Source organism: Microtus pennsylvanicus (assembly GCF_037038515.1).
Source record: "Microtus pennsylvanicus isolate mMicPen1 chromosome Y unlocalized genomic scaffold, mMicPen1.hap1 SUPER_Y_unloc_3, whole genome shotgun sequence".
Taxonomy (NCBI): domain Eukaryota; kingdom Metazoa; phylum Chordata; class Mammalia; order Rodentia; family Cricetidae; genus Microtus; species Microtus pennsylvanicus.
In genome coordinates, this window is record NW_027460881.1 from 2,347,778 (window position 1) to 2,491,956 (window position 144,179).

The window sequence follows — 144,179 nt, forward strand, 5'->3', positions numbered from 1 at the left end:
ACTGTCTCAGTGGGTGGGTGCACTCCTCGTGGTCCCGACATCTTTGCTCATGTTCTCACTCCTTCTGCTCCTCATTGGGACCTTGGGAGCTCAGTCCAGTGCTCCAGTGTGGGTCTCTGTCTCTATCTCCATCCATCGCCAGATGTAAGTTCTAGGATGATATGCAATATATTCGTCAGTATTGCTCTAGGGTAGGGTCATTTCAGGTTCCCTATCCTCAGCTGCCCAGGGAACTAACTGGGGACCTCAGCCTTTGCTGGAGAGGCTGTGGAGGAAGGGGTACACTCATCCATTGCTGGTGGGAATGCAATCTTGTGCAACCACTGTGGAAGTCAGTGTTTCGGTTTCTCCGGAAATTCGGGATCAACCTACCCCTGGACCCAGCAATACCACTCTTGGGAATTTACCCAAGAGATGCTCTATCACATGTCAAAAGCATTTGTTCAACTATGTTCATAGCAGTATTATTTGTAATAGCCAGAACCTGGAAACAACCTAGATGCCCTTCAATGGAAGAATGGATGAAGAAAGTATGGAATATATACACACTAGAGGTATGGGTTTTTCTTAACCCAAAGGCCAGTTCTGCCAGGAAGACAAGCTCCCAGTGGAGTGTCTTTGGTGCTCAACGTTCTCTCGGGAGTAGAGTGGTGTTGCCAGGAGTAAATTGTGTCTCGATGGCACAGAATTTTAGGTTAGATTAAAGGCCATTTTCTACAGCTCTTCAAAGAGGCTGAAGATTATACTATCTATACTGAAAATAATCTCTATGTATCTAAAAGACCTGATTAACCTAAAAATAATATGACAAACATGTAATTCTCAATACCTATCTAATTTGAAAACTAAGGGAATAAACAATTGTGCAATGTATGAAGACAATGATCTTCACCTGTAAACAATGTCATTACTTATCAAATGTAAACAATGTTATTACATAAATAGTACCAGAGGTAGAAATGTACATTGTGATATGATAGATGTATCCATACAATATAAGCATACTCTTATACCAAAATAGAGGTAGGAACACTCACATTCAATATTCAATATATCAATATACAAGAAACAGTACCAACATAATTTTCTAAAAACAGTAAGTCACAAATACCAATCATCCCATCAACCCAGTTAATCCCCCCTTTTTTTTATCCCTAATTACATACAATATCTCCCCATCCCCTCACTCCTAAACCAACCACTAAAAGATGTCCCTAACCCTGTGGGCAAACTCTGTTGGGAGAGGGGACGTCGTCCTCTTAGATTGCTTCTAGCTGACATGGGGGCGACGTTCTTCTTAGGGGCCCCTGTGAAAGCAAACGATGGTAAAATTCCCAAATTAACCTTTGACTTAAGAAAATTATAACTAGTCTCTGTGTGTTTTGAGAAGGTCCAGCCAGAGCGTTGTCAAAAATGTGCATCATATGAAATTGTCTCTTGCAGTTGGTACCAAAAAACAGGTCTAAAATTAGTGCTTAAAAAAAAAATTCATGACGTCATAAAAACCAGATTGAGTTGATGTTGTGGGGCCCCATCTTCATCCTGGAAACTTCAAAAATTACTGTAGGAAAATATGTTGCTTGTTATGGGAAATTTAAACATTAACAACAAGGACTTATACTGACATATAAAGAAAGACACAGATGTGAGGGAAGGCAAAGAAAGTTTATCAAGTATAAAATTATTCTTATTCTGTCCCATTTCATGGCTCCTGACCTGAGACAGAAACTTTGAAATACCTCTTATCAACAGGCTTGGAATTGAAGAAGGACTGAGCCATAGTCCAACTCCAAAACCAGCTCTACACATTTATAAAGAAGTGTTCAATAAAACATATAAATATATATATATATATATATATATATATATATATATGTATATATATGTATATATAAAATCAATACTTACGATATGTATAGAATTTTATTGTTGATGTTTAATGGGTCGTAACTATTTTCCATCCATCAGTAATTAAATATTCAGGGTCCCTCAAATTCTTTGGAGATGAATATTTTCCTGTGGAGATAAGAAAAGAACCCTGCCCCCATCCTATTAGTAATCCTTACCATCTGTACGTCGGTCATCCTTGTGAATGAATTGTTATTTATCTTTTCCAAGTGACTTCCCTTCCTCAAACCGAACCTTTATTAATTTTGACGGTATCCATAATTTTTCCTCACCTGTGGAGATAAGAGCAAAACCCCTTCCCCAACGCAGCACATCTCCTCGCTTCCATTGTGAGGTCAGTACATCCTTGAAATAAACTGGTTGATTTAGTTCAGCAGACTTTTCCATTATCCAATGTCTTTCTGCAGCCGTCATTCCCTTCTCGTTAGCGTTGAGAAAATTCAAGGTTAACAAAGCATTATGTAACCTATTTCTAGGGGTGTTTTCCACTCCTTTCTGTTTGTTCAACATATCCTTTATAGTTCGATTTGATCTTTCTATGACTGCTTGACCTGTAGGATTGTATGGTATACCTGTAACATGCTTGATATTGTAATGATCAAAAAACCGTTTCATCTTCCTAGAGACATAAGCAGGACCATTATCTGTCTTTATTTGTGTAGGTATACCCATGATAGCCATGACTTCTAATAAATGAGTAATTACTGAATCAGCTTTTTCTGAACTTAAAGCAGTTGCCCACTGAAAGCCTGAATAAGTGTCGATGGTGTGATGAACATACTTCAATTTGCCAAATTCTGCAAAGTGGAACACATCCATCTGCCAGATTTCATTTCTATGAGTGCCCTTTGGATTAACTCCTGCTGGCAGTGGCGTTTGGTTATAGAAAGAGCAGGTAGGGCATTTCTTCACAATCTCCTTAGCTTGTTGCCATGTAATAGAAAACTCTTTCTTCAAAACTTTGCTATTAACATGATGTTTTTTATGAAATTCAGAGGCTTGAAGCACACTACCAATCAATAATTGATCAATTTCTGCATTACCTTGTGCTAGAGGACCTGGCAGACCCGTATGGGATCGGATGTGTGTTATGTACATAGGGCAAAGCCGGTTCCTTACAGGATGGGAGTCAGACATCAGTACCATACTGGTATTTGGCGGTTTGATGGGTGTGTGGGGTCTTTGCCAGACTCCACCTAGCATCATGGATTCCCTACTTTACTGATATTATGGAGTTCGGTGCATTCATCATATGTGTGCATGTCACACACTAGTGGGCATCATATGTACATGTTTATCCTGTGTGTGGGTGGGTGTGTTCATGAGTTTTATAGCCCAAGTACTACAGAACATGATCAATGAAAGGGAACACTGTTTTCCAGATATGGCATGGAAATTATTTAAATGAACTGACAAGGGTTGGATGGCATGGATAAGACCTATGAGAGTTCAAGGCATACCGAATCCAGGCATGACAAAGTAGGTGGCAGACAGAATTCTGGCAAAACTAAGTAGGTAGCTTGATGTCCAACTTACTGGAGAAGAGCAACTGAGCGGAGACACTTTTCACTAAGCAACATGCTCTAGTGGAGATCAAACATCCTTTGACTTACAGCCAGTACGAATTAAACCATTCATCAAATGAAACCTAATTTTCTCTGATTTTGAGTATACATTTGTGTCCCTTCCTGATTAATCTACTCTTTATCCTCTTAAGTCCCAATACCTCACGCTGATAGCGGTCACATCTTTCCATTTGACATGGTTTCCCTCAAGCTTCATACCGCCCCGAGATCATACAACTTTTTGTCCCCTCTCCACTGCTTCCTTGACAGCCATCTTGTCCTTTACCACACCACGCATCCCCAGTCCTTTACTCTCCAAGGGGAAAAGATCATAAATCCTGCTTTGTTTTGAGGCATGTGTTTCTGTGATGCCCCATCCACCAAACACAATCCATCATTGACCAAATAACACAACATGTTAACAAATTTTTATTCTTTGAGAAAGAATAATTCATTGGAAAAGATACCAGGATTCATAGAAGACCTGAGGTATCTCTGAAAAAACACATTCCCAAAGAGAGCATTAAGTCTGCCCCTCAAAATTTGAGAATTTCACTTTAACAGATCTTCACCAAATCATAGACATAGATATGGAAGTCATTATCAAACTTGATGAAATACACAGAAGGTTTGTTGGGAACTTGGCAAATAATTTTACCTATCTCTTGGGTTCCATCTCTTTTGTTGTACTGCACTCTTTTGCCCTGCAAGGAATCCCTGCCTAATTCCAAAGTCACCTCTACTGGAGGACATTCAGGCGTGATGTGGAGGTTGCCTTCAATGGAATCATCATGATGGTGGTAAAGGTACAGGACCGGATCATTCTCGTTGACGATGTAGAAACAGGTCGTTATGGTCTGCACCTCATCTGGGACCACGCCACTCCACTCTTCCTTAGAGCCTGGCATGATGTGGAGGTTGCCTTCCAGGTAGTCATCCAGGAGGTGGTAAATGTACAAGACTGGATCTTTCTTGTAGGTAATATAAAACCAGGTCTTCATGATTGGCACCTCTTCTAGGACCATCCCGTTCCAGTCATTCTTAGAGCCATTTGTGCCCAGGAATGAATGTTTCACTGCTCTGCCAACTATGGTGTTTGAGAGATGAGTGTCTGTCACCTGAGTAAATGGCACATTGTTAGGCAGGATCTTCAGGTTTAAAATCCTTTCATCACTATGAAGCTCCAAGCCATAGACACAATCAATCCCATCATATTTCATCAAATAGAGAGAGGGATATGTTGGCAGTTGATCTAGAATGATGGCTTTCCAATGGGTGACTGGTTCATTGGCTTCCTTCCAGCCATGAGAAATTCTGCGGCCAACAATATTCTCCAGGGCCTCAAAAGGCTTACTAAGTTTTTGCTTCTGGAGCAATGGCCCATTCTTCTTCTGGAGATGTGGCATGCCACTCATACTGAGAGGCATCTTCATCATGGCGGGAGACTTTCTGAGATAGGCCACAGCACTCCTGTTCCACTGTCTCTTGGCTCTGTTTCTGTGCTTGGGCTTCATAGCTGCCAATCTCTGCATAGGAAGAACTCTTCAGTTTAAATCAGACACAAAGTGGTTTCCTCCACCATAAGTGCCTGCAAGGATAAGAAGGTGAGCATGTGAGGTCAAGGCTCTTTTTAGGAATAACTTTGGAGCAGGTGAAAAAGGCAGGGCTGAATAGATTTGGATACCTAAATGGAATATGTTCTTAAGAAATTAATAAGAAAATTATCAAACTCTTGTCTACAGCTTAGTATATGTGTATCAGAGACATATTCCTGCTGCAAAATGCAATTGACCTCTACTGAGAAACCTACTTCCTGACTTACTATATCAATGAAAGAGGAAGCTATGCCTATACCTAAAGTGAGAAAGAAATATCTGAACAGATGGCAAAGAATTCAAAGAACAGCCACTCCTCTCCTTATCACTCAAGCTACTGGTTAGTTGGCTAATTTATAACCACCTGCCCAAGGTCATGGCACTCCAGTCCACTGGCTCTCTCTGTTGTGTCTCCTGATCCAGATCCAGGTTGATTACATAAAGATATTCTGTATCTTCATTAGAGAAGTGAGTACTGTGAGTCAAACTGCCAAAAGAAAGAAACAATCTGTGCAACAGCACCTATTAGAAATAATTATCTTTAAAAACACATATGGACAAAGAGGATCTTTGCCATTTAAGTGGACTGAGGAATTGGACATTTTTAGCAAAGATAGAGTGGGGAGAATACCTGACATTAACCGTCCCCCAGCTATCAAATATAGGAGCTGTTAACGACATAAATTTTGGACCCAGAGCAGATTTGAAAGAAACCTTTCTTTGACTACAGAGGTCCTAGTTGCTTCCTAAACATATTTACCAAAAGAAAATATCTTGGCTCTCTAGATTCCAACTTCTGGAAATTCGGTTGAACAGTTGTGGAGCCCAAGAGCTGAACTGACCTCCTCAGCCACCGTGAAGATAGTAAGCCCACCTTCACAGAAGACCAGTGCTTCATGTGGAACAGAGTTGCCACCCCCAACCAAAGCTTTGTGACATCATCAAGGCTCTACTTATGTCATAAAACTCCTCCTAGCCAGGTTTCTTCCATACTCACCCCCAGAAATATCCAGCATACAGGTCCTAAAATGCTGCTCATACAGCCCCATGAAGACCCAAAATAAAAACCCCAATCTTCTTAACAATTACTTGAGTCATATTTTCCAAGTAACTCAACCCCTTTATGTGTTTTTTTTTCTGTAAAATAATTTTTGGTCTGAATCAACAACTCACATGAATGTTTTTTTTCCTAGCTCCAATGTCCTCATTGGTTATTTTCTATTGATTTTTCCATTACTTCATAATAATAATTATCAAACTTTCCACTTCTCTTCCTCCTCCCACATTCTTCTTGATCCGCAAATAAACCTCTCCACTCAAACACCAGTCCAAATACAGGGCAGGGTACTTTGAGCTGTGGGAAGTCCAAGCCCACCCTTCATCCATCCAGATTTAGCAAGGTATGCATCCACAAAAAATATGATCACAAAAAGCCAGTGTATGATATGCAGACAATTGCAAGTGCCATTATCTTTGGCTTCTCCGTCTGCCCCAATTGTCAGCCACATTCAGAGCTTCCAGTTTGATCCCATGTTCTTTCATTCCCAGGTCACTGGATTAGTTGAAATCCCCTTAGTTCAGGCACAGTGCCTCATAGTGTGGACCAAGCCCTTATATTCCTGACATCCTTGCTCTTTTTCTCCATCCATCTGCTCTTCCACTGGAGCTTGGAAGCTCCATCTAGTTTTCTGATTTTGACCCTGACTTGATCTCCATCATTTGCCAAACAAAAGTTCCATGGTGGTTTTCAAGATAGTCAGTCATCAGTCTGACTATGGGACAAGGCACACATAGTTCCTAGGGACATGTCACAGTGCGGTCAACTTCTCCTCCCTGCTTAAGTACCTAGAGAGGGTCACCCTATGGCCTTCTGAGAACCACTCGAGAGATATCGATCTTGATATCCCCAGAATGGCCCCATAAATTGAGATATCATCAGTGTATGTGCATTAACTTGTGTGTGTTTGTGTGTGTGTATTTAAATCACAATAACAAATGGATTGTACCATTGAAGTTTCTTCTCATCTTGAGAAGAATATTTGCTACAGAAACACTCTCACAGTAATAGTGAGAGTGTAAACTATCTAAGAAAGGAGAAATAACTGGAGGAATCCCCCAGGAGTTAGGCTCAGTGTCCCAGGAATTACGCCTAAGGAAAGTCAATGAACTCAGTGATGGAAGATAAAACCCAGCCTAAATAAAACCCTAAATCATTTAGGTGGAACATGAGATACTCTTACAACAGTTACAAGAGGTCTAAAATGCCTGGATTGGAACATAAGGGGACCACAATGGAGCTGAGAGTGCATAGAAAAACTGATTGGATCTGGCAAAAATTATGTAAGCATACCAAGGAAACCACCAGTGGGACAAAACCCTAAGAAATCTGTATGACAACATATCATGTTGAACATAATGAGATTTATAGACAAAGGAAAGATCTCAATTATGTCACTGTCACACAGGTGATGATGAACCAGTTCCATCATAGAGTGACTCCCTGCTGTGTTTAAGATAACGTGTCAATTCTGTCTAGTCGGTTACAAGGAAATTTGCATTAATTGCACAGATTCACTATCAGCATCATTTACTGCACAATCAAAGGCAAGGCAAAGAAATCATAGACATGTTGTTTAATGCTGATGATGTTATTGGGAGTTTTGATGGGTTTTTTTCTTAAAGGGAAATCATCGGTGACTCTCATGCATGAAGCAGATCCTTTCTCTGTGATGTTTCCTGAATAGCCACTGAGATACCAGCCCATTGAGTTGTGGTCTCTCTCTCTTTTAAAAAGAACCTTCTACCTTCAGCTTGATCTCTTGCTTGAGCTTCCCTTCCGGCTACTAGGCTCCTTTTCTGATCCTGCAGAGGGCTTTTGTAAGGGATTGTGATCTCTAAGTTTTTCCCCTTTCAAGAACTAATCATTCTATTAATCACAACTCTAAACTGCTGTGGGAGTTTGTTTGTGACTTATGCCTTCACATGTGATACAAGCGACCTGTGTGTATAGGGTCTTCTCTCTGTTCATGTGGGGAAGGCATGGCAGCAGGAGTAGATGGCTGCTCATTCTCTGTAAGGAAATCAGTAAACAGTGGGCACCAAGTACAAGGATGTCCTGAAATATTAAGTCTTGTCCTTTCAAGGCCCCAAAGCCTCCAGCTAGGTTCAGGGTCACAACAATCTCGAAAACCCACCGAGCATGGAGTATTCAGAACCAGAAGCCTGTGTGTGCCATATCGCATAAATTCATCGTGAGTACACCAATCTGTTTTTTTTTTTTCAATTCTAAATTATTTTGTCCCATCAGAACGATCTATATTACCAATTAACCAAATTTTCTGCATCTTTGGTGTCCTAGAATTGCTTTAAATTGTTGCTGGGACAGTCTTACAAACCTTCCTGTGCTGTTATGAGACCTTAAGGGGACAGCACTTATTTCAGAAATCAAAGGCAGTTGGGTTCAATCCTATGGTTAGCTGTTAGCTAGACACTGGAAGGATGGATTTGACTAAGAAAGGGAGACAGCATACATGGAGGCAGGTAACCTTTCCTTTGCAAAATGACCCATTTTGAGGCCTTACTTCAGGCTCTTCTCTTCTCCTAATCTTGGTTTCTTTATTAGTTTAGGAGAAGAATTAAAACTCCATTTACAGTATCTGTGAACCCAAATGAGTTAAGTATGTGTGACCAACTGGATGTCTGCCTGTCTGTCAACACGGCCAGAGTTCAGGGGCATCTGATGCATAGCACAGGAATGTCAGCCATCAATCTCTGGTCCACCTAACTCTACAGCATTAGAGTTGTCATGGTTGCTCATCTGATCTTCCTCATATGATCTCCATCCACAGAGATGTCAGAAAAATCCTCCCCTGAGAGTGCAAGTTCTTTACAAATGAAAGATTATACAACAGAAGACACATGGGAGATTTATATGGGCAAGCTGTTGAAAGGATAAAGTGACAGAAGAAGTTTATTGATTAATTAAAGAAAGAATCCGCTTCAGCTGATACGTTAGAACATAGGTAGGTGGAGTAAACAAAATAGAATGCCGGGAGGAAGAGGTAGTGAGCTCAGAGAAGCCATGCTCCCCTCTCCCCGGCAGATGCCATAGCTCTGCTCTCTGAGGCAGATGTCGATGCAGCCAGCCACCATGTCAGACATGCTGAATTTTTCCTGGTAAGTGCACCTCATAATACTACACTGATTATTAGAAATGGGTTAAAATGCTGAATCTAATGGGCCAGCAGTGTTTAAAAGAATACTGTTTTTGTGTATTTATTTCAGGCATAACCTTCATGCGGTCGTGGTGCTGGGGACACAGCCTCGCTGCTCAAACAACTACAGAATGGCTTGCAGCCTTGTGGACAACTGAATCCACTGAAAGCCTGAGAATGCTTGGGAAAGAGTAAAGCATGTTTTCTTGGTAGCAGCGATTTCTCGGTCTGCTCTGCTTGCTAGAAGAAAGCAAGGGCTCTCATCTAAAAGAGGCTTGCTGACTCAGCTTCAGCTGCAAAACCCTGCAGCCCTTAAGAGGTCCTGCCACAAAACATTTAAATGGTGTTGATAAAAGCCAACTGAATGCTTGTATGTTTTCAGCAGTAGCAGGAAAACAAACTGTGTTCTTTTAAAATGCCGGCTTTCTGGGCCATCCTGCCTGGGCAAACTCTGACTGTTTGTGGAAGGAGGGCCAGCTACAGAAAGAGGGCTTGAGTGTTGTCTGTTGCAGCCTCTTTGATGGCAAGGACCTTGAAACACTGTAGACTTGTGGCACTGAATGCGGCTCTGTTCGGTACCTCAGCCACAAAATTGGAATGGCAGAAAGCTAAGGAATGGGCTACATCTGGCCAGCAAAGCCACGGCTTTAGTCCTACTGAGATTGCTTGGTAAATGAAAGACTCATGTGGTCAGAAAAACAGACAGAGAAATAGAGTAAAGAGAGATTCAAAGACAAAGGAAATTTTTAACTGATTTACAGTGTGTTAAAAATATGTGCAGGCTAAAATTTGAAGTTCTTAAAGTTAAAAAAAGGAAGAGAGTTGTTGGGTGTGGTAGTACACACCTGTAAACCCAACACATGGGAGGCAGAGGGAGATTGACCTCTGTACCTTCAAGGTGAGGTAGCACACGCGTTTAATCCCAGTGCCTTGAAGGCAGAGACAAACAGATCTTTGTGAGTTCAATGTGTAGTAGCATACACCTTTAATCCCAATGCCTGAAAGGCAGAGAGAGGCAGATCTCTGAGACCTCAAGGACAGACAGGTATACAGAGTTATTCCAGGTCAAAGATACAGAGAACCTGTCTCAAAAGGCAAAAAATAAAAAGGAAAAGTAAACAAAATAGAGGTTAAATTGAAGCGCAAAAAGATGGAAAATTCACAGCGAATTTTGATATTGTATGCTATTATGCTCTTTTTGAATCATTTGAATTTTGAGGCAGTAGCAATAGCTGCTAAAAGATGTTTCTTTATAAAAGCTGCTGAAATAATCCAACATAGATATTTTGAAAATGCCTTGGCTTTGAAATTTGGATCTAAGGACATGATGCTTTGGAAAGGAGTTTCTATTTTGTTTTCACGGAGGGTGATAGTCTGTGGATGCCTCTATCCTAATATGGTAGGATGGACCACGCCCTACTTAAAGTTTGCTGTGAACAACTTTAAAAAATTGCTTCGCTCAACTGCCAACTGAGATAAATCAATAATGATGCCACCATTCAGCAGGAAGCATTTTGGAGAGAAAAAACTGCACCCACGTTCCCAAATATGGCTTTTAAACGTTCTTTTACATGTAAAGACGGATGTGATATAGATATGAATATTTGCATTAGTATAGATTTTGCTTTACTGATAGAGATTTTAGGTCAATTTTGTTATATGTATATGCATTTTTGATCTAATTAAGGTATTGTGATTGTGTAGTTCATTTAAATATATAATGTATATAGGTTATTAATGGATAATCATTAATAATCGTCAAGTTTGTAGTCATGTTAGTTAGATTTTCTAGCTACATAGATATATATATTTCACTCACATAGGCATTATTCATATCTCTCTAGACTACAATATAGGCTATTTAATGTTTTAGTACCTTAGGGTTTTTCATGACAGTGAGACACTCTACTCTTGGCAGCACATATCTACTTCAGGAAGAAGATGGGCATCACAGAGGATCCTTATGGAGTTTGATAGCCATTTGGGGAAGAAACTGCTCTTGCCTAGATTGTTGCATAAACTGTACACAGAAAACACTCAGAGAGAGGACTACTGAACTTGCCTAAAGGCGAGATGATCTTTTCGTGTTCCTGATTCAGGAAAGGGTCAGCAAAACATTCTTCAAGACAAGCAGATAGTGACTGCCTTTGAAATTTCCTGCTTCATGGAAATGTCTGCTGGAAACTATGGGCCTGTAGACTGAGGATGGAAACACCAACGGTACAGAGGAACTTTGGGTGACAGTCCAGGCAGCGAGATGTCTCTGTCATTTCTAGAGTTTGAAAATGGCTTACTTTTTGTTTGCTTAGGTAATACTGTATTATTCTGGAGTCTCTGATGGAGTTGAAGAATAGATAGATAGTTATAGTTATCCATTGTTATGATAAAAGATAAAATAGATATAAATATTGTAACTGTAATTCTTGCTTGATAACTGTTTTGTTATATGTAATTGTGCTATGTTAAAGATAAAGATTCCGTTCTTGTTTAAACAGAAAAAGGAGTAATGATGGAGTATAGGTCATTGGTTAATTAAATAAAGAAACTGTTTGGCCTGAAAGGTTAGAACATAGGTGGGTGGAATAAACATAAGAGAATGCTGGGAGGAATAGGAATTGAGCTTAGAGATGCCATGCACCTCTCCCATGGGCAGAAATGGTAGCTCTGCACTCTGAGGCAGATGGCGATACAGCCAGCCACCAGGTCAGACATGCTAAATCTCTCCTTCTAAGCGCACCTCGTGCTGCATCATACATTATTTGACATGGGTTAAGAGGCTGAAAATAATGGGGCAGGCAGTGTTGAAATGAATAGTTTTGTGTTGTTATTTCGGAGCATAACCTTACAAGGCGGCCCCATGGGGATGCAGCCCTGCTGCTCAAATTTCTACAATCAAGGGGGAAATGGAAGAAGGGAAGAAAGAAGAGAGAGAGACAAGAAAGAATGGATGAATTCAATCATTCCTTGGAAAAATGAGTGAAGCAATGAATGAGGAGACCTAGTAGGAAAAAATGTGCTGCATTCCCTCAGAGAGTCAGGTCAAATTAAGGATTGACAAGGTTTTCCACTAAGGAGGAGGCTTATTCCATTTTTCCTTCTTTGTGCTCCAGGCCCACCCACAAGAGTGATGATGAGGACAGGGAGAAGAAGAGGAGAGGGTGTACCAGAATTCCTTGGTACAATTTCTCACCCAAATTGTAGCCAAATCACCTGACCTGGGACAGCTGATCTACATGCTGGACCCTAACTCCCAGTTTGACAACTCTAACATTTTAACTATTTGTGAAGATGAAGGAACCAAAAATAGCCCAGTTACAGGATGGCAGGTTCCTTACAGGATGGGAGTCAGACATCAGTACCATACTGGTGTTTGGCAGTTTGATGGGTGTGTGGGGTCTTTGCCAGACTCCACCTAGCATCATGGATTCCCTACTTTACTGATATTATGGAGTTCGGTGCATTCATCATATGTGTGCATGTCACACACTAGTGGGCATCATATGTACATGTTTATCCTGTGTGTGGGTGAGTGTGTTCATGAGTTTTATAGCCCAAGTACTACAGAACATGATCAATGAAAGGGAACACTATTTTCCAGATATGGCAGGGCAATTATTTAAATGAACTGACAAGGGTAGGATGGCATGGATAAGACCTATGAGAGTTCAAGGCATACCGAATCCAGGCATGACAATGTAGGTGGCAGACAGAATTCTGGGAAAACTAAGTAGGTAGCTTGATGTCCAACTTACTGGAGAAGAGCAACTGAGCGGAGACACTTTTCACTAAGCAACATGCTCTAGTGGAGATCAAACATCCTTTGACTTACAGCCAGTACGAATTAAACCATTCATCAAATGAAACCTAATTTTCTCTGATTTTGAGTATACATTTGTGTCCCTTCCTGATTAATCTACTCTTTATCCTCTTAGGTCCCAATACCTCACGCTGATAGTGGTCATATCTTTCCATTTGACATGGTTTTCCCTCAAGCTTCATACCACCCTGAGATCATACAAATTTTTATCCCCTCTCCACTGCTTCCTTGACAGCCATCTTGTCCTTTACCACACCACGCATCCCCAGTCCTTTACTCTCCAAGGGGAAAAGACCATAAATCCTGCTTTGTTTTGAGGCATGTATTTCTGTGATGCCCCATCCACCAAACACAATCCATCATTGACCATATAACACAACATGTTAACAAATTTTTATTCTTTGAGAAAGAATAATCCATTGGAAAAGATACCAGGATTCATAGAAGACCTGAGGTATCTCTGAAAAAACACATTCCCAAGAAGAGAATTAAGTCTGCCCCTCAAAATTTGAGAATTTCACTTTAACAGATCTTCACCAAATCATAGACATAGATATGGAAGTCATTATCAAACTTGATGAAATACACAGAAGGTTTGTTGGGAACTTGGCAAATAATTTTACCTATCTCTTGGGTTCCATCTTTTTTGTTGTACTGCACTCTTTTGCCCTCCAAGGAATCCCTGCCTAATTCCAAAGTCACCTCTACTGAAGGACATTCAGGCGTGATATGGAGGTTGCCTTCAATGGAATCATCATGATGGTGCTAAAGGTACAGGACCGGATCATTCTCGTTGACAATGTAGAAACAGGTCGTTATGGTGCACCTCATCTGGGACCACGCCACTCCACTCTTCCTTAGAGCCTGGCATAATGTGGAGGTTGCCTTCCAGGTAGTCATCCAGGAGGTGGTAAATGTACAAGACCGGATCTTTCTTGTAGGTAATATAAAACCAGGTCTTCATGATTGGCACCTCTTCTAGGAACATCCCGTTCCAGTCATTCATAGAGCCATTTGTGTCCATGAATGTATGTTTCACTGCTCTGCCAACTATGGTGTTTGAGAGATGAGTGTCTGTCACCTGAGGAAATGGCACATTATTAGGCAGGATCTTCAGGTTTAAAATCCTTTCATCACTATGAAGCTCCAAGCCATAGACACAATCAATCCCATCATATTTCAACAAATAGAGAGAGTCATATGTTGGCAGTTGATCTAGAATGATGGCTTTCCAATGGGTGACTGGTTCATTGGCTTCCTTCCAGCCATGAGAAATTCTGCGGCCAACAATATTCTCCAGGGCCTCAAAAGGCTTACTAAGTTTTTGCTTCTGGAGCGATGGCCCATTCTTCTACTGGAGATGTGGCATGCAACTCATATTAAGAGGCATCTTCATCATGGCGGGAGACTTTCTGAGATAGGCCACAGCACTCCTGTTCCACTGTCTCTTGGCTTTGTTTCTGTGCTTGGGCTTCATAGCTGCCAATCTCCGCATAGGAAGAACTCTTCAGTTTAAATCAGACACAAAGTGGTTTCCTCCACCATAAGTGCCTGCAAGGATAAGAAGGTGAGCATGTGAGGTCAAGGCTCTTTTTAGGAATAACTTTGGAGCAGGTGAAAAAGGGAGGGCTGAATAGATTTGGATACCTAAATGGAATATGTTCTTAAGAAATTAATAGGAAAATTATCAAACTCTTGTCTACAGCTCAGTATATGTGTATCAGAGACATATTCCTGCTGCAAAATGCAATTGACCTCTACTGAGAAACCTACTTCCTGACTTACTATATCAATGAGAGAGGAAGCTATGTCTATACCTAAAGTGAGAAAGAAATATCTGAACAGATGGCAAAGAATTCAAAGAACAGCCACTCCTCTCCTTACCACACAAGCTACTGGTTAGTTGGCTGATCTATAACCACCTGCCCAAGGTCATGGCACTCCAGTCCACTGGCTCTCTCTATTGTGTCTCCTGATCCAGATCCAGATTGGTTACATAAAGATATTCTGTATCTTCATTAGAGAAGTGAGTACTGTGAGTCAAACTGCCAAAAGAAAAAAAACATTAATCTGTGCAACAGCACCTATTAGAAATAAGTATCTTTTAAAACACATATGGACAAAGAGGATCTTTGCCATTTAAGTGGACTGAGGAATTGGACATTTTTAGCAAAGATAGACTGGGGAGAATACCCGACATTAACCGTCCCCCAGCTATCAAATATAGGAGCTGTTAACGACATAAATTTTGGACCCAGAGCAGATTTGAAAGAAACCTTTCTTTGACTACAGAGGTCCTAGTTGCTTCCTAAACATATTTAAAAAAAGAAAATATCTTGGCTCTCTAGATTCCAACTTCTGGAAATTCGGTTGAACAGTTGTAGAGCCCAAGAGCTGAACTGACCTCCTCAGCCACCGTGAAGATAGTAAGCCCACCTTCACAGAAGACCAGTGCTTCATGTGGAACAGAGTTGCCACCCCAACCAAAGCTTTGTGACATCATCAAGGCTCTACTTATGTCATAAAACTACTCCTAGCCAGGTTTCTTCCCTACTAACCCCCAGAAATATCCAGCATACAGGTCCTAAAATGCTGCTCATACAGCCCCATGAAGACCCAAAATAAAAACCCCAATCTTATTCTCAATTACTTGAGTTATATTTTCCAAGTAACTCAACCTTTTTATGTGTGTTTTTTTTTTTCTTCTGTATAATAATTTTTGGTCTGAGTCAACAACTCACATGAATGTTTTTTTTTCCTAGCTCCAATGTCCTCAGTGGTTATTTTCTATTGATTTTTCCATTACTTCATAATAATAATTATCAAACTTTCCACTTCTCTCCCTCCTCCCACATTCTTCTTGCTCCGCAAATAAACCTCTCCACTCAAACACCAGTCCAAATAGAGGGCAGGGTACTTTGAGCTGTGGGAAGTCCAAGCCCACCCTTCATCCATCCACATTTAGCAAGGTATGCATCCACAAAAAATATGATCACAAAAAGCCAGTGTATGATATGCAGACAATTGCAAGTGCCATTATCTTTGGCTTCTCCGTCTGCCCCAATTGTCAGCCACATTCAGAGCCTCCAGTTTGATCCCATGTTCTTTCATTCCCAGGTCACTGGATTAGTTGAAATCCCCTTAGTTCAGGCACAGTGTCTCATAGTGTGGACCAAGCCCTTATATTCCTGACATCCTTGCTCTTTTTCTCCATCCATCTGCTCTTCCACTTGAGCTTGGAAGCTCCATCTAGGTTTCTGATTTTGACCCTGACTTGATCTCCATCATTTGCCAAACAAAAGTTCCATGGTGGTTTTCAAGATAGTCAGTCATCAGTCTGACTATGGGACAAGGCACACATAGTTCCTAGGGACATGTCACAGTGCGGTCAACTTCTCCTCCCTGCTTAAGTACCTAGAGAGGGTCACCCTATGGCCTTCTGAGAACCACTCGAGAGATATCGATCTTGACATCCCCAGAATGGCCCCAGAAATTGAGATATCATCAGTGTATGTGCATTAACTTGTGTGTGTTTGTGTGTGTGTATTTAAATCACAATAACAAATGGATTGTAATATTGAAGTTTCTTCTCATCTTGAGAAGAATATTTGCTACAGAAACACTCTCACAGTAATAGTGAGAGTATAAACTATCTAAGAAAGGAGAAATAACTGGAGGAATCCCCCAGGAGTTAGGCTCAGTGTCTCAGGAATTACGCCCAAGGAAAGTCAATGAACTCAGTGATGGAAGATAAAACCCAGCCTAAATAAAACCCTAAATCATTTAGGTGGAACATGAGATACTCTTACAACAGTTACAAGAGGTCTAAAATGCCTGGACTGGAACATAAGGGGAACACAAGGACGTGGAGCTGAGAGTGCATGTCAAAACTGATTGGATCTGGAAAAAATTATGTAAGCATACCAAGGAAACCACCAGTGGGACAAAACCCTAAGAAATCTGTATGACAACATATCATGTTGAACATAATGAGATTTAGAGACAAAGGAAAGATCTCAATTATGTCACTGTCACACAGGTGATGATGAACCAGTTCCATCGTAGAGTGACTCCCTGCTGTGTTTAAGATAACCTGTCAATTCTGTCTAGTCAGTTACAAGGAAATTTGCATTAATTGCACAGATTAACTATCAGCATCATTTACTGCACAATCAAAGGCAAGGCAAAGAAATCATAGACATGTTGTTGAATGCTGATGATGTTATTGGGAGTTTTGATGGGTTTTTTTCTTAAAGGGAAATCATCGGTGACTCTCATGCATGAAGCAGATCCTTTCTCTGTGATGTATCCTGAATATCCACTGAGATACCAGCCCAATGAGTTGTGGTCTCTCTCTCTTTTAAAAAGCAACTTCTACCTTCAGCTTGATCTCTTGCTTGAGCTTCCCTTCCGGCTACTAGGCTCCTTTTCTGATCCTGCAGAGGGCTTTTGTAAGGGATTGTGATCTCTAAGTTTTTCCCCTTTCAAGAACTAATCATTCTATTAATCACAATTCTAAACTGCTGTGGGAGTTTGTTTGTGACTTATGCCTTCACATGTGATACAAGCGACCTGTGTGTATAGGGTCTTCTCTCTGTTCATGTGGGGAAGGCATGGCAGCAGGAGTAGATGGCTGCTCATTCTCTGTAAGGAAATCAGTAAACAGTGGGGACCAAGTACAAGGATGTCCTGAAATATTAAGTCTTGTCCTTTCAAGGCCCCAAAGCCTCCAGCTAGGTTCAGGGTCACAACAATCTCCAAAACACACCGAGCATGAAGTATTCAGAACCAGAAGCCTGTGTGTGCCATATCACGTAAATTCATCGTGAGTACACCAATCTGTTTTTTTTTTTCAATTCTAAATTATTTTGTCCCATCAGAATGATCTATATTACCAATTAACCAAATTTGCTGCATCTTTGGTGTCCTAGAATTGCTTTAAATTGTTGCTGGGACAGTCTTACAAACATTCCTCTGCTGTTATGAGACCTTAAGGGGACAGCACTTATTTCAGAAATCAAAGGCAGTTGGGTTCAATCCTATGGGTAGCTGTGAGCTAGACACTGGAAGGATGGATTTGACTAAGAAAGGGAGACAGTATACATGGAGGCAGGTAACCTTTCCTTTGCAAAATGACCCATTTTGAGGCCTTACTTCAGGCTCTTCTCTTCTCCTAATCTTGGTTTTTTTATTAGTTTAGGAGAAGAATTAAAACTCCATTTACAGTATCTGTGAACCTGAATGAGTTAAGTATGTGTGACCAACTTGATGTCCGCCTGTCTGTCAACAGGGCCAGAGTTCAGGGGCATCTGATGCATAGCACAGGAATGTCAGCCATCAATCTCTGGTCCACCTAACTCTACAGCATTAGAGTTGTCATGGTTGCTCATCTGATCTTCCTCATATGATCTCCATCCACAGAGATGTCAGAAAAATCCTCCCCTGAGAGTGCAAGTTCTTTACAAATGAAAGATTATACAACAGAAGACACATGGGAGATTTATATGGGCAAGCTGTTGAAAGGATAAAGTGACAGAAGAAGTTTACTGATTAATTAAAGAAAGAATCCGCTTCAGCTAATAGGTTAGGACATAGGTAGGTGGAGTAAACAAAATAGAATGCCGGGAGGAAGAGGTAGTGAGCTCAGAGAAGCCATGCTCCCCTCTCCCCGGCAGATGCCATAGCTCTGCTCTCTGAGGCAGATGTCGATGCAGCCAGCCACCATGTCAGACATGCTGAATTTTTCCTGGTAAGTGCACCTCGTTATACTACACTGATTATTAGAAATGGGTTAAAATGCTGAATCTAATGGGCCAGCAGTGTTTAAAAGAATACAGTTTTTGTGTATTTATTTCAGGCATAACCTTCATGCGGCCGTGGTGCTGGGGACACAGCCTCGCTGCTCAAATAACTACAGAATGGCTTGCAGCCTTGTGGACAACTGAATCCACTGAAAGCCTGAGAATGCTTGGGAAAGTGTAAAGCATGTTTTCTTGGTAGCAGCGATTTCTCGGTCTGCTCTGCTTGCTAGAAGAAAGCAAGGGCTCTCATCTAAAAGAGGCTTGCTGACTCAGCTTCAGCTGCAAAACCCTGCAGCCCTTAAGAGGTCCTGCCACAAAACATTTAAATGGTGTTGATAAAAGCCAACTGAATGCTTGTATGTTTTCAGCAGTAGCAGGAAAAAAAACTGTGTTGTTTTAAAATGCCGGCTTTCTGGGCCATCCTGCCTGGGCAAACTCTGACTGTTTGAGGAAGGAGGGCCAGCTACAGAAAGAGGGCTTGAGTGTTGTCTGTTGCAGCCTCTTTGATGGCAAGGACCTTGAAACACTGTAGACTTGTGGCACTGAATGCGGCTCTGTTCGGTACCTCAGCCACAAGGTTGGAATGGCAGAAAGCTAAGGAATGGGCTACATCTGGCCAGCAAAGCCACGGCTTTAGTCCTACTGAGATTGCTTGGTAAATGAAAGACTCATGTGGTCAGAAAAACAGAGAGAGAAATAGAGAAAACAAGGATTCAAAGACAAAGAAAAATTTTAAATGATTTACAGTGTGTTAAAAATATGTGCAGGCTAAAATTTGAAGTTCTTCAAGTTAAAAAAAGGAAGAGAGTTGTTGGGTGTGGTAGTACACACCTGTAAACCCAACACATGGGAGGCAGAGGGAGATTGACCTCTGTACCTTCAAGGTGAGGTAGCACACGCCTTTAATCCCAGTGCCTAGAAGGCAGAGACAAACAGATCTTTGTGAGTTCAATGTGTAGTAGCATACACCTTTAATCCCAATGCCTGAAAGGCAGAGAGAGGCAGATCTCTGAGACTTCAAGGACAGACAGGTATACAGAGTAATTCCAGGTCAAAGATACAGAGAACCTGTCTCAAAAGGCAAAAAATAAAAAGGAAAAATAAACAAAATAGAGGTTAAATTGAAGCGCACAAAGATGGAAAATTCACAGCGAATTTTGATATTGTATGCTATTATGCTCTTTTTGAATCATTTGAATTTTGAGGCAGTAGCAATAGCTGCTAAAAGATGTTTCTTTATAAAAGCTGCTGAAATAATCCAACATAGATATTTTGAAAATGCCTTGACTTTGAAATTTGGATCTAAGGACATGATGCTTTGGAAAGGAGTCCCTATTTTGTTTTCACAGAGGGTGATAGTCTGTGGATGCCTCTATCCTAATATGGTAGGATGGACCACGCCCTACTTAAAGGTTGCTGTGAACACCTTTAAAAAATTGCTTCGCTCAACTGCCAACTGAGATAAATCAATAATGATGCCACCATTCAGCAGGAAGCATTTTGGAGAGAAGAAACTGCACCCACGTTCCCAAATATGGCTTATAAACGTTCTTTTACATTTAAAGTGGGATGTGATATAGATATGAATATTTGCATTAGTATAGATTTTGCTTTACTGATAGAGATTTTGGTCAATTTTGTTATATGTATATGCATTTTTGATCTTAATTAAGGTATTGTGATTGTGTAGTTCATTTAAAAATATAATGTATATAGGTTATTAATGGATAATCATTAATAATAGTCAAGTTTGTAGTCATGTTAGTTAGATTTTCTAGCTACATAGATATATATATTTCAGTCAGATAGGCATTATTCATATCTCTCTAGACTACAAAATAGGCTAATTAATGTTTTAGTACCTTAGGGTTTTTCATGACAGTGAGACACTCTACTCTTGGCAGCACATATCTACTTCAGGAAGAAGATGGGCATCACAGAGGATCCTTATGGAGTTTGATAGCCATTTGGGGAAGAAACTGCTCTTGCCTGGATTGTTGCATAAACTGTACACAGAAAACACTCAGAGAGAGGACTACTGAACTTGCCTAAAGGTGAGATGATCTTTTCGTGTTCCTGATTCAGGAAAGGGTCAGCAAAACATTCTTCAAGACAAGCAGATAGTGACTGCCTTTGAAATTTCCTGCTTCATGGAAATGTCTGCTGGAAACTATGGGCCTGTAGGCTGAGGATGGAAACACCAACGGTACAGAGGAACTTTGGGTGACTGTCCAGGCAGCGAGATGTCTCTGTCATTTCTAGAGTTTGAAAATGGCTTACTTTTTGTTTGCTTAGGTAATACTGTATTATTCTGGAGTCTCTGATGGAGTTGAAGGATAGATAGATAGTTATAGTTTTCCATTGTTATGATAAAAGATAAAATAGATATAAATATTGTAACTGTAATTCTTGCTTGATAATTGTTTTGTTATATGTAATTTTGCTTTGTTAAAGTTAAAGATTCCGTTCTTGTGTAAACAGAAATAGGAGTAATGATGGAGTATAGGTCATTGGTTAATTAAATAAGAAAGTGTTTGGCCTGAAAGGTTAGAACATAGGTGGGTGGAATAAACATAAGAGAATGCTGGGAGGAATAGGAATTGAGCTTAGAGATGCCATGCACCTCTGCCATGGGCAGAAATGGTAGCTCTGCACTCTGAGGCAGATGGCGATACAGCCAGCCACCAGGTCAGACATGCTAAATTTTCCTTCTAAGCGCACCTCATGCTGCAACATACATTATTAGACATGGGTTAAGAGGCCTAAAATAATGGAGCAGGCAGTGTTGAAATGAATAGTTTTGTGTTGTTATTTCGGAGCATAACCTTACAAGGCGGCCCCATGGGGATGCAGCCCTGCTGCTCAAATTTCTACAATCAAGGGGGAAATGGAAGAAGGGAAAAAAGAAGAGAGAGAGACAGGGAAGAATGGATGAATTCAATCATTCGTTGGAAAAATGAGTGAAGCAATGAATGAGGAGACCTAGTAGGAAAAAATGTGCTGCATTCCCTCAGAGTGTCAGGTCAAATTAAGGATTGACAAGGTTTTCCACTAAGGAGGAGGCTTATTCCATTTTACCTTCTTTGTGCTCCAGGCCCACCCACAAGAGTGATGATGAGGACAGGGAGAAGAAGAGGAGAGGGTGTACCAGAATTCCCTGGTACAACTTCTCACCCAAATTGTAGCCAAATCACCTGACCTGGGACAGCTGATCTACATGCTGGACCCTAACTCCCAGTTTGACAACTCTAACATTTTAACCAAGTTTGTGAAGATGAAGGAACCAAAAATAGCCCAGTTACAGGATTGCAAGTTCCTTACTCAATGGGAGTCAGACATCAGTACCATACTGGTGTTTGGCGGTTTGATGGGTGTGTGGGGTCTTTGCCGGACTCCTCCTAGCATCATGGATTCCCTACTTTACTGATATTATGGAGTTCGGTGCATTCATCATATGTGTGCATGTCACACACTAGTGGGCATCATATGTACATGTTTATCCTGTGTGTGGGTGAGTGTGTTCATGAGTTTTGTAGCCCAAGTACTACAGAACATGATCAATGAAAGGGAACACTGTTTTCCAGATATGGCAGGGCAATTATTTAAATGAACTGACAAGGGTTGGATGGCATGGATAAGACCTATGAGAGTTCAAGGCATACCGAATCCAGGCATGACAAAGTAGGTGGCAGACAGAATTCTGGCAAAACTAAGTAGGTAGCTTGATGTCCAACTTACTGGAGAAGAGCAACTGAGCGGAGACTCTTTTGACTAAGCAACATGCTCTAGTGGAGATCAAACATCCTTTGACTTACAGCCAGTACGAATTAAACCTTTCATCAAATGAAACCTAATTTTCTCTGATTTTGAGTATACATTTGTGTCCCTTCCTGATTAATCTACTCTTTATCCTCTTAAGTCCCAATACCTCACGCTGATAGCGGTCACATCTTTCCATTTGACATGGTTTTCCCTCAAGCTTCATACCGCCCCGAAATCATACAACTTTTTGTCCCCTCTCCACTGCTTCCTTGACAGCCATCTTGTCCTTTACCACACCACGCTTCCCCAGTCCTTTACTCTCCAAGGGGAAAAGACCATAAATCCTGCTTTGTTTTGAGGCATGTATTTCTGTGATGCCCCATCCACCAAACACAATCCATCGTTGACCAAATAACACAACATGTTAACAAATTTTTATTCTTTGAGAAAGAATAATCCATTGGAAAAGATAGCAGGATTCATAGAAGACCTGAGGTATCTCTGAAAAAACACATTCCCAAAGAGAGAATTAAGTCTGCCCCTCAAAATTTGAGAATTTCAATTTAACAGATCTTCACCAAATCATAGACATAGATATGGAAGTCATTATCAAACTTGATGAAATACACAGAAGGTTTGTTGGGAACTTGGCAAATAATTTTACCTATCTCTTGGGTTCCATCTTTTTTGTTGTACTGCACTCTTTTGCCCTCCAATGAATCCCTGCCTAATTCCAAAGTCACCTCTACTGGAGGACATTCAGGCGTGATGTGGAGGTTGCCTTCAATGGAATCATCATGATGGTGGTAAAGGTACAGGACCGGATCATTCTCGTTGACAATGTAGAAACAGGTCGTTATTGTCTGCACCTCACCTGGGACCACGCCACTCCACTCTTCCTTAGAGCCTGGCAGATGTGGAGGTTGCCTTCCAGGTAGTCATCCAGGAGGTGGTAAATGTACAAGACCGGATCTTTCTTGTAGGTAATATAAAACCAGGTCTTCATGATTGGTACCTCTTCTAGGACGATCCCGTTCCAGTCATTCTTAGAGCCATTTGTGCCCATGAATGTATGTTTCACTGCTCTGCCAACTATGGTGTTTGAGAGATGAGTGTCTGTCACCTGAGGAAATGGCACATTGTTATTCAGGATCTTCAGGTTTAAAATCCTTTCATCACTATGAAGCTCCAAGCCATAGACACAATCAATCCCATCATATTTCAACAAATAGAGAGAGGGATATGTTGGCAGTTGATCTAGAATGATGGCTTTCCAATGGGTGACTGGTTCATTGGCTTCCTTCCAGCCATGAGAAATCCTGCGGCCAACAATATTCTCCAGGGCCTCAAAAGGCTTACTAAGTTTTTGCTTCTGGAGCGATGGCCCATTCTTCTTCTGGAGATGTGGCATGCAACTCATACTAAGAGGCATCTTCATCATGGCGGGAGACTTTCTGTGATAGGCCACAGCACTCCTGTTCCACTGTCTCTTGGCTCTGTTTCTGTGCTTGGGCTTCATAGCTGCCAATCTCCGCATAGGAAGAACTCTTCAGTTTAAATCAGACACAAAGTGGTTTCCTCCACCATAAGTGCCTGCAAGGATAAGAAGGTGAGCATGTGAGGTCAAGGCTCTTTTTAGGAATAACTTTGGAGCAGGTGAAAAAGGGAGGGCTGAATAGATTTGGATACCTAAATGGAATATGTTCTTAAGAAATTAATAGGAAAATTATCAAACTCTTGTCTACAGCTCAGTATATGTGTATCAGAGACATATTCCTGCTGCAAAATGCAATTGACCTCTACTGAGAAACCTACTTCCTGACTTACTATATCAATGAGAGAGGAAGCTATGCCTATACCTAAAGTGAGAAAGAAATATCTGAACAGATGGCAAAGAATTCAAAGAACAGCTACTCCTCTCCTTACCACTCAAGCTACTGGTTAGTTGGCTGATCTATAACCACCTGCCCAGGTCATGGCACTCCAGTCCACTGGCTCTCTCTATTGTGTCTCCTGATCCAGATCCAGGTTGATTACATAAAGATATTCTGTATCTTCATTAGAGAAGTGAGTACTGTGAGTCAAACTGCCAAAATAAAGAAACATTAATCTGTGCAACAGCACCTCTTAGAAATAATTATCTTTTAAAACACATATGGACAAAGAGGATCTTTGCCATTTAAGTGGACTGAGGAATTGGACATTTTTAGCAAAGATAGAGTGCGGAGAAGACCCGACATTAACCGTCCCCCAGCTATCAAATATAGGAGCTGTTAACGACATAAATTTTGGACCCAGAGCAGATTTGAAAGAAACCTTTCTTTGACTACAGAGGTCCTAGTTGCTTCCTAAACATATTTACCAAAAGAAAATATCTTGGCTCTCTAGATTCCAACTTCTGGAAATTCGGTTGAACAGTTGTGGAGCCCAAGAGCTGAACTGACCTCCTCAGCCACCGTGAAGATAGTAAGCCCACCTTCATAGAAGACTAGTGCTTCATGTGGAACAGAGTTGCCACCCCAACCAAAGCTTTGTGACATCATCAAGGCCCTACTTATGTCATAAAACTCCTCCTAGCCAGGTTTCTTCCCTACTAACCCCCAGAAATATCCAGCATACAGGTCCTAAAATGCTGCTCATACAGCCCCATGAAGACCCAAAATAAAAACCCCAAACTTCTTCCCAATTACTTGAGTCATATTTTCAAAGTAACTCAACCTTTTTATGTGTTTTTTTTTCTGTATAATAATAATTGGTCTGAGTCAACAACTCACATGTATGTTTTTTTCCTAACTCCAATGTCCTCATTTGTTATTTTCATTTATTTTTCCATTACTTCATAGTAATAATTATCAAACTTTCCACTTCTCTTCTTCCTCCCACATTCTTCTTGTCCCGCAAATAAACCTCTCCACTCAAACACCAGTCCAAATAGAGTGCAGGGTACTTTGAGCTGTGGGAAGTCCAAGCCCACCCTTCATCCATCCAGATTTAGCAAGGTATGCATCCACAAAAAATGTGATCACAAAAAGCCAGTGTATGATATGCAGACAATTGCAAGTGCCATTATCTTTGGCTTCTCCGTCTGCCCCAATTGTCAGCCACATTCAGAACTTCCAGTTTGATCCCATGTTCTTTCATTCCCAGGTCACTGGATTAGTTGAAATCCCCTTAGTTCAGGCACAGTGTCTCATAGTGTGGACCAAGCCCTTATATTCCTGACATCCTTGCTCTTTTTCTCCATCCATCTGCTCTTCCACTGGAGCTTGGAAGCTCCATCTAGTTTTCTGATTTTGACCCTGACTTGATCACCATCATTTGCCAAACAAAAGTTCCATGGCAGTTTTCAAGATAGTCAGTCATCAATCTGACTATAGGACAAGGCACACATAGTTCCTAGGGACATGTCACAGTGCGGTCAACTTCTCCTCCCTGCTTAAGTACCTAGAGAGGGTCACCCTATGGCCTTCTGAGAACCACTTAAGAGATATCGATCTTGACATCCCCAGAATGGCCCCATAAATTGAGATATCATCAGTGTATGTGCATTAACTTGTGTGTGTTTGTGTGTGTATTTAAATCACAATAACAAATGGATTGTAATATTGAAGTTTCTTCTCATCTTGAGAAGAATATTTGCTACAGAAACACTCTCACAGTAATAGTGAGAGTGTAAACTATCTAAGAAAGGAGAAATAACTGGAGGAATCCCCCAGGAGTTAGGCCTAGTGTCCCAAAAATTTCATCCAAGGAAAGTCAATGAACTCAGTGATGGAAGATAAAACCCAGCCTAAATAAAATCCTAAATCATTTAGGTGGAACATGAAATAATCTTACAACAGTTACAGGAGGTCTAAAATGCCTGGACTGGAACATAAGGGGAACACAATGACGTGGAGCTGAGAGTGCATGTCAAAACTGATTGGATCTGGCAAAAATTATGTAAGCATACCAAGGAAACCACCAGTGGGACAAAACCCTAAGAAATCTGTATGACAACATATCATGTTGAACATAATGAGATTTATAGACAAAGGAAAGATCTTAATTATGTCACTGTCACACAGGTGATGATGAACCAGTTCCATCGTAGAGTGACTCCCTGCTGTGTTAAAGATAACCTGTCAATTCTGTCTAGTCAGTTACAAGGAAATTTGCATTAATTGCACAGATTAACTATCAGCATCATTTACTGCACAATCAAAGGCAAGGCAAAGAAATCATAGACATGTTGTTGAATGCTGATGATGTTATTGGGAGTTTTGATGGGTTTTTTTCTTAAAGGGAAATCATCGGTGACTCTCATGCATGAAGCAGATCCTTTCTCTGTGATGTTTCCTGAATAGCCACTGAGATACCAGCCCATTGAGTTGTGGTCTCTCTCTCTTTTAAAAAGCAACTTCTACCTTCAGCTTGATCTCTTGCTTGAGCTTCCCTTCCGGCTACTAGGCTCCTTTTCTGATCCTGCAGAGGGCTTTTGTAAAAGATTGTGATCTCTAAGTTTTTCCCCTTTCAAGAACTAATCATTCTATTATCACAATTCTAAACTGCTGTGGGAGTTTGTTTGTGACTTATGCCTTCACATGTGATACAAGCGACCTGTGTGTATAGGGTCTTCTCTCTGTTCATGTGGGGAAGGCATGGCAGCAGGAGTAGATGGCTGCTCATTCTCTGTAAGGAAATCAGTAAACAGTGGGCACCAAGTACAAGGATGTCCGGAAATATTAAGTCTTGTCCTTTCAAGGCCCCAAAGCCTCCAGCTAGGTTCAGGGTCATGACAATCTCCAAAACACACCGAGCATGAAGTATTCAGAACTAGAAGCCTGTGTGTGCCATATCACATAAATTCATCGTGAGTACACCAATCTGTTTTTTTTTTTTAATGCTACATTATTTTGTCCCATCGGAACGATCTATATTACCAATTAACCAAATTTGCTGCATCTTTGGTGTCCTAGAATTGCTTTAAATTGTTGCTGGGACAGTCTTACAAACCTTCCTCTGCTGTTATGAGACCTTAAGGGGACAGCACTTATTTCAGAAATCAAAGGCAGTTGGGTTCAATCCTATGGTTAGCTGTTAGCTAGACACTGGAAGGATGGATTTGACTAAGAAGGGGAGACAGCATACATGGAGGCAGGTAACCTTTCCTTTGCAAAATGACCCATTTTGAGGCCTTACTTCAGGCTCTTCTCTTCTCCTAATCTTGGTTTTTTTATTAGTTTAGGAGAAGAATTAAAACTCCATTTACAGTATCTGTAAACCAGAATGAGTTAAGTATGTTTGACAACTTGATGTCTGCCTGTCTGTCAACAGGGCCAGAGTTCAGGGGCATCTGATGCATAGCACAGGAATGTCAGCCATCAATCTCTGGTCCACCTAACTCTACAGCATTAGAGTTGTCATGGTTGCTCATCTCACCTTCCTCATATGATCTCCATCCACAGAGATGTCAGAAAAATCCTCCCCTGAGAGTGCAAGTTCTTTACAAATGAAAGATTATACAACAGAAGACACATGGGAGATTTATATGGGCAAGCTGTTGAAAGGATAAAGTGACAGAAGAAGTTTATTGATTAATTAAAGAAAGAATCCGCTTCAGCTGATAGGTTAGAACATAGGTAGGTGGAGTAAACAAAATAGAATGCCGGGAGGAAGAGGGAGTGAGCTCAGAGAAGCCATGCTCCCCTCTCCCCGGCAGATGCCATAGCTCTGCTCTCTGAGGCAGATGTCGATGCAGCCCGCCACCATGTCAGACATGCTGAATTTTTCCTGGTAAGTGCACCTCGTTATACTACACTGATTATTAGAAATGGGTTAAAATGCTGAATCTAATGGGCCAGCAGTGTTTAAAACAATACAGTTTTTGTGTATTTATTTCAGGCATAACCTTCATGCGGCCTTGGTGCTGGGGACACAGCCTTGCTGCTCAAATAACTACAGAATGGCTTGCAGCCTTGTGGACAACTGAATCCACAAAAAGGCTGAGAAAGCTTGGGAAAGAGTAAAGCATGTTTTCTTGTTAGCAGCGATTTCTCGGTCTGCTCTGCTTGCTAGAAGAAAGCAAGGGCTCTCATCTAAAAGAGGCTTGCTGACTCAGCTTCAGCTGCAAAACCCTGCAGCCCTTAAGAGGTCCTGCCACACAACATTTAAATGGTGTTGATAAAAGCCAACTGAATGCTTGTATGTTTTCAGCAGTAGCAGGAAAAAAAACTGTGTTGTTTTAAAATGCCGGATTTCTGGGCCATCCTGCCTGGGCAAACTCTGACTGTTTGAGGAAGGAGGGCCAGCTACAGAAAGAGGGCTTGAGTGTTGTCTGTTGCAGCCTCTTTGATGGCAAGGACCTTGAAACACTGTAGACTTGTGGCACTGAATGCGGCTCTGTTTGGTACCTCAGCCACAAGGTTGGAATGGCAGAAAGCTAAGGAATGGGCTACATCTGGCCAGCAAAGCCACGGCTTTAGTCCTACTGAGATTGCTTGGTAAATGAAAGACTCATGTGGTCAGAAAAACAGACAGAGAAATAGAGTAAAGAGAGATTCAAAGACAAAGAAAATTTTTAAATGATTTACAGTGTGTTAAAAATATGTGCAGGCTAAAATTTGAAGTTCTTAAAGTTAAAAAAAGGAAGAGAGTTGTTGGGTGTGGTAGTACACACCTGTAAACCCAACACATGGGAGGCAGAGGGAGATTGACCTCTGTACCTTCAAGGTGAGGTAGCACACGCCTTTAATCCCAGTGCCTTGAAGGCAGAGACAAACAGATCTTTGTGAGTTCAATGTGTAGTAGCATACACCTCTAATCCCAATGCCTGAAAGGCAGAGAGAGGCAGATCTCTGAGACTTCAAGGACAGACAGGTATACAGAGTTATTCCAGGTCAAAGATACAGAGAACCTGTCTCAAAAGGCAAAAAATAAAAAGGAAAAATAAACAAAATAGAGGTTAAATTGAAGCGCACAAAGATGGAAAATTCACAGCGAATTTTGATATTGTATGCTATTATGCTCTTTTTGAATCATTTGAATTTTGAGGCAGTAGCAATAGCTGCTAAAAGATGTTTCTTTATAAAAGCTGCTGAAATAATCCAACATAGATATTTTGAAAATGCCTTGACTTTGAAATTTGGATCTAAGGACATGATGCATTGGAAAGGAATTTCTATTTTGTTTTCACAGAGGGTGATAGTCTGTGGATGCCTCTCTCCTAATATGGCAGGATGGACCACGCCCTACTTAAAGGTTGCTGTGAACACCTTTAAAAAATTGCTTCACTCAACTGCCAACTGAGATAAATCAATAATGATGCCACCATTCAGCAGGAACCATTTTGGAGAGAAAAAACTGCACCCACGTTCCCAAATATGGCTTATAAACGTTCTTTTACATTTAAAGTGGGATGTGATATAGATATGAATATTTGCATTAGTATAGATTTTGCTTTACTGATAGAGATTTTAGGTCAATTTTTTTATATGTGCATGCATTTTTGATCTTCATTAAGGTATTGTGATTGTGTAGTTCATTTAAAAATATAATGTATATAGGTTATTAATGGATAATCATTAATAATAGTCAAGTTTGTAGTCATGTTAGTTAGATTTTCTAGCTACATAGATATATATATTTCAGTCAGATAGGCATTATTCATATCTCTCTAGACTACAAAATAGGCTATTTAATGTTTTAGTACCTTAGGGTTTTTCATGACAGTGAGACACTCTACTCTTGGCAGCACATATCTACTTCAGGAAGAAGATGGGCATCAAAGAGGATCCTTATGGAGTTTGATAGCCATTTGGGGAAGAAACTGCTCTTGCCTGGATTGTTGCATAAACTGTACACAGAAAACACTCAGAGAGAGGACTACTGAACTTGCCTAAAGGCGAGATGATCTTTTCGTGTTCCTGATTCAGGAAAGGGTCAGCAAAACATTCTTCAAGACAAGCAGATAGTGACTGCCTTTGAAATTTCCTGCTTCATGGAAATGTCTGCTGGAAACTATGGGCCTGTAGGCTGAGGATGGAAACAGCAACGATACAGAGGAACTTTGGGTGACTGTCCAGGCAGCGAGATGTCTCTGTCATTTCTAGAGTTTGAAAATGGCTTACTTTTTGTTTGCTTAGGTAACACTGTATTATTCTGGAGTCTCTGATGTAGTTGAAGAATAGATAGATAGTTATAGTTTTCCATTGTTATGATAAAAGATAAAATAGATAAAAATATTGTAACTGTAATTCTTGCTTGATAACTATTGTGTTATATGTAATTTTGCTATGTTAAAGTAAAAGATTCCGTTCTTGTTTAAACAGAAATAGGAGTAATGATGGAGTATAGGTCATTGGTTAATTAAATAAAGAAACTGTTTGGCCTGAAAGGTTAGAACATAGGTGGGTGGAGTAAACATAAGAGAATGCTGGGAGGAATAGGAATTGAGCTTAGAGATGCCATGCACCTCTCCCATGGGCAGAAATGGTAGCTCTGCACTCTGAGGCAGATGGCGATACAGCCAGCCACCAGGTCAGACATGCTAAATTTTCCTTCTAAGCGCACCTCGTGCTGCAACATACATTATTAGACATGGGTTAAGAGGCTGAAAATAATGGGGCAGGTAGTGTTTAAATGAATAGTTTTGTGTTGTTGTTTCGGAGCATAACCTTACAAGGCGGCCCCATGGGGATGCAGCCCTGCTGCTCAAATTTCTACAATCAAGGGGGAAATGGAAGAAGGGAAGAAAGAAGAGAGAGAGAAAAGGAAGAATGGATGAATTCAATCATTGCTTGGAAAAATGAGTGAACCAATGAATGAGGAGACCTAGTAGGAAAAAATGTGCTGCATTCCCTCAGAGAGTCAGGTCAAATTAAGGATTGACAAGGTTTTCCACTAAGGAGGAGGCTTATTCCATTTTACCTTCTTTGTGCTCCTGGCCCACCCACAAGAGTGATGATGAGGACAGGGAGAAGAAGAGGAGAGGGTGTACCAGAATTCCCTGGTACAATTTCTCACCCAAATTGTAGCCAAATCACCTGACCTGGGACAGCTGATCTACATGCTGGACCCTAACTCCCAGTTTGACAACTCTAACATTTTAACCAAGTTTGTGAAGATGAAGGAACCAAAAATAGCCCAGTTACAGGATGGCAGGTTCCTTACAGGATGGGAGTCAGACATCAGTACCATACAGGTGTTTGGCGGTTTGATGGGTGTGTGGGGTCTTTGCCAGACTCCACCTAGCATCATGGATTCCCTACTTTACTGATATTATGGAGTTCGGTGCATTCATCATATGTGTGCATGTCACACACTAGTGGGCTTCATATGTACATGCTTATCCTGGGTGTGGGTGAGTGTGTTCATGAGTTTTATAGCCCAATTACTACAGAACATGATCAATGAAAGGGAACACTGTTTTCCAGGTATGGCAGGGCAATTATTTAAATGAACTGACAAGGGTTGGATGGCATGGATAAGACCTATGAGAGTTCAAGGCATACCGAATCCAGGCATGACAAAGTAGGTGGCAGACAGAATTCTGGCAAAACTAAGTAGGTAGCTTGATGTCCAACTTGCTGTAGAAGAGCAACTGAGCGGAGACACTTTTCACTAAGCAACATGCTCTCGTGGAGATCAAACATCCTTTGACTTCCAGCCAGTACGAATTAAACCATTCATCAAATGAAACCTAATTTTCTCTGATTTTGAGTATACATTTGTGTCCCTTCCTGATTAATCTACTCTTTATCCTCTTAAGTCCCAACACCTCACGCTGATATCGGTCACATCTTTCCATTTGACATGGTTTTCCCTCAAGCTTCGTACCGCCCCGAGATCATACAACTTTTTGTCCCCTCTCCACTGCTTCCTTGACAGCCATCTTGTCCTTTACCACACCACGCATGCCCAGTCCTTACTCTCCAAGGGGAAAAGACCATAAATCCTGCTTTGTTTTGAGGCATGTATTTCTGTGATGCCCCATCCACCAAACACAATCCATCATTGACCAAATAACACAACATGTTAACAAATTTTTATTCTTTGAGAAAGAATAATCCATTGGAAAAGATACCAGGATTCATAGAAGACTTGAGGTATCTCTGAAAAAAACACATTCCCAAAGAGAGAATTAAGTCTGCCCCTCAAAATTTGAGAATTTCACTTTAACAGATCTTCACCAAATCATAGACATAGATATGGAAGTCATTATCAAACTTGATGAAATACACAGAAGGTTTGTTGGGAACTTGGCAAATAATTTTACCTATCTCTTGGGTTCCATCTTTTTTGTTGTACTGCACTCTTTTGCCCCGCAAGGAATCCCTGCCTAATTCCAAAGTCACCTCTACTGGAGGACATTCAGGCGTGATGTGGAGGTTGCCTTCAATGGAATCATCATGATGGTGGTAAAGGTACAGGACCGGATCATTCTCATTGACAATGTTGAAACAGGTCGTTATTGTCTGCACCTCACCTGGTACCACGCCACTCCACTCTTCCTTAGAGCCTGGCATGATGTGGAGGTTGCCTTCCAGGTAGTCATCCAGGAGGTGGTAAATGTACAAGACCGGATCTTTCTTGTAGGTAATATAAAACCAGGTCTTCATGATTGGCACCTCTTCTAGGACCATCCCGTTCCAGTCATTCTTAGAGCCATTTGTGCCCATGAATGTATGTTTCACTGCTCTGCCAACTATGGTGTTTGAGAGATGAGTGTCTGTCACCTGAGGAAATGGCACATTATTACGCAGGATCTTCAGGTTTAAAATCCTTTCATCACTATGAAGCTCCAAGCCATAGACACAATCAATCCCATCATATTTCAACAAATAGAGAGAGGGATATGTTGGCAGTTGATCTAGAATGATGGCTTTCCAATGGGTGACTGGTTCATTGGCTTCCTTCCAGCCATGAGAAATTCTGCGGCCAACAATATTCTCCAGGGCCTCAAAAGGCTTACTAAGTTTTTGCTTCTGGAGCGATGGCCCATTCTTCTTCTGGAGATGTGGCATGCCACTCATACTAAGAGGCATCTTCATCATAGCGGGAGACTTTCTGAGATAGGCCACAGCACTCCTGTTCCACTGTCTCTTGGCTCTGTTTCTGTGCTTGGGCTTCATAGCTGCCAATCTCTGCATAGGAAGAACTCTTCAGTTTAAATCAGACACAAAGTGGTTTCCTCCACCATAAGTGCCTGCAAGGATAAGAAGGTGAGGATGTGAGGTCAAGGCTCTTTTTAGGAATAACTTTGGAGCAGGTGAAAAAGGCAGGGCTGAGTAGATTTGGATACCATAATGTAATATGTTCTTAAGAAATTAATAGGAAAATTATCAAACTCTTGTCTACAGCTCAGTATATGTGTATCAGAGATATATTCCTGCTGCAAAATGCAATTAACCTCTACTGAGAAACCTACTTCCTGACTTACTATATCAATGAGAGACAAAGCTATGCCTATACCTAAAGTGAGAAAGAAATATCTGAACAGATGGCAAAGAATTCAAAGAACAGCTACTCCTCTCCTTACCACTCAAGCTACTGGTTAGTTGGCTGATCTATAACCACCTGCCCAGGTCATGGCACTCCAGTCCACTGGCTCTCTCTATTGTGTCTCCTGATCCAGATCCAGGTTGATTACATAAAGATATTCTGTATCTTCATTAGAGAAGTGAGTACTGTGAGTCAAACTGCCAAAAGAAAGAAACATTAATCTGTGCAACAGCACCTATTAGAAATAATTATCTTTTAAAACACATATGGACAAAGAGGATCTTTGCCATTTAAGTGGACTGAGGAATTGGACATTTTTAGCAAAGATAGAGTGCGGAGAAGACCCGACATTAACCGTCCCCCAGCTATCAAATATAGGAGCTGTTAACGACATAAATTTTGGACCCAGAGCAGATTTGAAAGAAACCTTTCTTTGACTACAGAGGTCCTAGTTGCTTCCTAAACATATTTACCAAAAGAAAATATCTTGGCTCTCTAGATTCCAACTTCTGGAAATTCGGTTGAACAGTTGTGGAGCCCAAGAGCTGAACTGACCTCCTCAGCCACCGTGAAGATAGTAAGCCCACCTTCATAGAAGACTAGTGCTTCATGTGGAACAGAGTTGCCACCCCAACCAAAGCTTTGTGACATCATCAAGGCCCTACTTATGTCATAAAACTCCTCCTAGCAAGGTTTCTTCCCTACTAACCCCCAGAAATATCCAGCATACAGGTCCTAAAATGCTGCTCATACAGCCCCATGAAGACCCAAAATAAAAACCCCAAACTTCTTCCCAATTACTTGAGTCATATTTTCAAAGTAACTCAACCTTTTTATGTGTTTTTTTTTCTGTATAATAATAATTGGTCTGAGTCAACAACTCACATGTATGTTTTTTTCCTAACTCCAATGTCCTCATTTGTTATTTTCATTTATTTTTCCATTACTTCATAGTAATAATTATCAAACTTTCCACTTCTCTTCTTCCTCCCACATTCTTCTTGTCCCGCAAATAAACCTCTCCACTCAAACACCAGTCCAAATAGAGGGCAGGGTACTTTGAGCTGTGGGAAGTCCAAGCCCACCCTTCATCCATCCAGATTTAGCAAGGTATGCATCCACAAAAAATGTGATCACAAAAAGCCAGTGTATGATATGCAGACAATTGCAAGTGCCATTATCTTTGGCTTCTCCGTCTGCCCCAATTGTCAGCCACATTCAGAACTTCCAGTTTGATCCCATGTTCTTTCATTCCCAGGTCACTGGATTAGTTGAAATCCCCTTAGTTCAGGCACAGTGTCTCATAGTGTGGACCAAGCCCTTATATTCCGGACATCCTTGCTCTTTTTCTCCATCCATCTGCTCTTCCACTGGAGCTTGGAAGCTCCATCTAGTTTTCCGATTTTGACCCTGACTTGATCTCCATCATTTGCCAAACAAAAGTTCCATGGTGGTTTTCAAGACAGTCAGTCATCAGTCTGACTATGGGACAAGGCACACATAGTTCCTAGGGACATGTCACAGTGCGGTCAACTTCTCCTCCCTGCTTAAGTACCTAGAGAGGGTCACCCAATGGCCTTCTGAGAACCACTCGAGAGATATTGATCTTGACATCCCTAGAATGGCCCCATAAATTGAGATATCATCAGTGTATGTACACTAACTTGTGTGTGTTTGTGTGTATTTAAATCACAATAACAAATGGATTGTAATATTGAAGTTTCTTCTCATCTTGAGAAGAATATTTGCTACAGAAACACTCTCACAGTAATAGTGAGAGTGTTAACTATCTAAGAAAGGAGAAATAACTGGAGGAATCCCCCAGGAGTTAGGCTCAGTGTCCCAGGAATTACGCCCAAGGAAAGTCAATGAACTCAGTGATGGAAGATAAAACACAGCCTAAATAAAACCCTAAATCATTTAGGTTGAACATGAGATACTCTTACAACAGTTACAAGAGGTCTAAAATGCCTGGACTGGAACATAAGGGGAACACAATGATGTGGAGCTGAGAGTGCATGGCAAAACTGATTGGATCTGGCAAAAATTATGTAAGCATACCAAGGAAACCACCAGTGGGACAAAACCCTAAGAAATCTGTAAGACAACATATCATGTTGAACATAATGAGATTTATAGACAAAGGAAAGATCTTAATTATGTCACTGTCACACAGGTGATGATGAACCAGTTCCATCGTAGAGTGACTCCCTGCTGTGTTAAAGATAACCTGTCAATTCTGTCTAGTCAGTTACAAGGAAATTTGCATTAATTGCACAGATTAACTATCAGCATCATTTACTGCACAATCAAAGGCAAGGCAAAGAAATCATAGACATGTTGTTGAATGCTGATGATGTTATTGGGAGTTTTGATGGGTTTTTTTCTTAAAGGGAAATCATCGGTGACTCTCATGCATGAAGCAGATCCTTTCTCTGTGATGTTTCCTGAATAGTCACTGAGATACCAGCCGATTGAGTTGTGGTCTCTCTCTCTTTTAAAAAGCACCTTCTACCTTCAGCTTGATCTCTTGCTTGAGCATCCCTTCCGGCTACTAGGCTCCTTTTCTGATCATGCAGAGGGCTTTTGTCAGGTATTGTGATCTCTAAGTTTTTCCCCTTTCAAGAACTAATCATTCTATTAATCACAATTCTAAACTGCTGTGGGAGTTTGTTTGTGACTTATGCCTTCACATGTGATACAAGCGACCTGTGTGTATAGGGTCTTCTCTCTGTTCATGGGGGAAGGCATGGCAGCAGGAGTAGATGGCTGCTCATTCTCTGTAAGGAAATCAGTAAACAGTGGGGACCAAGTACAAGGATGTCCTGAAATATTAAGTCTTGTCCTTTCAAGGCCCCAAAGCCTCCAGCTAGGTTCAGGGTCACGACAATCTCCAAAACCCACCGAGCATGAAGTATTCAGAACCAGAAGCCTGTGTGTGCCATATCACATAAATTCATCGTGAGTACACCAATCTGTATTTTTTTTAATGCTACATTATTTTGTCCCATCGGAACGATCTATATTACCAATTACCCAAATTTGCTGCATCTTTGGTGTCCTAGAATTGCTTTAAATTGTTGCTGGGACAGTCTTACAAACCTTCCTGTGCTGTTATGAGACCTTAAGGGGACAGCACTTATTTCAGAAATCAAAGGCAGTTGGGTTCAATTCTATGGTTAGCTGTTAGCTAGTCACTGGAAGGATGGATTTGACTAAGAAGGGGAGACAGCATACATGGAGGCAGGTAACCTTTCCTTTGCAAAATGACCCATTTTGAGGCCTTACTTCAGGCTCTTCTCTTCTCCTAATCTTGGTTTTTTTTATTAGTTTAGGAGAAGAATTAAAACTCCATTTACAGTATCTGTGAACCTGAATGAGTTAAGTATGTGTGACCAACTTGATGTCTGCCTGTCTGTCAACAGGGCCAGAGTTCAGGGGCATCTGATGCATAGCACAGGAATGTCAGCCATCAATCTCTCGTCCACCTAACTCTACAGCATTAGAGTTGTCATGGTTGCTCATCTGACCTTCCTCATATGATCTCCATCCACAGAGATGTCAGAAAAATCCTCCCCTGAGAGTGCAAGTTCTTTACAAATGAAAGATTATACAACAGAAGACACATGGGAGATTTATATGGGCAAGCTGTTGAAAGGATAAAGTGACAGAAGAAGTTTTTTGATAAATTAAAGAAAGAATCCGCTTCAGCTAATAGGTTAGGACATAGGTAGGTGGAGTAAACAAAATAGAATGCCGGGAGGAAGAGGTAGTGAGCTCAGAGAAGCCATGCTCCCCTCTCCCCGGCAGATGCCATAGCTCTGCTCTCTGAGGCAGATGTCGATGCAGCCAGCCACCATGTCAGACATGCTGAATTTTTCCTGGTAAGTGCACCTCGTTATACTACACTGATTATTAGAAATGGGTTAAAATGCTGAATCTAATGGGCCAGCAGTGTTTAAAAGAATACAGTTTTTGTGTATTTATTTCAGGCATAACCTTCATGCGGCCATGGTGCTGGGGACACAGCCTCGCTGCTCAAACAACTACAGAATGGCTTGCAGCCTTGTGGACAACTGAATCCACTGAAAGCCTGAGAAAGCTTGGGAAAGAGTAAAGCATGTTTTCTTGGTAGCAGCGATTTCTCGGTCTGCTCTGCTTGCTAGAAGAAAGCAAGGGCTCTCATCTAAAAGAGGCTTGCTGACTCAGCTTCAGCTGCAAAACTCTGCAGCCCTTAAGAGGTCCTGCCACAAAACAGTTAAATGGTGTTGATAAAAGCCAACTGAATGCTTGTATGTTTTCAGCAGTAGCAGGAAAAAAAAACTGTGTTGTTTTAAAATGCCGGCTTTCTGGGCCATCCTGCCTGGGCAAACTCTGACTGTTTGAGGAAAAAGGGCCAGCTACAGAGAGAGAGCTTGAGTGTTGTCTGTTGCAGCCTCTTTGATGGCAAGGACCTTGAAACACTGTAGACTTGTGGCACTGAATGCGGCTCTGTTCGGTACCTCAGCCACAAGGTTGGAATGGCAGAAAGCTAAGGAATGGGCTACATCTGGCCAGCAAAGCCACGGCTTTAGTCCTACTGAGATTGCTTGGTAAATGAAAGACTCATGTGGTCAGAAAAACAGAGAGAGAAATAGAGTAAAGAGAGATTCAAAGACAAAGAAAATTTTTAAATGATTTACAGTGTGTTAAAAATATGTGCAGGCTAAAATTTGAAGTTCTTAAAGTTAAAAAAAGGAAGAGAGTTGTTGGGTGTGGTAGGACACACCTGTAAACCCAACACATGGGAGGCAGAGGGAGATTGACCTCTGTACCTTCAAGGTGAGGTAGCACACACCTTTAATCCCAGTGCCTTGAAGGCAGAGACAAACAGATCTTTGTGAGTTCAATGTGTAGTAGCATACACCTTTAATCACAATGCCTGAAAGGCAGAGAGAGGCAGATCTCAGAGATTTCAAGGACAGACAGGTATACAGAGTTATTCCAGGTCAAAGATACAGAGAACCTGTCTCAAAAGGCAAAAAAATAAAAAGGAAAATAATCAAAATAGTGGTTAAATTGAAGCGCACAAAGATGGAAAATTCACAGCGAATTTTGATATTGTATGCTATTATGCTCTTTTTGAATCATTTGAATTTTGAGGCAGTAGCAATAGCTGCTAAAAGATGTTTCTTTATAAAAGCTGCTGAAATAATCCAACATAGATATTTTGAAAATGCCTTGACTTTGAAATTTGGATCTATGGACATGATGCTTTGGAAAGGAGTTTCTATTTTGTTTTCACAGAGGGTGATAGTCTGTGGATGCCTCTATCCTAATATTGTAGGATGGACCACGCCCTACTTAAAGGTTGCTGTGAACAACTTTAAAAAATTGCTTCACTCAACTGCCAACTGAGATCAATCAATAATGATGCCACCATTCAGCAGGAACCATTTTGGAGAGAAAAAACTGCACCCACATTCCCAAATATGGCTTATAAACGTTCTTTTACATTTAATGTGGGATGTGATATAGATATGAATATTTGCATTAGTATAGATTTTGCTTTTCTGATAGAGATTTTAGGTCAATTGTGTTATATGTATATGCATTTTTGATCTTAATTAAGGTATTGTGATTGTGTAGTTCATTTAAAAATATAATGTATATAGGTTATTAATGGATAATCATTAATAATAGTCAAGTTTGTAGTCATGTTAGTTAGATTTTCTAGCTACATAGATATATATATTTCAGTTAGATAGGCATTATTCATATCCCTCTAGACTACAAAATAGGCTATTTAATGTTTTAGAACCTTAGGGTTTTTCATGACAGTGAGACACTCTACTCTTGGCAGCACATATCTACTTCAGGAAGAAGAAGGGCATCAAAGAGGATCCTTATGGAGTTTGATAGCCATTTGGGGAAGAAACTGCTCTTGCCTGGATTGTTGCATAAACTGTACACAGAAAATACTCAGAGAGAGGACTACTGAACTTGCCTAAAGGCGAGATGATCTTTTCGTGTTCCTGATTCAGGAAAGGGTCAGCAAAACATTCTTCAAGAGAAGCAGATAGTGAGTGCCTTTGAAATTTCCTGCTTCATGGAAATGTCTGCTGGAAACTATGGGCCTGTAGGCTGAGGATGGAAACACCAACGGTACAGAGGAACTTTGGGTGACTGTACAGGCAGCGAGATGTCTCTGTCATTTCTAGAGTTTGAAAATGGCTTACTTTTTGTTTGCTTAGGTAATACTGTATTATTCTGGAGTCTCTGATGGAGTTGAAGAATAGATAGACAGTTATAGTTTTCCATTGTTATGATAAAAGATAAAATAGATATAAATATTGTAACTGTAATTCTTGCTTGATAACTGTTTTGTTATATGTAATTTTGCTATGTTAAAGTTAAAGATTCCGTTCTTGTTTAAACAGAAATAGGAGTAATGATGGAGTATAGGTCATTGGTTAATTAAATAAAGAAACTGTTTGGCCTGAAAGGTTAGAACATAGGTGGGTGGAATAAACATAAGAGAATGCTGGGAGGAATAGGAATTGAGCTTAGAGATGCCATGCACCTCTCCCATGGGCAGAAATGGTAGCTCTGCACTCTGAGGCAGATGGCGATACAGCCAGCCACCAGGTCAAACATGCTAAATCTTTCCTTCTAAGTGCACCTCGTGCTGCAACATACATTATTAGACATGGGTTAAGAGGGTGAAAATAATGGGGCAGGCAGTGTTGAAATGAATAGTTTTGTGTTGTTATTTCGGAGCATATCCTTACAAGGCGGCCCCATGGGGATGCAGCCCTGCTGCTCAAATTTCTACAATCAAGGGGGAAATGGAAGAAGGGAAGAAAGAATAGAGAGAGACAAGGAAGAATGGATGGATTCAATCATTCATTGGAAAAATGAGTGAACCAATGAATGAGGAGACCTAGTAGGAAAAAATGTGCTGCATGCCCTCAGAGAGTCAGGTCAAATTAAGGATTGACAAGGTTTTCCACTAAGGAGGAGGCTTATTCCATTTTACCTTCTTTGTGCTCCAGGCCCACCCACAAGAGAGATGATGAGGACAGGGAGAAGAAGAGGAGAGGGTGTACCAGAATTCCCTGGTACAATTTCCACCCAAATTGTAGCCAAATCACCTGACCTGGGACAGCTGATCTACATGCTGGACCCTAACTCCCAGTTTGACAACTCTAACATTTTAACCAAGTTTGTGAAGATGAAGGAACCAAAAATAGCCCAGTTACAGGATGGCAGGTTCCTTACAGGATGGGAGTCAGACATCAGTACCATACTGGTATTTGGCAGTTTGATGGGTGTGTGGGGTCTTTGCCAGACTCCACCTAGCATCATGGATTCCCTACTTTACTGATATTATGGAGTTCGGTGCATTCATCATATGTGTGCATGTCACACACTAGTGGGCAACATATGTACATGTTTATCCTGTGTGTGGGTGAGTGTGTTCATGAGTTTTATAGCCCAAGTACTACAGAACATGATCAATGAAAGGGAACACTGTTTTCCAGATATGGCAGGGCAATTATTTAAATGAACTGACAAGGGTTGGATGGCATGGATAAGACCTATGAGAGTTCAAGGCATACCGAATCCAGGCATGACCAAGTAGGTGGCAGACAGAATTCTGGCAAAACTAAGTAGGTAGCTTGATGTCCAACTTACTGGAGAAGAGCAACTGAGCGGAGACACTTTTCACTAAGCAACATGCTCTAGTGGAGATCAAACATCCTTTGACTTACAGCCAGTACGAATTAAACCATTCATCAAATGAAACATAATTTTCTCTGATTTTGATTATACATTTGTGTCCCTTCCTGATTAATCTACTCTTTATCCTCTTAAGTCCCAATACCTCATGCTGATATCGGTCACATCTTTCCATTTGACATGGTTTTCCCTCAAGCTTCATACCGCCCCGAGATCATACAACTTTTTGTCCCCTCTCCACTGCTTCCTTGACAGCCATCTTGTCCTTTACCACACCACGCATCCCCAGTCCTTTACTCTCCAAGAGGAAAAGACCATAAATCCTGCTTTGTTTTGAGGCATGTATTTCTGTGATGCCCCATCCACCAAACACAATACATCATTGACCAAATAACACAACATGTTAACAAATTTTTATTCTTTGAGAAAGAATAATCCATTGGAAAAGATACCAGGATTCATAGAAGACCTGAGGTATCTCTGAAAAAACACATTCCCACAGAGAGAATTAAGTCTGCCCCTCAAAATTTGAGAATTTCACTTTAACAGATCTTCACCAAATCATAGACATAGATATGGAAGTCATTATCAAACTTGATGAAATACACAGAAGGTTTGTTGGGAACTTGGCAAATAATTTTACCTATCTCTTGGGTTCCATCTTTTTTGTTGTACTGCACTCTTTTGCCCTCCAAGGAATCCCTGCCTAATTCCAAAGTCACCTCTACTGGAGGACATTCAGGCGTGATGTGGAGGTTGCCTTCAATGGAATCATCATGATGGTGGTAAAGGTACAGGACCGGATCATTCTCGTTGACAATGTAGAAACAGGTCGTTATGGTCTGCACCTCATCTGGGACCACGCCACTCCACTCTTCCTTAGAGCCTGGCATGATGTGGAGGTTGCCTTCCAGGTAGTCATCCAGGAGGTGGTAAATGTACAAGACCGGATCTTTCTTGTAGGTAATATAAAACCAGGTCTTCATGATTGGCACCTCTTCTAGGACCATCCCGTTCCAGTCATTCTTAGAGCCATTTGTGTCCATGAATGTATGTTTCACTGCTCTGCCAACTATGGTGTTTGAGAGATGAGTGTCTGTCACCTGAGGAAATGGCACATTATTAGGCAGGATCTTCAGGTTTAAAATCCTTTCATCACTATGAATCTCCAAGCCATAGACACAATCAATCCCATCATATTTCAACAAATAGAGAGAGGGATATGTTGGCAGTTGATCTAGAATGATGGCTTTCCAATGGGTGACTGGTTCATTGGCTTCCTTCCAGCCATGAGAAATTCTGCGGCCAACAACATTCTCCAGGGCCTCAAAAGGCTTACTAAGTTTTTGCTTCTGGAGCGATGGCCCATTCTTCTTCTGGAGAGGTGGCATGCAAATCATACTAAGAGGCATCTTCATCATGGCGGTAGACTTTCTGAGATAGGCCACAGCACTCCTGTTCCACTGTCTCTTGGCTCTGTTTCTGTGCTTGGGCTTCATAGCTGCCAATCTATGCATAGGAAGAACTCTTCAGTTTAAATCAGACACAAAGTGGTTTCCTCCACCATAAGTGCCTGCAAGGATAAGAAGGTGAGGATGTGAGGTCAAGGCTCTTTTTAGGAATAACTTTGGAGCAGGTGAAAAAGGCAGGGCTGAATAGATTTGGATACCCAAATGGAATATGTTCTTAAGAAATGAATAGGAAAATTATCAAACTCTTGTCTACAGCTCAGTATATGTGTATCAGAGACATATTCCTGCTGCAAAATGCAATTGACCTCTACTGAGAAACCTACTTCCTGACTTACTATATCAATGAGAGACGAAGCTATGCCTATACCTAAAGTGAGAAAGAAATATCTGAACAGATGGCAAAGAATTCAAAAAACAACCACTCCTCTCCTTACCACTCAAGCTACTGGTTAGTTGACTGATCTATAACCACCTGCCCAAGGTCATGGCACTCCAGTCCACTGGCTCTCTCTATTGTGTCTCCTGATCCAGATCCAGGTTGATTACATAAAGATATTCTGTATCTTCATTAGAGAAGTGAGTACTGTGAGTCAAACTGCCAAAAGAAAGAAACATTAATCTGTGCAACAGCACCTCTTAGAAATAATTATCTTTTAAAACACATATGGACAAAGAGGATCTTTGCCATTTAAGTGGACTGAGGAATTGGACATTTTTAGCAAAGATAGAGTGGGGAGAATACCTGACATTAACCGTCCCCCAGCTATCAAATATAGGAGCTGTTAACGACATAAATTTTGGACCCAGAGCAGATTTGAAAGAAACCTTTCTTTGACTACAGAGGTCCTAGTTGCTTCCTAAACATATTTACCAAAAGAAAATATCTTGGCTCTCTAGATTCCAACTTCTGGAAATTCGGTTGAACAGTTGTGGAGCCCAAGAGCTGAACTGACCTCCTCAGCCACCGTGAAGATAGTAAGCCCACCTTCACAGAAGACTAGTGCTTCATCTGGAACAGAGTTGCCACCCCCAACCAAAGCATTGTGACATCATCAAGGCTCTACTTATGTCATAAAACTCCTCCTAGCCAGGTTTCTTCCCTACTAACCCCCAGAAATATCCAGCATACAGGTCCTAAAATGCTGCTCATACAGCCCCATGAAGACCCAAAATAAAAACCCCAATATTCTTCTCAATTACTTGAGTCATATTTTCCAAGTAACTCAACCCCTTTATGTGTTTTTTTTTCTGTAAAATAATTTTTGGTCTGAGTCAACAACTCACATGAATGTTTTTTTTCCTAGCTCCAATGTCCTCATTGGTTATTTTCTATTGATTTTTCCATTACTTCATATTAATAATTATCAAACTTTCCACTTCTCTTCCTCCTCCCACATTCTTCTTGCTGCGCAAGTAAACCTCTCCACTAAACACCAGTCCAAATAGAGGGCAGGGTACTTTGAGCTGTGGGAAGTCCAAGCCCACCCTTCATCCATCCAGATTTAGCAAGGTATGCATCCACAAAATTATGATCACAAAAAGCCAGTGTATGATATGCAGACAATTGCAAGTGCCATTATCTTTGGCTTCTCCGTCTGCCCCAATTGTCAGCCACATTCAGAGCTTCCAGTTTGATCCCATGTTCTTTCATTCCCAGGTCACTGGATTAGTTGAAATCCCCTTAGTTCAGGCACAGTGTCTCATAGTGTGGACCAAGCCCTTATATTCCTGACATCCTTGCTCTTTTTCTCCATCCATCTGCTCTTCCACTGGAGCTTGGAAGCTCCATCTAGTTTTCTGATTTTGAACCTGACTTGATCTCCATCATTTGCCAAACAAAAGTTCCATGGTGGTTTTCAAGATAGTCAGTCATCAGTCTGACTATGGGACAAGGCACACATAGTTCCTAGGGACATGTCACAGTGCGGTCAACTTCTCCCCCCTGCTTAAGTACCTAGAGAGAGTCACCCTGTGGCCTTCTGAGAACCACTCGAGAGATATCGATCTTGACACCCAGAATGGCCCCATTAATTGAGATATCATCAGTGTATGTGCATTAACTTGTGTGTGTTTGTGTGTGTGTATTTTAATCACAATAACAAATGGATTGTAATATTGAAGTTTCTTCTCATCTTGAGAAGAATATTTGCTACAGAAACACTCTCACAGTAATAGTGAGAGTGTAAACTATCTAAGAAAGAGGAAATAACTGGAGGAATCCCCCAGGAGTTAGGCTCAGTGTCCCAGGAATTACGCCCAAGGAAAGTCTATGAACTCAGTGATGGAAGATAAAACCCAGCCTAAATAAAACCCTAAATCATTTAGGTGGAACATGAGATACTCTTACAACAGTTACAAGAGGTCTAAAATGCCTGGACTGGAACATAAGGGGAACACAAGGACGTTGAGCTGAGAGTGCATGGCAAAACTGACTGGATCTGGCAAAAATTATGTAAGCATACAAAGGAAACCACCAATGGGACAAAACCCTAAGAAATCTGTATGACAACATATCATGTTGAACATAATGAGATTTATAGACAAAGGAAAGATCTTAATTATGTCACTGTCACACAGGTGATGATGAACCAGTTCCATCGTAGAGTGACTCCCTGCTGTGTTTAAGATAACCTGTCAATTCTGTCTAGTCAGTTACAAGGAAATTTGCATTAAGTGCACAGATTAACTATCAGCATCATTTACTGCACAATCAAAGGCAAGGCAAAGAAATCATAGACATGTTGTTGAATGCTGATGATGTTATTGGGAGTTTTGATGGGTTTTTTTCTTAAAGGGAAATCATCGGTGACTCTCATGCATGAAGCAGATCCTTTCTCTGAGATGTTTCCTGAATAGCCACTGAGATACCAGCCCATTGAGTTGTGGTCTCTCTCTCTTTTACAAAGCAACTTCTACCTTCAGCTTGATCTCTTGCTTGAGCTTCCCTTCCGGCTACTAGGCTCCTTTTCTGATCCTGCAGAGGGTTTTTGTAAGGGATTGTGATCTCTAAGTTTTTCTCCTTTCAAGAACTAATCATTCTATTAATCACAATTCTAAACTGCTGTGGGAGTTTGTTTGTGACTTATGCCTTCACATGTGATACAAGCGACCTGTGTGTATAGGGTCTTCTCTCTGTTCATGTGGGGAAGAGATGGCAGCAGGAGTAGATGGCTGCTCATTCTCTGTAAGGAAATCAGTAAACAGTGGGCACCAAGTACAAGGATGTCCTGAAATATTAAGTCTTGTCCTTTCAAGGCCCCAAAGCCTCCAGCTAGGTTCAGGGTCACGACAATCTCCAAAACCCACCGAGCATGAAGTATTCAGAACCAGAAGCCTGTGTGTGCCATATCACATAAATTCATCATGAGTACACCAATCTGTTTTTTTTTTAATTCTAAACTATTTTGTCCCATCAGAACGATCTATATTACCAATTAACCAAATTTGCTGCATCTTTGGTGTCCTAGAATTGCTTTAAATTGTTGCTGGGACAGTCTTACAAACCTTCCTGTGCTGTTATGAGACCTTAAGGGGACAGCACTTATTTCAGAAATCAAAGGCAGTTGGGTTCAATCCTATGGTTAGCTGTCATCTAGACACTGGAAGGATGGATTTGACTAAGAAAGGGAGACAGCATACATGGAGGCAGGTAACCATTCCTTTGCAAAATGACCCATTTTGAGGCCTTACTTCAGGCTCTTCTCTTCTCCTAATCTTGGTTTTTTTATTAGTTTAGGAGAAGAATTAAAACTCCATTTACAGTATCTGTGAACCTGAATGAGTTAAGTATGTGTGACCAACTTGATGTCTGCCTGTCTGTCAACAGGGCCAGAGTTCAGGGGCATCTGATGCATAGCACAGGAATGTCAGCCATCAATCTCTCGTCCACCTAACTCTACAGCATTAGAGTTGTCATGGTCGCTCATCTGATCTTCCTCATATGATCTCCATCCACAGAGATGTCAGAAAAATCCTCCCCTGAGAGTGCAAGTTCTTTACAAATGAAAGATTATACAACAGAAGACACATGGGAGATTTATATGGGCAAGCTGTTGAAAGGATAAAGTGACAGAAGAAGTTTATTGACTAATTATGAAAGAATCCGCATCAGCTGATAGGTTAGAACATAGGTAGGTGGAGTAAACAAAATAGAATGCCGGGAGGAAGAGGTAGTGAGCTCAGAGAAGCCATGCTCCCCTCTCCCCGGCAGATGCCATAGCTCTGCTCTCTGAGGCAGATGTCGATGCAGCCAGCCACCATGTCAGACATGCTGAATTTTTCCTGGTAAGTGCACCTCGTTATACTACACTGATTATTAGAAATGGGTTAAAATGCTGAATCTAATGGGCCAGCAGTGTTTAAAAGAATACAGTTTTTGTGTATTTATTTCAGGCATAACCTTCATGCGGCCGTGGTGCTGGGGACACAGCCTCGCTGCTCAAATAACTACAGAATGGCTTGCAACCTTGTAAACAACAGAATCCACTGAAAGCCTGAGAAACTTGGGAAAGAGTAAAGCATGTTTTCTTGGTAGCATCGATTTCTCGGTCTGCTCTGCTTGCTAGAAGATAGCAAGGGCTCTCATCTAAAAGAGGCTTGCTGACTCAGCTTCAGCTGCAAAACCCTGCAGCCCTTAAGAGGTCCTGCCACAAAACAGTTAAATGGTGTTGATAAAAGCCAACTGAATGCTTGTATGTTTTCAGCAGTAGCAGGAAAAAAAAACTGTGTTGTTTTAAAATGCCGGCACTCTGGGCCATCCTGCCTGGGCAAACTCTGACTGTTTGAGGAAGGAGGGCCAGCTACAGAAAGAGGGCTTGAGTGTTGTCTGTTGCAGCCTCTTTGATGGCAAGGACCTTGAAACACTGTAGACTTGTGGCACTGAATCGGCTCTATTCGGTACCTCAGCCACAAGGTTGGGATGGCAGAAAGCTAAGGAATGGGCTACATCTGGCCAGCAAAGCCACGGCTTTAGTCCTACTGAGATTGCTTGGTAAATGAAAGACTCATGTGGTCAGAAAAACAGAGAGAGAAATAGAGTAAAGAGAGATTCAAAGACAAAGAAAAATTTGAAATGATTTACAGTGTGTTAAAAATATGTGCAGGCTAAAATTTGAAGTTCTTAAAGTTAAAAAAAGGAAGAGAGTTGTTGGGTGTGGTAGGACACACCTGTAAACCCAACACATGGGAGGCAGAGGGAGATTGACCTCTGTACCTTCAAGGTGAGGTAGCACACGCCTTTAATCCCAGTGCCTTGAAGGCAGAGACAAAGAGATCTTTGTGAGTTCAATGTGTAGTAGCATACACCTTTAATCCCAATGCCTGAAAGGCAGAGAGAGGCAGATCTCTGAGACTTCAAGGACAGAAATGTATACAGAGTTATTCCAGGTCAAAGATACAGAGAACCTGTCTCAAAAGGCAAAAAATAAAAAGGAAAAATAAACAAAATAGAGGTTAAATTGAAGCGCACAAAGATGGAAAATTCACAGCGAATTTTGATATTGTATGCTATTATGCTCTTTTTGAATCATTTGAATTTTGAGGCAGTAGCAATTGCTGCTCAAAGATGTTTCTTTATAAAAGCTGCTGAAATAATCCAACATAGATATTTTGAAAATGCCTTGACTTTGAAATTTGGATCTAAGGACATGATGCTTTGGAAAGGAATTTCTATTTTGTTTTCACAGAGGGTGATAGTCTGTGGATGCCTCTCTCCTAATATGGCAGGATGGACCACGCCCTACTTAAAGGTTGCTGTGAACACCTTTAAAAAATTGCTTCGCTCAACTGCCAACTGAGATAAATCAATAATGATGCCACCATTCAGCAGGAAGCATTTTGGAGAGAAAAAAACTGCACCCACATTCCCAAATATGGCTTATAAACGTTCTTTTACATTTAAAGTGGGATGTGATATAGATATGAATATTTGCATTAGTATAGATTTTGCTTTACTGATAGAGATTTTAGGTCAATTTTGTTATATGTATATGCATTTTTGATCTTAATTAAGGTATTGTGATTGTGTAGTTCATTTAAAAGTATAATGTATATAGGTTATTAATGGATAATCATTAATAATAGTCAAGTTTGTAGTCATGTTAGTTAGATTTTCTAGCTACATAGATATATATATTACAGTTAGATAGGCATTATTCATATCTCTCTAGACTACAAAATAGGCTATTTAATGTTTTAGTACCTTAGGGTTTTTCATGACAGTGAGACACTCTACTCTTGGCAGCACATGTCTACTTCAGGAAGAAGATGGGCATCAAAGAGGATCCTTATGGAGTTTGATAGCCATTTGGGGAAGAAACTGCTCTTGCCTGGATTGTTGCATAAACTGTACACAGAAAACACTCAGAGAGAGGACTACTGAACTTGCCTAAAGTAAGATGATCTTTTCGTGTTCCCGATTCAGGAAAGGGTCAGCAAAACATTCTTCAAGACAAGCAGATATTGACTGCCTTTGAAATTTCCTGCTTCATGGAAATGTCTGCTGGAAACTATGGGCCTGTAGGCTGAGGATGGAAACACCAATGGTACAGAGGAACTTTGGGTGACTGTCCAGGCAGCGAGATGTCTCTGTCATTTCTAGAGTTTGAAAATGGCTTACTTTTTGTTTGCTTAGGTAACACTGTATTATTCTGGAGTCTCTGATGGAGTTGATAGTTATAGTTTTCCATTGTTATGATAAAAGATAAAATAGATATAAATATTGTAACTGTAATTCTTGCATGATAACTGTTTTGTTATATGTAATTTTGCTATGTTAAAGTTAAAGATTCCGTTCTTGTTTAAACAGAAATAGGAGTAATGATGGAGTATAGGTCATTGGTTAATTAAATAAAGAAACTGTTTGGCCTGCAAGGTTAGAACATAGGTGGGTGGAATAAATATAAGAGAATGCTGGGAGGAATAGGAATTGAGCTTAGAGATGCCATGCACCTTTGCCATGGGCAGAAATGATAGCTCTGCTCTCTGAGGCAGATGGCGATACAGCCAGCCACCAGGTCAGACATGCTAAATCTTTCCTTCTAAGTGCACCTCGTGCTGCAGCATACATTATTAGACATGGGTTAAGAGGCTGAAAATAATGGGGCAGGCAGTGTTGAAATGAATAGTTTTGTGTTGTTATTTCGGAGCATAACCTTACAAGGCGGCCCCATGGGGATGCAGCCCTGCTGCTCAAATTTCTACAATCAAGGGGGAAATGGAAGAAGGGAAGAAAGAAGAGAGAGAGACAAGGAAGAATGGATGAATTCAATCATTCGTTGGAAAAATGAGTGAAGCAATGAATGAGGAGACCTAGTAGGAAATATTGTTCTTCATTCCCTCAGAGAGTCAGGTCAAATTAAGGATTGACAAGGTTTTCCACTAAGGAGGAGGCTTATTCCATTTTACCTTCTTTGTGCTCCAGGCCCACCCACAAGAGTGATGATGAGGACAGGGAGAAGAAGAGGAGAGGGTGTACCAGAATTCCCTGGTACAATTTCTCACCCAAATTGTAGCCAAATCACCTGACCTGGGACAGCTGATCTACATGCTGGACCCTAACTCCCAGTTTGACAACTCTAACATTTTAACCAAGTTTGTGAAGATGAAGGAACCAAAAATAGCCCAGTTACAGGATGGCAGGTTCCTTACAGGATGGGAGTCAGACATCAGTACCATACTGGTATTTGGCGGTTTGATGGGTATGTGGGGCCTTTGCCAGACTCCACCTAGCATCATGGATTCCCTACTTTACTGATATTATGGAGTTGGGTGCATTCATCATATGTGTGCATGTCACACACTAGTGGGCATCATATGTACATGCTTATCCTGTGTGTGGGTGAGTGTGTTCATGAGTTTTATAGCCCAAGTACTACAGAACATGATCAATGAAAGGGAACACTCTTTTCCACATATGGCAGGGCAATTATTTAAATGAACTGACAAGGGTTGGATGGCATGGATTAGACCTATGAGAGTTCAAGGCATACCGAATCCAGGCATGACAAAGTAGGTGGCAGACAGAATTCTGGCAAAACTAAGTAGGTAGCTTGATGTCCAACTTACTGGAGAAGAGCAACTGAGCGCAGACACTTTTCACTCAGCAACATGCTCTAGTGGAAATCAAACAACCTTTGACTTACAGCCAGTAAGAATTAAACCATTCATCAAATGAAACATAATTTTCTCTGATTTTGAGTATACATTTGTGTCCCTTCCTGATTAATCTACTCTTTATCCTCTTAAGTCCCAATACCTCACGCTGATATCGGTCACATCTTTCCATTTGACATGGTTTTCCCTCAAGCTACATACCGCCCCGAGATCATACAACTTTTTGTCCCCTCTCCACTGCTTCCTTGACAGCCATCTTGTCCTTTACCACACCACGCATCCCCCGTCCTTTACTCTCCAAGGGGAAAAGACCATAAATCCTGCTTTGTTTTGAGGCATGTATTTCTGTGATGCCCCATCCACCAAACACAATACATCATTGACCAAATAACACAACATGTTAACAAATTTTTATTCTTTGAGAAAGAATAATCCATTGGAAAAAATACCAGGATTCATAGAAGACCTGAGGTATCTCTGAAAAAACACATTCCCACAGAGAGAATTAAGTCTGCCCCTCAAAATTTGAGAATTTCACTTTAACAGATCTTCACCAAATCATAGACATAGATATGGAAGTCATTATCAAACTTGATGAAATACACAGAAGGTTTGTTGGGAACTTGGCAAATAATTTTACCTATCTCTTGGGTTCCATCTTTTTTGTTGTACTGCACTCTTTTGCCCTGCAAGGAATCCCTGCCTAATTCCAAAGTCACCTCTACTGGAGGACATTCAGGCGTGATGTGGAGGTTGCCTTCAATGGAATCATCATGATGGTGGTAAAGGTACAGGACCGGATCATTCTCGTTGACCATGTAGAAACAGGTCGTTATGGTCTGCACCTCACCTGGGACCACGCCACTCCACTCTTCCTTAGAGCCTGGCATGATGTGGAGGTTGCCTTCCAGGTAGTCATCCAGGAGGTAGTAAATGTACAAGACCGGATCTTTCTTGTAGGTAATATAAAACCAGGTCTTCATGATTGGCACCTCTTCTAGGACCATCCCGTTCCAGTCATTCTTAGAGTCATTTGTGCCCAGGAATGAATGTTTCACTGCTCTGCCAACTATGGTGTTTGAGATATGAGTGTCTGTCACCTGAGGAAATGGCACATTATTAGGCAGGATCTTCAGGTTTAAAATCCTTTCATCACTATGAAGCTCAAAGCCATAGACACAATCAATCCCATCATATTTCAACAAATAGAGAGAGGGATATGTTGGCAGTTGATCTAGAATGATGGGTTTCCAATGGGTGACTGGTTCATTGGCTTCCTTCCAGCCATGAGAAATTCTGCGGCCAACAATATTCTCCAGGGCCTCAAAAGGCATACTAAGTTTTTGCTTCTGGAGCGATGGCCCATTCTTCCTCTGGAGATGTGGCATGCAACTCATACTAAGAGGCATCTTCATCAAGGCGGGAGACTTTCTGAGATAGGCCACAGCACTCCTGTTCCACTGTCTCTTGGCTCTGTTTCTGTGCTTGGGCTTCATAGCTGCAAATCTCTGCATAGGAAGAACTCTTCAGTTTAAATCAGACACAAAGTGGTTTCCTCCACCATAAGTGGCTGCAAGGATAAGAAGGTGAGGATGTGAGGTCAAGGCTCTTTTTAGGAATAACTTTGGAGCAGGAGAAAAAGGCAGGGCTGAATAGATTTGGATACCCAAACGGAATATGTTCTTAAGAAATTAATAGGAAAAGTATCAAACTCTTGTGTACAGCTCAGTATATGTGTATCAGAGACATATTCCTGCTGCAAAATGCAATTGACCTCTACTGAGAAACCTACTTCCTGACTTACTATATCAATGAGAGACGAAGCTATGCCTATACCTAAAGTGAGAAAGAAATATCTGAACAGATGGCAAAGAATTCAAAGAACAGCCACTCCTCTCCTTACCACTCAAGCTACTGGTTAGTTGGCTGATCTATAACCACCTGCCCAAGGTCATGGCACTCCAGTCCACTGGCTCTCTCTATTGTGTCTCCTGATCCAGATCCAGGTTGATTACATAAAGATATTCTGTATCATCATTAGAGAAGTGAGTACTGTGAGTCAAACTGCCAAAAGAAAGAAACATTAATCTGTGCAACAGCACCTATTAGAAATAATTATCTTTTAAAACACATATGGACAAAGAGGATCTTTGCCATTTAAGTGGACTGAGGAATTGGACATTTTTAGCAAAGATAGAGTGGGGAGAATACCTGACATTAACCGTCCCCCAGCTATCAAATATAGGAGCTTTTAACGACATAAATTTTGGACCCAGAGCAGATTTGAAAGAAACCTTTCTTTGACTACAGAGGTCCTAGTTGCTTCCTAAACATATTTACCAAAAGAAAATATCTTGGCTCTCTAGATTCCAACTTCTGGAAATTCGGTTGAACAGTTGTGGAGCCCAAGAGATGAACTGACCTCCTCAGCCACCATGAAGATAGTAAGCCCACCTTCACAGAAGACTAGTGCTTCATGTGGAACAGAGTTGCCACCCCCAACCAAAGCTTTGTGACATCATCAAGGCCCTACTTATGTCATAAAACTCCTACTAGCCAGGTTTCTTCCCTACTAACCCCCAGAAATATCCAGCATACAGGTCCTAAAATGCTGCTCATACAGCCCCATGAAGACCCAAAATAAAAACCCCAATCTTCTTCCCAATTACTTGAGTCATATTTTCCAAGTAACTCAACCCCTTTATGTTTTTTTTTTTTTTCTGTATAATAATTTTTGGTCTGAGTCAACAACTCACATGAATGGTTTTTTTTTCCTAACTCCAATGTCCTCATTTGTAAGTTTCTATTGATTTTTCCATTACTTCATAATAATAATTATCAAACTTTCCACTTCTCTTCCTCCTCCCACATTCTTCTTGCTCCGCAAATAAACCTCTCCACTCAAACACCAGTCCAAATAGAGGGCAGGGTACTTTGAGCTGTGGGAAGTCCAAGCCCACCCTTCATCCATCCAGATTTAGCAAGGTATGCATCCACAAAAAATATGATCACAAAAAGCCAGTGTATGATATGCAGACAATTGCAAGTGCCATTATCTTTGGCTTCTCCATCTGCCCCAATTGTCAGCCACATTCAGAGCTTCCAGATTGATCCCATGTTCTTTCATTCCCAGTTCACTGGATTAGTTGAAATCCCCTTAGTTCAGGCACAGTGTCTCATAGTGTGGACCAAGCCCTTATATTCCTGACATCCTTGCTCTTTTTCTCCATCCATCTGCTCTTCCACTGGAGCTTGGATGCTCCATCTAGTTTTCTGATTTTGACCCTGACTTGATCTCCATCATTTGCCAAACAAAAGTTCCATGGTGGTTTTCAAGATAGTCAGTCATCAGTCTGACTATGGGACAAGGCACACATAGTTCCTAGGGACATGTCACAGTGCGGTCAACTTCTCCTCCCTGCTTAAGTACCTAGAGAGGGTCACCCTATGGCCTTCTGAGAACCACTCGAGAGATATCGATCTTGACATCCCCAGAATGGCCCCATAAATTGAGATATCATCAGTGTATGTGAATTAACTTGTGTGTGTTTGTGTATGTGTATTTAAATCACAATAACAAATGGATTGTAATATTGAAGTTTCTTCTCATCTTGAGAAGAATATTTGCTACAGAAACACTCCCACAGTAATAGTGAGAGTGTAAACTGTCTCAGCAAGGAGAAATAACTGGAGGAATCCCCCAGGAGTTAGGCTCAGTGTCCCAGGAATTACGCCCAAGGAAAGTCAATGAACTCAGTGATGGAAGATAAAACCCAGCCTAAATAAAACCCTAAATCATTTAGGTGGAACATGAGATACTCTTACAACAGTTACAAGAGGTCTAAAATGCCTGGACTGGAACATAAGGGGAACACAAGGACGTTGAGCTGAGAGTGCATGGCAAAACTGATTGGATCTGGCAAAAATTATGTAAGCATACAAAGGAAACCACCAATGGGACAAAACCCTAAGAAATTTGTATGACAACATATCATGTTGAACATAATGAGATTTATAGACAAAGGAAAGATCTTAATTATGTCACTGTCACACAGGTGATGATGAACCAGTTCCATCGTAGAGTGACTCCCTGCTGTGTTTAAGATAACCTGTCAATTCTGTCTAGTCAGTTACAAGGAAATTTGCATTAAGTGCACAGATTAACTATCAGCATCATTTACTGCACAATCAAAGGCGAGGCAAAGAAATCATAGACATGTTGTTGAATGCTGATGATGTTATTGGGAGTTTTGATGGGTTTTTTTCTTAAAGGGAAATCATCGGTGACTCTCATGCATGAAGCAGATCCTTTCTCTGTGATGTTTCCTGAATAGCCACTGAGATACCAGCCCATTGAGTTGTGGTCTCTCTCTCTTTTAAAAAGCAACTTCTACCTTCAGCTTGATCTCTTGCTTGAGCTTCCCTTCCGGCTACTTGGCTCCTTTTCTGATCCTGCAGAGGGTTTTTGTAAGGGATTGTGATCTCTAAGTTTTTCTCCTTTCATGAACTAATCATTCTATTAATCACAATTCTAAACTGCTGTGGGAGTTTGTTTGTGACTTATGCCTTCACATGTGATACAAGCGACCTGTGTGTATAGGGTCTTCTCTCTGTTCATGTGGGGAAGAGATGGCAGCAGGAGTAGATGGCTGCTCATTCTCTGTAAGGAAATCAGTAAACAGTGGGCACCAAGTACAAGGATGTCCTGAAATATTAAGTCTTGTCCTTTCAAGGCCCCAAAGCCTCCAGCTAGGTTCAGGGTCACGACAATCTCCAAAACCCACCGAGCATGAAGTATTCAGAACCAGAAGCCTGTGTGTGCCATATCACATAAATTCATCGTGAGTACACCAATCTGTTTTTTTTTTTAATGCTACATTATTTTGTCCCATCACAACGATCTATATTACCAATTACCCAAATTTGCTGCATCTTTGGTGTCCTAGAATTGCTTTAAATTGTTGCTGGGACAGTCTTACAAACCTTCCTGTGCTGTTATGAGACCTTAAGGGGACAGCACTTATTTCAGAAATCAAGGCAGTTGGGTTCAATCCTATGGTTAGCTGTTAGCTAGACACTGGAAGGATGGATTTGCCTAAGAAAGGGAGACAGCATACATGGAGGCAGGTAACCTTTCCTCTGCAAAATGACCCATTTTGAGGCCTTACTTCAGGCTCTTCTCTTCTCCTAATCTTGGTTTTTTTATTAGTTTAGGAGAAGAATTAAAACTCCATTTACAGTATCTGTGAACCTGAATGAGTTAAGTATGTGTGACCAACTTGATGTCTGCCTGTCTGTTAACAGGGCCAGAGTTCAGGGGCATCTGATGCATAGCACAGGAATGTCAGCCATCAATCTCTGGTCCACCTAACTCTACAGCATTAGAGTTGTCATGGTTGCTCATCTGATCTTCCTCATATGATCTCCATCCACAGAGATGTCAGAAAAATCCTCCCCTGAGAGTGCAAGTTCTTTACAAATGAAAGATTATACAACAGAAGACACATGGGAGATTTATATGGGCAAGCTGTTGAAAGGATAAAGTGACAGAAGAAGTTTATTGATTAATTAAAGAAAGAATCTGCTTCAGCTGATAGGTTAGAACATAGGTAGGTGGAGTAAACAAAATAGAATGCCGGGAGGAAGAGGTAGTGAGCTCAGAGAAGCCATGCTCCCCTCTCCCCGGCAGATGCCATAGCTCTGCTCTCTGAGGCAGATGTCGAAGCAGCCAGCCACCATGTCAGACATGCTGAATTTTTCCTGGTAAGTGCACCTCGTTATACTTTACTGATTATTAGAAATGGGTTAAAATGCTGAATCTAATGGGCCAGCAGTGTTTAAATGAATACAGTTTTTGTGTATTTATTTCAGGCATAACCTTCATGCAGCCGTGGTGCTGGGGACACAGCCTTGCTGCTCAAATAACTACAGAATGGCTTGCAGCCTTGTGGACAACTGAATCCACTGAAAGCCTGAGAAAGCTTGGGAAAGATTAAAGCATGTTTTCTTGGTAGTAGCGATTTCTCGGTCTGCTCTGCTTGCTAGAAGAAAGCAAGGGCTCTCATCTCAAAGAGGCTTGCTGACTCAGCTTCAGCTGCAAAACCCTGCAGCCCTTAAGAGGTCCTGCCACACAACATTTAAATGGTGTTGATAAAAGCCAACTGAATGCTTGTATGTTTTCAGCAGTAGCAGGAAAAAAAAAAAACTGTGTTGTTTTAAAATGCCGGCACTCTGGGCCATCCTGCCTGGGCAAATTCTGACTGTTTGAGGAAGGAGGGCCAGCTACAGAGAGAGGACTTGAGTGTTGTCTGTTGCAGCCTCTTTGATGGCAAGGACCTTGAAACACTGTAGACTTGTGGCACTGAATGCGGCTCTGTTCGGTACCTCAGCCACAAGGTTGGAATGGCAGAAAACTAAGGAATGGGCTACATCTGGCCAGCAAAGGCACGGCTTTAGTCCTACTGAGATTGCTTGGTAAATGAAAGACTCACGTGCTCAGAAAAACAGAGAGAGAAATAGAGTAAAGAGAGATTCAAAGACAAAGAAAATTTTTAAATGATTTACAGTGTGTTAAAAATATGTGCAGGCTAAAATTTGAAGTTCTTAAAGTTAAAAAAAGGAAGAGAGTTGGTGGGTGTGGTAGGACACACCTGTAAACCCAACACATGGGAGGCAGAGCGAGATTGACTTCTGTACCTTCAAGGTGAGTTAGCACACGCCTTTAATCCCAGTGCCTTGAAGGCAGAGACAAACAGATCTTTGTGAGTTCAATGTGTAGTAGCATACACCTTTAATCCCAATGCCTGAAAGGCAGAGAGAGGCAGATCTCTGAGACTTCAAGGACAGACAGGTATACAAGGATATTCCAGGTCAAAGATACAGAGAACCTGTCTCAAAAGGCAAAAAATAAAAAGGAAAAATAAACAAAATACAGGTTAAATTGAAGCGCACAAAGATGGAAAATTCACAGCGAATTTTGATATTGTATGCTATTATGCTCTTTTTGAATCATTTGAATTTTGAGGCAGTAGCAATAGCTGCTAAAAGATGTTTCTTTATAAAAGCTGCTGAAATAATCGAACATAGATATTTTGAAAATGCCTTGACTTTGAAATTTGGATCTAAGGACATGATGCTTTGGAAAGGAATTTCTATTTTGTTTTCACAGAGGGTGATAGTCTGTGGATGCCTCTATCCTAATATGGTAGGATGGACCACGCCCTACTTAAAGGTTGCTGTGAACACCTTTAAAAAATTGCTTCGCTCAACTGCCAACTGAGATAAATCAATAATGATGCCACCATTCAGCAGGAAGCATTTTGTAGAGAAAAAACTGCACCCACGTTCCCAAATATGGCTTATAATGTTCTTTTACATTTAAAGTGGGATGTGATATAGATATGAATATTTGCATTAGTATAGATTTTGCTTTATTGATAGAGATTTTAGGTCAATTGTGTTATATGTATATGCATTTTTGATCTTAATTAAGGTATTGTGATTGTGTAGTTCATTTAAAAATATAATGTATATAGGTTATTAATGGATAATCATTAATAATAGTCAAGTTTGTAGTCATGTTAGTTAGATTTTCTAGCTACATAGATATATATATTTCAGTTAGATAGGCATTATTCATATCTCTCTAGACTACAAAATAGGCTATTTAATGTTTTAGTACCTTAGGGTTTTTCATGACAGTGAGACACTCTACTCTTGGCAGCACATATCTACTTCAGGAAGAAGATGGGCATCAAAGAGGATCCTTATGGAGTTTGATAGCCATTTGGGGAAGAAACTGCTCTTGCCTGGATTGTTGCATAAACTGTACACAGAAAACACTCAGAGAGAGGACTACTGAACTTGCCTAAAGGTGAGATGATCTTTTCGTGTTCCTGATTCAGGAAAGGGTCAGCAAAACATTCTTCAAGACAAGCAGATAGTGACTGCCTTTGAAATTTCCTGCTTCATGGAAATGTCTGCTGGAAACTATGGGCCTGTAGGCTGAGGGTGGAAACACCAACGGTACAGAGGAACTTTGGGTGACTGTCCAGGCAGCGAGATGTCTCTGTCATTTCTAGAGTTTGAAAATGGCTTACTTTTTGTTTGCTTAGGTAATACTGTATTATTCTGGAGTCTCTGATGGAGTTGAAGAATAGATAGATAGTTATAGTTTTCCATTGTTATGATAAAAGATAAAATAGATATAAATATTGTAACTGTAATTCTTGCTTGATAACTGTTTTGTTATGTGTAATTTTGCTATGTTAAAGTTAAAGATTCCATTCTTGTTTAAACAGAAATAGGAGTAATGATGGAGTATAGGTCATTGGTTAATTAAATAAAGAAACTGTTTGGCCTGAAAGGTTAGAACATAGGTGGGTGGAATAAATATAAGAGAATGCTGGGAGGAATAGGAATTGAGCTTTGAGATGCCATGACCTCTCCCATGGGCAGAAATGGTAGCTCTGCACTCTGAGGCAGATGGCGATACAGCCAGCCACCAGGTCAGACATGCTAAATATTTCCTTCTAAGCGCACCTCGTGCTGCAACATACATTATTAGACATGGGTTAAGAGGCTGAAAATAATGGGGCAGGCAGTGTTGAAATGAATAGTTTTGTGTTGTTATTTCGGAGCATAACCTTACAAGGCGGCCCCATGGGGATGCAGCCCTGCTGCTCAAATTTCTACAATCAAGGGGGAAATGGAAGAAGGGAAGAAAGAATAGAGAGAGACAAGGAAGAATGGATGGATTCAATCATTCATTGGAAAAATGAGGGAACCAATGAATGAGGAGACCTAGTAGGAAAAAATGTGCTGCATTCCCTCAGAGAGTCAGGTCAAATTAAGGATTGACAAGGTTTTCCACTAAGGAGGAGGCTTATTCCATTTTACCTTCTTTGTGCTCCAGGCCCACCCACAAGAGTGATGATGGGGACAGGGAGAAGAAGAGGAGAGGGTGTACCAGAATTCCCTGGTACAATTTCTCACCCAAATTGTAGCCAAATCACCTGACCTGGGACAGCTGATCTACATGCTGGACCCTAACTCCCAGTTTGACAACTCTAACATTTTAAACAAGTTTGTGAAGATGAAGGAACCAAAAATAGCCCAGTTACAGGATGGCAGGTTCCTTACAGGATGGGATTCAGACATCAGCACCATACTGGTATTTGGCGGTTTGATGGGTGTGTGGGGTCTTTGCCAGACTCCACCTAGCATCATGGATTCCCTACTTTACTGATATTATGGAGTTCGTTGCATTCATCATATGTGTGCATGTCACACACTAGTGGGCATCATATGTACATGTTTATCCTGTGTGTGGGTGAGTGTGTTGATGAGTTTTATAGCCCAAGTACTACAGAACATGATCAATGAAAGGGAACACTCTTTTCCAGATATGGCAGGGCAATTATTTAAATGAACTGACAAGGGTTGGATGGCATGGATAAGACCTATGAGAGTTCAAGGCATACCGAATCCAGGCATGACAAAGTAGGTGGCAGACAGAATTCTGGCAAAACTAAGTAGGTAGCTTGATGTTCAACTTACTGGAGAAGAGCAACTGAGCGGAGACACTTTTCACTAAGCAACATGCTCTAGTGGAGATCAAACATCCTTTGACTTACAGCCAGTACGAATTAAACCATTCATCAAATGAAACATAATTTTCTCTGATTTTGAGTAGACATTTGTGTCCCTTCCTGATTAATCTACTCGTTATCCTCTTAAGTCCCAATACCTCACGCTGATATCGGTCACATCTTTCCATTTGACATGGTTTTCCCTCAACTTCGTACCGCCCCGAGATCATACAACTTTTTGTCCCCTCTTCACTGCTTCCTTGACAGCCATTTTGTCCTTTACCACAACACGCATCCCCAGTCCTTTACTCTCCAAGGGGAAAAGACCATAAACCCTGCTTTGTTTTGAGGCATGTATTTCTGTGATGCCCCATCGACCAAAACCAATCCATCATTGAACAAATAACACAACATGTTAACAAATTTTTATTCTTTGAGAAAGAATAATCCATTGGAAAAGATACCAGGATTCATAGAAGACCTGAGGTATCTCTGAAAAAAACACATTCCCAAAGAGAGAATTAAGGCTGCCCCTCAAAATTTGAGAATTTCACTTTAACAGATCTTCAACAAATCATAGACATAGATATGGAAGTCATTATCAAACTTGATGAAATACACAGAAGGTTTGTTGGGAACTTGGCAAATAATTTTACCTATCTCTTGGGTTCCATCTTTTTTGTTGTACTGCACTCTTTTGCCCTCCAAGGAATCCCTGCCTAATTCCAAAGTCACCTCTACTGGAGGACATTCAGGCGTGATATGGAGGTTGCCTTCAATGGAATCATCATGATGGTGGTAAAGGTACAGGACCGGATCATTCTCGTTGACAATGTAAAAACAGGTCGTTATGGTCTGCACCTCACCTGGGACCACGCCACTCCACTCTTCCTTAGAGCCTGGCATGATGTTGAGGTTGCCTTCCAGGTAGTCATCCAGGAGGTGGTAAATGTACAAGACCGGATCTTTCTTGTAGGTAATATAAAACCAGGTCTTCATGATTGGCACCTCTTCTAGGACCATCCCGTTCCAGTCATACTTAGAGCCATTTGTGCCCATGAATGAATGTTTCACTGCTCTGCCAACTATGGTGTTTGAGAGATGAGTGTCTGTCACCTGAGGAAATGGCACATTATTAGGCAGGATCTTCAGGTTTAAAATCCTTTCATCACTATGAAGCTCCAAGCCATAGACACAATCAATCCCATCATATTTCAACAAATATAGAGAGGGATATGTTGGCAGTTGATCTAGAATGATGGCTTTCCAATGGGTGACTGGTTCATTGGCTTCCTTCCAGCCATGAGAAATTCTGCGGCCAACAATATTCTCCAGGGCCTCAAAAGGCTTACTAAGTTTTTGCTTCTGGAGTGATGGCCCATTCTTCTTCTGGAGATGTGGCATGCCACTCATACTAAGAGGCATCTTCATCATGGCGGGAGACTTTCTGAGATAGGCCACAGCACTCCTGTTCCACTGTCTCTTGGCTCTGTTTCTGTGCTTGGGCTTCATAGCTGCCAATCTCTGCATAGGAAGAACTCTTCAGTTTAAATCAGACACAAAGTGGTTTCCTCCACCATAAGTGCCTGCAAGGATAAGAAGGTGAGGATGTGAGGTCAAGGCTCTTTTTAGGAATAACTTTGGAGCAGGAGAAAAAGGCAGGGCTGAATAGATTTGGATACCTAAATGGAATATGTTCTTAAGAAATTAATAGGAAAAGTATCAAACTCTTGTCTACAGCTCAGTATCAGAGATATATTCCTGCTGCAAAATGCAATTGACCTCTACTGAGAAACCTACTTCCTGACTTACTATATCAATGAGAGACGAAGCTATGCCTATACCTAAAGTGAGAAAGAAATATCTGAACAGATGGCAAAGAATTCAAAGAACAGCCACTCCTCTCCTTACCACTCAAGCTACTGGTTAGTTGGCTGATCTATAACCACCTGCCCAAGGTCATGGCACTCCAGTCCACTGGCTCTCTCTATTGTGTCTCCTGATCCAGATCCAGGTTGATTACATAAAGATATTCTGTATCTTCATTAGAGAAGTGAGTACTGTGAGTCAAACTGCCAAAAGAAAGAAACATTAATCTGTGCAACAGCACCTATTAGAAATAATTATCTTTTAAAAAACATATGGACAAAGAGGATCTTTGCCATTTAAGTGGACTGAGGAATTGGACATTTTTAGCAAAGATAGAGTGGGGAGAATACCTGACATTAACCGTCCCCCAGCTATCAAACATAGGAGCTGTTAACGACATAAATTTTGGACCCAGAGCAGATTTGAAAGAAACCTTTCTTTGACTACAGAGGTCCTAGTTGCTTCCTAAACATATTTACCAAAAGAAAATATCTTGGCTCTCTAGATTCCAACTTCTGGAAATTCGGTTAAACAGTTGTGGAGCCCAAGAGCTGAACTGACCTCCTCAGCCACCGTGAAGATAGTAAGCCCACCTTCACAGAAGACTAGTGCTTCATGTGGAACAGAGTTGCCACCCCCAACCAAAGCTTTTTGACATCATCAAGGCTCTACTTATGTCATAAAACTCCTCCTAGCCAGGTTTCTTCCCTACTAACCCCCAGAAATATCCAGCATACAGGTCCTAAAATGCTGCTCATACAGCCCCATGAAGACCCAAAATAAAAACCCCAATCTTCTTCCCAATTACTTGAGTCATATTTTCCAAGCAACTCAACCCCTTTATGTGTTTTTTTTTTCTGTAAAATAATTTTTGGTCTGAGTCAACAACTCACATGAATGTTTTTTTTTCCTAGCTCCAATGTCCTCATTGGTTATTTTCTATTGATTTTTCCATTACTTCATAATAATAATTATCAAACTTTCCACTTCTCTTCCTCCTCCCACATTCTTCTTGCTCCGCAAATAAACCTCTCCACTCAAACACCAGTCCAAATAGAGGGCAGGGTACTTTGAGCTGTGGGAAGTCCAAGCCCACCCTTCATCCATCCAGATTTAGCAAGGTATGCATCCACAAACAATATGATCACAAAAAGCCAGTGTATGATATGCAGACAATTGCAAGTGCCATTATCTTTGGCTTCTCCGTCTGCCCCAATTGTCAGCCACATTCAGAGCTTCCAGTTTGATCCCATGTTCTTTCATTCCCAGGTCACTGGATTAGTTGAAATAACCTTAGTTCAGGCACAGTGTCTCATAGTGTGGACCAAGCCCTTATATTCCTGACATCCTTGCTCTTTTTCTCCATCCATCTGCTCTTCCACTGGAGCTTGGAAGCTCCATCTAGGTTTCTGATTTTGACCCTGACTTGATCTCCATCATTTGCCAAACAAAAGTTCCATGGTGGTTTTCAAGATAGTCAGTCATCAGTCTGACTATGGGACAAGGCACACATAGTTCCTAGGGACATGTCACAGTGCGGTCAACTTCTCCTCCCTGCTTAAGTACCTAGAGAGGGTCACCCTATGGCCTTCTGAGAACCACTCGAGAGATATCGATCTTGACATCCCCAGAATGGCCCCATAAATTGAGATATCATCAGTGTATGTGCACTAACTTATGTGTGTTTGTATGTGTGTATTTAAATCACAATAACAAATGGATTGTAATATTGAAGTTTCTTCTCATCTTGAGAAGAATATTTGCTACAGAAACACTCTCAAAGTAATAGTGAGAGTGTAAACTATCTAAGAAAGGAGAAATAACTGGAGGAATCCCCCAGGAGTTAGGCTCAGTGTCCCAGGAATTACGTCCAAGGAAACTCAATGAACTCAGTGATGGAAGATAAAACCCAGCCTAAATAAAACCCTAAATCATTTAGGTGGAACATGACATACTCTTACAACAGTTACAAGAGGTCTAAAATGCCTGGACTGGAACATAAGGGGAACACAATGACATGGAGCTGAGAGTGCATGGCAAAACTGTTTGGATCTGGCAAAAATTATGTAAGCATACCAAGGAAATCACCAGTGGGAAAAAACCCTAAGAAATCTGTATGACAACATATCATAATGAGATTTATAGACAAAGGAAAGATCTTAATTATGTCACTGTCACACAGGTGATGATGAACCAGTTCCATCGTAGAGTGACTCCCTGCTGTGTTTAAGATAACCTGTCAATTCTGTCTAGTCAGTTACAAGGAAATTTGCATTAATTGCACAGATTAACTATCAGCATCATTTACTGCACAATCAAAGGCAAGGCAAAGGAATCATAGACATGTTTTTGAATGCTGATGATGTTATTGGGAGTTTTGATGGGTTTTTTTCTTAAAGGGAAATCATCGGTGCCTCTCATGCATGAAGCAGATCCTTTCTCTGTGATGTTTCCTGAATAGCCACTGAGATACCAGCCCATTGAGTTGTGGTCTCTCTCTCTTTTACAAAGCAACTTCTACCTTCAGCTTGATCTCTTGCTTGAGCTTCCCTTCCCGCTACTAGGCTCCTTTTCTGATCCTGCAGAGGGCTTTTGTAAGGGATTGTGATCTCTAAGTTTTTCCCCTTTCAAGAACTAATCATTCTATTAATCACAATTCTAAACTGCTGTGGGAGTTTGTTTGTGACTTATGCCTTCACATGTGATACAAGCGACCTGTGTGTATAGGGTCTTCTCTCTGTTCATGTGGGGAAGGCATGGCAGCAGGAGTAGATGGCTGCTCATTCTCTGTAAGGAAATCAGTAAACAGTGGGGACCAAGTACAAGGATGTGCTGAAATATTAAGTCTTGTCCTTTCAAGGCCCCAAAGCCTCCAGCTAGGTTCAGGGTCACGACAATCTCCAAAACCCACCGAGCATGAAGTATTCAGAACCAGAAGCCTGTGTGTGCCATATCACATAAATTCATCGTGAGTACACCAATCTGTTTTTTTTAATTCTAAATTATTTTGTCCCATCAGAACGATCTATATTACCAATTAACCAAATTTGCTGCATCTTTGGTGTCCTGGAATTGCTTTAAATTGTTGCTGGGACAGTCTTACAAACCTTCCTGTGCTGTTATGAGACCTTAAGGGGACAGCACTTATTTCAGAAATCAAAGGCAGTTGGGTTCAATCCTATGGTTAGCTGTTAGCTAGACACTGGAAAGATGGATTTGACTAAGAAAGGGAGACAGCATACATGGAGGCAGGTAACCTTTCCTTTGCAAAATGACCCATTTTGAGGCCTTACTCAGGCTCTTCTCTTCTCCTAATCTTGGTTTTTTTATTAGTTTAGGAGAAGAATTAAAACTCCATTTACAGTATCTGTCAACCTGAATGAGTTAAGTATGTGTGACCAACTTGATGTCTGCCTGTCTGTCAACAGGGCCAGAGTTCAGGGGCATCTGATGCATAGCACAGGAATGTCAGCCATCAATCTCTGGTCCACCTAACTCTACAGCATTAGAGTTGTCATGGTTGCTCATCTGATCTTTCTCATATGATCTCCATCCACAGAGATGTCAGAAAAATACTCCCCTGAGAGTGCAAGTTCTTTACAAATGAAAGATTATACAACAGAAGACACATGGGAGATTTATATGGGCAAGCTGTTGAAATGATAAAATGACAGAAGAAGTTTATTGATTAATTAAAGAAAGAATCCTATTCAGCTGATAGGTTAGAACATAGGTAGGTGGAGTAAACAAAATAGAATGCCGGGAGGAAGAGGTAGTGAGCTCAGAGAAGCCATGCTCCCCTCTCCCCGGCAGATGCCATAGCTCTGCTCTCTGAGGCAGATGTAGATGCAGCCAGCCACCATGTCAGACATGCTGAATTTTTCCTAGTAAGTGCACCTCGTTATACTACACTGATTATTAGAAATGGGTTAAAATGCTGAATCTAATGGGCCAGCAGTGTTTAAAAGAATACAGTTTTTGTGTATTTATTTCAGGCATAACCTTCATGTGGCCGTGGTGCTGGGGACACAGTCTCGCTGCTCAAATAACTACAGAATGGCTTGCAGCCTTTTGGACAATTGAATCCACTGAAAGCCTGAGAAAGCCTGAGTAAAGCATGTTTTCTTGGTAGCATCGATTTCTCGGTCTGTTCTGCTTGCTAGAAGAAAGCAAGGGCTCTCATCTAAAAGAGGCTTGCTGACTCAGCTTCAGCTGCAAAACCCTGCAGCCCTTAAGAGGTCCTGCCACAAAACATTTAAATGGTGTTGATAAAAGCCAACTGAATGCTTGTATGTTTTCAGCAGTAGCAGGAAAAAAAACTGTGTTGTTTTAAAATGCCGGGTTTCTGGGCCATCCTGCCTGGGCAAACTCTGACTGTTTGATGAAGGAGAAACAACTACAGAAAGAGGGCTTGAGTGTTGTCTGTTGCAGCCTCTTTGATGGCAAGGACCTTGAAACACTGTAGACTTGTGGCACTGAAGGCGGCTCTGTTCGGTACCTCAGCCACAAGGTTGGAATGGCAGAAAGCTAAGGAATGGGCTACATCTGGCCAGCAAAGCCACGGCTTTAGTCCTACTGAGATTGCTTGGTAAATGAAAGACTCATGTGGTCAGAAAAACAGAGAGAGAAATAGAGTAAAGAGAGATTAAAAGACAAAGAAAATTTTTAAATGATTTACAGTGTGTTAAAAATATGTGCAGGCTAAAATTTGAAGTTCTTAAAGTTAAAAAAGGAAGAGAGTTGTTGGGTGTGGTAGGACACACCTGTAAACACAACACATGGGAGGCAGAGTGAAATTGACCTCTGTACCTTCAAGGTGAGGTAGCACACGCCTTTAATCCCAGTTCCTTGAAGGCAGAGACAAACGGATCTTTGTGAGATCAATGTGTAGTAGCATACACCTTTAATCCCAATGCCTGAAAGGCAGAGAGAGGCAGATCTCTGAGACTTCAAGGACAGACAGGTATACAGAGTTGTTCCAGGTCAAAGATACAGAGAACCTGTCTCAAAAGGCAAAAAAATAAAAAGGAAAAATAAACAAAATAGAGGTTAAATTGAAGCGCACAAAGATAAAAAATTCACAGCGAATTTTGATATTGTATGCTATTATGCTCTTTTTGAATCATTTGAATTTTGAGGCAGTAGCAATAGCTGCTAAAAGATGTTTCTTTATAAAAGCTGCTGAAATAATCCAACATAGATATTTTGAAAATGCCTTGACTTTGAAATTTGGATCTAAGGACATGATGCTTGGGAAAGGAGTTTCTATTTTGTTTTCACAGAGGGTGATAGTCTGTGGATGCCTCTATCCTAATATGGTAGGATGGACCACGCCCTACTTAAAGGTTGCTGTGAACACCTTTAAAAAATTGCTTCGCTCAACTGCCAAGTGAGATAAATCAATAATGATGCCACCATTCAGCAGGAAGCATTTTGGTGAGAAAAAACTGCACCCATGTTCCCAAATATGGCTTATAAACGTTCTTTTACATTTAAAGTGGGATGTGATATAGATATGAATATTTGCATTAGTATAGATTTTGCTTTACTGATAGAGATTTTGGGTCAATTTTGTTATATGTATATGCATTTTTGATCTTCATTAAGGTATTGTGATTGTGTAGTTCATTTAAAAATATAATGTATATAGGTTATTAATGGATAATCATTAATAATAGTCAAGTTTGTAGTTATGTTAGTTAGATTTTCTAGCTACATAGATATATATATTTCAGTTAGATAGGCATTATTCATATCTCTCTAGACTACAAAATAGGCTATTTAATGTTTTAGTACCTTAGGGTTTTTCATGACAGTGAGACACTCTACTCTTGGCAGCACATACCTACTTCAGGAAGAAGATGGGCATCAAAGAGGATCCTTATGGAGTTTGATAGCCATTTGGGGAAGAAACTGCTCTTGCCTGGATTGTTGCATAAACTGTACACAGAAAACACTCAGAGAGAGGACTACTGAACTTGCCTAAAGGTGAGATGATCTTTTCGTGTTGCTGATTCAGGAAAGGGTCAGCAAAACATTCTTCAAGACAAGCAGATAGTGACTGCCTTTGAAATTTCCTGCTTCATGGAAATGTCTGCTGGAAACTATGGCCTGTAGGCTGAGGGTGGAAACACCAACGGTACAGAGGAACTTTGGGTTACTGTCCAGGCAGCGAGATGTCTCTGTCATTTCTAGAGTTTGAAAATGGCTTACTTTTTGTTTGCTTAGGTAATACTGTATTATCCTGGAGTTTCTGATGGAGTTGAAGAATAGATAGATAGTTATAGTTTTCCATTGTTATGATAAAAGATAAAATAGATATAAATATTGTAACTGTAATTCTTGCTTGATAACTGTTTTGTTATATGTAATTTTGCTATGTTAAAGTTAAAGATTCCATTCTTGTTTAAACAGAAATAGGAGTAATGATGGAGTATAGGTCATTGGTTAATTAAATAAAGAAAATGTTTGGCCTGAATGGTTAGAACATAGGTGGGTGGAATAAACATAAGAGAATGCAGGGAGGAATAGGAATTGAGCTTAGAGATGCCATGCACCCCTCCCATGGGCAGAAATGGTAGCTCTGCACTCTGAGGCAGATGGCGATACAGCCAGCCACCAGGTCAGACATGCTAAATCTCTCCTTCTAAGCGCACCTCATGCTGCAACATACATTATTAGACATGGGTTAAGAGGCTGAAAATAATGGGGCAGGCAGTGTTGAAATGAATAGTTTTGTGTTGTTATTTCGGAGCATAACCTTACAAGGCAGCCCCATGGGGATGCATCCCTGCTGCTCAGATTTCTACAATCAAGGGGGAAATGGAAGAAGGGAAGAAAGAAGAGAGAGAGACAAGGAAGAATGGATGGATTCAATCAATCCTTGGAAAAATGAGTGAACCAATGAATGAGGAGACCTAGTAGGAAAAAATGTGCTGCATTCCCTCAGAGAGTCAGGTCAAATTAAGGATTGACAAGGTTTTCCACTAAGGAGGAGGCTTATTCCATTTTACCTTCTTTGTTCTCCAGGCCCACCCACAAGAGTGATGATGAGGACAGGGAGAAGAAGAGGAGAGGGTGTACCAGAATTCCCTGGTACAATTTCTCACCCAAATTGTAGCCAAATCACCTGACCTGGGACAGCTGATCTATATGCTGGACCCTAACTCCCAGTTTGACAACTCTAACATTTTAACCAAGTTTGTGAAGATGAAGGAACCAAAAATAGCCCAGTTACAGGATGGCAGGTTCCTTACAGGATGGGAGTCAGACATCAGTACCATACTGGTGTTTGGCGGTTTGATGGGTGTGTGGGGTCTTTGCCAGACTCCACCTAGCATCATGGATTCCCTACTTTACTGATATTATGGAGTTCGGTGCATTCATCATATGTGTGCATGTCACACACTAGTGGGCATCATATGTACATGTTTATCCTGTGTGTGGGTGAGTGTGTTCATGAGTTTTATAGCCCAAGTACTACAGAACATGATCAATGAAAGGGAACACTGTTTTCCAGATATGGCAGGGCAATTATTTAAATGAACTGACAAGGGTTGGATGGCATGGATAAGACCTATGAGAGTTCAAGGCATACCGAATCTAGGCATGACAAAGTAGGTGGCAGACAGAATTCTGGCAAAACTAAGTAGGTAGCTTGATGTCCAACTTACTGGAGAACAGCAACTGAGCGGAGACACTTTTCACTAAGCAACATGCTCTAGTGGAGATCAAACATCCTTTGACTTACAGCCAGTATGAATTAAACCATTCATCAAATGAAACCTAATTTTTTTCTGACTTTGAGTATACATTTGTGTCCCTTCCTGATTAATCTACTCTTTATCCTCTTAAGTCCCAATACCTCACGCTGATATCGGTCACATCTTTCCATTTGACATGGTTTTCCCTGAAGCTTCATACCGCCCCGAGATCATACAACTTTTTGTCCCCTCTCCACTGCTTCCTTGACAGCCATCTTGTCCTTTACCACACCACGCATCCCCAGTCCTTTACTCTCCAAGGGGAAAAGACCATAAATCCTGCTTTGTTTTGAGGCATGTATTTCTGTGATGCCCCATCCACCAAACACAATCCATTATTGACCAAATAACACAACATGTTAACAAATTTTTATTCTTTGAGAAAGAATAATCCATTGGAAAGATACCAGGATTCATAGAAGACCTGAGGTATCTCTGAAAAAACACACTCCCAAAGAGAGAATTAAGTCTGCCCCTCAGAATTTGAGAATTTCACTTTAACAGATCTTCACCAAATCATAGACATAGATATGGAAGTCATTATCAAACTTGATGAAATACACAGAAGGTTTGTTGGGAACTTGGCAAATAATTTTACCTATCTCTTGGGTTCCATCTTTTTTGTTGTACTGCACTCTTTTGCCCTCCAAGGAATCCCTGCCTAATTCCAAAGTCTCCTCTACTGGAGGACATTCAGGCGTGATGTGGAGGTTGCCTTCAATGGAATCATCATGATGGTGGTAAAGGTACAGGACCGGATCATTCTCGTTGACAATGTAGAAACAGGTCGTTATGGTCTGCACCTCATCTGGGACCACGCCACTCCACTCTTCCTTAGAGCCTGGCATGATGTGGAGGTTGCCTTCCAGGTAGTCATCCAGGAGGTGGTAAATGTACAAGACCGGATCTTTCTTGTAGGTAATATAAAACCAGGTCTTCATGATTGGCACCTCTTCTAGGACCATCCCGTTCCAGTCATTCTTAGAGCCATTTGTGCCCATGAATGTGTGTTTCACTGCTCTGCCAACTATGGTGTTTGAGAGATGAGTGTCTGTCACCTGAGGAAATGGCACATTATTAGGCAGGATCTTCAGGTTTAAAATCCTTTCATCACTATGAAGCTCCAAGCCATAGACACAATCAATCCCATCATATTTCAACAAATAGAGAGAGGGATATGTTGGCAGTTGATCTAGAATGATGGCTTTCCAATGGGTGACTGGTTCATTGGCTTCCTTCCAGCCATGAGAAATTCTGCGGCCAACAATATTCTCCAGGGCCTCAAAAGGCTTACTAAGTTTTTGCTTCTGGAGCGATGGCCCATTCTTCTTCTGGAGATGTGGCATGCAACTCATACTAAGAGGCATCTTCATCATGGCGGGAGACTTTCTGAGATAGGCCACAGCACTCCTGTTCCACTGTCTCTTGGCTCTGTTTCTGTGCTTGGGCTTCATAGCTGCCAATCTCTGCATAGGAAGAACTTTTCAGTTTAAATCAGACACAAAGTGGTTTCCTCCAACATAAGTGCCTGCAAGGATAAGAAGGTGAGGATGTGAGGTCAAGGCTCTTTTTAGGAATAACTTTGGAGCAGGTGAAAAAGGCAGGGCTGAATAGATTTGGATACCTAAATGGAATATGTTCTTAAGAAATTAATAGGAAAATTATCAAACTCTTGTCTACAGCTCAGTATATGTGTATCAGAGACATATTCCTGCTGCAAAATGCAATTGACCTCTACTGAGAAACCTACTTCCTGACTTACTATATCAATGAGAGAGGAAGCTATGCCTATACCTAAAGTGAGAAAGAAATATCTGAACAGATGGCAAAGAATTCAAAGAACAGCCACTCCTCTCCTTACCACTCAAGCTACTGGTTAGTTGGCTGATCTATAACCACCTGCCCAAGGTCATGGCACTCCAGTCCACTGGCTCTCTCTATTGTGTCTCCTGATCCAGATCCAGGTTGATTACATAAAGATATTCTGTATCTTCATTAGAGAAGTGAGTACTGGGAGTCAAACTGCCAAAAGAAAGTAACATTAATCTGTGCAACAGCACCTATTAGAAATAATTATCTTTTAAAACACATATGGACAAAGAGGATCTTTGCCATTTAAGTGGACTGAGGAATTGGACATTTTTAGCAAAGATAGAGTGGGGAGAATACCTGACATTAACCATCCCCCATCTCTCAAATATAGGAGCTGTTAAGGACATAAATTTTGGACCCAGAGCAGATTTGAAAGAAACCTTTCTTTGACTACAGAGGTCCTAGTTGCTTCCTAAACATATTTACCAAAAGAAAATATCTTGGCTCTCTAGATTCCAACTTCTGGAAATTCGGTTGAACAGTTGTGGAGCCCAAGAGCTGAACTGACCTCCTCAGCCACCGTGAAGATAGTAAGCCCACCTTCACAGAAGACTAGTGCTTCATGTGGAACAGAGTTGCCACCCCCAACCAAAGCTTTGTGACATCATCAAGGCTCTACTTATGTCATAAAACTCGTCCTAGCCAGGTTTCTTCCCAACTAACCCCCAGAAATATCCAGCATACAGGTCTTAAAATGCTGCTCATACAGCCCCATGAAGACCCAAAATAAAAACCCCAATCTTCTTCCCAATTACTTGAGTCATATTTTTCAAGTAACTCAACCCCTTTATGTGTTTTTTTTTTTCTGTAAAATAATTTTTGGTCTGAATCAACAACTCACATGAATGTTTTTTTTTCCTAGCTCCAATGTCCTCATTTGTTATTTTCTATTGATTATTCCATTACTTCATAATAATAATTATCAAACGTTCCAATTCTCTTCCTCCTCCCACATTCTTCTTGCTCTGCAAATAAACCTCTCCACTCAAACACCAGTCCAAATAGAGGGCAGGGTACTTTGAGCTGTGGGAAGTCCAAGCCCACCCTTCATCCATCCAGATTTAGCAAGGTATGCATCCACAAAAAATATGATCACAAAAAGCCAGTGTATGATATGCAGACAATTGCAAGTGCCATTATCTTTGGCTTCTCCGTCTGCCCCAATTGTCAGCCACATTCAGAGCTTCCAGTTTGATCCCATGTTCTTTCATTCCCAGGTCACTGGATTAGTTGAAATCCCCTTAATTCAGGCACAGTGTCTCATAGTGTGACCAAGCCCTTATATTCCTGACATCCTTGCTCTTTTTCTCCATCCATCTGCTCTTCCACTGGAGCTTGGAAGCTCCATCTAGGTTTCTGATTTTGACCCTGACTTGATCTCCATCATTTGCCAAACAAAAGTTCCATGGTGGTTTTCAAGATAGTCAGTCATCTTTCTGACTATGGGACAAGGCACACATAGTTCCTAGGGACATGTCACAGTGCGGTCAACTTCTCCTCCCTGCTTAAGTACCTAGAGAGGGTCACCCTATGGCCTTCTGAGAACCACTCGAGAGATATCGATCTTGACATCCCCAGAATGGCCCCATAAATTGAGATAACATCAGTGTATGTGCATTAACTTGTGTGTGTTTGTGTGTGTGTATTTAAATCACAATAACAAATGGATTGTAATATTGAAGTTTCTTCTCATCTTGAGAAGAATATTTGCTACAGAAAAACTCTCACAATAATAGTGAGAGTGTAAACTATCTAAGAAAGGAGAAATAACTGGAGGAATCCCCCAGGAGTTAGGCTCAGTGTCCCAGGAATTACGCCCAAGGAAAGTCAATGAACTCAGTGATGGAAGATAAAACCCAGCCTAAATAAAACCCTAAATCATTTAGGTGGAACATGAGATACTCTTACAACAGTTACAAGAGGTCTAAAATGCCTGGACTGGAACATAAGGGGAACACAATGACGTGGAGCTGAGAGTGCATGGCAAAACTGATTGGATCTGGCAAAAATTATGTAAGCATACCAAGGAAACCACCAGTGGGACAAAACCCTAAGAAATCTGTATGACAACATATCATGTTGAACATAATGAGATTTATAGACAAAGGAAAGATCTTAATTATGTCACTGTCACACAGGTGATGATGAACCAGTTCCATCGTAGAGTGACTCCCTGCTGTGTTTAAGATAACCTGTCAATTCTGTCTAGTCAGTTACAAGGAAATTTGCGTTAATTGCACAGATTAACTATCAGCATCATTTACTGCACAATCAAAGGCAAGGCAAAGAAATCATAGACATGTTGTTGAATGCTGATGATGTTATTGGGAGTTTTGATGGGTTTTTTTCTTAAAGGGAAATCATCGGTGACTCTCATGCATGAAGCAGATTCTTTCTCTGTGATGTCTCCTGAATAGCCACTGAGATACCAGCCCATTGAGTTGTGGTCTCTCTCTCTTTTACAAAGCAACTTCTACCTTCAGCTTGATCTCTTGGTTGAGCTTCCCTTCCGGGTACTAGGCTCCTTTTCTGATCCTGCAGAGGGCTTTTGTCAGGGATTGTGATCTCTAAGTTTTTCCCCTTTCAAGAACTAATCATTCTATTAATCACAATTCTAAACTGCTGTGGGAGTTTGTTTGTGACTTATGCCTTCACATGTGATACAAGCGACCTGTGTGTATAGGGTCTTCTCTCTGTTCATGTGGGGAAGGCATGGCAGCAGGAGTAGATGGCTGCTCATTCACTGTAAGGAAATCAGTAAACAGTGGGGACCAAGTACAAGGATGTCCTGAAATATTAAGTCTTGTCCTTTCAAGGCCCCAAAGCCTCCAGCTAGGTTCAGGGTCACGACAATCTCCAAAACCCACCGAGCATGAAGTATTCAGAACCAGAGGCCTGTGTGTGCCATATCGCATAAATTCATCGTGAGAACACCAATCTGTTTTTTTTTAATTCTAAATTATTTAGTCCCATCAGAACGATCTATATTACCAATTAACCAAATTTGCTGCATCTTTGGTGTCCTAGAATTGCTTTAAATTGTTGCTGGGACAGTCTTACAAACCTTCCTGTGCTGTTATGAGACCTTAAGGAGACAGCACTTATTTCAGAAATCAAAGGCAGTTGGGTTCAATCCTATGGTTAGCTGTTAGCTAGACACTGGAAGGATGGATTTGACTAAGAAAGGGAGACAGCATACATGGAGGCAGGTAACCTTTCCTTTGCAAAATGACCCATTTTGTGGCCTTACTTCAGGCTCTTCTCTTCTCCTAATCTTGGTTTTTTTATTAGTTTAGGAGAAGAATTAAAACTCCATTTACAGTATCTTTGAACCCGAATGAGTTAAGTATGTGTGACCAACTTGATGTCTGCCTGTCTGTCAACAGGGCCAGAGTTTAGGGGCATCTGATGCATAGCACAGGAATGTCAGCCATCAATCTCTGGTCCACCTAACTCTACAGCATTAGAGTTGTCATGGTTGCTCATCTGATCTTCCTCATATGATCTCCATCCACAGAGATGTCAGAAAAATCCTCCCCTGAGAGTGCAAGTTCTTGACAAATGAAAGATTATACAACAGAAGACACATGGGTGATTTATATGGGCAAGCTGTTGAAAGAATAAAGTGACAGAAGAAGTTTATTGATTAATTAAAGAAAGAATCCGCTTCAGCTGATAGGTTAGAACATAGGTAGGTGGAGTAAACAATATAGAATGCCGGGAGGAAGAGGTAGTGAGCTCAGAGAAGCCATGCTCCCCTCTCCCCGGCAGATGCCATAGCTCTGCTCTCTGAGGCAGATGTCGATGCAGCCAGCCACCATGTCAGACATGCTGAATTTTTCCTGGTAAGTGCACCTCGTTATACTACACTGATTATTAGAAATGGGTTAAAATGCTGAATCTAATGGCCAGCAGTGTTTAAAAGAATAAAGTTTTGGTGTATTTATTTCAGGCATAACCTTCATGCGGCCGTGGTGCTGGAGACACAGCCTCGCTGCTCAAATAACAACAGAATGGCTTGCAGCCTTGTGGACAACTGAATCCACTGAAAGCCTGAGAATGCTTGGGAAAGAGTAAAGCATGTTTTCTTGGTAGCAGCGATTTCTCGGTCTGCTCTGCTTGCTAGAAGAAAGCAAGGGCTCTCATCTAAAAGAGGCTTGCTGACTCAGCTTCAGCTGCAAAACCCTGCAGCCCTTAAGAGGTCCTGCCCCACAACATTTAAATGGTGTTGATAAAAGCCAACTGAATGCTTGTATGTTTTCAGCAGTAGCATGAAAAAAAACTGTGTTGTTTTAAAATGCCAGCTTTCTGGGCCATCCTGCCTGGGCAAACTCTGACTGTTTGAGGAAGGAGGGCCAGCTACAGAAAGAGGGCTTGAGTGTTGTCTGTTGCAGCCTCTTTGATGGCAAGGACCTTGAAACACTGTCGACTTGTGGCACTGAATGCGGCTCTGTTCGGTACCTCAGCCACAAGGTTGGAATGGCAGAAAGCTAAGGAATGGGCTACATCTGGCCAGCAAAGCCACGGCTTTAGTCCTACTGAGATTGCTTGGTAAATGAAAGATTCATGTGGTCAGAAAAACAGAGAGAGAAATAGAGTAAAGAGAGATTCAAAGACAAAGAAAATTTTTAACTGATTTACAGTGTGTTAAAAATATGTGCAGGCTAAAATTTGAAGTTCTTAAAGTTAAAAAAAGGAAGAGAGTTGTTGGGTGTGGTAGTACACACCTGTCAACCCAACACATGGGAGGCAGAGGGAGATTGACCTCTGTACCTTCAGGGTGAGGTAGCACACGCCTTTAATCCCAGTGCCTTGAAGGCAGAGACAAACAGATCTTTGTGAGTTCAATGTGTAGTAGCATACACCTTTAATCCCAATGCCTGAAAGGCAGAGAGAGGCAGATCTCTGAGACTTCAAGGGCAGACATGTATACAGAGTTATTCCAGGTCAAAGATACAGAGAACCTGTCTCAAAAGGCAAAAAATAAAAAGGAAAAATAAACAAAATAGAGGTTAAATTGAAGCGCACAAAGATGGAAAATTCACAGCGAATTTTGATATTGTATGCTATTATGCTCTTTTTGAATCATTTGAATTTTGAGGCAGTAGCAATAGCTGCTAAAAGATGTTTCTTTATAAAAGCTGCTGAAATAATCCAACATAGATATTTTGAAAATGCCTTGACTTTGAAATTTGGATCTAAGGACATGATGCTTTGGAAAGGAGTTTCTATTTTGTTTTCACAGAGGGTGATAGTCTGTGGATGCCTCTATCCTAATATGGTAGGATGGACCACGCCCTACTTAAAGGTTGCTGTGAACACCTTTAAAAAATTGCTTCGCTCAACTGCCAACTGAGATAAATCAATAATGATGCCACCATTCAGCAGCAAGCATTTTGGAGAGAAGAAACTGCCCCACATTCCCAAATATGGCTTATAAACGTTCTTTTACATTTAAAGTGGGATGTGATATAGATATGAATATTTGCATTAGTATAGATTTTGCTTTACTGATAGAGATTTTAGGTCCATTTTGTTATATGTATATGCATTTTTGATCTTAATTAAGGTATTGTGATTGTGTAGTTCATTTAAAAATATAATGTATATATGTTAATAATGGATAATCATTAATAATAGTCAAGTTTGTAGTCATGTTAGTTAGATTTTCTAGCTACATAGATATATATATTTCAGTCAGATAGGCATTATTCATAACTCTCTAGACTACAAAATAGGCTATTTAATGTTTTAGTACCTTAGGGTTTTTCATGACAGTGAGACACTCTACTCTTGGCAGCACATATCTACTTCAGGAAGAAGATGGGCATCACAGAGGATCCTTATGGAGTTTGATAGCCATTTGGGGAAGAAACTGCTCTTGCCTGGATTGTTGCATAAACTGTACACAGAAAACACTCAGAGAGAGGACTACTGAACTTGCCTAAAGGTGAGATGATCTTTTCGTGTTCCTGATTCAGGAAAGGGTCAGCAAAACATTCTTCAAGACAAGCAGGTAGTGACTGCCTTTGAAATTTCCTGCTTCATGGAAATGTCTGCTGGAAACTATGGGCCTGTAGGCTGAGGATGGAAACACCAACGGTACAGAGGAACTTTGGGTGACTGTCCAGGCAGCGAGATGTCTCTGTCATTTCTAGAGTTTAAAAATGGCTTACTCTTTGTTTGCTTATGTAATACTGTATTATTCTGGAGTCTCTGATGGAGTTGAAGAAAAGATAGATAGTTATAGTTTTCCATTGTTATGATAAAAGATAAAATAGATATAAATATTGTAACTGTAATTCTTGCTTGATAACTGTTTTGTTATATGTAATTTTGCTATGTTAAAGTTAAAGATTCCGTTCTTGTTTAAACAGAAATATGAGTAATGATGGAGTATAGGTCATTGGTTAATTAAATAAAGAAACTGTTTGGCCTGAAAGGTTAGAACATAGGTGGGTGGAATAAACATAAGAGAATGCTGGGAGGAATAGGAATTGAGCTTAGAGATGCCATGCACCTCTGCCATGGGCAGAAATGGTAGCTCTGCACTCTGAGGCAGATGGCGATACAGCCAGCCACCAGGTCAGACATGCTAAATCTTTCCTTCTAAGCGCAACTCGTGCTGCAACATACATTATTAGACATGGGTTAAGAGGCTGAAAATAATGGGGCAGGCAGTGTTGAAATGAATAGTTTTGTGTTGTTATTTCGGAGCATAACCTTACAAGGCGGCCCCATGGGGATGCAGCCCTGCTGCTCAAATTTCTACAATCAAGGGGGAAATGGAAGAAGGGAAGAAAGAAGAGAGAGAGACAAGGAAGAATGGATGAATTCAATCATTCCTTGGAAAAATGAGTGAAGCAATGAATGAGGAGACCTAGTAGGAAAAAATGTTCTGCATTCCCTCAGAGAGTCAGGTCAAATTAAGGATTGACAAGGTTTTCCACTAAGGAGGAGGCTTATTCCATTTTACCTTCTTTGTGCTCCAGGCCCACCCACAAGAGTGATGATGAGGACAGGGAGAAGAAGAGGAGAGGGTGTACCAGAATTCCCTGGTACAATTTCTCACCCAAATTGTAGCCAAATCACCTGACCTGGGACAGCTGATCTACATGCTGGACCCTAACTCCCAGTTTGACAACTCTAACATTTTAACCAAGTTTGTGAAGATGAAGGAACCAAAAATAGCCCAGTTACAGGATGGCAGGTTCCTTACAGGATGGGAGTCAGACATGAGTACCATACTGGTATTTGGCGGTTTGATGGGTGTGTGGGGTCTTTGCCAGACTCCACCTAGCATCATGGATTCCCTACTTTACTGATATTATGGAGTTCGGTGCATTCATCATATGTGTGCATGTCACACACTTTTGGGCATCATATGTACATGTTTATCCTGTGTGTGGGTGAGTGTGTTCATGAGTTTTATAGCCCAAGTACTACAGAACATGATCAATGAAAGGGAACACTGTTTTCCAGATATGGCAGGGCAATTATTTAAATGAACTGACAAGGTTTGGATGGCATGGATTAGAACCTATGAGAGTTCAAGGCATACCGAATCCAGGCATGACAAAGTAGGTGGCAGACAGAATTCTGGCAAAACTAAGTAGGTAGCTTGATGTCCAACTTACTGGAGAAGAGCAACTGAGCGGTGACACTTTTCACTAAGCAACATGCTCTAGTGGAGATCAAACATCCTTTGACTTACAGCCAGTATGAATTAAACCATTCATCAAATGAAACCTAATTTTCTCTGATTTTGAGTATACATTTGTGTCCCTTCCTGATTAATCTACTCTTTATCCTCTTAAGTCCCAATACCTCACACTGATATTGGTCACATCTTTCCATTTGACATGGTTTTCCCTCAAGCTTCATACTGCCCCGAGATCATACAACTTTTTGTCCCCTCTCCACTGCTTCCTTGACAGCCATCTTGTCCTTTACCACACCACGCATCCCCAGTCCTTTACTCTCCAAGGGCAAAAGTCCATAAATCCTGCTTTGTTTTGAGGCATGTATTTCTGTGATGCCCCATCCACCAAACACAATCCATCATTGACCAAATAACACAACATGTTAACAAATTTTTATTCTTTGAGAAAGAATAATCCATTGGAAAAGATACCAGGATTCATAGAAGACCTGAGGTATCTCTGAAAAAACACATTCCCACAGAGAGAATTAAGTCTGCCCCTCAAAATTTGAGAATTTCACTTTAACAGATCTTCACCAAATCATAGACATAGATATAGAAGTCATTATCAAACTTGATGAAATACACAGAAGGTTTGTTGGGAACTTGGCAAATAATTTTACCTATCTCTTGGGTTCCATCTTTTTTGTTGTACTGCACTCTTTTGCCCTGCAAGGAATCCCTGCCTAATTCCAAAGTCACCTGTACTGGAGGACATTCAGGCGTGATGTGGAGGTTGCCTTCAATGGAATCATCATGATGGTGGTAAAGGTACAGGACCAGATCATTCTCATTGACAATGTAGAAACAGGTCGTTATGGTCTGCACCTCATCTGGGACCACGCCACTCCACTCTTCGTTAGATCCTGGCATGATGTGGAGGTTGCCTTCCAGGTAGTCATCCAGGAGGTGGTAAATGTACAAGACCGGATCTTTCTTGTAGGTAATATAAAACTAGGTCTTCATGATTGGCACCTTTTCTACGACCATCCCGTTCCAGTCATTCTTAGAGCCATTTGTGCCCATGAATGTATGTTTCACTGCTCTGCCAACTATGGTGTTTGAGAGATGAGTGTCTGTCACCTGAGGAAATGGCACATTATTAGGCAGGATCTTCAGGTTTAAAATCCTTTCATCACTATGAAGCTCCAAGCCATAGACACAATCAATCCCATCATATTTCAACAAATAGAGAGAGGGATATGTTGGCAGTTGATCTAGAATGATGGCTTTCCAATGGGTGACTGGTTCATTGGCTTCCTTCCAGCCATGAGAAACTCTGCGGCCAACAATATTATCCAGGGCCTCAAAAGGCTTACAAGGTTTTTGCTTCTGGAGCGATGGCCCATTCTACTTCTGGAGATGTGGCATGCCACTCATACTGAGAGGCATCTTCATCATGGTGGGAAACTTTCTGAGATAGGCCACAGCACTCCTGTTCCACTGTCTCTTGGCTCTGTTTCTGTGCTTGGGCTTCATAGCTGCCAATCTCTGCATAGGAAGAACTCTTCAGTTTAAATCAGACACAAAGTGGTTTCCTCCACCATAAGTGCCTGCAAGGATAAGAAGGTGAGGATGTGAGGTCAAGGCTCTTTTTAGGAATAACTTTGGAGCAGGTGAAAAAGGCAGGGCTGAATAGATTTGGATACCTAAATGGAATATGTTCTTAAGAAATTAATAGGAAAATTATCAAACTCTTGTCTACAGCTCAGTATATGTGTATCAGAGACATATTCCTCCTGCAAAATGCAATTGACCTCTACTGAGAAACCTACTTCCTGACTTACTATATCAATGAGAGAGGAAGCTATGCCTATACCTAAAGTGAGAAAGAAATATCTGAACAGATGGCAAAGAATTCAAAGAACAGCCACTCCTCTCCTTACCACTCAAGCTACTGGTTAGTTGGCTGATCTATAACCACCTGCCCAAGGTCATGGCACTCCAGTCCACTGGCTCTCTCTATTGTGTCTCCTGATCCAGATCCAGGTTGATTACATAAAAATATTCTGTATCTTTATTAGAGAAGTGAGTACTGTGAGTCAAACTGCCAAAAGAAAGAAACATTAATCTGTGCAACAGCACCTATTAGAAATAATTATCTTTTAAAACACATATGGACAAAGAGGATCTTTGCCATTTAAGTGGACTGAGGAATTGGACATTTTTAGCAAAGATAGAGTGGGGAGAATACCTGACATTAACCGTCCCCCAGCTATCAAATATAGGAGCTGTTAACGACATAAATTTTGGACCCAGAGCAGATTTGAAAGAAACCTTTCTTTGACTACAGAGGTCCTAGTTGCTTCCTAAACATATTTACCAAAAGAAAATATCTTGGCTCTCTAGATTCCAACTTCTGGAAATTCGGTTAAACAGTTGTGGAGCCCAAGAGCTGAACTGACCTCCTCAGCCACCGTGAAGATAGTAAGCCCACCTTCACAGAAGACCAGTGCTTCATGTGGAACAGAGTTGCCACCCCCAACCAAAGCTTTGTGACATCATCAAGGCTCTACTTATGTCATAAAACTCCTCCTAGCCAGGTTTCTTCCCTACTAACCCCCAGAAATATCCAGCATACAGGTCCTAAAATGCTGCTCATACAGCCCCATGAAGACCCAAAATAAAAACCCCAATCTTCTTCCCAATTACGTGAGTCGTATTTTCCAAGTAACTCAACCCCTTTATGTGTTTTTTTTTTTTCTTCTGTAAAATAATTTTTGGTCTGAGTCAACAACTCACATGAATGTTTTTTTTTTCCTGGCTCCAATGTCCTCATTGGTTATTTTCTATTGATTTTTCCATTACTTCATGATAATAATTATCAAACTCTCCACTTCTCTTCCTCCTCCCACATTCTTCTTGCTCCTCAAATAAACCTCTCCACTCAAACACCAGTCCAAATAGAGGGCAGGGTACTTTGAGCTGTGGGAAGTCCAAGCCCACCCTTCATCCATCCAGATTTAGCAAGGTATGCATCCACAAAAAATATGATCACAAAAAGCCAGTGTATGATATGCAGACAATTGCAAGTGCCATTATCTTTGGCTTCTCCATCTGCCCCAATTGTCAGCCACATTCAGAGCTTCCAGTTTGATCCCATGTTCTTTCATTCCCAGGTCACTGGATTAGTTGAAACCCCCTTAGTTCAGGCACAATGTCTCATAGTGTGGACCAAGCCCTTATATTCCTGACATCCTTGCTTTTTTCTCCATCCATCTGCTCTTCCACTGGAGCTTGGATGCTCCATCTAGGTTTCTGATTTTGACCCTGACTTGATCTCCATCATTTGCCAAACAAAAGTTCCATGGTGGTTTTCAAGATAGTCAGTCATCAGTCTGACTATGGGACAAGGCACACATAGTTCCTAGGGACATGTCACAGTGCGGTCAACTTCTCCTCCCTGCTTAAGTACCTAGAGAGGGTCACCCTATGGCCTTCTGAGAATCACTCGAGAGATATCGATCTTGACATCCCCAGAATGGCCCCATAAATTGAGATATCATCAGTGTATGTGCATTAACTTGTGTGTGTTTGTGTGTGTGTGTTTAAAGCACAATAACAAATGGATTGTAATATTGAAGTTTCTTCTCATCTTGAGAAGAATATTTGCTACAGAAACACTCTCACAGTAATAGTGAGAGTGTAAACTATCTAAGAAAGGAGAAATAACTGGAGGTTCCCCCAGGAGTTAGTCTCAGTGTCCCAGGAATTACGCCCAAGGAAAGTCAATGAACTCAGTGATGGAAGATAAAACCCAGCCTAAATAAAACCCTAAATCATTTAGGTGGAACATGAGATACTCTTACAACAGTTACAAGAGGTCTAAAATGCCTGGACTGGAACATAAGGGGAACACAATGACGTGGAGCTGAGAGTGCATGGCAAAACTGATTGGATCTGGCAAAAATTATGTAAGCATACCAAGGAAACCACCAGTGGGACAAAACCCTAAGAAATCTGTATGACAACATATCATGTTGAACATAATGAGATTTATAGACAAAGGAAAGATCTTAATTATGTCACTGTCACACAGGTGATGATGAACCAGTTCCATCGTAGAGTGACTCCCTGCTGTGTTTAAGATAACCTGTCTATTCTGTCTAGTCGGTTACAAGGAAATTTGCATTAATTGCACAGATTAACTATCAGCATCATTTACTGCACAATCAAAGGCAAGGCAAAGAAATCATAGACATGTTATTGAATGCTGATGATGTTATTGGGAGTTTTGATGGTTTTTTTTCTTAAAGGGAAATCATCGGTGACTCTCATGCATGAAGCAGATCCTTTCTCTGTGATATTTCCTGAATAGCCACTGAGATACCAGCCCATTGAGTTGTGGTCTCTCTCTCTTTTAAAAAGCAACTTCTACCTTCAGCTTGATCTCTTGCTTGAGCTTCCCTTCCGGCTACTAGGCTCCTTTTCTGATCCTGCAGAGGGCTTTTGTCAGGGATTGTGATCTCTAAGTTTTTCCCCTTTCAAGAAAAAATCATTCTATTAATCACAATTCTAAACTGCTGTGGGAGTTTGTTTGTGACTTATGCCGTCACATGTGATACAAGCGACCTGTGTGTATAGGGTCTTCTCTCTGTTCATGTGGGGAAGAGATGGCAGCAGGAGTAGATGGCTTCTCATTCTCTGTAAGGAAATCAGTAAACAGTGGGCACCAAGTACAAGGATGTCCTGAAATATTAAGTCTTGTCCTTTCAAGGCCCCAAAGCCTCCAGCTAGGTTCAGGGTCACGACAATCTCCAAAACCCACCAAGCATGAAGTATTCAGAACCAGAAGCCTGTGTGTGCCATATCACATAAATTCTTCGTGAGTACACCAATCTGTTTTTTTTAATTCTAAATTATTTTGTCCCATCAGAACGATCTATATTACCAATTAACCAAATTTGCTGCATCTTTGGTGTCCTAGAATTGCTTTAAATTGTTGCTGGGACAGTCTTACAAACCTTCCTGTGCTGTTATGAGACCTTAAGGGGACAGCACGTATTTCAGAAATCAAAGGCAGTTGGGTTCAATCCTATGGTTAGCTGTTAGCTAGACACTGGAAGGATGGATTTGACTAAGAAAGGGAGACAGCATACATGGAGGCAGGTAACCTTTCCTTTGCAAAATGACCCATTTTGAGGCCTTACTTCAGGCTCTTCTCTTCTCCTAATCTTGGTTTTTTTATTAGTTTAGGAGAAGAATTAAAACTCCATTTACAGTATCTGTGAACCTGAATGAGATAAGTATGTGTGACCAACTGGATGTCTGCCTGTCTGTCAAAAGGGCCAGAGTTTAGGGGCATCTGATGCATAGCACAGGAATGTCAGCCATCAATCTCTGGTCCACCTAACTCTACAGCATTAGAGTTGTCATGGTTGCTCATCTGATCTTCCTCATATGATCTCCATCCACAGAGATGTCAGAAAAATCCTCCCCTGAGAGTGCAAGTTCTTTACAAATGAAAGATTATACAACAGAAGACACATGGGAGATTTATATGGGCAAGCTGTTGAAAGGATAAAGTGACAGAAGAAGTTTATTGATTAATTAAAGAAAGAATACGCTTCAGCTGATAGGTTAGAACATAGGTAGGTGGAGTAAACAAAATAGAATGCCGGGAGGAAGAGGTAGTGAGCTCAGAGAAGCCATGCTCCCCTCTCCCTGGCAGATGCCATAGCTCTGCTCTCTGAGGCAGATGTCGATGCAGCCAGCCACCATGTCAGACATGCTGAATTTTTCCTGGTAAGTGCACCTCGTTATACTACACTGATTATTAGAAATGTGTTAAAAAGCTGAATCTAATGGGCCAGCAGTGTTTAAAAGAATACAGATTTTGTGTATTTATTTCAGGCATAACCTTCATGCGGCCGTGGTGCTGGGGACACAGCCTCGCTGCTCAAATAACTACAGAATGGCTTGCAGCCTTGTGGACAACTGAATCCACTGAAAGCCTGAGAATGCTTGGGAAAGAGTAAAGCATGTTTTCTTGGTAGCAGCGATTTCTCGGTCTGCTCTGCTTGCTAGAAGAAAGCAAGGGCTCTCATCTAAAAGAGGCTTGCTGACTCAGCTTCAGCTGCAAAACCTTGCAGCCCTTAAGAGGTCCTGCCACAAAACAGTTAAATGGTGTTGATAAAAGCCAACTGAATGCTTGTATGTTTTCAGCAGTAGCAGGAAAAAAAACTGTGTTGTTTTCAAATGCCGGCTTTCTGGGGCATCCTGCCTGGGCAAACTCTGACTGTTTGAGGAAGGAGGGCCAGCTACAGAAAGAGGGCTTGAGTGTTGTCTGTTGCAGCCTCTTTGATGGCAAGGACCTTGAAACACTGTAGACTTGTGGCACTGAATGCGGCTCTGTTCGGTACCTCAGCCACAAGGTTGGAATGGCAGAAAGCTAAGGAATGGGCTACATCTGGCCAGCAAAGCCACGGCTTTAGTCCTACTGAGATTGCTTGGTAAATGAAAGACTCATGTGGTCAGAAAAACAGAGAGAGAAATAGAGTAAAGAGAGATTCAAAGACAAAGAAAATTTTTAAATGATTTACAGTGTGTTAAAAATATGTGCAGGCTAAAATTTGAAGTTCTTAAAGTTAAAAAAAGGAAGAGAGTTGTTGGGTGTGGTAGTACACACCTGTCAACCCAACACATGGGAGCCAGAGGGAGATTGACCTCTGTATTTTCAAGGTGAGGTAGCACACGCCTTTAATCCCAGTGCCTTGAAGGCAGAGACAAACAGATCTTTGTGAGTTCGATGTGTAGTAGCAAACACCTTTAATCCCAATGCCTGAAAGGCAGAGAGAGGCAGATCTCTGAGACTTCAAGGACAGACAGGTATACAGAGTTATTCCAGGTCAAAGATACAGAGAACCTGTCTCAAAAGGCAAAAAATAAAAAGGAAAAATAAACAAAATAGAGGTTAAATTGAAGCGCACAAAGATGGAAAATTCACAGCGAATTTTGATATTGTATGCTATTATGCTCTTTTTGAATCATTTGAATTTTGAGGCAGTAGCAATAGCTGCTAAAAGATGTTTCTTTATAAAAGCTGCTGAAATAATCCAACATAGATATTTTGAAAATGCCTTGACTTTGAAATTTGGATCTAAGGACATGATGCTTTGGAAAGGAGTTTCTATTTTGTTTTCACAGAGGGTGATAGTCTGTGGATGCCTCTATCCTAATATGGTAGGATGGACCATGCCCTACTTAAAGGTTGCTGTGAACACCTTTAAAAAATTGCTTCGCTCAACTGCCAACTGAGATAAATCAATAATGATGCCACCATTCAGCAGGAAGCATTTTGGAGAGAAAAAACTGCACCCACGTTCCCAAATATGGCTTATAAACGTTCTTTTACATTTAAAGTGGGATGTGATATAGATATGAATATTTGCATTAGTATAGATTTTGCTTTACTGATAGAGATTTTAGGTCAATATTGTTATATGTATATGCATTTTTGATCTTAATTAAGGTATTGTGATTGTGTAGTTCATTTAAAAATATAATGTATATATGTTAATAATGGATAATCATTAATAATAGTCAAGTTTGTAGTCATGTTAGTTAGATTTTCTAGCTACATAGATATATATATATTTCAGTTAGATAGGCATTATTCATATCTCTCTAGACTACAAAATAGGCTATTTAATGTTTTAGTACCTTAGGGTTTTTCATGACAGTGAGACACTCTACTCTTGGCAGCACATATCTACTTCAGGAAGAAGATGGACATCAAAGAGGATCCTTATGGAGTTTGATAGCCATTTGGGGAAGAAACTGCTCTTGCCTGGATTGTTGCATAAACTGTACACAGAAATCACTCAGAGAGAGGTCTACTGAACTTGCCTAAAGGTGAGATGATCTTTTCGTGTTCCTGATTCAGGAAAGGGTCAGCAAAACATTCTACAAGACAAGCAGATAGTGAGTGCCTTTGAAAAATCCTGCTTCATGGAAATGTCTGCTGGAAACTATGGGCCTGTAGGCTGAGGATGGAAACCCCAATGGTACAGAGGAACTTTGGGTGACTGTCCAGGCAGCGAGATGTCTCTGTCATTTCTAGAGTTTGAAAATGGCTTACTTTTTGTTTGCTTAGGTAATACTGTATTATTCTGGAGTCTCTGATGGAGTTGAAGAATAGATAGATAGTTATAGTGTTCCATTGTTATGATAAAAGATAAAATAGATATAAATATTGTAACTGTAATTCTTGCTTGATAACTGTTTTGTTATATGTAATTTTGCTATGTTAAAGTTAAAGATTCCGTTCTTGTGTAAACAGAAATAGGAGTAATGATGGAGTATAGGTCATTGGTTAATTAAATAAAGAAACTGTTTGGCCTGAAAGGTTAGAACATAGGTGGGTGGAATAAACATAAGAGAATGCTGGGAGGAATAGGAATTGAGCTTAGAGATGCCATGCACCTCTCCCATGGGCAGAAATGGTAGCTCTGCACTCTGAGGCAGATGGCGATACAGCCAGACACCAGGTCAGACATGCTAAATCTTTCCTTCTAAGCGCACCTAGTGCTGCAACATACATTATTAGACATGGGTTAAGAGGCTGAAAATAATGGGGCAGGCAGTGTTGAAATGAATAGTTTTGTGTTGTTATTTCGGAGCATAACCTTACAAGGCAGCCCCATGGGGATGCAGCCCTGCTGCTCAAATTTCTGCAATCAAGGGGGAAATGGAAGAAGGGAAGAAAGAAGAGAGAAAGACAAGGAAGAATGGATGAATTCAATCATTCCTTGGAAAAATGAGTGAACCAATGAATAAGGAGACCTAGTAGGAAAAAATGTGCTGCATTCCCTCAGAGAGTCAGGTCAAATTAAGGATTGACAAGGTTTTCCACTAAGGAGGAGGCTTATTCCATTTTACCTTCTTTGTGCTCCAGGCCCACCCACAAGAGTGATGATGAGGACAGCGAGAAGAAGAGGAGAGGGTGTACCAGAATTCCCTGGTACAATTTCTCACCCAAATTGTAGCCAAATCACCTGACCTGGGACAGCTGATCTACATGCTGGACCCTAACCCCCAGTTTGACAACTCTAACATTTTAACCAAGTTTGTGAAGATGAAGGAACCAAAAATAGCCCAGTTACAGGATGGCAGGTTCCTTACAGGATGGGAGTCAGACATCAGTACCATACTGGTATTTGGCGGTTTGATGGGTGTGTGGGGTCTTTGCCAGACTCCACCTAGCATCATGGATTCCCTACTTTACTGATATTATGGAGTTCGGTGCATTCATCCTATGTGTGCATGTCACACACTAGTGGGCATCATATGTACATGTTTATCCTGTGTGTGGGTGAGTGTGTTCATGAGTTTTATAGCCCAAGTACTACAGAACATGATCAATGAAAGGGAACACTGTTTTCCACATATGGCAGGGCAATTATTTAAATGAACTGACAAGGGTTGGATGGCATGGATAAGACCTATGAGAGTTCAAGGCATACCGAATCCAGGCATGACAAAGTAGGTGGCAGACAGAATTCTGGCAAAACTAAGTAGGTAGCTTGATGTACAACTTACTGGAGAAGAGCAACTGAGCGGAGACACTTTTCACTAAGCAACATGCTCTATTAGAGATCAAACATCCTTTGACTTACAGCCAGTACGAATTAAACCATTCATCAAATGAAACCTAATTTTCTCTGATTTTGAGTATACATTTGTGTCCCTTCCTGATTAATCTACTCTTTATCCTCTTAAGTCCCAATACCTAACGCTGATATCGGTCACATCTTTCCTTTTGACATGGTTTTCCCTCAAGATTCATATCGCCCCGAGATCATACAACTTTTTGTCCCCTCTCCACTGCTTCCTTGACAGCCATCTTGTCCTTTACCACACCACGCATCCCCAGTCCTTTACTCTCCAAGGGGAAAAGACCATAAATCCTGCTTTGTTTTGAGGCATGTATTTCTGTGATGCCCCATCCACCAAACACAATCCATCATTGACCAAATAACACAACATGTTAACAAATTTTTATTCTTTGAGAAAGAATAATCCATTGGAAAAGATACCAGGATTCATAGAAGACCTGAGGTATCTCTGAAAAAACACATTCCCAAGAAGAGAATTAAGTCTGCCCCTCAAAATTTGAGAATTTCACTTTAACAGATCTTCACCAAATCATAGACATAGATATGGAAGTCATTATCAAACTTGATGAAATACACAGAAGGTTTGTTGGGAACTTGGCAAATAATTTTACCTATCTCTTGGGTTCCATCTTTTTTGTTGTACTGCACTCTTTTGCCCTGCAAGGAATCCCTGCCTAATTCCAAAGTCTCCTCTAGTGGAGGACATTCAGGCGTGATGTGGAGGTTGCCTTCAATGGAATCATCATGATGGTGGTAAAGGTACAGGACCGGGTCATTCTCGTTGACAATGTAGAAACAGGTCGTTATGGTCTGCACCTCATCTGGGACCACGCCACTCCACTCTTCCTTAGAGCCTGGCATGATGTGGAGGTTGCCTTCCAGGTAGTCATCCAGGAGGTGGTAAATGTACAAGACCGGATCTTTCTTGTAGGTAATATAAAACCAGGTCTTCATGATTGGCACCTCTTCTAGGACCCTCCCGTTCCAGTCATTCTTAGAGCCATTTGTGCCCATGAATGTATGTTTCACTGCTCTGCCAGCTATGGTGTTTGAGAGATGAGTGTCTGTCACCTGAGGAAATGGCACATTATTAGGCAGGATCTTCAGGATTAAAAACCTTTCATCACTATGAAGCTCCAAGCCATAGACACAATCAATCCCGTCATATTTCAACAAATAGAGAGAGGGATATGTTGGCAGTTGATCTAGAATGATGGCTTTCCAATGGGTGACAGGTTCATTGGCTTCCTTCCAGCCATGAGAAATTCTGCGGCCAACAATATTCTCCAGGGCCTCAAAAGGCTTACAAGGTTTTTGCTTCTGGAGCGATGGCCCATTCTACTTCTGGAGAGGTGGCATGCCACTCATACTAAGAGGCATCTTCATTATGGCGGGAGACTTTCTGAGATAGGCCACAGCACTCCTGTTCCACTGTCTCTTGGCTCTGTTTCTGTGCTTGGGCTTCATAGCTGCCAATCTCTGCATAGGAAGAACTCTTCAGTTTAAATGAGACACAAAGTGGTTTCCTCCACCATAAGTGCCTGCAAGGATAAGAAGGTGAGGATGTGAGGTCAAGGCTCTTTTTAGGAATAACTTTGGAGCAGGTGAAAAAGGCAGGGCTGAATAGATTTGGATACCTAAATGTAATATATTCTTAAGAAATTTATAGGAAAATTATCAAACTCTTGTCTACAGCTCAGTATATGTGTATCAGAGACATATTCCTGCTGCAAAATGCAATTGACCTCTACTGAGAAACCTACTTCCTGACTTACTATATCAATGAGAGAGGAAGCTATGCCTATACCTAAAGTGAGAAAGAAATATCTGAACAGATGGCAAAGAATTCAAAGAACAGCCACTCCTCTCCTTACCACTCAAGCTACTGGTTAGTTGGCTGATCTATAACCACCTGCCCAAGGTCATGGCACTCCAGTCCACTGGCTCTCTCTATTGTGTCTCCTGATCCAGATCCAGGTTGATTACATAAAGATATTCTGTATCTTCATTAGAGAAGTTAGTACTGTGAGTCAAACTGCCAAAAGAAAGAAACATTAATCTGTGCAACAGCACCTATTAGAAATAATTATCTTTTAAAACACATATGGACAAAGAGGATCTTTTCCATTTAAGTGGACTGAGGAATTGGACATTTTTAGCAAAGATAGAGTGGGGAGAATACCCGACATTAACCGTCCCCCAGCTATCAAATATAGGAGCTGTTAACGACATAAATTTTAGACCCAGAGCACATTTGAAAGAAACCTTTCTTTGACTACAGAGGTCCTAGTTGCTTCCTAAACATATGTATCAAAAGAAAATATCTTGGCTCTCTAGATTCTCACTTCTGGAAATTCGATTGAACAGTTGTGGAGCCCAAGAGCTGAACTGACCTCCTCAGCCACCGTGAAGATAGTAAGCCCACCTTCACAGAAGACTAGTGCTTCATGTGGAACAGAGTTGCCACCCCAACCAAAGCTTTGTGACATCATCAAGGCTCTACTTATGTCATAAAACTCCTCCTAGCCAGGTTTCTTCCCTACTAACCCCCAGAAATATCCAGCATACAGGTCCTAAAATGCTGCTCATACAGCCCCATGAAGACCCAAAATAAAAACCCCAATCTTCTTCCCAATTACTTGAGTCATATTTTCCAAGTAACTCAACCCCTTTATGTGTTTTTTTTTTTTCTGTAAAATAATTTTTGGTCTGAGTCAACAACTCACATGAATGTTTTTTTTTCCTGGCTCCAATGTCCTCATTGGTTATTTTCTATTGATTTTTCCATTACTTCATGATAATAATTATCAAACTCTCCACTTCTCTTCCTCCTCCCACATTCTTCTTGCTCCTCAAATAAACCTCTCCACTCAAACACCAGTCCAAATAGAGGGCAGGGTACTTTGAGCTGTGGGAAGTCCAAGCCCACCCTTCATCCATCCAGATTTAGCAAGGTATGCATCCACAAAAAATATGATCACGAAAAGCCAGTGTATGATATGCAGACAATTGCAAGTGCCATTATATTTGGCTTCTCCGTCTGCCCCAATTGTCAGCCACATTCACAGGTTCCAGTTTGATCCCATGTTCTTTCATTCCTAGGTCACTGGATTAGTTGAAATCCCCTTAGTTCAGGCACAGTATCTCATAGTGTGGACCAAGCCCTTATATTCCTGACATCCTTGCTCTTTTTCTCCATCCATCTGCTCTTCCACTGGAGCTTGGAAGCTCCATCTAGTTTTCTGATTTTGACCCTGACTTGATCTCCATCATTTGCCAAACAAAAGTTCCATGGTGGTTTTCAAGATAGTCAGTCATCAGTCTGACTATGGGACAAGGCACACATAGTTCCTAGGGACATGTCACAGTGCGGTCAACTTCTCCTCCCTGCTTAAGTACCTAGAGAGGGTCACCCTATGGCCTTCTGAGAACCACTCGAGAGATATCGATCTTGACATCCCCAGAATGGCCCCATAAATTGAGATATCATCAGTGTATATGCATTAACTTGTGTGTGTTTGTGTGTGTATTTAAATCACAATAACAAATGGATTGTAATATTGAAGTTTCTTCTCATCTTGAGAAGAATATTGCTACAGAAACACTCTCACAGTAATAGTGAGAGTGTAAACTATCTAAGAAAGGAGAAATAACTGGAGGAATCCCCCAGGAGTTAGGCTCAGTGTCCCAGGTATTACGCCCAAGGAAAGTCAATGAACTCAGTGATGGAAGATAAAACCCAGCCTAAATAAAACCCTAAATCATTTAGGTGGAACATGAGATACTCTTACAACAGTTACAAGAGGTCTAAAATGCCTGGACTGGAACATAAGGGGAACACAATGACGTGGAGCTGAGAGTGCATGGCAAAACTGATTGGATCTGGCAAAAATTATGTAATCATACCAAGGAAACCACCAGTGGGACAAAACCCTAAGAAATCTGTATGACAACATATCATGTTGAACATAATGAGATTTATAGACAAAGGAAAGATCTCAATTATGTCACTGTCACACAGGTGATGATGAACCAGTTCCATCATAGAGTGACTCCCTGCTGTGTTTAAGATAACCTGTCAATTCTGTCTAGTCGGTTAAAAGGAAATTTGCATTAATTGCACAGATTAACTATCAGCATCATTTACTGCACAATCAAAGGCAAGGCAAAGAAATCATAGACATGTTGTTGAATGCTGATGATGTTATTGGGAGTTTTGATGGGTTTTTTTCTTAAAGGCAAATCATCAGTGACTCTTGCAAGAAGCAGATCATTTCTCTGTGATGTTTCCTGAATAGCCACTGAGATACCAGCCCATTGAGTTGTGGTCTCTCTCTCTTTTACAAAGCACCTTCTACCTTCAGCTTGATCTCTTGCTTGAGCTTCCCTTCCGGCTACTAGTCTCCTTTTCTGATCCTGCAGAGGGCTTTTGTCAGGGATTGTGATCTCTAAGTTTTTCCCCTTTCAAGAACTAATCATTCTATTAATCACAATTCTAAACTGCTGTGGGAGTTTGTTTGTGACTTATGCCTTCACATGTGATACAAGCGACCTGTGTGTATAGGGTCTTCTCTCTGTTCATGTGGGGAAGGCATGGCAGCAGGAGTAGATGGCTGCTCATTCTCTGTAAGGAAATCAGTAAACAGTGGGGACCAAGTACAAGGATGTCCTGAAATATTAAGTCTTGTCCTTTCAAGGCCCCAAAGCCTCCAGCTAGGTTCAGGGTCACGACAATCTCCAAAACCCACCGAGCATGAAGTATTCAGAACCAGAAGCCTGTGTGTGCCATATCACATAAATTCATCGTGAGTACACCAATCTGTTTTTTTTTTTTAATGCTACATCATTTTTTCCCATCAGAACGATCTATATTACCAATAAATCAAATTTGCTGCATCTTTGCTGTCCTAGAATTGCTTTAAATTGTTGCTGGGACAGTCTTACAAACCTTCCTGTGCTGTTATGAGATCTTAAGGGGACAGCACTTATTTCAGAAATCAAAGGCAGTTGGGTTCAATCCTATGGTTAGCTGTTAGCTAGACACTGGAAGGATGGATTTGACTAAGATAGGGAGACAGCATACATGGAGGCAGGTAACCTTTCCTTTGCAAAATGACCCATTTTGAGGCCTTACTTCAGGCTCTTCTCTTCTCCTAATCTTGGTTTTTTTATTAGTTTAGGAGAAGAATTAAAACTCCATTTACAGTATCTGTGAACCTGAATGAGTTAAGTATGTGTGACCAACTTGATGTCTGCCTGTCTGTCAACAGGGCCAGAGTTCAGGGGCATCTGATGCATAGCACAGGAATGTCAGCCATCAATCTCTGGTCCACCTAACTCTACAGCATTAGAGTTGTCATGGTTGCTCATCTGATCTTCCTCATATGATCTCCATCCACAGAGATGTCAGAAAAATCCTCCCCTGAGAGTGCAAGTTCTTTACAAATGAAAGATTATACAACAGAAGACACATGGGAGATTTATATGGGCAAGCTGTTGAAAGGATAAAGTGACAGAAGAAGTTTATTGATTAATTAAAGAAAGAATCCGCTTCAGCTGATAGGTTAGAACATAGGTAGGTGGAGTAAACAAAATAGAATGCCGGGAGGAAGAGGTAGTGAGCTCAGAGAAGCCATGCTCCCCTCTCCCTGGCAGATGCCATAGCTCTGCTCTCTGAGGCAGATGTCGATGCAGCCAGCCACCATGTCAGACATGCTGAATTTTTCCTGGTAAGTGCACCTCGTTATACTACACTGATTATTAGAAATGTGTTAAAAAGCTGAATCTAATGGGCCAGCAGTGTTTAAAAGAATACAGATTTTGTGTATTTATTTCAGGCATAACCTTCATGCGGCCGTGGTGCTGGGGACACAGCCTCGCTGCTCAAATAACTACAGAATGGCTTGCAGCCTTGTGGACAACTGAATCCACTGAAAGCCTGAGAATGCTTGGGAAAGAGTAAAGCATGTTTTCTTGGTAGCAGCGATTTCTCGGTCTGCTCTGCTTGCTAGAAGAAAGCAAGGGCTCTCATCTAAAAGAGGCTTGCTGACTCAGCTTCAGCTGCAAAACCTTGCAGCCCTTAAGAGGTCCTGCCACAAAACAGTTAAATGGTGTTGATAAAAGCCAACTGAATGCTTGTATGTTTTCAGCAGTAGCAGAAAAAAAAACTGTGTTGTTTTAAAATGCCGGCTTTCTGGGGCATCCTGCTTGGGCAAACTCTGACTGTTTGAGGAAGGAGGGCCAGCTACAGAAAGAGGGCTTGAGTGTTGTCTGTTGCAGCCTCTTTGATGGCAAGGACCTTGAAACACTGTAGACTTGTGGCACTGAATGCGGCTCTGTTCGGTACCTCAGCCACAAGGTTGGAATGGCAGAAAGCTAAGGAATGGGCTACATCTGGCCAGCAAAGCCACGGCTTTAGTCCTACTGAGATTGCTTGGTAAATGAAAGACTCATGTGGTCAGAAAAACAGAGAGAGAAATAGAGTAAAGAGAGATTCAAAGACAAAGAAAATTTTTAAATGATTTACAGTGTGTTAAAAATATGTGCAGGCTAAAATTTGAAGTTCTTAAAGTTAAAAAAAGGAAGAGAGTTGTTGGGTGTGGTAGTACACACCTGTCAACCCAACACATGGGAGCCAGAGGGAGATTGACCTCTGTACCTTCAAGGTGAGGTAGCACACGCCTTTAATCCCAGTGCCTTGAAGGCAGAGACAAACAGATCTTTGTGAGTTCGATGTGTAGTAGCAAACACCTTTAATCCCAATGCCTGAAAGGCAGAGAGAGGCAGATCTCTGAGACTTCAAGGACAGACAGGTATACAGAGTTATTCCAGGTCAAAGATACAGAGAACCTGTCTCAAAAGGCAAAAAATAAAAAGGAAAAATAAACAAAATAGAGGTTAAATTGAAGCGCACAAAGATGGAAAATTCACAGCGAATTTTGATATTGTATGCTATTATGCTCTTTTTGAATCATTTGAATTTTGAGGCAGTAGCAATAGCTGCTAAAAGATGTTTCTTTATAAAAGCTGCTGAAATAATCCAACATAGATATTTTGAAAATGCCTTGACTTTGAAATTTGGATCTAAGGACATGATGCTTTGGAAGGAGTTTCTATTTTGTTTTCACAGAGGGTGATAGTCTGTGGATGCCTCTATCCTAATATGGTAGGATGGACCACGCCCTACTTAAAGGTTGCTGTGAACACCTTTAAAAAATTGCTTCGCTCAACTGCCAACTGAGATAAATCAATAATGATGCCACCATTCAGCAGGAAGCATTTTGGAGAGAAAAAACTGCACCCACGTTCCCAAATATGGCTTATAAACGTTCTTTTACATTTAAAGTGGGATGTGATATAGATATGAATATTTGCATTAGTATAGATTTTGCTTTACTGATAGAGATTTTAGGTCAATTTTGTTATATGTATATGCATTTTTGATCTTAATTAAGGTATTGTGATTGTGTAGTTCATTTAAAAATATAATGTATATAGGTTATTAATGGATAATTATTAGTAATAGTCAAGTTTGTAGTCATGTTAGTTAGATTTTCTAGCTACATAGATATATATATTTCAGTTAGATAGGCATTATTCATATCTCTCTAGACTACAAAATAGGCTATTTAATGTTTTAGTACCTTAGGGTTTTTCATGACAGTGAGACACTCTACTCTTGGCAGCACATATCTACTTCAGGAAGAAGATGGGCATCACAGAGGATCCTTATGGAGTTTGATAGCCATTTGAGGAAGAAACTGCTCTTGCCTGGATTGTTGCATAAACTGTACACAGAAATCACTCAGAGAGAGGACTACTGAACTTGCCTAAAGGTGAGATGATCTTTTCGTGTTCCTGATTCAGGAAAGGGTCAGCAAAACATTCTACAAGACAAGCAGATAGTGAGTGCCTTTGAAAAATCCTGCTTCATGGAAATGTCTGCTGGAAACTATGGGCCTGTAGGCTGAGGATGGAAACCCCAATGGTACAGAGGAACTTTGGGTGACTGTCCAGGCAGCGAGATGTCTCTGTCATTTCTAGAGTTTGAAAATGGCTTACTTTTTGTTTGCTTAGGTAATACTGTATTATTCTGGAGTCTCTGATGGAGTTGAAGAATAGATAGATAGTTATAGTGTTCCATTGTTATGATAAAAGATAAAATAGATATAAATATTGTAACTGTAATTCTTGCTTGATAACTGTTTTGTTATATGTAATTTTGCTATGTTAAAGTTAAAGATTCCGTTCTTGTGTAAACAGAAATAGGAGTAATGATGGAGTATAGGTCATTGGTTATTTAAATAAAGAAACTGTTTGGCCTGAAAGGTTAGAACATAGGTGGGTGGAATAAACATAAGAGAATGCTGGGAGGAATAGGAATTGAGCTTAGAGATGCCATGCACCTCTCCCATGGGCAGAAATGGTAGCTCTGCACTCTGAGGCAGATGGCGATACAGCCAGCCACCAGGTAGACATGCTAAATCTTTCCTTCTAAGCGCAACTCGTGCTGCAACATACATTATTAGACATGGGTTAAGAGGCTGAAAATAATGGGGCAGGCAGTGTTGAAATGAATAGTTTTGTGTTGTTATTTCGGAGCATAACCTTACAAGGCGGCCCCATGGGGATGCAGCCCTGCTGCTCAAATTTCTGCAATCAAGGGGGAAATGGAAGAAGGGAAGAAAGAAGAGAGAAAGACAAGGAAGAATGGATGAATTCAATCATTCCTTGGAAAAATGAGTGAACCAATGAATGAGGAGACCTAGTAGGAAAAAATGTGCTGCATTCCCTCAGAGAGTCAGGTCAAATTAAGGATTGACAAGGTTTTCCACTAAGGAGGAGGCTTATTCCATTTTACCTTCTTTGTGCTCCAGGCCCACCCACAAGAGTGATGATGAGGACAGCGAGAAGAAGAGGAGAGGGTGTACCAGAATTCCCTGGTACAATTTCTCACCCAAATTGTAGCCAAATCACCTGACCTGGGACAGCTGATCTACATGCTGGACCCTAACTCCCAGTTTGACAACTCTCACATTTTAACCAAGTTTGTGAAGAGGAATGAACCAAAAATAGCCCAGTTACAGGATGGCAGGTTCCTTACAGGATGGGAGTCAGACATCAGTACCATACTGGTATTTGGCGGTTTGATGGGTGTGTGGGGTCTTTGCCAGACTCCACCTAGCATCATGGATTCCCTACTTTACTGATATTATGGAGTTCGGTGCATTCATCCTATGTGTGCATGTCACACACTAGTGGGCATCATATGTACATGTTTATCCTGTGTGTGGGTGAGTGTGTTCATGAGTTTTATAGCCCAAGTACTACAGAACATGATCAATGAAAGGGAACACTGTTTTCCAGATATGGCAGGGCAATTATTTAAATGAACTGACAAGGGTTGGATGGCATGGATAAGACCTATGAGAGTTCAAGGCATACCGAATCCAGGCATGACAAAGTAGGTGGCAGACAGAATTCTGGCAAAACTAAGTAGGTAGCTTGATGTCCAACTTACTGGAGAAGAGCAACTGAGCGGAGACACTTTTCACTAAGCAACATGCTCTAGTGGAGATCAAACATCCTTTGACTTACAGCCAGTACGAATTAAACCATTCATCAAATGAAACCTAATTTTCTCTGATTTTGAGTATACATTTGTGTCCCTTCCTGATTAATCTACTCTTTATCCTCTTAAGTCCCAATACCTAACGCTGATATCGGTCACATCTTTCCTTTTGACATGGTTTTCCCTCAAGATTCATACCGCCCAGAGATCATACAACTTTTTGTCCCCTCTCCACTGCTTCCTTGACAGCCATCTTGTCCTTTACCACACCACGCATCCCCAGTCCTTTACTCTCCAAGGGGAAAAGACCATAAATCCTGCTTTGTTTTGAGGCATGTATTTCTGTGATGCCCCATCCACCAAACACAATCCATCATTGACCAAATAACACAACATGTTAACAAATTTTTATTCTTTGAGAAAGAATAATCCATTGGAAAAGATACCAGGATTCATAGAAGACCTGAGGTATCTCTGAAAAAACACATTCCCAAGAAGAGAATTAAGTCTGCCCCTCAAAATTTGAGAATTTCACTTTAACAGATCTTCACCAAATCATAGACATAGATATGGAAGTCATTATCAAACTTGATGAAATACACAGAAGGTTTGTTGGGAACTTGGCAAATAATTTTACCTATCTCTTGGGTTCCATCTTTTTTGTTGTACTGCACTCTTTTGCCCTGCAAGGAATCCCTGCCTAATTCCAAAGTCTCCTCTACTGGAGGACATTCAGGCGTGATGTGGAGGTTGCCTTCAATGGAATCATCATGATGGTGGTAAAGGTACAGGACCGGGTCATTCTCGTTGACAATGTAGAAACAGGTCGTTATGGTCTGCACCTCATCTGGGACCACGCCACTCCACTCTTCCTTAGAGCCTGGCATGATGTGGAGGTTGCCTTCCAGGTAGTCATCCAGGAGGTGGTAAATGTACAAGACCGGATCTTTCTTGTAGGTAATATAAAACCAGGTCTTCATGATTGGCACCTCTTCTAGGACCATCCCGTTCCAGTCTTTCTTAGAGCCATTTGTGCCCATGAATGTATGTTTCACTGCTCTGCCAACTATGGTGTTTGAGAGATGAGTGTCTGTCACCTGAGGAAATGGCACATTATTAGGCAGGATCTTCAGGATTAAAAACCTTTCATCACTATGAAGCTCCAAGCCATAGACACAATCAATCCCGTCATATTTCAACAAATAGAGAGAGGGATATATTGGCAGTTGATCTAGAATGATGGCTTTCCAATGGGTGACAGGTTCATTGGCTTCCTTCCAGCCATGAGAAATTCTGCGGCCAACAATATTCTCCAGGGCCTCAAAAGGCTTACAAGGTTTTTGCTTCTGGAGCGATGGCCCATTCTACTTCTGGAGAGGTGGCATGCCACTCATACTAAGAGGCATCTTCATTATGGCGGGAGACTTTCTGAGATAGGCCACAGCACTCCTGTTCCACTGTCTCTTGGCTCTGTTTCTGTGCTTGGGCTTCATAGCTGCCAATCTCTGCATAGGAAGAACTCTTCAGTTTAAATGAGACACAAAGTGGTTTCCTCCACCATAAGTGCCTGCAAGGATAAGAAGGTGAGGATGTGAGGTCAAGGCTCTTTTTAGGAATAACTTTGGAGCAGGTGAAAAAGGCAGGGCTGAATAGATTTGGATACCTAAATGTAATATATTCTTAAGAAATTTATAGGAAAATTATCAAACTCTTGTCTACAGCTCAGTATATGTGTATCAGAGACATATTCCTGCTGCAAAATGCAATTGACCTCTACTGAGAAACCTACTTCCTGACTTACTATATCAATGAGAGAGGAAGCTATGCCTATACCTAAAGTGAGAAAGAAATATCTGAACAGATGGCAAAGAATTCAAAGAACAGCCACTCCTCTCCTTACCACTCAAGCTACTGGTTAGTTGGCTGATCTATAACCACCTGCCCAAGGTCATGGCACTCCAGTCCACTGGCTCTCTCTATTGTGTCTCCTGATCCAGATCCAGGTTGATTACATAAAGATATTCTGTATCTTCATTAGAGAAGTGAGTACTGTGAGTCAAACTGCCAAAAGAAAGAAACATTAATCTGTGCAACAGCACCTATTCGAAATAATTAGCTTTTAAAACACATATGGACAAAGAGGATCTTTGCCATTTAAGTGGACTGAGGAATTGGACATTTTTAGCAAAGATAGAGTGGGGAGAATACCCGACATTAACCGTCCCCCAGCTATCAAATATAGGAGCTGTTAACGACATAAATTTTAGACCCAGAGCACATTTGAAAGAAACCTTTCTTTGACTACAGAGGTCCTAGTTGCTTCCTAAACATATGTATCAAAAGAAAATATCTTGGCTCTCTAGATTCTCACTTCTGGAAATTCGATTGAACAGTTGTGGAGCCCAAGAGCTGAACTGACCTCCTCAGCCACCGTGAAGATAGTAAGCCCACCTTCACAGAAGACTAGTGCTTCATGTGGAACAGAGTTGCCACCCCCAACCAAAGCTTTGTGACATCATCAAGGCTCTACTTATGTCATAAAACTCCTCCTAGCCAGGTTTCTTCCCTACTAACCCCCAGAAATATCCAGCATACAGGTCCTAAAATGCTGCTCATACAGCCCCATGAAGACCCAAAATAAAAACCCCAATCTTCTTCCCAATTACTTGAGTCATATTTTCCAAGTAACTCAACCCCTTTATGTGTTTTTTTTTTTTCTGTAAAATAATTTTTGGTCGGAGTCAACAACTCACATGAATGTTTTTTTTTCCTGGCTCCAATGTCCTCATTGGTTATTTTCTATTGATTTTTCCATTACTTCATGATAATAATTATCAAACTCTCCACTTCTCTTCCTCCTCCCACATTCTTCTTGCTCCTCAAATAAACCTCTCCACTCAAACACCAGTCCAAATAGAGGGCAGGGTACTTTGAGCTGTGGGAAGTCCAAGCCCACCCTTCATCCATCCAGATTTAGCAAGGTATGCATCCACAAAAAATATGATCACGAAAAGCCAGTGTATGATATGCAGACAATTGCAAGTGCCATTATATTTGGCTTCTCCGTCTGCCCCAATTGTCAGCCACATTCACAGGTTCCAGTTTGATCCCATGTTCTTTCATTCCTAGGTCACTGGATTAGTTGAAATCCCCTTAGTTCAGGCACAGTATCTCATAGTGTGGACCAAGCCCTTATATTCCTGACATCCTTGCTCTTTTTCTCCATCCATCTGCTCTTCCACTGGAGCTTGGAAGCTCCATCTAGGTTTCTGATTTTGACCCTGACTTGATCTCCATCATTTGCCAAACAAAAGTTCCATGGTGGTTTTCAAGATAGTCAGTCATCAGTCTGACTATGGGACAAGGCACACATAGTTCCTAGGGACATGTCACAGTGCGGTCAACTTCTCCTCCCTGCTTAAGTACCTAGAGAGGGTCACCCTATGGCCTTCTGAGAACCACTCGAGAGATATCGATCTTGACATCCCCAGAATGGCCCCATAAATTGAGATATCATCAGTGTATATGCATTAACTTGTGTGTGTTTGTGTGTGTATTTAAATCACAATAACAAATGGATTGTAATATTGAAGTTTCTTCTCATCTTGAGAAGAATATTGCTACAGAAACACTCTCACAGTAATAGTGAGAGTGTAAACTATCTAAGAAAGGAGAAATAACTGGAGGAATCCCCCAGGAGTTAGGCTCAGTGTCCCAGGAATTACGTCCAAGGAAAGTCAATGAACTCAGTGATGGAAGATAAAACCCAGCCTAAATAAAACCCTAAATCATTTAGGTGGAACATGAGATACTCTTACAACAGTTACAAGAGGTCTAAAATGCCTGGACTGGAACATAAGGGGAACACAATGACGTGGAGCTGAGAGTGCATGGCAAAACTGATTGGATCTGGCAAAAATTATGTAAGCATACCAAGGAAACCACCAGTGGGACAAAACCCTAAGAAATCTGTATGACAACATATCATGTTGAACATAATGAGATTTATAGACAAAGGAAAGATCTCAATTATGTCACTGTCACACAGGTGATGATGAACCAGTTCCATCATAGAGTGACTCCCTGCTGTGTTTAAGATAACCTGTCAATTCTGTCTAGTCGGTTAAAAGGAAATTTGCATTAATTGCACAGATTAACTATCAGCATCATTTACTGCACAATCAAAGGCAAGGCAAAGAAATCATAGACATGTTGTTGAATGCTGATGATGTTATTGGGAGTTTTGATGGGTTTTTTTCTTAAAGGCAAATCATCAGTGACTCTTGCAAGAAGCAGATCATTTCTCTGTGATGTTTCCTGAATAGCCACTGAGATACCAGCCCATTGAGTTGTGGTCTCTCTCTCTTTTACAAAGCACCTTCTACCTTCAGCTTGATCTCTTGCTTGAGCTTCCCTTCCGGCTACTAGTCTCCTTTTCTGATCCTGCAGAGGGCTTTTGTCAGGGATTGTGATCTCTAAGTTTTTCCCCTTTCAAGAACTAATCATTCTATTAATCACAATTGTAAACTGCTGTGGGAGTTTGTTTGTGACTTATGCCTTTACATGTGATACAAGCGACCTGTGTGTATAGGGTCTTCTCTCTGTTCATGTGGGGAAGGCATGGCAGCAGGAGTAGATGGCTGCTCATTCTCTGTAAGGAAATCAGTAAACAGTGGGGACCAAGTACAAGGATGTCCTGAAATATTAAGTCTTGTCCTTTCAAGGCCCCAAAGCCTCCAGCTAGGTTCAGGGTCACGACAATCTCCAAAACCCACCGAGCATGAAGTATTCAGAACCAGAAGCCTGTGTGTGCCATATCACATAAATTCATCGTGAGTACACCAATCTGTTTTTTTTTTTTAATGCTACATCATTTTTTCCCATCAGAACGATCTATCTTACCAATAAATCAAATTTGCTGCATCTTTGCTGTCCTAGAATTGCTTTAAATTGTTGCTGGGACAGTCTTACAAACCTTCCTGTGCTGTTATGAGATCTTAAGGGGACAGCACTTATTTCAGAAATCAAAGGCAGTTGGGTTCAATCCTATGGTTAGCTGTCAGCTAGACACTGGAAGGATGGATTTGACTAAGATAGGGAGACAGCATACATGGAGGCAGGTAACCTTTCCTTTGCAAAATGACCCATTTTGAGGCCTTACTTCAGGCTCTTCTCTTCTCCTAATCTTGGTTTTTTTATTAGTTTAGGAGAAGAATTAAAACTCCATTTACAGTATCTGTGAACCTGAATGAGTTAAGTATGTGTGACCAACTTGATGTCTGCCTGTCTGTCAACAGGGCCAGAGTTCAGGGGCATCTGATGCATAGCACAGGAATGTCAGCCATCAATCTCTGGTCCACCTAACTCTACAGCATTAGAGTTGTCATGGTTGCTCATCTGATCTTCCTCATATGATCTCCATCCACAGAGATGTCAGAAAAATCCTCCCCTGAGAGTGCAAGTTCTTTACAAATGAAAGATTATACAACAGAAGACACATGGGAGATTTATATGGGCAAGCTGTTGAAAGGATAAAGTGACAGAAGAAGTTTATTGATTAATTAAAGAAAGAATCTGCTTCAGCTGATAAGTTAGAACATAGGTAGGTGGAGTAAACAAAATAGAATGCCGGGAGGAAGAGGTAGTGAGCTCAGAGAAGCCATGCTCCCCTCTCCCAGGCAGATGCCATAGCTCTGCTCTCTAAGGCAGATGTCGATGCAGCCAGCCACCATGTCAGACATGCTGAATTTTTCCTGGTAAGTGCACCTCGTTATACTACACTGATTATTAGAAATGGGTTAAAATGCTGAATCTAATGGGCCAGCAGTGTTTAAAAGAATACAGTTTTTGTGTATTTATTTCAGGCATAACCTTCATGCGGCCGTGGTGCTGGGGACACAGCCTCGCTGCTCAAATAACTACAGAATGGCTTGCAGCCTTGTGGACAACTGAATCCACTGAAAGCCTGAGAATGCTTGGGAAAGAGTAAAGCATGTTTTCTTGGTAGCAGCGATTTCTCGGTCTGCTCTGCTTGCTAGAAGAAAGCAAGGGCTCTCATCTAAAAGAGGCTTGCTGACTCAGCTTCAGCTGCAAAACCCTGCAGCCCTTAAGAGGTCCTGCCACACAACATTTAAATGGTGTTGATAAAAGCCAACTGAATGCTTGTATGTTTTCAGCAGTAGCAGGAAAAAAAACTGTGTTGTTTTAAAATGCCGGCTTTCTGGGCCATCCTGCTTGGGCAAACTCTGACTGTTTGAGGAAGGAGGGCCAGCTACAGAAAGAGGGCTTGAGTGTTGTCTGTTGCAGCCTCTTTGATGGCAAGGACCTTGAAACACTGTAGACTTGTGGCACTGAATGCGGCTCTGTTCGGTACCTCAGCCACAAGGTTGGAATGGCAGAAAGCTAAGGAATGGGCTACATCTGGCCAGCAAAGCCACGGCTTTAGTCCTACTGAGATTGCTTGGTAAATGAAAGACTCATGTGGTCAGAAAAACAGAGAGAGAAATAGAGTAAAGAGAGATTCAAAGACAAAGAAAATTTTTAAATGATTTACAGTGTGTTAAAAATATGTGCAGGCTAAAATTTGAAGTTCTTAAAGTTAAAAAAAGGAAGAGAGTTGTTGGGTGTGGTAGTACACACCTGTAAACCCAACACATAGGAGGCAGAGGGAGATTGACCTCTGTACCTTCAAGGTGAGGTAGCACACGCCTTTAATCCCAGTGCCTTGAAGGCAGAGACAAACAGATCTTTGTGAGTTCAATGTGTAGTCCATACACCTTTAATCCCAATGCCTGAAAGGCAGAGAGAGGCAGATCTCTGAGACTTCAAGGACAGACAGGTATACAGAGTTATTCCAGGTCAAAGATACAGAGAACCTGTCTCAAAAGGCAAAAAAATAAAAAGGAAAAATAAACAAAATAGAGGTTAAATTGAAGTGCACAAAGATGGAAAATTCACAGCGAATTTTGATATTGTATGCTATTATGCTCTTTTTGAATCATTTGAATTTTGAGGCAGTAGCAATAGCTGCTAAAAGATGTTTCTTTATAAAAGCTGCTGAAATAATCCAACATAGATATTTTGAAAGTGCCTTGACTTTGAAATTTGGATCTAAGGACATGATGCTTTGGAAAGGAGTTTCTATTTTGTTTTCACGGAGGGTGATAGTCTGTGGATGCCTCTATCCTAATATGGTAGGATGGACCACGCCCTACTTAAAGGTTGCTGTGAACACCTTTAAAAAATTGCTTCGCTCAACTGCCAACTGAGATAAATCAATAATGATGCCACCATTCAGCAGGAAGCATTTTGGAGAGAAAAAACTGCACCCACGTTCCCAAATATGGCTTATAAACGTTCTTTTACATGTAAAGACGGATGTGATATAGATATGAATATTTGCATTAGTATAGATTTTGCTTTACTGATAGAGATTTTAGGTCAATTTTGTTATATGTATATGCATTTTTGATCTAATTAAGATATTGTGATTGTGTAGTTCATTTAAAAATATAATGTATATAGGTTATTAATGGATAATCATTAATAATCGTCAAGTTTGTAGTCATGTTAGTTAGATTTTCTAGCTACATAGATATATATATTTCAGTCAGATAGGCATTATTCATATCTCTCTAGACTACAAAAGAGGCTATTTAATGTTTTAGTACCTTAGGGTTTTTCATGACAGTGAGACACTCTACTCTTGGCAGCACATATCTACTTCAGGAAGAAGATGGGCATCAAAGAGGATCCTTATGGAGTTTGATAGCCATTTGGGGAAGAAACTGCTCTTGCCTGGATTGTTGCATAAACTGTACACAGAAAACACTCAGAGAGAGGACTACTGAACTTGCCTAAAGGCGAGATGATCTTTTCCTGTTCCTGATTCAGGAAAGGGTCAGCAAAACATTCTTCAAGACAAGCAGATAGTGACTGCCTTTGAAATTTCCTGCTTCATGGAAATGTCTGCTGGAAACTATGGGCCTGTAGGCTGAGGATGGAAACACCAACGGTACAGAGGAACTTTGGGTGACTGTCCAGGCAGCGAGATTTCTCTGTCATTTCTAGAGTTTGAAAATGGCTTACTTTTTGTTTGCTTAGGTAATACTGTATTATTTTGGAGTCTCTGATGGAGTTGAAGAATAGATAGATAGTTATAGTTTTCCATTGTTATGATAAAAGATAAAATAGATATAAATATTGTAACTGTAATTCTTGCTTGATAACTGTTTTGTTATATGTAATTTTGCTATGTTAAAGTTAAAGATTCCGTTCTTGTTTAAACAGAAATAGGAGTAATGATGGAGTATAGGTCATTGGTTAATTAAAGAAAGAAACTGTTTTGCCTGAAAGGTTAGAACATAGGTGGGTGGTATAAACATAAGAGAATGCTGGGAGGAATAGGAATTGAGCTTAGAGATGCCATGCACCTCTCCCATGGGCAGAAATGGTAGCTCTGCACTCTGAGGCAGATGGCGATACAGCCAGCCACCAGGTCAGACATGCTAAATCTTTCCTTCTAAGTGCACTTCGTGCTGCAACATACATTATTAGACATGGGTTAAGAGGCTGAAAATAATGGGGCAGGCAGTGTTGAAATGAATAGTTTTGTGTTGTTATTTCGGAGCATAACCTTACAAGGCGGCCCCATGGGGATGCAGCCCTGCTGCTCAAATTTCTGCAATCAAGGGGGAAATGGAAGAAGGGAAGAAAGAAGAGAGAGAGACAAGGAAGAATGGATGAATTCAATCATTCATTGGAAAAATGAGTGAACCAATGAATGAGGAGACCTAGTAGGAAAAAATGTGCTGCATTCCCTCAGAGAGTCAGGTCAAATTAAGGATTGACAAGGTTTTCCACTAAGGAGGAGGCTTATTCCATTTTACCTTCTTTGTGCTCCAGGCCCACCCACAAGAGTGATGATGAGGACAGCGAGAAGAAGAGGAGAGGGTGTACCAGAATTCCCTGGTACAATTTCTCACCCAAATTGTAGCCAAATCACCTGACCTGGGACAGCTGATCTACATGCTGGACCCTAACTCCCAGTTTGACAACTCTAACATTTTAACCAAGTTTGTGAAGATGAAGGAACCAAAAATAGCCCAGTTACAGGATGGCAGGTTCCTTACAGGATGGGAGTCAGACATCAGTACCATACTGGTATTTGGCGGTTTGATGGGTGTGTGGGGTCTTTGCCAGACTCCACCTAGCATCATGGATTCCCTACTTTACTGATATTATGGAGTTCGGTGCATTCATCATATGTGTGCATGTCACACACTAGTGGGCATCATATGTACATGTTTATCCTGTGTGTGGGTGAGTGTGTTCATGAGTTTTATAGCCCAAGTACTACAAAACATGATCAATGAAAGGGAACACTGTTTTTCTGATATGGCAGGGCAATTATTTAACTGAACTGACAAGGGTTGGATGGCATGGATAAGACCTGTGAGAGTTCAAGGCATACCGAATCCAGGCATGACAAAGTAGGTGGCAGACAGAATTCTGGCAAAACTAAGTAGGTAGCTTGATGTCCAACTTACTGGAGAAGAGCAACTGAGCGGAGACACTTTTCACTAAGCAACATGCTCTAGTGGAGATCAAACATCCTTTGACTTACAGCCAGTATGAATTAAAAAATTCATCAAATGAAACCTAATTTTCTCTGATTTTGATTATACATTTGTGTCCCTTCCTGATTAATCTACTCTTTATCCTCTTAAGTCCCAATACCTCACGCTGATATAGGTCACATCTTTCCTTTTGACATGGTTTTCCCTCAAGCTTCATACCGCCCCGAGATCATACAAATTTTTGTTCCCTCTCCACTGCTTCCTTGACAGCCATCTTGTCCTTTACCACACCACACATCCCCAGTCCTTTACTCTCCAAGGGGAAAAGACCATAAATCCTGCTTTGTTTTGAGGCATGTATTTCTGTGATGCCCCATCCACCAAACACAATCCATCATTGACCAAATAACACAACATGTTAACAAATTTTTATTCTTTGAGAAAGAATAATCCATTGGAAAAGATACCAGGATTCATAGAAGACCTGAGGTATCTCTGAAAATACACATTCCCACAGAGAGAATTATGTCTGCCCCTCAAAATTTGAGAATTTCACTTTAACAGATCTTCACCAAATCATAGACATAGATATGGAAGTCATTATCAAACTTGATGAAATACACAGAAGGTTTGTTGGGAACTTGGCAAATAATTTTACCTATCTCTTGGGTTCCATCTTTTTTGTTGTACTGCGCTCTTTTGCCCTCCAAGGAATCCCTGCCTAATTCCAAAGTCACCTCTACTGGAGGACATTCAGGCGTGATGTGGAGGTTGCCTTCAATGGAATCATCATGATGGTGGTAAAGGTACAGGACCGGATCATTCTCGTTGACAATGTAGAAACAGGTCGTTATGGTCTGCACCTCATCTGGGACCACGCCACTCCACTCTTCCTTAGAGTCTGGCATGATGTGAATGTTGCCTTCCAGGTAGTCATCCAGGAGGTGGTAAATATACAAGACCGGATCTTTCTTGTAGGTAATATAAAACCAGGTCTTCATGATTGGCACCTCTTCTAGGACCATCCCGTTCCAGTCATTCTTAGAGCCATTTGTGCCCATGAATGTATGTTTCACTGCTCTGCCAACTATGGTGTTTGAGAGATGAGTGTCTGTCACCTGAGGAAATGGCACATTGTTAGGCAGGATCTTCAGGTTTAAAATCCTTTCATCACTATGAATCCCACACAATCAATCCCATCATATTTCAACAAATAGAGAGAGGGATATGTTGGCAGTTGATCTAGAATGATGGCTGTCCAATGGGTGACTGGTTCATTGGCTTCCTTCCAGCCATGAGAAATTCTGCGGCCAACAATATTCTCCAGGGCCTCAAAAGGCTTACTAAGTTTTTGCTTCTGGAGCGATGGCCCATTCTTCTTCTGGAGATGTGGCATGCAACTCATACTGAGTGGCATCTTCATCATGGAGGGAGACTTTCTGAGATAGGCCACAGCACTCCTGTTCCACTGTCTCTTGGCTCTGTTTCTGTGCTTGGGCTTCATAGCTGCCAATCTCTGCATAGGAAGAACTCTTCAGTTTAAATCAGACACAAAGTGGTTTCCTCCACCATAAGTGCCTGCAAGGATAAGAAGGTGAGGATGTGAGGTCAAGGCTGTTTTTAGGAATAACTTTGGAGCAGGTGAAAAAGGCAGGGCTGAATAGATTTGGATACCTAAATGTAATATGTTCTTAAGAAATTAATAGGAAAATTATCAAACTCTTGTCTACAGCTCAGTATATGTGTATCAGAGACATATTCCTGCTGCAAAATGCAATTGACCTCTACTGAGAAACCTACTTGCTGACTTACTATATCAATGAGAGAGGAAGCTATGCCTATACCTAAAGTGAGAAAGAAATATCTGAACAGATGGCAAAGAATTCAAAGAACAGCCACTCCTCTCCTTACCACTCAAGCTACTGGTTAGTTGGCTGATCTATAACCACCTGCCCAAGGTCATGGCACTCCAGTCCACTGGCTCTCTCTATTGTGTCTCCTGATCCAGATCCAGGTTGATTACATAAAGATATTCTGTATCTTCATTAGAGAAGTGAGTACTGTGAGTCAAACTGCCAAAAGAAAGAAACATTAATCTGTGCAACAGCACCTATTAGAAATAATTATCTTTTAAAACACATATGGACAAAGAGGATCTTTGCCATTTAAGTGGACTGAGGAATTGGACATTTTTAGCAAAGATAGAGTGGGGAGAAGACCTGACATTAACCGTCCCCCAGCTATCAAATATAGGAGCTGTTAACGACATAAATTTTGGACCCAGAGCAGATTTGAAAGAAACCTTTCTTTGACTACAGAGGTCCTAGTTGCTTCCTAAACATATTTACCAAAAGAAAATATCTTGGCTCTCTAGATTCCAACTTCTGGAAATTCGGTTGAACAGTTGTGGAGCCCAAGAGCTGAACTGACCTCCTCAGCCACCGTGAAGATAGTAAGCCCACCTTCACAGAAGACTAGTGCTTCATCTGGAACAGAGTTGCCACCCCCAACCAAAGCTTTGTGACATCATCAAGGCTCTACTTATGTCATAAAACTCCTCCTAGCAAGGTTTCTTCCCTACTAACCCCCAGAAATATCCAGCATACAGGTCCTAAAATGCTGCTCATACAGCCCCATGAAGACCCAAAATAAAAACCCCAATCTTCTTCCCAATTACTTGAGTCATATTTTCCAAGTAACTCAACCCCTTTATGTGTTTTTTTTTCTGTAAAATAATTTTTGGTCTGAGTCAACAACTCACATGAATGTTTTTTTTTTCCTAGCTCCAATGTCCTCAGTGGTTATTTTCTATTGATTTTTCCATTACTTCATAATAATAATTATCAAATTTTCCACTTCTCTTCCTCCTCCCACATTCTTCTTGCTCCGCAAATAAACCTCTCCACTCAAACACCAGTCCAAATAGAGGGCAGGGTACTTTGAGCTGTGGGAAGTCCAAGCCCACCCTTCATCCATCCAGATTTAGCAAGGTATGCATCCACAAAAATTATGATCACAAAAAGCCAGTGTATGATATGCAGACAATTGCAAGTGCCATTATCTTTGGCTTCTCCGTCTGCCACAATTGTCAGCCACATTCAGAGCTTCCAGTTTTATCCCATGTTCTTTCATTCCCAGGTCACTGGATTAGTTGAAATCCCCTTAGTTCAGGCACAGTGTCTCATAGTGTGGACCAAGCCCTTATATTCCTGACATCCTTGCTCTTTTTCTCCATCCATCTGCTCTTCCACTGGAGCTTGGAAGCTCCATCTAGGTTTCTGATTTTGACCCTGACTTGATCTCCATCATTTGCCAAACAAAAGTTCCATGGTGGTTTTCAAGATAGTCAGTCATCAGTCTGACTACGGGACAAGGCACACATAGTTCCTAGGGACATGTCACCGTGCGGTCAACTTCTCCTCCCTGCTTAAGTACCTAGACAGGGTCACCCTATGGCCTTCTGAGAACCACTCGAGAGATATCGATCTTGACATCCCCAGAATGGCCCCATAAATTGAGATATCATCAGTGTATGTGCATTAACTTGTGTGTGTTTGTGTGTGTGTATTTAAATCACAATAACAAATGGATTGTAATATTGAAGTTTCTTCTCATCTTGAGAAGAATATTTGCTACAGAAACACTCTCACAGTAATAGTGAGAGTGTAAACTATCTAAGAAAGGAAAAATAACTGGAGGAATCCCCCAGGAGTTAGGCTAAGTGTCCCAGGAATTACGCCCAAGGAAAGTCAATGAACTCAGTGATGGAAGATAAAACCCAGCCTAAATAAAACCCTAAATCATTTAGGTGGAACATGAGATACTCTTACAACAGTTACAAGAGGTCTAAAATGCCTGGACTGGAACATAAGGGGAACACAATGACGTGGAGCTGAGAGTGCATGGCAAAACTGATTGGATCTGGCAAAAATTATGTAAGCATACCAAGGAAACCACCAGTGGGACAAAACCCTAAGAAATCTGTATGACAACATATCATGTTGAACATAATGAGATTTATAGACAAAGGAAAGATCTTAATTATGTCACTGTCACACAGGTGATGATGAACCAGTTCCATCGTAGAGTGACTCCCTGCTGTCAATTCTATCTAGTCAGTTACAAGGAAATTTGCATTAATTGCACAGATTAACTATCAGCATCATTTACTGCACAATCAAAGGCAAGGCAAAGAAATCATAGACAAGTTGTTGAATGCTGATGATGTTATTGGGAGTTTTGATGGGTTTTGTTCTTAAAGGGAAATCATCGGTGACTCTCATGCATGAAGCAGATGCTTTCTCTGTGATGTTTCCTGAATAGCTACTGAGATACCAGCCCATTGAGTTGTGGTTTCTCTCTCTTTTAAAAAGCAACTTCTACCTTCAGCTTGATCTCTTGCTTGAGCTTCCCTTCCGGCTACTAGGCTCCTTTTCTGATCCTGCAGAGGGCTTTTGTAAGGGATTGTGATCTCTAAGTTTTTCCCCTTTCAAGAACTAATCATTCTATTAATCACAATTCTAAACTGCTGTGGGAGTTTGTTTCTGACTTATGCCTTCACATGTGATACAAGCGACGTGTGTGTATAGGGTCTTCTCTGTTCATGTGAGGAAGGCATGGCAGCAGGAGTAGATGGCTGCTCATTCTCTGTAAGGAAATCAGTAAACAGTGGGCACCAAGTACAAGGATGTCCTGAAATATTAAGTCTTGTCCTTTCAAGGCCCCAAAGCCTCCAGCTCGGTTCAGGGTCAAGACAATCTCCAAAACCCACCGAGCATGAAGTATTCATAACCAGAAGCCTGTGTGTGCCATATCACATTAATTCATCGTGAGTACACCAATCTGTTTTTTTTTTAATTCTAAATTATTTTGTCCCATCAGAACGATCTATATTACCAATTAACCAAATTTGCTGCATCTTTGGTGTCCTAGAATTGCTTTAAATTGTTGCTGGGACAGTCTTACAAACCTTCCTGTGCTGTTATGAGACCTTAAGGGGACAGCACTTATTTCAGAAATCAAAGGCAGTTGGGTTCAATCCTATGGTTAGCTGTTAGCTAGACACTGGAAGGATGGATTTGACTAAGAAAGGGAGACAGCATACATGGAGGCAGGTAACCTTTCCTTTGCAAAATGACCCATTTTGAGGCCTTACTCAGGCTCTTCTCCTAATCTTGTTTTTTTTATTAGTTTAGGAGAAGAATTAAAACTCCATTTACAGTATCTGTGAACCTGAATGAGTTAAGTATGTGTGACCAACTTGATGTCTGCCTGTCTGTCAACAGGGCCAGAGTTCAGGGGCATCTGATGCATAGCACCGGAATGTCAGCCATCAATCTCTGGTCCACCTAACTCTACAGCATTAGAGTTGTCATGGTTGCTCATCTGACCTTCCTCATATGATCTCCATCCACAGAGATGTCAGAAAAATCCTCCCCTGAGAGTGCAAGTTCTTTACAAGTGAAAGATTATACAACAGAAGACACATGGGAGATTTATATGGGCAAGCTGTTGAAAGGATAAAGTGACAGAAGAAGTTTATTGATTAATTAAAGAAAGAATCCGCTTCAGCTGATAGGTTAGAACATAGGTAGGTGGAGTAAACAAAATAGAATGCCGGGAGGAAGAGGTAGTGAGCTCAGAGAAGCCATGCTCCCCTCTCCCCGGCAGATGCCATAGCTCTGCTCTCTGAGGCAGATGTCGATGCAGCCAGCCACCATTTAGACATGCTGAATTTTTCCTGGTAAGTGCACCTCGTTATACTACACTGATTATTAGAAATGGGTTAAAATGCTGAATCTAATGGGCCAGCAGTGTTTAAAAGAATACAGTTTTTGTGTATTTATTTCAGGCATAACCTTCATGCAGCCGTGGTGCTGGGGACACAGTCTCGCTGCTCAAATAACTACAGAATGGCTTGCAGCCTTTTGGACAATTGAATCCACTGAAAGCCTGAGAAAGCCTGAGTAAAGCATGTTTTCTTGGTAGCAGCGATTTCTCGGTCTGTTCTGCTTGCTAGAAGAAAGCAAGGGCTCTCATCTAAAAGAGGCTTGCTGACTCAGCTTCAGCTGCAAAACCCTGCAGCCCTTAAGAGGTCCTGCCAAAAAACATTTAAATGGTGTTGATAAAAGCCAACTGAATGCTTGTATGTTTTCAGCAGTAGCAGGAAAAAAAAACTGTGTTGTTTTAAAATGCCGGCTTTCTGGGCCATCCTGCCTGGGCAAACTCTGACTGTTTGATGAAGGAGGGCCAACTACAGAAAGAGGGCTTGAGTGTTGTGTGTTGCAGCCTCTTTGATGGCAAGGACCTTGAAACACTGTAGACTTGTGGCACTGAATGCGGCTCTGTTCGGTACCTCAGCCACAAGGTTGGAATGGCAGAAAGCTAAGGAATGGCCTACATCTGGCCAGCAAAGCCACGGCTTTAGTCCTACTGAGATTGCTTGGTAAATGAAAGACTCATTTGGTCAGAAAAACAGAGAGAGACATAGAGTAAAGAGAGATTCAAAGACAAAGAAAATTTTTAAATGATTTACAGTGTGTTTAAAATATGTTCAGGCTAAAATTTGAAGTTCTTAAAGTTAAAAAAATGAAGAGAGTTGTTGGGTGTGGTAGTACACACCTGTAAACCCAACACATGGGAGGCAGAGGGAGATTGACCCCTGTACCTTCAAGGTGAGGTAGCACACGCCTTTAATCCCAGTGCCTTGATGGCAGAGACAAACAGATCTTTGTGAGTTCAATGTGTAGTAGCATACACCTTTAATCCCAATGCCTGAAAGGCAGAGAGAGGCAGATCTCTGAGACTTCAAGGACAGACAGGTATACAGAGTTATTCCAGGTCAAAGATACAGAGAACCTGTCTCAAAAGGCAAAAAATAAAAAGGAAAAATAAACAAAATAGAGGTTAAATTGAAGCGCACAAAGATGGAAAATTCACAGCGAATTTTGATATTGTATCCTATTATGCTCTTTTTGAATCATTTGAATTTTGAGGCAGTAGCAATAGCTGCTAAAAGATGTTTCTTTATAAAAGCTGCTGAAATAATCCAACATAGATACTTTGAAAATGCCTTGACTTTGAAATTTGGATCTAAGGACATGATGCTTGGGAAAGGAGTTTCTATTTTGTTTTCACGGAGGGTGATAGTCTGTGGATGCCTCTATCCTAATATGGTAGGATGGACCACGCCCTACTTAAAGGTTGCTGTGAACACCTTTAAAAAATTGCTTCGCTCAACTGCCAACTAAGATAAATCAATAATGATGCCACCATTCAGCAGGAAGCATTTTGGAGAGAAAAAACTGCACCCACGTTCCCAAATATGGCTTATAAACGTTCTTTTACATTTAAAGTGGGATGTGATATAGATATGAATATTTGCATTAGTATAGATTTTGCTTTACTGATAGAGATTTTAGGTCAATTTTGTTATATGTATATGCATTTTTGATCTTCATTAAGGTATTGTGATTGTGTAATTCATTTAAAAATATAATGTATATAGGTTATTAATGGATAATCATTAATAATAGTCAAGTTTGTAGTTATGTTAGTTAGATTTTCTAGCTACATAGATATATATATTTCAGTTAGATAGGCATTATTCATATCTCTCTAGACTACAAAATAGGCTATTTAATGTTTTAGTACCTTAGGGTTTTTCATGACAGTGAGACACTTTACTCTTGGCAGCACATATCTACTTCAGGAAGAAGATGGGCATCAAAGAGGATCCTTATGGAGTTTGATAGCCATTTGGGGAAGAAACTGCTCTTGCCTGGATTGTTGCATAAACTGTACAAAGAAAACACTCAGAGAGAGGACTACTGAACTTGCCTAAAGGTGCGATGATCTTTTCGTGTTCCTGATTCAGGAAAGGGTCAGCAAAACATTCTTCAAGACAAGCAGATAGTGACTGCCTTTGAAATTTCCTGCTTCATGGAAATGTCTGCTGGAAACTATGGGCCTGTAGGCTGAGGGTGGAAACACCAACGTTACAGAGGAACTTTGGGTGACTGTCCAGGCAGCGAGATGTCTCTGTCATTTCTAGAGTTTGAAAATGGCTTACTTTCTGTTTGCTTAGGTAATACTGTATTATCCTGGAGTTTCTGATGGAGTTGAAGAATAGATAGATAGTTATAGTTTTCCATTGTTATGATAAAAGATAAAATAGATATAAATATTGTAACTGTAATTCTTGCTTGATAACTGTTTTGTTATATGTAATTTTGCTATGATAAAGTTAAAGATTCCATTCTTGTTTAAACAGAAATAGGAGTAATGATGGAGTATAGGTCATTGGTTAATTAAATAAAGAAACTGTTTGGCCTGAATGGTTAGAACATATGTGGGTGGAATAAACATAAGAGAATGCAGGGAGGAATAGGAATTGAGCTTAGAGATGCCATGCACCTCTGCCATGGGCAGAAATGGTAGCTCTGCACTCTGAGGCAGATGGCGATACAGCCAGCCACCAGGTCAGACATGCTAAATCTTTCCTTCTAAGCGCACCTCATGCTGCAACATACATTATTAGACATGGGTTAAGAGGCTGAAAATAATGGGGCAGGCAGTGTTGAAATGAATAGTTTTGTGTTGTTATTTCGGAGCATAACCTTACAAGGCGGCCCCATGGGGATGCAGCCCTGCTGCTCAAATTTCTACAATCAAGGGGGAAATGGAAGAAGGTAAGAAAGAATAGAGAGAGACAAGTAAGAATGGATGGATTCATTCATTCATTGGAAAAATGAGGGAACCAATGAATGAGGAGACCTAGTAGGAAAAAATGTGCTGCATTCCCTCAGAGAGTCAGGTCAAATTAAGGATTGACAAGGTTTTCCACTAAGGAGGAGGCTTATTCCATTTTACCTTCTTTGTGCTCCAGGCCCACCCACAAGAGTGATGATGAGGACAGGGAGAAGAAGAGGAGAGGGTGTACCAGAATTCCCTGGTACAATTTCTCACCCAAATTGTAGCCAAATCACCTGACCTGGGACAGCTTATCTACATGCTGGACCCTAACTCCCAGTTTGACAACTCTAACATTTTAACCAAGTTTGTGAAGATGAAGGAACCAAAAATAGCCCAGTTACAAGATGGCAGGTTCCTTACAGGATGGGAGTCAGACATCAGTACCATACAGGTGTTTGGCGGTTTGATGGGTGTGTGGGGTCTTTGCCAGACTCCACCTAGCATCATGGATTCCCTACTTTTCTGATATTATGGAGTTGGGTGCATTCATCATATGTGTGCATGTCACACACTAGTGGGCATCATATGTACATGTTTATCCTGTGTGTGGGTGAGTGTGTTCATGAGTTTTATAGCCTAAGTACTACAGAACATGATCAATGAAAGGGAACACTGTTTTCCAGATATGGCAGGGCAATTATTTAAATGAACTGACAAGGGTTGGATGGCATGGATAAGACCTATGAGAGTTCAAGGCATACCGAATCCAGGCATGACAAAGTAGGTGGCAGACAGAATTCTGGCAAAACTAAGTAGGTAGCTTGATGTCCAACTTACTGGAGAAGAGCAACTGAGCGGAGACACTTTTCACTAAGCAACATGCTCTAGTGGAGATCAAACATCCTTTGACTTACAACGAGTACGATTTAAACATTTCATCAAATGAAACCTAATTTTCTCTGATTTTGAGTATACATTTGTGTCCCTTCCTGATTAATCTACTCTTTATCCTCTTAAGTCCCAATACCTCACGCTGATATCGGTCACATCTTTCCATTTGACATGGTTTTCCCTCAAGCTTCATACCGCCCCGAGATCATACAACTTTTTGTCTCCTCTCCACTGCTTCCTTGACAGCCATCTTGTCCTTTACCACACCACGCATCCCCAGTCCTTTACTCTCCAAGCGGAAAAGACCATAGATCCTGCTTTGTTTGGAGGCATGTATTTCTGTGATGCCCCATCCACCAAACACAATCCATCATTGACCAAATAACACAACATGTTAACAAATTTTTATTCTTTGAGAAAGAATAATCCATTGGAAAAGATACCAGGATTCATAGAAGACCTGAGGTATCTCTGAAAAAACACATTCCCAAAGAGAGAATTAAGTCTGCCCCTCAAAATTTGAGAATTTCACTTTAACAGATCTTCACCAAATCATAGACATAGATATGGAAGTCACTATCAAACTTGATGAAATACACAGAAGGTTTGTTGGGAACTTGGCAAATAATTTTACCTATCTCTTGGGTTCCATCTTTTTTGTTGTACTGCACTCTTTTGCCCTCCAAGGAATCGCTGCCTAATTCCAAAGTCACCTCTACTGGAGGACATTCAGGCGTGATGTGGAGGTTGCCTTCAATGGAATCATCATGATGGTGGTAAAGGTACAGGACCGGATCATTCTCGTTGACAATGTAGAAACAGGTCGTTATGGACTGCACCTCATCTGGGACCACGCCACTCCACTCTTCCTTAGAGCCTGGCATGATGTGGAGGTTGCCTTCCAGGTAGTCATCCAGGAGGTGGTAAATGTACAAGACCGGATCTTTCTTGTAGGTAATATAAAACCAGGTCTTCATGATTGGCACCTCTTCTAGGACCATCCCGTTCCAGTCTTTCTTAGAGCCATTTGTGCCCATGAATGTATGTTTCACTGCTCTGCCAACTATGGTGTTTGAGAGATGAGTGTCTGTCACCTGAGGAAATGGCACATTATTAGGCAGGATCTTCAGGTTTAAAATCCTTTCATCACTATGAAGCTCCAAGCCATAGACACAATCAATCCCATCATATTTCAACAAATAGAGAGAGGGATATGTTGGCAGTTGATCTAGAATGATGGCTTTCCAATGGGTGACTGGTTCATTGGCTTCCTTCCAGCCATGAGAAATTCTGCGGCCAACAATATTCTCCAGGGCCTCAAAAGGCTTACTAAGTTTTTGCTTCTGGAGCGATGGCCCATTCTTCTTCTGGAGATGTGGCATGCAACTCATACTGAGTGGCACCTCATCATGGCGGGAGACTTTCTGAGATAGGCCACAGCACTCCTGTTCCACTGTCTCTTGGCTCTGTTTCTGTGCTTGGGCTTCATAGCTGCCAATCTCTGCATAGGAAGAACTCTTCAGTTTAAATCAGACACAAGGTGGTTTCCTCCAACATAAGTGCCTGCAAGGATAAGAAGGTGAGGATGTGAGGTCAAGGCTCTTTTTAGGAATAACTTTGGAGCAGGTGAAAAAGGCAGGGCTGAATAGATTTGGATACCTAAATGTAATATGTTCTTAAGAAATTAATAGGAAAATTATCAAACTCTTGTCTACAGCTCAGTATATGTGTATCAGAGACATATTCCTGCTGCAAAATGCAATTGACCTCTACTGAGAAACCTACTTCCTGACTTACTATATCAATGAGAGAGGAAGCTATGCCTATACCTAAAGTGAGAAAGAAATATCTGAACAGATGGCAAAGAATTCAAAGAACAGCCACTCCTCTCCTTACCACTCAAGGTACTGGTTAGTTGGCTGATCTATAACCACCTGCCCAAGGTCATGGCACTCCAGTCCACTGGCTCTCTCTATTGTGTCTCCTGATCCAGATCCAGATTGATTACATAAAGATATTCTGTATCTTCATTAGAGAAGTGAGTACTGTGAGTCAAACTGCCAAAAGAAAGAAACATTAATCTGTGCAACAGCACCTCTTAGAAATAATTATCTTTTAAAACACATATGGACAAAGAGGATCTTTGCCATTTAAGTGGACTGAGGAATTGGACATGTTTAGCAAAGATAGAGTGGGGAGAATACCCGACATTAACCGTCCCCCAGCTATCAAATATAGGAGCTGTTAACGACATAAATTTTGGACCCACAGCAGATTTGAAAGAAACCTTTCTTTGACTACAGAGGTCCTAGTTGCTTCCTAAACATATTTACCAAAAGAAAATATCTTGGCTCTCTAGATTCCAACTTCTGGAAATTCGGTTGAACAGTTGTGGAGCCCAAGAGCTGAACTGAGCTCCTCAGCCACCATGAAGATAGTAAGCCCACCTTCACAGAAGACTAGTGCTTCATGTGGAACAGAGTTGCCACCCCCAACCAAAGCTTTGTGACATCATCAAGGCTCTACTTATGTCATAAAACTTCTCCTAGCCAGGTTTCTTCCCTACTAACCCCCAGAAATATCCAGCATACAGGTCCTAAAATGCTGCTCATACAGCCCCATGAAGACCCAAAATAAAAACCCCAATCTTCTTCCCAATTACGTGAGTCATATTTTCCAAGTAACTCAACCCCTTTATGTGTTTTTTTTTCTGTAAAATAATTTTTGGTCTGAGTCAACAACTCACATGAATGTTTTTTTTCCTAGCTCCAATGTCCTCATTGGTTATTTTCTATTGATTTTTCCATTACTTCATAATAATAATTATCAAACGTTCCACTTCTCTTCCTCCTCCCACATTCTTCTTGCTCCGCAAATAAACCTCTCCACTCAAACACCAGTCCAAATAGAGGGCAGGGTACTTTGAGCTGTGGGAAGTCCAAGCCCACCCTTCATCCATCCAGATTTAGCAAGGTATGCATCCACAAAAAATATGATCACAAAAAGCCAGTGTATGATATGCAGACAATTGCAAGTGCCATTATCTTTGGCTTCTCCGTCTGCCCCAATTGTCAGCCACATTCACAGCTTCCAGTTTGATCCCATGTTCTTTCATTCCCAGGTCACTGGATTAGTTGAAATCCCCTTAGTTCAGGCACAGTGTCTCATAGTGTGGACCAAGCCCTTATATTCCTGACATCCTTGCTCTTTTTCTTCATCCATCTGCTCTTCCACTTGAGCTTGGAAGCTCCATCTAGTTTTCTGATTTTGACCCTGACTTGATCTCCATCATTTGCCAAACAAAAGTTCCATGGTGGTTTTCAAGATAGTCAGTCATCAGTCTGACTACGGGACAAGGCACACATAGTTCCTAGGGACATGTCACAGTGCGGTCAACTTCTCCTCCCTGCTTAAGTACCTAGAGAGGGTCACACTATGGCCTGAGAACCACTCGAGAGATATCGATCTTGACATCCCCAGAATGGCCCCATAAATTGAGATATCATCAGTGTAAGTGCATTAACTTGTGTGTGTTTGTGTGTGTGTATTTAAATCACAATAACAAATGGATTGTAATATTGAAGTTTCTTCTCATCTTGAGAAGAATATTTGCTACAGAAACACTCTCACAGTAATAGTGAGAGTGTAAACTATCTAAGAAAGGAGAAATAACTGGAGGAATCCTCCAGGTGTTAGGCTCAGTGTCCCAGGAATTACACCCAAGGAAAGTCAATGAACTCAGTGATGGAAGATAAAACCCAGCCTAAATAAAACCCTAAATCATTTAGGTGGAACATGAGATACTCTTACAACAGTTACAAGAGGTCTAAAATGCCTGGACTGGAACATAAGGGGAACACAATGACGTGGAGCTGAGAGTGCATGGCAAACTGATTGGATCTGGCAAAAATTATGTAAGCATACCAAGGAAACCACCAGTGGGACAAAACCCTAAGAAATCTGTATGACAACATATCATGTTGAACATAATGAGATTTATAGACAAAGGAAAGACCTTAATTATGTCACTGTCACACAGGTGATGATGAACCAGTTCCATCGTAGAGTGACTCCCTGCTGTGTTTAAGATAACCTGTCAATTCTGTCTAGTCAGTTACAAGGAAATTTGCATTAATTGCACAGATTAACTATCAGCATCATTTACTGCACAATCAAAGGCAAGGCAAAGAAATCATAGACATGTTGTTGAATGCTGATTATGTTATTGGTAGTTTTGATGGGTTTTTTTCTTCAAGGGAAATCATCGGTGACTCTCATGCATGAAGCAGATCCTTTCTCTGTGATGTTACCTGAATAGCCACTGAGATACCAGCCCATTGAGTTGTGGTCTCTCTCTCTTTTAAAAAGCACCTTCTACCTTCAGCTTGATCTCTTGCTTGAGCTTCCCTTCCGGCTACTAGGCTCCTTTTCTGATCCTGCAGAGGGCTTTTGTCAGGGATTGTGATCTCTAAGTTTTTCCCCTTTCAAGAACTTATCATTCTATTAAACACAATTCTAAACTGCTGTGGCAGGTTGTTTGTGACTTATGCCTTCACATGTGATACAAGCGACCTGTGTGTATAGGGTCTTCTCTCTGTTCATGTGGGGAAGGCATGGCAGCAGGAGTAGATGGCTGCTCATTCTCTGTAAGGAAATCTATAAACAGTGGGCACCAAGTACAAGGATGTCCTGAAATATTAAGTCTTGTCCTTTCAAGGCCCCAAAGCCTCCAGCTAGGTTCAGGGTCACGACAATCTCCAAAACACACCGAGCATGAAGTATTCAGAACCAGAAGCCTGTGTGTGCCATATCACATAAATTCATCGTGAGTACACCAATCTGTTTTTTTTTTAATTCTAAATTATTTTGTCCCATCAGAACGATCTATATTACCAATTAACCAAATTTGCTGCATCTTTGGTGTCCTAGAATTGCTTTAAATTGTTGCTGGGACAGTCTTACAAACCTTCCTGTGCTGTTATGAGACCTTAAGTGGACAGCACTTATTTCCGAAATCAAAGGCAGTTGGGTTCAATCCTATGGTTAGCTGTTAGCTAGACACTGGAAGGATGGATTTGACTAAGAAAGGGAGACAGCATACATGGAGGCAGGTAACCTTTCCTTTGCAAAATAACCCATTTTGAGGCCTTACTTCAGGCTTTTCTCTTCTCCTAATCTTGGTTTTTTTATTAGTTTAGGAGAAGAATTAAAACTCCATTTACAGTATCTGTGAACCCGAATGAGTTAAGTATGTGTGACCAACTTGATGTCTGCCTGTCTGTCAACAGGGCCAGAGTTCAGGGGCATCTGATGCATAGCACCGGAATGTCAGCCATCAATCTCTGGTCCACCTAACTCTACAGCATTAGAGTTGTCATGGTTGCTCATCTGATCTTCCTCATATGATCTCCATCCACAGAGATGTCAGAAAAATCCTCCCCTGAGAGTGCAAGTTCTTTACAAATGAAAGATTATACAACAGAAGACACATGGGAGATTTATATGTGCAAGCTGTTGAAAGGATAAAGTGACAGAAGAAGTTTATTGATTAATTAAAGAAAGAATCCGCTTCAGCTGATAGGTTAGAACATAGGTAGGTGGAGTAAACAAAATAGAATGCCGGGAGGAAGAGGTAGTGAGCTCAGAGAAGCCATGCTCCCCTCTCCCCGGCAGATGCCATAGCTCTGCTCTCTGAGGCAGGTGTCGATGCAGCCAGCCACCATGTCAGACATGCTGAATTTTTCCTGGTAAGTGCACCTCGTTATACTACACTGATTATTAGAAATGTGTTAAAAAGCTGAATCTAATGGGCCAGCAGTGTTTAAAAGAATACAGATTTTGTGTATTTATTTCAGGCATAACCTTCATGTGGCCGTGGTGCTGGGGACACAGTCTCGCTGCTCAAATAACTACAGAATGGCTTGCAGCCTTGTGGACAAATGAATCCACTGAAAGCCTGAGAAAGCTTGGGAAAGAGTAAAGCATGTTTTCTTGGTAGCAGCGATTTCTCGGTCTGCTCTGCTTGCTAGAAGAAAGCAAGGGCTCTCATCTCAAAGAGGCTTGCTGACTCAGCTTCAGCTGCAAAACCCTGCAGCCCTTAAGAGGTCCTGCCACAAAACAGTTAAATGTTGTTGATAAAAGCCAACTGAATGCTTGTATGTTTTCAGCAGTAGCAGGAAAAAAAACTGTGTTGTTTTAAAATGGCGGCTTTCTGGGCCATCCTGCCTGGGCAAACTCTGACTGTTTGAGGAAGGAGGGCCAGCTACAGAAAGAGGGCTTGAGTGTTGTCTGTTGCAGCCTCTTTGATGGCAAGGACCTTGAAACACTGTAGACTTGTGGCACTGAATGCGGCTCTGTTCGGTACCTCAGCCACAAGGTTGGAATGGCAGAAAGCTAAGGAATGGGCTACATCTGGCCAGCAAAGCCACGGCGTTAGTCCTACTGAGATTGCTTGGTAAATGAAAGACTCATGTGGTCAGAAAAACAGAGAGAGAAATAGAGTAAAGAGAGATTCAAAGACAATGAAAATTTTTAAATGATTTACAGTGTGTTAAAAATATGTGCAGGCTAAAATTTGAAGTTCTTAAAGTTAAAAAAAAGGAAGAGAGTTGTTGGGTGTGGTAGTACACACCTGTAAACCCAACACATGGGAGGCAGAGGGAGATTGACCTTTGTACCTTCAAGGTGAGGTAGCATATGCCTTTAATCCCAGTGCCTTGAAGGCAGAGACAAACAGATCTTTGTGAGTTCAATGTGTAGTAGCATACACCTTTAATCCCAATGCCTGAAAGTCAGAGAGAGGCAGATCTCTGAGACTTCAAGGACAGACAGGTATACAGAGTTATTCCAGGTCAAAGATACAGAGAACCTGTCTCAAAAGGCAAAAAATAAAAAGGAAAAATAAACAAAATAGAGGTTAAATTGAAGCGCACAAAGATGGAAAACTCACAGCGAATTTTGATATTGTATGCTATTATGCTCTTTTTGAATCATTTGAATTTTGAGGCAGTAGCAATAGCTGCTAAAAGATGTTTCTTTATAAAAGCTGCTGAAATAATCCAACATAGATATTTTGAAAATGCCTTGACTTTGAAATTTGGATCTAAGGACATGATGCTTGGGAAAGGAGTTTCTATTTTGTTTTCACAGAGGGTGATAGTCTGTGGATGCCTCTATCCTAATATGGTAGGATGGACCACGCCCTCCTTAAAGGTTGCTGTGAACACCTTTAAAATAATGCTTCGCTCAACTGCCAACTGAGATCAATCAATAATGATGCCACCATTCAGCAGGAAGCATTTTGGAGAGAAAAAACTGCACCCACGTTCCCAAATATGGCTTATAAATATTCTTCTACATTTAAAGTGGGATGTGATATAGATATGAATATTTGCATTAGTATAGATTTTGCTTTACTGATAGAGATTTTAGGTCAATTTTGTTATATGTATATGCATTTTTGACCTTCATTAAGGTATTGTGATTGTGTAGTTCATTTAAATATATAATGTATATAGGTTGTTAATGGATAATCATTAATAATAGTCAAGTTTGTAGTCATGTTAGTTAGATTTTCTAGCTACATAGATATATATATTTCAGTTAGATAGGCATTATTCATATCTCTCTAGACTACAAAATAGGCTATTTAATGTTTTAGTACCTTAGGGTTTTTCATGACAGTGAGACACTCTACTCTTGGCAGCACATATCTACTTCAGGAAGAAGATGGGCATCAAAGAGGATCCTTATGGAGTTTGATAGCCATTTGGGGAAGAAACTGCTCTTGCCTGGATTGTTGCATAAACTGTACACAGAAAACACTCAGAGAGAGGACCACTGAACTTGCCTAAAGGTGAGATGATCTTTTCGTGTTCCTGATTCAGGAAAGGGTCAGCAAAACATTCTTCAAGACAAGCAGATAGTGACTACCTTTGAAATTTCCTGCTTCATGGAAATGTCTGCTGGAAACTATGGGCCTGTAGGCTGAGGGTGGAAACACCAACGGTACAGAGGAACTTTGGGTGACTGTCCAGGCAGCGAGATGTCTCTGTCATTTCTAGAGTTTGAAAATGGCTTACTTTTTGTTTGCTTAGGTAATACTGTATTATCCTGGAGTTTCTGATGGAGTTGAAGAATAGATAGATAGTTATAGTTTTCCATTGTTATGATAAAAGATAAAATAGATATAAATATTGTAACTGTAATTCTTGCTTGATAACTGTTTTGTTATATGTAATTTTGCTATGTTAAAGTTAAAGATTCCATTCTTGTTTAAACAGAAATAGGAGTAATGATGGAGTATAGGTCATTGGTTAATTAAATAAAGAGAATGTTTGGCCTGAATGGTTAGAACATAGGTGGGTGGAATAAACATAAGAGAATGCAGGGAGGAATAGGAATTGAGCTTAGAGATGCCATGCACCTCTGCCATGGGCAGAAATGGTAGCTCTGCACTCTGAGGCAGATGGCGATACAGCCAGCCACCAGGTCAGACATGCTAAATCTTTCCTTCTAAGCGCACCTCATGCTGCAACATACATTATTAGACATGGGTTAAGAGGCTGAAAATAATGGGGCAGGCAGTGTTGAAATGAATAGTTTTGTGTTGTTATTTCGGAGCATAACCTTACAAGGCGGCCCCATGGGGATGCAGCCCTGCTGCTCAAATTTCTACAATCAAGGGGGAAATGGAAGAAGGGAAGAAAGAAGAGAGAGAGACAAGGAAGAATGGATGGATTCAATCATTCATTGGAAAAATGAGGGAACCAATGAATGAGGAGACCTAGTAGGAAAAAATGTGCTGCATTCCCTCAGAGAGTCAGGTCAAATTAAGGATTGACAAGGTTTGCCACTAAGGAGGAGGCTTATTCCATTTTACCTTCTTTGTGCTCCAGGCCCACCCACAAGAGTGATGATGAGGACAGGGAGAAGAAGAGGAGAGGGTGTACCAGAATTCCCTGGTACAATTTCTCACCCAAATTGTAGCCAAATCACCTTACCTGGGACAGCTTATCTACATGCTGGACCCTAACTCCCAGTTTGACAACTCTAACATTTTAACCAAGTTTGTGAAGATGAAGGAACCAAAAATAGCCCAGTTACAGGATGGCAGGTTCCTTACAGGATGGGAGTCAGACATCAGTACCATACAGGTGTTTGGCGGTTTGATGGGTGTGTGGGGTCTTTGCCAGACTCCACATAGCATCATGGATTCCCTACTTTACTGATATTATGGAGTTGGGTGCATTCATCATATGTGTGCATGTCACACACTAGTGGGCATCATATGTACATGTTTATCCTGTGTGTGGGTGAGTGTGTTCATGAGTTTTATAGCCCAAGTACTACAGAACATGATCAATGAAAGGGAACACTGTTTTCCAGATATGGCAGGGCAATTATTTAAATGAACTGACAAGGGTTGGATGGCATGGATAAGACCTATGAGAGTTCAAGGCATACCGAATCCAGGCATGACAAAGTAGGTGGCAGACAGAATTCTGGCAAAACTAAGTAGGTAGCTTGATGTCAAACTTGCTGGAGAAGAGCAACTGAGCGGAGACACTTTTCACTAAGAAACATGCTCTAGTGGAGATCAAACATCCTTTGACTTACAGCCAGTACGATTTAAACCTTTCATCAAATGAAACCTAATTTTCTCTGATTTTGAGTATACATTTGTGTCCCTTCCTGATTAATCTACTCTTTATCCTCTTAAGTCCCAATACCTCACGCTGATATCGGTCACATCTTTCCATTTGACATGGTTTTCCCTCAAGCTTCATACCGCCCCGAGTTCATACAACAACTTTTTGTCTCCTCTCCACTGCTTCCTTGACAGCCATCTTGTCCTTTACCACACCACGCATCCCCAGTCCTTTACTCTCCAAGCGGAAAAGACCATAAATCCTGCTTTGTTTTGAGGCATGTATTTCTGTGATGCCCCATCCACCAAACACAATCCATCATTGACCAAATAACACAACATGTTAACAAATTTTTATTCTTTGAGAAAGAATAATCCATTGGAAAAGATACCAGGATTCATAGAAGACCTGAGGTATCTCTGAAAAAACACATTCCCAAAGAGAGCATTAAGTCTGCCCCTCAAATTTTGAGAATTTCACTTTAACAGATCTTCACCAAATCATAGACATAGATATGGAAGTCATTATCAAACTTGATGAAATACACAGAAGGTTTGTTGGGAACTTGGCAAATAATTTTACCTATCTCTTGGGTTCCATCTTTTTTGTTGTACTGCACTCTTTTGCCCTCCAAGGAATCGCTGCCTAATTCCAAAGACACCTCTACTGGAGGACATTCAGGCGTGATGTGGAGGTTGCCTTCAATGGAATCATCATGATGGTGGTAAAGGTACAGGACCGGATCATTCTCGTTGACAATGTAGAAACAGGTCGTTATGGCCTGCACCTCATCTGGGACCACGCCACTCCACTCTTCCTTAGAGCCTGGCATGATGTGGAGGTTGCCTTCCAGGTAGTCATCCAGGAGGTGGTAAATGTACAAGACCGGATCTTTCTTGTAGGTAATATAAAACCAGGTCTTCATGATTGGCACCTCTTCTAGGACCATCCCGTTCCAGTCTTTCTTAGAGCCATTTGTGCCCATGAATGTATGTTTCACTGCTCTGCCAACTATGGTGTTTGAGAGATGAGTGTCTGTCACCTGAGGAAATGGCACATTATTAGGCAGGATCTTCAGGTTTAAAATCCTTTCATCACTATGAAGCTCCAAGCCATAGACACAATCAATCCCATCATATTTCAACAAATAGAGAGAGGTATATGTTGGCAGTTGATCTAGAATGATGGCTTTCCAATGGGTGACTGGTTCATTGGCTTCCTTCCAGCCATGAGAAATTCTGCGGCCAACAATATTCTCCAGGGCCTCAAAAGGCTTACTAAGTTTTTGCTTCTGGAGCGATGGCCCATTCTTCTTCTGGAGATGTGGCATGCAACTCATACTGAGTGGCATCTTCATCATGGCGGTAGACTTTCTGAGATAGGCCACAGCACTCCTGTTCCACTGTCTCTTGGCTCTGTTTCTGTGCTTGGGCTTCATAGCTGCCAATCTCTGCATAGGAAGAACTCTTCAGTTTAAATCAGACACAAAGTGGTTTCCTCCACCATAAGTGCCTGCAAGGATAAGAAGGTGAGGATGTGAGGTCAAGGCTCTTTTTAGGAATAACTTTGGAGCAGGTGAAAAAGGCAGGGCTGAATAGATTTGGATACCTAAATGGAATATGTTCTTAAGAAATTAATAGGAAAAGTATCAAACTCTTGTCTACAGCTCAGTATATGTGTATCAGAGACATATTCCTGCTGCAAAATGCAATTGACCTCTACTGAGAAACCTACTTCCTGACTTACTATATCAATGAGAGAGGAAGCTATGCCTATACCTAAAGTGAGAAAGAAATATCTGAACAGATGGCAAAGAATTCAAAGAGCAGCCACTCCTCTCCTTACCACTCAAGCTACTGGTTAGTTGGCTGATCTATAACCACCTGCCCAAGGTCATGGCACTCCAGTCCACTGGCTCTCTCTATTGTGTCTCCTGATCCAGATCCAGGTTGATTACATAAAGATATTCTGTATCTTCATTAGAGAAGTGAGTACTGTGAGTCAAACTGCCAAAAGAAAGAAACATTAATCTGTGCAACAGCACCTATTAGAAATAATTATCTTTTAAAACACATATGGACAAAGAGGATCTTTGCCATTTAAGTGGACTGAGGAATTGGACATGTTTAGCAAAGATAGAGTGGGGAGAATACCCGACATTAACGGTCCCCCAGCTATCAAATATAGGAGCTGTTAACGACATAAATTTTGGACCCAGAGCAGATTTGAAAGAAACCTTTCTTTGACTACAGAGGTCCTAGTTGCTTCCTAAACATATTTACCAAAAGAAAATATCTTGGCTCTCTAGATTCCAACTTCTGGAAATTCGGTTGAACAGTTGTGGAGCCCAAGAGCTGAACTGAGCTCCTCAGCCACCATGAAGATAGTAAGCCCACCTTCACAGAAGACTAGTGCTTCATGTGGAACAGAGTTGCCACCCCCAACCAAAGCTTTGTGACATCATCAAGGCTCTACTTATGTCATAAAACTCCTCCTAGCCAGGTTTCTTCCCTACTAACCCCCAGAAATATCCAGCATACAGGTCCTAAAATGCTGCTCATACAGCCCCATGAAGACCCAAAATAAAAACCCCAATCTTCTTCCCAATTACGTGAGTCATATTTTCCAAGTAACTCAACCCCTTTATGTGTTTTTTTTTTCTGTAAAATAATTTTTGGTCTGAGTCAACAACTCACATGAATGTTTTTTTTCCTAGCTCCAATGTCCTCATTGGTTATTTTCTATTGATTTTTCCATTACTTCATAATAATAATTATCAAACGTTCCACTTCTCTTCCTCCTCCCACATTCTTCTTGCTCCGCAAATAAACCTCTCCACTCAAACACCAGTCCAAATAGAGGGCAGGGTACTTTGAGCTGTGGGAAGTCCAAGCCCACCCTTCATCCATCCAGATTTAGCAAGGTATGCATCCACAAAAAATATGATCACAAAAAGCCAGTGTATGATATGCAGACAATTGCAAGTGCCATTATCTTTGGCTTCTCCTTCTGCCCCAATTGTCAGCCACATTCACAGCTTCCAGTTTGATCCCATGTTCTTTCATTCCCAGGTCACTGGATTAGTTGAAATCCCCTTAGTTCAGGCACAGTGTCTCATAGTGTGGACCAAGCCCTTATATTCCTGACATCCTTGCTCTTTTTCTCCATCCATCTGCTCTTCCACTGGAGCTTGGAAGCTCCATCTAGTTTTCTGATTTTGACTCTGACTTGATCTCCATCATTTGCAAAACAAAAGTTCCATGGTGGTTTTCAAGATAGTCAGTCATCAGTCTGACTACGGGACAAGGCACACATAGTTCCTAGGGACATGTCACAGTGCGGAAACTTCTCCTCCCTGCTTAAGTACCTAGAGAGGGTCACCCTATGGCCTGAGAACCACTCGAGAGATATCGATCTTGACATCCCCAGAATGGCCCCATAAATTGAGATATCATCAGTGTAAGTGCATTAACTTGTGTGTGTTTGTGTGTGTGCATTTAAATCACAATAACAAATGGATTGTAATATTGAAGTTTCTTCTCATCTTGAGAAGAATATTTGCTACAGAAACACTCTCACAGTAATAGTGAGAGTGTAAACTATCTAAGAAAGGAGAAATAACTGGAGGAATCCCCCAGGAGTTAGGCTCAGTGTCCCAGGAATTACACCCAAGGAAAGTCAATGAACTCAGTGATAGAAGATACAAGCCAGCCTAAATAAAACCCTAAATCATTTAGGTGGAACATGAGATACTCTTACAACAGTTACAAGAGGTCTAAAATGCCTGGACTGGAACATAAGGGGAACACAATGACGTGGAGCTGAGAGTGCATGGCAAACTGATTGGATCTGGCAAAAATTATGTAAGCATACCAAGGAAACCACCAGTGGGACAAAACCCTAAGAAATCTGTATGACAACATATCATGTTGAACATAATGAGATTTATAGACAAAGGAAAGATCTTAATTATGTCACTGTCACACAGGTGATGATGAACCAGTTCCATCGTAGAGTGACTCCCTGCTGTGTTTAAGATAACCTGTCAATTCTGTCTAGTCAGTTACAAGGAAATTTGCATTAATTGCACAGATTAACTATCAGCATCATTTACTGCACAATCAAAGGCAAGGCAAAGAAATCATAGACATGTTGTTGAATGCTGATTATGTTATTGGGAGTTTTGATGGGTTTTTTTCTTAAAGGGAAATCATCGGTGACTCTCATGCATGAAGCAGATCCTTTCTCTGTGATGTTACCTGAATAGCCACTGAGATACCAGCCCATTGAGTTGTGGTCTCTCTCTCTTTTAAAAAGCAACTTCTACCTTCAGCTTGATCGCTTGCTTGAGCTTCCCTTCCGGCTACTAGGCTCCTTTTCTGATCCTGCAGAGGGCTTTTGTCAGGGATTGTGATCTCTAAGTTTTTCCCCTTTCAAGAACTTATCATTCTATTAATCACAATTCTAAACTGCTGTGGCAGTTTGTTTGTGACTTATGCCTTCACATGTGATACAAGCGACCTGTGTGTATAGGGTCTTCTCTCTGTTCATGTGGGGAAGACATGGCAGCAGGAGTAGATGGCTGCTCATTCTCTGTAAGGAAATCTATAAACAGTGGGCACCAAGTACAAGGATGTCCTGAAATATTAAGTCTTGTCCTTTCAAGGCCCCAAAGCCTCCAGCTAGGTTCAGGGTCATGACAATCTCCAAAACCCACCGAGCATGAAGTATTCAGAACCAGAAGCCTGTGTGTGCCATATCACATAAATTCATCGTGAGTACACCAATCTGTTTTTTTTTTTTTAATTCTAAATTATTTTGTCCCATCAGAACGATCTATATTACCAATTAACCAAATTTGCTGCATCTTTGGTGTCCTAGAATTGCTTTAAATTGTTGCTGGGACAGTCTTACAAACCTTCCTGTGCTGTTATGAGACCTTAAGTGGACAGCACTTATTTCCGAAATCAAAGGCAGTTGGGTTCAATCCTATGGTTAGCTGTTAGCTAGACACTGGAAGGATGGATTTGACTAAGAAAGGGAGACAGCATACATGGAGGCAGGTAACCTTTCCTTTGCAAAATGACCCATTTTGAGGCCTTACTTCAGGCTCTTCTCTTCTCCTAATCTTGGTTTTTTTATTAGTTTAGGAGAAGAATTAAAACTCCATTTACAGTATCTGTGAACCCGAATGAGTTAAGTATGTGTGACCAACTTGATGTCTGCCTGTCTGTCAACAGGGCCAGAGTTCAGGGGCATCTGATGCATAGCACAGGAATGTCAGCCATCAATCTCTGGTCCACCTAACTCTACAGCATTAGAGTTGTCATGGTTGCTCATCTGATCTTCCTCATATGATCTCCATACACAGAGATGTCAGAAAAATCCTCCCCTGAGAGTGCAAGTTCTTTACAAATGAAAGATTATACAACAGAAGACACATGGGAGATTTATATGGGCAAGCTGTTGAAAGGATAAAGTGACAGAAGAAGTTTATTGATTAATTAAAGAAAGAATCCGCTTCAGCTGATAGGTTAGAACATAGGTAGGTGGAGTAAACAAAATAGAATTCAGGGGGAAGAGGTAGTGAGCTCAGAGAAGCCATGCTCCCCTCTCCCCGGCAGATGCCATAGCTCTGCTCTCTGAGGCAGATGTCGATGCAGCCAGCCACCATGTCAGACATGCTGAATTTTTCCTGGTAAGTGCACCTCGTTATACTACACTGATTATTAGAAATGTGTTAAAAAGCTGAATCTAATGGGCCAGCAGTGTTTAAAAGAATACAGATTTTGTGTATTTATTTCAGGCATAACCTTCATGTGGCCGTGGTGCTGGGGACACAGTCTCGCTGCTCAAATAACTACAGAATGGCTTGCAGCCTTGTGGACAACTGAATCCACTGAAAGCCTGAGAAAGCTTGGGAAAGAGTAAAGCATGTTTTCTTGGTAGCAGCGATTTCTCGGTCTGCTCTGCTTGCTAGAAGAAAGCAAGGGCTCTCATCTCAAAGAGGCTTGCTGACTCAGCTTCAGCTGCAAAACCCTGCAGCCCTTAAGAGGTCCTGCCACAAAACAGTTAAATGTTGTTGATAAAAGCCAACTGAATGCTTGTATGTTTTCAGCAGTAGCAGGAAAAAAAACTGTGTTGTTTTAAAATGCCGGCTTTCTGGGCCATCCTGCCTGGGCAAACTCTGACTGTTTGAGGAAGGAGGGCCAGCTACAGAAAGAGGGCTTGAGTGTTGTCTGTTGCAGCCTCTTTGATGGCAAGGACCTTGAAACACTGTAGACTTGTGGCACTGAATGCGGCTCTGTTCGGTACCTCAGCCACAAGGTTGGAATGGCAGAAAGCTAAGGAATGGGCTACATCTGGCCAGCAAAGCCACGGCGTTAGTCCTACTGAGATTGCTTGGTAAATGAAAGACTCATGTGGTCAGAAAAACAGAGAGAGAAATAGAGTAAAGAGAGATTCAAGACAAAGAAAATTTTTAAATGATTTACAGTGTGTTAAAAATATGTGCAGGCTAAAATTTGAAGTTCTTAAAGTTAAAAAAAAGGAAGAGAGTTGTTGGGTGTGGTAGTACACACCTGTAAACCCAACACATGGGAGGCAGAGGGAGATTGACCTTTGTACCTTCAAGGTGAGGTAGCATATGCCTTTAATCCCAGTGCCTTGAAGGCAGAGACAAACAGATCGTTGTGAGTTCAATGTGTAGTAGCATACACCTTTAATCCCAATGCCTGAAAGGCAGAGAGAGGCAGATCTCTGAGACTTCAAGGACCGACAGGTATACAGAGTTATTCCAGGTCAAAGATACAGAGAACCTGTCTCAAAAGGCAAAAAATAAAAAGGAAAAATAAACAAAATAGAGGTTAAAGGAAGCGCACAAAGATGGAAAACTCACAGCGAATTTTGATATTGTATGCTATTATGCTCTTTTTGAATCATTTGAATTTTGAGGCAGTAGCAATAGCTGCTAAAAGATGTTTCTTTATAAAAGCTGCTGAAATAATCCAACATAGATATTTTGAAAATGCCTTGACTTTGAAATTTGGATCTAAGGACATGATGCTTGGGAAAGGAGTTTCTATTTTGTTTTCACAAGGGTGATAGTCTGTGGATGCCTCTATCCTAATATGGTAGGATGGACCACGCCCTACTTAAAGGTTGCTGTGAACACCTTTAAAATATTGCTTCGCTCAACTGCCAACTGAGATCAATCAATAATGATGCCACCATTCAGCAGGAAGCATTTTGGAGAGAAAAAAACTGCACCCACGTTCCCAAATATGGCTTATAAATATTCTTCTACATTTAAAGTGGGATGTGATATAGATATGAATATTTGCATTAGTATAGATTTTGCTTTACTGATAGAGATTTTAGGTCAATTTTGTTATATGTATATGCATTTTTGATCTTCATTCAGGTATTGTGATTGTGTAGTTCATTTAAATATATAATGTATATAGGTTGTTAATGGATAATCATTAATAATAGTCAAGTTTGTAGTCATGTTAGTTAGATTTTCTAGCTACATAGATATATATTTCAGTTAGATAGGCATTATTCATATCTCTCTAGACTACAAAATAGGCTATTTAATGTTTTAGTACCTTAGGGTTTTTCATGACAGTGAGACACTCTACTCTTGGCAGCACATATCTACTTCAGGAAGAAGATGGGCATCAAAGAGGATCCTTATGGAGTTTGATAGCCATTTGGGGAAGAAACTGCTCTTGCCTGGATTGTTGCATAAACTGTACAAAGAAAACACTCAGAGAGAGGACTACTGAACTTGCCTAAAGGTGAGATGATCTTTTCGTGTTCCTGATTCAGGAAAGGGTCAGCAAAACATTCTTCAAGACAAGCAGATAGTGACTACCTTTGAAATTTCCTGCTTCATGGAAATGTCTGCTGGAAACTATGGGCCTGTAGGCTGAGGGTGGAAACACCAACGGTACAGAGGAACTTTGGGTGACTGTCCAGGCAGCGAGATGTCTCTGTCATTTCTAGAGTTTGAAAATGGCTTACTTTTTGTTTGCTTAGGTAATACTGTATTATCCTGGAGTTTCTGATGGAGTTGAAGAATAGATAGATAGTTATAGTTTTCCATTGTTATGATAAAAGATAAATTAGATATAAATATTGTAAATGTAATTCTTGCTTGATAACTGTTTTGTTATAGGTAATTTTGCTATGTTAAAGTTAAAGATTCCATTCTTGTTTAAACAGAAATAGGAGTAATGATGGAGTATAGGTCATTGGTTAATTAAATAAAGAAACTGTTTGGCCTGCAAGGTTAGAACATAGGTGGGTGGAATAAACATAAGAGAATGGTGGGAGGAATAGGAATTGAGCTTAGAGATGCCATGCACCTCTGCCATGGGCAGAAATGGTAGCTCTGCACTCTGAGGCAGATGGCGATACAGCCAGCCACCAGGTCAGACATGCTAAATCGTTCCTTCTAAGTGCACCTCGTGCTGCATCATACATTATTAGACACGGGTTAAGAGGCTGAAAATAAGGGGACAGGCAGTGTTGAAATGAATAGTTTTGTGTTGTTATTTCGGAGCATAACCTTACAAGGCGGCCCCATGGGGATGCAGCCCTGCTGCTCAAATTTCTACAATCAAGGGGGAAATGGAAGAAGGGAAGAATGAAGAGAGAGAGACAAGGAAGAATGGATGAATTCAATCATTCATTGGAAAAATGAGTGAACCAATGAATGAGGAGACCTAGTAGGAAATAATGTTCTGCATTCCCTCAGAGAGTCAGGTCAAATTAAGGATTGACAAGGTTTTCCACTAAGGAGGAGGCTTATTCCATTTTACCTTCTTTGTGCTCCAGGCCCACCCACAAGAGTGATGATGAGGACAGGGAGAAGAAGAGGAGAGGGTGTACCAGAATTCCCTGGTACAATTTCTCACCCAAATTGTAGCCAAATCACCTGACCTGGGACAGCTGATCTACATGCTGGACCCTAACTCCCAGTTTGACAACTCTAACATTTTAACCAAGTTTGTGAAGATGAAGGAACCAAAAATAGCCCAGTTACAGGATGGCAGGTTCCTTACAGGATGGGAGTCAGACATCAGTACCATACTGGTATTTGGCGGTTTGATGGGTGTGTGGGGTCTTTGCCGGACTCCACCTAGCATCATGGATTCCCTACTTTACTGATATTATGGAGTTCGGTGCATTCATCATATGTGTGCATGTCACACACTAGTGGGCATCATATGTACATGTTTATCCTGTGTGTGGGTGAGTGTGTTCATGAGTTTTATAGCCCAAGTACTACAGAACATGATCAATGAAAGGGAACACTGTTTTCCAGATATGGCAGGGCAATTATTTAAATGAACTGACAAGGGTTGGATGGCATGGATAAGACCTATGAGAGTTCAAGGCATACCGAATCCAGGCATGACAAAGTAGGTGGCAGACAGAATTCTGGCAAAACTAAGTAGGTAGCTTGATGTTCAACTTACTGGAGAAGAGCAACTGAGCGGAGACACTTTTCACTCAGCAACATGCTCTAGTGGAGATCAAACATCCTTTGACTTACAGCCAGTACGAATTAAACCATTCATCAAATGAAACCTAATTTTCTCTGATTTTGAGTATACATTTGTGTCCCTTCCTGATTAATCTACTCTTTATCCTCTTAAGTCCCAATACCTCATGCTGATATCAGTCACATCTTTCCATTTGACATGGTTTTCCCTCAAGCTTCGTACCGCCCCGAGATCATACAACTTTTTGTCCCCTCTTCACTGCTTCCTTGACAGCCATCTTGTCCTTTACCACACCACGCATCCCCAGTCCTTTACTCTCCAAGGGGAAAAGACCATAAATCCTGCTTTGTTTTGAGGCATGTATTTCTGTGATGCCCCATCCACCAAACACAATCCATCATTGACCAAATAACACAACATGTTAACAAATTTTTATTCTTTGAGAAAGAATAATCCATTGGAAAAGATACCAGGATTCATAGAAGACCTGAGGTATCTCTGAAAAAACACATTCCCAAAGAGAGCATTAAGTCTGCCCCTCAAATTTTGAGAATTTCACTTTAACAGATCTTCACCAAATCATAGACATAGATATGGAAGTCATTATCAAACTTGATGAAATACACAGAAGGTTTGTTGGGAACTTGGCAAATAATTTTACCTATCTCTTGGGTTCCATCTTTTTTGTTGTACTGCACTCTTTTGCCCTCCAAGGAATCGCTGCCTAATTCCAAAGACACCTCTACTGGAGGACATTCAGGCGTGATGTGGAGGTTGCCTTCAATGGAATCATCATGATGGTGGTAAAGGTACAGGACCGGATCATTCTCGTTGACAATGTAGAAACAGGTCGTTATGGCCTGCACCTCATCTGGGACCACGCCACTCCACTCTTCCTTAGAGCCTGGCATGATGTGGAGGTTGCCTTCCAGGTAGTCATCCAGGAGGTGGTAAATGTACAAGACCGGATCTTTCTTGTAGGTAATATAAAACCAGGTCTTCATGATTGGCACCTCTTCTAGGACCATCCCGTTCCAGTCTTTCTTAGAGCCATTTGTGCCCATGAATGTATGTTTCACTGCTCTGCCAACTATGGTGTTTGAGAGATGAGTGTCTGTCACCTGAGGAAATGGCACATTATTAGGCAGGATCTTCAGGTTTAAAATCCTTTCATCACTATGAAGCTCCAAGCCATAGACACAATCAATCCCATCATATTTCAACAAATAGAGAGAGGTATATGTTGGCAGTTGATCTAGAATGATGGCTTTCCAATGGGTGACTGGTTCATTGGCTTCCTTCCAGCCATGAGAAATTCTGCGGCCAACAATATTCTCCAGGGCCTCAAAAGGCTTACTAAGTTTTTGCTTCTGGAGCGATGGCCCATTCTTCTTCTGGAGATGTGGCATGCAACTCATACTGAGTGGCATCTTCATCATGGCGGTAGACTTTCTGAGATAGGCCACAGCACTCCTGTTCCACTGTCTCTTGGCTCTGTTTCTGTGCTTGGGCTTCATAGCTGCCAATCTCTGCATAGGAAGAACTCTTCAGTTTAAATCAGACACAAAGTGGTTTCCTCCACCATAAGTGCCTGCAAGGATAAGAAGGTGAGGATGTGAGGTCAAGGCTCTTTTTAGGAATAACTTTGGAGCAGGTGAAAAAGGCAGGGCTGAATAGATTTGGATACCTAAATGGAATATGTTCTTAAGAAATTAATAGGAAAAGTATCAAACTCTTGTCTACAGCTCAGTATATGTGTATCAGAGACATATTCCTGCTGCAAAATGCAATTGACCTCTACTGAGAAACCTACTTCCTGACTTACTATATCAATGAGAGAGGAAGCTATGCCTATACCTAAAGTGAGAAAGAAATATCTGAACAGATGGCAAAGAATTCAAAGAGCAGCCACTCCTCTCCTTACCACTCAAGCTACTGGTTAGTTGGCTGATCTATAACCACCTGCCCAAGGTCATGGCACTCCAGTCCACTGGCTCTCTCTATTGTGTCTCCTGATCCAGATCCAGGTTGATTACATAAAGATATTCTGTATCTTCATTAGAGAAGTGAGTACTGTGAGTCAAACTGCCAAAAGAAAGAAACATTAATCTGTGCAACAGCACCTATTAGAAATAATTATCTTTTAAAACACATATGGACAAAGAGGATCTTTGCCATTTAAGTGGACTGAGGAATTGGACATGTTTAGCAAAGATAGAGTGGGGAGAATACCCGACATTAACGGTCCCCCAGCTATCAAATATAGGAGCTGTTAACGACATAAATTTTGGACCCAGAGCAGATTTGAAAGAAACCTTTCTTTGACTACAGAGGTCCTAGTTGCTTCCTAAACATATTTACCAAAAGAAAATATCTTGGCTCTCTAGATTCCAACTTCTGGAAATTCGGTTGAACAGTTGTGGAGCCCAAGGGCTGAACTGAGCTCCTCAGCCACCATGAAGATAGTAAGCCCACCTTCACAGAAGACTAGTGCTTCATGTGGAACAGAGTTGCCACCCCCAACCAAAGCTTTGTGACATCATCAAGGCTCTACTTATGTCATAAAACTCCTCCTAGCCAGGTTTCTTCCCTACTAACCCCCAGAAATATCCAGCATACAGGTCCTAAAATGCTGCTCATACAGCCCCATGAAGACCCAAAATAAAAACCCCAATCTTCTTCCCAATTACGTGAGTCATATTTTCCAAGTAACTCAACCCCTTTATGTGTTTTTTTTTTTCTGTAAAATAATTTTTGGTCTGAGTCAACAACTCACATGAATGTTTTTTTTCCTAGCTCCAATGTCCTCATTGGTTATTTTCTATTGATTTTTCCATTACTTCATAATAATAATTATCAAACGTTCCACTTCTCTTCCTCCTCCCACATTCTTCTTGCTCCGCAAATAAACCTCTCCACTCAAACACCAGTCCAAATAGAGGGCAGGGTACTTTGAGCTGTGGGAAGTCCAAGCCCACCCTTCATCCATCCAGATTTAGCAAGGTATGCATCCACAAAAAATATGATCACAAAAAGCCAGTGTATGATATGCAGACAATTGCAAGTGCCATTATCTTTGGCTTCTCCTTCTGCCCCAATTGTCAGCCACATTCACAGCTTCCAGTTTGATCCCATGTTCTTTCATTCCCAGGTCACTGGATTAGTTGAAATCCCCTTAGTTCAGGCACAGTGTCTCATAGTGTGGACCAAGCCCTTATATTCCTGACATCCTTGCTCTTTTTCTCCATCCATCTGCTCTTCCACTGGAGCTTGGAAGCTCCATCTAGTTTTCTGATTTTGACTCTGACTTGATCTCCATCATTTGCAAAACAAAAGTTCCATGGTGGTTTTCAAGATAGTCAGTCATCAGTCTGACTACGGGACAAGGCACACATAGTTCCTAGGGACATGTCACAGTGCGGAAACTTCTCCTCCCTGCTTAAGTACCTAGAGAGGGTCACCCTATGGCCTGAGAACCACTTGAGAGATATCGATCTTGACATCCCCAGAATGGCCCCATAAATTGAGATATCATCAGTGTAAGTGCATTAACTTGTGTGTGTTTGTGTGTGTGCATTTAAATCACAATAACAAATGGATTGTAATATTGAAGTTTCTTCTCATCTTGAGAAGAATATTTGCTACAGAAACACTCTCACAGTAATAGTGAGAGTGTAAACTATCTAAGAAAGGAGAAATAACTGGAGGAATCCCCCAGGAGTTAGGCTCAGTGTCCCAGGAATTACACCCAAGGAAAGTCAATGAACTCAGTGATAGAAGATACAAGCCAGCCTAAATAAAACCCTAAATCATTTAGGTGGAACATGAGATACTCTTACAACAGTTACAAGAGGTCTAAAATGCCTGGACTGGAACATAAGGGGAACACAATGACGTGGAGCTGAGAGTGCATGGCAAACTGATTGGATCTGGCAAAAATTATGTAAGCATACCAAGGAAACCACCAGTGGGACAAAACCCTAAGAAATCTGTATGACAACATATCATGTTGAACATAATGAGATTTATAGACAAAGGAAAGATCTTAATTATGTCACTGTCACACAGGTGATGATGAACCAGTTCCATCGTAGAGTGACTCCCTGCTGTGTTTAAGATAACCTGTCAATTCTGTCTAGTCAGTTACAAGGAAATTTGCATTAATTGCACAGATTAACTATCAGCATCATTTACTGCACAATCAAAGGCAAGGCAAAGAAATCATAGACATGTTGTTGAATGCTGATTATGTTATTGGGAGTTTTGATGGGTTTTTTTCTTAAAGGGAAATCATCGGTGACTCTCATGCATGAAGCAGATCCTTTCTCTGTGATGTTACCTGAATAGCCACTGAGATACCAGCCCATTGAGTTGTGGTCTCTCTCTCTTTTAAAAAGCAACTTCTACCTTCAGCTTGATCTCTTGCTTGAGCTTCCCTTCCGGCTACTAGGCTCCTTTTCTGATCCTGCAGAGGGCTTTTGTCAGGGATTGTGATCTCTAAGTTTTTCCCCTTTCAAGAACTTATCATTCTATTAATCACAATTCTAAACTGCTGTGGCAGTTTGTTTGTGACTTATGCCTTCACATGTGATACAAGCGACCTGTGTGTATAGGGTCTTCTCTCTGTTCATGTGGGGAAGACATGGCAGCAGGAGTAGATGGCTGCTCATTCTCTGTAAGGAAATCTATAAACAGTGGGCACCAAGTACAAGGATGTCCTGAAATATTAAGTCTTGTCCTTTCAAGGCCCCAAAGCCTCCAGCTAGGTTCAGGGTCATGACAATCTCCAAAACCCACCGAGCATGAAGTATTCAGAACCAGAAGCCTGTGTGTGCCATATCACATAAATTCATCGTGAGTACACCAATCTGTTTTTTTTTTTTAATTCTAAATTATTTTGTCCCATCAGAACGATCTATATTACCAATTAACCAAATTTGCTGCATCTTTGGTGTCCTAGAATTGCTTTAAATTGTTGCTGGGACAGTCTTACAAACCTTCCTGTGCTGTTATGAGACCTTAAGTGGACAGCACTTATTTCCGAAATCAAAGGCAGTTGGGTTCAATCCTATGGTTAGCTGTTAGCTAGACACTGGAAGGATGGATTTGACTAAGAAAGGGAGACAGCATACATGGAGGCAGGTAACCTTTCCTTTGCAAAATGACCCATTTTGAGGCCTTACTTCAGGCTCTTCTCTTCTCCTAATCTTGGTTTTTTTATTAGTTTAGGAGAAGAATTAAAACTCCATTTACAGTATCTGTGAACCCGAATGAGTTAAGTATGTGTGACCAACTTGATGTCTGCCTGTCTGTCAACAGGGCCAGAGTTCAGGGGCATCTGATGCATAGCACAGGAATGTCAGCCATCAATCTCTGGTCCACCTAACTCTACAGCATTAGAGTTGTCATGGTTGCTCATCTGATCTTCCTCATATGATCTCCATCCACAGAGATGTCAGAAAAATCCTCCCCTGAGAGTGCAAGTTCTTTACAAATGAAAGATTATACAACAGAAGACACATGGGAGATTTATATGGGCAAGCTGTTGAAAGGATAAAGTGACAGAAGAAGTTTATTGATTAATTAAAGAAAGAATCCGCTTCAGCTGATAGGTTAGAACATAGGTAGGTGGAGTAAACAAAATAGAATTCAGGGGGAAGAGGTAGTGAGCTCAGAGAAGCCATGCTCCCCTCTCCCCGGCAGATGCCATAGCTCTGCTCTCTGAGGCAGATGTCGATGCAGCCAGCCACCATGTCAGACATGCTGAATTTTTCCTGGTAAGTGCACCTCGTTATACTACACTGATTATTAGAAATGTGTTAAAAAGCTGAATCTAATGGGCCAGCAGTGTTTAAAAGAATACAGATTTTGTGTATTTATTTCAGGCATAACCTTCATGTGGCCGTGGTGCTGGGGACACAGTCTCGCTGCTCAAATAACTACAGAATGGCTTGCAGCCTTGTGGACAACTGAATCCACTGAAAGCCTGAGAAAGCTTGGGAAAGAGTAAAGCATGTTTTCTTGGTAGCAGCGATTTCTCGGTCTGCTCTGCTTGCTAGAAGAAAGCAAGGGCTCTCATCTCAAAGAGGCTTGCTGACTCAGCTTCAGCTGCAAAACCCTGCAGCCCTTAAGAGGTCCTGCCACAAAACAGTTAAATGTTGTTGATAAAAGCCAACTGAATGCTTGTATGTTTTCAGCAGTAGCAGGAAAAAAAACTGTGTTGTTTTAAAATGCCGGCTTTCTGGGCCATCCTGCCTGGGCAAACTCTGACTGTTTGAGGAAGGAGGGCCAGCTACAGAAAGAGGGCTTGAGTGTTGTCTGTTGCAGCCTCTTTGATGGCAAGGACCTTGAAACACTGTAGACTTGTGGCACTGAATGCGGCTCTGTTCGGTACCTCAGCCACAAGGTTGGAATGGCA